The sequence below is a fragment of the Hyperolius riggenbachi genome, chromosome 12 (genome assembly GCF_040937935.1).
Source record: "Hyperolius riggenbachi isolate aHypRig1 chromosome 12, aHypRig1.pri, whole genome shotgun sequence".
In the NCBI taxonomy this organism is placed as follows: domain Eukaryota; kingdom Metazoa; phylum Chordata; class Amphibia; order Anura; family Hyperoliidae; genus Hyperolius; species Hyperolius riggenbachi.
In genome coordinates, this window is record NC_090657.1 from 101,295,039 (window position 1) to 101,430,712 (window position 135,674).

At 44.9% G+C, this 135,674-nt stretch overlaps 1 protein-coding gene across 1 annotated transcript; it reads left to right on the forward strand.

Moving 5' to 3' along the window:
* The first annotated feature begins 497 nt into the window (after positions 1-497).
* On the forward strand, positions 498-72,150 carry CASC3 (CASC3 exon junction complex subunit). The gene is made up of 13 exons (XM_068264313.1): positions 498-760; positions 21,502-21,529; positions 24,073-24,110; positions 33,336-33,485; positions 40,427-40,578; positions 42,248-42,427; positions 47,357-48,036; positions 54,807-54,868; positions 55,723-55,831; positions 55,915-56,013; positions 59,458-59,675; positions 65,589-65,711; positions 68,369-72,150. Exons 1-13 carry the CDS (start codon positions 593-595, stop codon positions 68,411-68,413), a joined length of 2,052 nt encoding a protein of 683 aa, XP_068120414.1. The 5' UTR covers positions 498-592; the 3' UTR covers positions 68,414-72,150.
* Positions 72,151-135,674: the final 63,524 nt, after the last annotated feature.

Below are 135,674 nucleotides of genomic sequence, written 5' to 3' on the forward strand. Positions count from 1 at the left end.
GTTAGGTTGCACTTTCTGATACTTATACCTTTAAATTCTGATACTCATCCCTTTAAACCAGTTGCAACAACTTTCACAACACCGGCTATATTAAGTACAACTCCCAACTTTTTGGGGATAAGAAAGATGGACCCCGTAAGAATGCCCCACACCCCTAGTCATGCATACCATAAAGAATTTAGGTAGAAAAATGGACATAGGGATGTGGTTTCCAAAGAGGCAGTGTCCCTCTAAAAAGGCAAAAGTTTGAAGCTATGCATTATTAACTCTGCTCCTAAACTTCTTACTCAACATATCCAATCACCACACAACATGCTGCGGATACATGATGTGCATCCTCCCTCCCATTAGTTCCGGAAATAGGAGAAACACAGTAACACACTGACAGTCCATGGGCAGCTCAGCCCCGCCCCCATATCGGCCAATCGCTGCACACTCCGAGTTCTTGCGCTGCACCCAGAGGTTCAGCAATTGGTTGGCGCATGGCTTGTCGGGAATCGTAGTCCTCCCTTCCGCTTGCTGCACTAGGTTCGCGTTGCATGCTGGATAATGTAGTTCTTTGTACGGCCCTGCGGATTCTTTCCTTACCGACATGGCGGATAGGAGGCGGCGGAGGAGACGAGCGTCCCAGGACAGTGAGGAGGAGGAAGAGGAGTCCGGTAGCGAGAGTGCCGGTTCCGCCGAGCAGCCGAACGCACCAGCTGCACCTGAGACCCGAGAGCGCGCGGAGGTCGCCCGGGACGCCGAGAAGTCCGAGTGTGTGAGTGCCCGAGCCGGGTGTTCCGACTGTACAGGGCAGCCCCCAGCTAATGATAGTAATACACACTGACTGTCAGATGCTAATTTCCGAAACCACAGCATTCATTAGATGCTCTAATTAATCCGCAGACTTGTCCTTGTTTCCTGATTTTATAACCCCAAATTATCCCCTCCCTGATAAAATGAATGTGATTTTACCAGAATTTTTAGGTCATCACTATGTAGCAATTGGATATTTCATGTCGTGTGTGTGTGTGTGTGTGTGTGTGTGTGTGTGTGTGTGTGTGTGTGTGTGTGTGTGTGTTGCACCTAAATGTGCTGGCTTCATTCAGGTGCCATTCATCCTCTTGTAGCAATCACTATCATTCTGCACACGGGTCAGCCCCTGTAGTGATCGCTGTCACTTTGCACGCGGATCAGCCCTGTAGTGATTGTTGTCACTATGCACGCGGATCAGCCCTGTAGTGATTGCTGTCACTCTGTGTGCGGATCAGCCCCTGTAGTGATCGCTGTCACTCTGCACGCAGATACGCCCTGTAGTGAGCACTGTCACTCTGTGTGCGGATCAGCCCCTGTAGTGATCGCTGTCACTCTGCGTGCGGATCAGCCACTGTAGTGATCGATGTCGCTCTGCAGGCAGATCGGCCCTGAGGTGATCGATGTCGCTCTGCAGGCAGATCGGCCCTGAGGTGATCGCTGTCGCTCTGCAGGCAGATCGGCTCTGAGGTGATCGCTGTTGCTCTGCAGGCAGATCGGCCCTGTAGTGATCGCTGTCGCTCTGCAGGCAGATCGGCCCTGTAGTGATCGCTGTCGCTCTGCAGGCAGATCGGCCCTGTAGTGATCGCTGTCGCTCTGCAGGCAGATCGGCCCTGTAGTGATCGCTGTCGCTCTGCAGGCAGATCGGCCCTGTAGTGATCGCTGTCGCTCTGCAGGCAGATCGGCCCTGTAGTGATCGCTGTCGCTCTGCAGGCAGATCGGCCCTGTAGTGATCGCTGTCGCTCTGCAGGCAGATCGGCCCTGTAGTGATCGCTGTCGCTCTGCAGGCAGATCGGCCCTGTAGTGATTGCTGTCGCTCTGCAGGCCGATCACCATTGAAATGATCGCTGTTACTCTGCACGCAGATCAGCCATGTAGTGATCGCTGTCACTCTGCACCCAGATCAGCCATGTAGTGTGCACTGTCACTCTGTGTGCGGATCAGCACCTGTAGTAATTGCTGGTACTGTGCAGGCAGATCAGGCCTTGTAGTGATTGCTGTCATTGTGCACATGGATCAGTCCCTGTAGTGATTGCTGTCACTCTGCACGCGGATCAGCCCCTGTAGTGATCGCTGTCACTCTGCAGGTGGATCAGCCCTGTAGCGATCGCTGTTACTTTGCACACAGATCAGCCCTGTAGTGTGCACAGTCACCCTGCTCGCGTATCAGTTCCTGTAGTGATCGCTGTCACACTGCACGCGGATCAGCCCATGAGGTGATTGCTGTTGCTCTGCACACGGATCGGCCCCTGTAGTGATTGCTGTTTTTGTGCATGTGGATCGACCCCTGTAATGAACACTGTCACTCTGAACGCGGATCAGCCCCTGTAGTGATCACTGTCACTCTGCACACTGATCAGCCCCTGTAGTGATTGCTGTTACTGTGCACATGGAACAGCCCCTGTAGTGATTGTTGTTACTGTGCACATGGAACAGCCCCTGTAGTGATTGTTACTGTGCACATGGAACAGCCCCTGTAGTGCAGGGCTGTGGAGTTGGAGTCGGGGCCATTTTGGGTACTCGGAGTTGGAGTCGGAGTCGTGGTTTCATAAACTGAGGAGTCGGAAGATTTTTGTACCGACTCCACAGCCCTGCTGTAGTGATTGCTGTTACTGTGCAGGTGGATCAGTCCCTGTAGTGATTGCTGTTACTGTGCAGGTGGATCAGTCCCTGTAGTGATTGCTGTTACTGTGCAGGTGGATCAGTCCCTGTAGTGATTGCTGTTATTGTGCAGGCGGATCAGTCCCTGTAGTGATTGCTGTTACTGTGCAGGCAGATCAGCCCCTGTAGTGATTGCTGTTACTGTGCAGGCAGATCAGCCCCTGTAGTGATTGCTGTTACTGTGCAGGCAGATCAGCCCCTGTAGTAGGGCTGCACAATATATCGTTTTGAAATCGAAATTGTGATTTGCGGCAAGACTATTTCCTAATCGTCAAAGTGGCGATTTTTTTTCATGCGTACAATTTTATGCATGTGCGCTTTTTACGTGTACTATTTTAAGCGTTCCATGCGTAAAATTGGCCAGAAGGAGTAAGAGTGGTAGTAAGTAGTGTAATGCAGCCAATACGCTGCTTGTGGAGGAGAAGGATCCGCACATCAGACACTCCTGTTCTGCACTTACACCTTGTCTCCCGTGGTCACACAGTGTACTGCACGCTCACTGCCCAGGATCTGTTATCTCTCCACTAGCCTATCTCCCGTGGTCACACAGTGTACTGTACAACTGCTCACTGCCCAGGATCTGTTATCTTTCCACTATCCTGTCGAGCAAACAACTTGAATCACCACCACTGCCCAGGACCTGCTGTGGTACTCAGCTCTGCATTTATTAATAGCTATTTGTTTTGATAAATTCACAATGCAGTAAAATGTATAAACATGACAGAAAATGACATCATACTATCAATTTAAAGAGACTCCGTAACAAAAATTGCATCCTGTTTTTTATCATCCTACAAGTTCCAAAAGCTATTCTAATGTGTTCTGGCTTACTGCAACACTTTGTACTATCACAGTCTCTGTAATAAATCAATGTATCTTTCCCTTGTCAGACTTGTCAGCCTGTGTCTGGAAGGCTGCCAAGTTCTTCAAGGTCCGTACACACGCCGGTCTTTAGGCAACGATGGGTCCGTCGTTGCCTCCCGCTGGGTGGGCGTGCCAGCGACAGTCCGGCGTGTGTACGCTCTGTCGTCAGACTGATACGGCTGTTTCTGAGCGATCCGCCGGGCGGATCGCTCAGAAACAGCCGTATCAGTCTGACGACAGAGCGTACACACGCCGGACTGTCGCTGGCACGCCCACCCAGCGGGAGGCAACGACGGACCCGTCGTTGCCTAAAGTCCGGCGTGTGTACGGACCTTTAGTGTTGTGGTTCTGCTATGCACTCCCCCCTCAGGGGGGAAAGAAACACACAAATGATCTCTTGAGATTCAAAAGGAATGCTGTATACAGCCTGCTTGTGTATGGATGTATTTTCTATGTGTGGACATACTGTACATCAACCTACTTCCTGTTTTGGTGGCCATTTTGTTTGTTTATAAACAAACTTTTAAAAACTGTTTTTAACCACTTTTAATGCGGCGGGGAGCGGCAAAATTGTGACAGAGGGTAATAGGAGATGTCCCCTAACGCACTGGTATGTTTACTTTTGTGCGATTTTAACAATACAGATTCTCTTTAATAGTATGATGTCATTTTCTGTCAAGGCAGGTTTGTAAATGTTACTGTACATTGTGAATTTAAACCAAAAGCTCGCAGCTCGCAGCTGAAAAAATAGAAATCACAATTTTGGACAGAAACAATTACGATTCAATCTTTTCCTAAAATCGTGCAGGCCTACCCTGTAGTGATTGCTGTTACTGTGCAGGCAGATCAGCCCCTGTAGTAATTGCTGTTACTGTGCAGGCAGATCAGCCCCTGTAGTGATTGCTGTTACTGTGCAGGCAGATCAGCCCCTGTAGTGATTGCTATTACTGTGCACATGGATCAGTCCATGTAGTGATTGCTATTACTGTGCACATGGATCAGTCCCTGTAGTGATTGCTATTACTGTGCACATGGATCAGCCCCTGTAGTGATTGCTATTACTGTGCACATGGATCAGCCCCTGTAGTGATTGCTATTACTGTGCACATGGATCAGTCCCTGTAGTGATTGCAGTTACTGTGCACATGGATCAGCCCCTGTAGTGATTGCAGTTACTGTGCACATGGATCAGCCCCTGTAGTGATTGCTGTTACTGTGCACATGGATCAGCCCCTGTAGTGATTGTTGTTACTGTGCACATGGAACAGCCCCTGTAGTGATTACAGTTACTGTGCACATGGATCAGCCCCTGTAGTGATTACAGTTACTGTGCACATGGATCAGCCCCTGCAGTGATTGCTATTACTGTGCACATGGATCATTCCCTGTAGTGATTGCAGTTACTGTGCACATGGATCAGCCCCTGTAGTGATTGCAGTTACTGTGCACATGGATCAGCCCCTGTAGTGATTGCAGTTACTGTGCACATGGATCAGCCCCTGTAGTGATTGCTATTACTGTGCACATGGATCAGCCCCTGTAGTGATTGCAGTTACTGTGCACATGGATCAGCCCCTATAGTGATTGCAGTTACTGTGCACATGGATCAGCCCCTGTAGTGATTGCAGTTACTGTGCACATGGATCAGCCCCTGCAGTGATTGCTATTACTGTGTACATGGATCAGCCCCTGTAGTGATTGCAGTTACTGTGCACATGGATCAGCCCCTGCAGTGATTGCTATTACTGTGCACATGGATCAGCCCCTGTAGTGATTGCAGTTACTGTGCACATGGAACAGCCCCTGTAGTGATTGCAGTTACTGTGCACATGGATCAGCCCCTGTAGTGATTGTTGTTACTGTGCACATGGAACAGCCCCTGTAGTGATTACAGTTACTGTGCACATGGATCAGCCCCTGTAGTGATTGTTGTTACTGTGCACATGGATCAGCCCCTGTAGTGATTGCAGTTACTGTGCACATGGATTAGTCCCTGTAGTGATTGTTGTTACTGTGCACATGGATCAGTCCCTGTAGTGATTGCAGTTACTGTGCACATGGATTAGTCCCTGTAGTGATTGCTATTACTGTGCACATGGATCAGCCCCTGTAGTGATTGCAGTTACTGTGCTCATGGATCAGTCCCTGTAGTGATTCCAGTTACTGTGCACATGGATCAGCCCCTGTAGTGATTGCAGTTACTGTGCACATGGAACAGCCCCTGTAGTGATTGCTATTACTGTGCACATGGATCAACCCCTGTAGTGATTGCTATTACTGTGCACATGGATCAGCCCCTGTAGTGATTGCAGTTACTGTGCACATGGAACAGCCCCTGTAGTGATTGCTATTACTGTGCACATGGATCAACCCCTGTAGTGATTGCTATTACTGTGCACATGGATCAACCCCTGTAGTGATTGCTATTACTGTGCACATGGATCAGCCCCTGTAGTGATTGCTATTACTGTGCACATGGATCAGCCCCTGTAGTGATTGCAGTTACTGTGCACATGGATCAGCCCCTGTAGTGATAGCAGTTACTGTGCACATGGATCAGCCCCTGTAGTGATTGCTATTACTGTGCACATGGATCAGTCCCTGTAGTGATTGCAGTTACTGTGCACATGGATTAGTCCCTGTAGTGATTGCTATTACTGTGCACATGGATCAGCCCCTGTAGTGATTTCAGTTACTGTGCACATGGATCAGCCCCTGTAGTGATTGCAGTTACTGTGCACATGGAACAGCCCCTGTAGTGATTGCTGTTACTGTGCATATGGAGCAGCCCCTGTAGTGATTGCAGTTACTGTGCACATGGAACAGCCCCTGTAGTGATTGCTATTACTGTGCACATGGAACAGCCCCTGTAGTGATTGCTATTACTGTGCACATGGATCAGCCCCTGTAGTGATTGCTATTACTGTGCACATGGATCAGCCCCTGTAGTGATTGCAGTTACTGTGCACATGGATCAGCCCCCGTAGTGATTGCAGTTACTGTGCACATGGATCAGCCCCTGTAGTGATTGTTGTTACTGTGCACATGGAACAGCCCCTGTAGTGATTACAGTTACTGTGCACATGGATCAGCCCCTGTAGTGATTGTTGTTACTGTGCACATGGATCAGCCCCTGTAGTGATTGTTGTTACTGTGCACATGGATCAGCCCCTGTAGTGATTGCTATTACTGTGCACATGGATCAGTCCCTGTAGTGATTGCAGTTACTGTGCACATGGATTAGTCCCTGTAGTGATTGCTATTACTGTGCACATGGATCAGCCCCTGTAGTGATTGCAGTTACTGTGCACATGGATCAGCCCCTGTAGTGATTGCAGTTAATGTGCACGTGGAACAGCCCCTGTAGTGATTGCTATTACTGTGCACATGGATCAGCCCCTGTAGTGATTGCTATTACTGTGCACATGGATCAGTCCCTGTAGTGATTGCAGTTACTGTGCACATGGAACAGCCCCTGTAGTGATTGCTATTACTGTGCACATGGATCAACCCCTGTAGTGATTGCTATTACTGTGCACATGGATCAGCCCCTGTAGTGATTGCAGTTACTGTGCACATGGATCAGCCCCTGTAGTGATTGCTATTACTGTGCACATGGTTCAGCCCCTGTAGTGATTGCAGTTACTGTGCACATGGATCAGCCCCTGTAGTGATTGCAGTTACTGTGCACGTGGAACAGCCCCTGTAGTGATTGCTATTACTGTGCACATGGATCAGCCCCTTTAGTGATTACAGTTACTGTGCACATGGTTCAGCCCCTGTAGTGATTGCAGTTACTGTGCACATGGATCAGCCCCTGTAGCGATTGTTACTGTGCACATGGAACAGCCCCTGTAGTGATTGCCGTTACTGTGCAGGCGGATCAGCCCCTGTGGTGATTGCTGTTACTGTGCAGGCGGATCAGCCCCTGTAGTGATTGCTGTTACTGTGCAGGCGGATCAGCCCCTGTAGTGATTGCTGTTACTGTGCAGGCGGATCAGCCCCTGTAGTGATTGCTGTTACTGTGCAGGCGGATCAGCCCCTGTAGTGATTGCTGTTACTGTGCAGGCGGATCAGCCCCTGTAGTGATTGCTGTTACTGTGCAGGCGGATCAGCCCCTGTAGTGATTGCTGTTACTGTGCAGGCGGATCAGCCCCTGTAGTGATTGCTGTTACTGTGCAGGCGGATCAGCCCCTGAAGTGATTGCCATTACTGTGCACATGGATCAGCCCCTGTAGTGATTGCCATTACTGTGCACATGGAACAGCCCCTGTAGTGATTGCAATTACTGTGCACATGGAACAGCCCCTGTAGTGATTGCAATTACTGTGCACATGGAACAGCCCCTGTAGCGATTGCAGTTACTGTGCAGGCGGATCAGCCCCTGTAGCGATTGCTGTTACTGTGCAGGCGGATCAGCCCCTGTAGCGATTGCTGTTACTGTGCAGGCGGATCAGCCCCTGTAGCGATTGCTGTTACTGTGCCGGCGGATCAGCCCCTGTAGCGATTGCTGTTACTGTGCAGGCGGATCAGCCCCTGTCAGGGCTGTGGAGTCGGAGTCGTGGAGTCGGGCAATTTTGGGTGCCTGGAGTCGGAGTCGGGAAAAAATGCACCGACTCCGACTCCTAATGAATTTGTAACTGTAATTAAAATAGAAAATATGATAAAATGTTCTATTTCTCAGATAATAGTCATTAAAAATAATGTATATATACAGTATATATACAGTAATAGCTGTGCTTAGTCTAAAAAAATGAAATAAACCAATCAAAATTAGTTACTTGTGCTGCTTCAATAAAGCAGTCCCCGTATTTTTAAGGTCAGATATACACATCTGATTGTGACTGTATATATGATGTGTGTACACAGGAATCTCTTATATATACTAAATAACATCTATGCTGTAAGAATAAAGCCTGATGTGTAGCTGTGTCACTAATAGAGATGGTCAATGAGATGGAAATAATTCTGCACTGATGCTGATTTATGCAAATGTATGCACTCCCTTTGCTGATGAAATCAAATAATTTGATATGTTGTTAAAATTTGGTTTGGTGACTACAAATTAAAGGGTACCTGAGACGGATGAAAAGTAAAGTTTTATACATACCTGGGGCTTCCTCCAGCCCCCTTCAGGCTAATCAGTCCCTCCCTGTCGTCCACCCCCCGGATCTTCTGCTATGAGTCCTGGTAATTCAGCCAGTCAGCGCTGTCCGGCCGCATGCCGCTCCCACAGCCAGGAACATTCTGCACCTGCGCAATAGTGCTGCACAGGTGTAGTATGCTCCTGGCGGCGGAGTGTGTGCATGCGCACTACGCCCGACTGGCTCAAGTACCTGGACTCATAGCAGAAGATCCAGGTGGTGGAGGAGGACAACGAGGGACTGATTATCCTGAAGGCGGCTGGAGGAAGCCCCAGGTATGTATAAAACTTTAATTTCATCTGTCTCAGGTTTACTTTGTTACACAGTAGTACTATACTCTACATATGCACTCCCCACCGAAGGGAATCCACTGAGAATGCTGTGCACATTGAACACAGAGGTGTTGTCTGTCACCCATAAACCTTGTTCAGATTGTGCATGAAGAATGTGTAATAGAGGAAGAATCTCCTCATTCCCCTGCAGAGTACCTGCACATCATTCTTAAATGTACCCACACTTACATTGCCTAGGGCCTGATAGATGTTCTTTGTTCCGGTTTGTACCTTTTACAAGTACTCTTACCAAGGACTAGTTTTAGTCTAAAGGGAATAAATATAGTAGTGTACATATCCTTCTCACTTCAGTCGTCTTGTAAAATTCCTAAGCGTTGGCAGTTAAGAGACGAATTTCATGTTACATACTTTTAATCAACAAAATTGTAATATGCAAATTAGAGGAGTCGGAGTCGGTGGAATCCTAAACTGAGGAGTTGGAGTCGGTGGATTTTTGGACCGACTCCACAGCCCTGGCCCCTGTAGTGATTGCTGTTACTCTACAGGCGGATCAGCCCCTGTAGTGATTGCCATTACTGTGCACATGGATCAGCTCCTTTAGTGATTGCAATTACTGTGCACATGGAACAGCCCCTGTAGTGATTGCAATTACTGTGCACATGGAACAGCCCCTGTAGTGATTGCAATTACTGTGCACATGGAACAGCCCCTGTAGCGATTACTGTTACTGTGCAGGCGGATCAGCCCCTGTAGCGATTGCTGTTATGTCGAAGAAGTTGGTTGGATAGAAAACCCTTCCTGCATATCAACCTTTCATTCAATAATCATTTTTTGTACATTTTAAAGAACTACATTTTCCACTGTGACATTTATCACCTTTACCATGTCTGTACATTTGATTGGCCCTTCTCCAATTTGCATACAGTTGAAACTAAATTTGCTCATGGGGTAGAATTAGAGTCCGTTTAGTATCGGCAAGGGTAAGGCTAAAAATCATCTCGCCCTGCTACTGTACAAACTCTCGGTTATGATTTCCCCTCCATGTTGTAGCAGTGGGCACCGCATATTGCCAGCGACCAAATTATTAGCATATTTTGGCCATCTCTAGCCACAATTGATAGCCTGCTGTTATGTTTCAGAAGATTACAGCCCTTGCCCCGGGACATATTGGAACATAAAACTAAATATATTTAATAGTGAAGTAGTAGAAAGGTTGGTCAGCACACCAGCTTCTCAATGAGCAAAATTTAATAAAGCACATGTCAACACTCAGGTTACACAATTGTTTTGAGGCCACAAGGGGTCCCCTTCATCAGAACAGTGCAGACCTGCACTGTTCTGATGAAGGGGGCCCCTTGTGGCCCCGAAACAATTGTTAACCTGAGTGTTGACATGTGATTTATTAAATTTTGCTCATTGAGAAGCTGGTGTGCTAACCAACCTTTCTACTACTTGGATATTAGTTGGGATGTTGCTTAGCTTCCTAGGTTTTGCACCTGAAATTATCACTAGGACGAGTGTGCCTCTCTGCATCCTTTCTACCTATATTTAATAGTGGACATAACATTCAATAAAAATGTGTTATCCTTGTTTGTTAACTTAACTATACAGTTATCATATTTGCTTTTGTGCACAAGTAATATAGTCTGTCTACAAATTCCCTAAGTACAATTTATGTGCTTTGGAAGCTGCCTTTGCATTGTTTTGCATAGCTGCTGTATTTATATATTAAATTATATCAAGTGACCACATAGAGCTCCCTTTCTACACTACTAATGCTTACTAAATGTATCTGACAAATGAATGTAAACAAAAGATAATGTTATCACCACTTCCAATGTGGCCAGGAGCTGCCCAGTTAAGCAAGGAGCTTTCACTGAAGAATGAAGTGCTGTGTTTAACTGTTTGAATACTGTTCTGCTACAATTATTATTACTTTTTGTGGTAGTAGATTTTATTATGTAAATAATCTTTTAGAGCAAAGAGGAAATGCTGAGTTTCCTACCACCTTTTTAAAGTAGGGCTCATTTGCAATGCATAACCTCTGTTCCAACCCCTTAGGGCACATGTGTCGAACTCCAGGCCTGGAGGGCCAGATCCATACCAGTGTTTAGGATGGACTGAGAAAGAGAGGAATGTGTTCTACCTGATGGACCACGCCTTTCCTGATTCAGACCCATCAATTAATTTGAGCTGTATCAAAAATGTGTGAGGATCTCGGCCCTCGTAGGACCGGTTTGACATACCCGCCTTAGGGGGAGCAGAATCCACAAGTAATTGCCACTGCATAAATTAACATCATGCATTTTCTCCCGACTCCAGGTACCCAAAAATTGCCTAGACTCAGACTCCACAGCCCTGCAATTTTGATTGGCCGATCACTGACCAACATTGTTACTTTCATGTTGTATGAGGCTCAACAGACTGTGAATAGTGTGAGCAGACTGTGTAGTTCTCTCTGTACAGTCCTGGCCAAAAGTTTTGAGGCTGTCAAAAATATTGGAAATTAGAAAAGTTGGTGTTTAAGTTTTTATAATAGCCATTTGCATATACTCCAGAATGTTATGAAGAGTGTTCAGATGAATTGCATAGTCCTTCTTTGCCATGAAAATTAACTGAATCCCCCCAAAAAACTTTCCACTGCTTTTCATTGCTGTCATTAAAGGACCTGCTGAGATCATTTCAGTAATCGTCTGGTTAACTCAGGTGAGAATGTTGACGAGCACAAGGCTGGAGATCATTATGTCTGGCTGATTGGGTTAGAATGGCAGACTTGACATGTTAAAGGGAGAGTGATGCTTGAAATCATTGATCTTCTATTGTTAACCATGGTAACCACGACCAGCAAAGAAACGCATGGGGAAAAGTCCTATTCTCCGATGAAGCCCCTTTCCGATTGTTTGGGGCTTCTGGAAAAAAGCTTGTCAGGAGAAGAAAAGGTGAGCGCTACCATCAGTCCTGTGTCATGCCAACAGCAAAGCATCCTGAGACCATTCACGTGTGGAGTTTCTTCTCATCCAAGGGAGTGGGCTCACTCACAATTTTGCCAAAAAACACAGCCATGAATAAAGAATGGTACCAAAACACCCTCCAACAGCAACTTCTTCCAACAATCCAACAACAGTTTGGTGAAGAACAATGCATTTTCCAGCACGATGGAGCACCGTGTCATAAGGCAAAAGTGATAACTAAGTGGCTCAGGTACCAAAACGTTGACATTTTGGGTCCATGGCCTGGAAACTCCCCAGATCTTAATCCCATTGAGAACTTCATTCCTCAATAGGCGGCGGACAAACAGAAACCAACTAATTCTGAGAAACTCAAAGAAGTGATTATTATTATTTATTTATAAAGCGCCAACATATTCCGTGGCGCTGTACAATGTAAGAAAACAAACAAGGGATACATAATGATACAGACAATGATATACATCAAATATGAACACTGACACAAGATACAGCACTGCTGATTACAATTTGATTTAACATGATTACTAAAATGTATAAATGTCTAGCAGTGTGCAAGCAATTAAATTAATAACAGTCCATGACACAAAAGGGTGAGAGCCCTGCCCTTGCGAGCTTACAATCTTAAGGAATGGGGTGGAAACAAGAGGTGGGGATGTATACAGTATATGTACAGGCAGTGCGCAATTAGGTTATTTAGTGGGTGCATGAGAATATGCTTGTCGGAAAAGGTGGGTTTTGAGGGAGCGTTTAAAGATTTCAAAGGTGGGAGAGTGGCGGATGTGTTGTGGAAGGGCATTCCAGAGGAGGGGTGAGGCACGTGAGAAGTCTTGTACACGTGAATGTGAGGAGGTAATTGTAGAAGAGGATAGAAGAAGCTCGTGTGCAGATCTGAGATTGCGGTTGGGTTGGTATCTGGAGACTAGTGAGGAGATGTACAGGGGAGAAAGATTGTGGAGAGCTTTGTAGGTTAGGGTTAAGAGTTTGAACTGAATCCTCTCATTTATTGGTAGCCAGTGAAGAGCTTGACAGAGAGGGTCAGCAGAGGAAGAGCGAGAGGAGAAATGAATGAGTCGAGCAGCAGAGTTCAGTACAGAATTGAGCAGTGTTAGTCGGTTAGTTGGAAGTCCACCAAGCAATATATTGCAATAGTCCAATCGAGATATAATAAGAGCATGTACTAACATTTTGGTTGTGTCATGGGAGAGAAAAGGTCGGATACGTGCTATGTTTTTCAGTTGGAAATGGCAGGAGCTGGTTAGGGAGTTAATGTGAGGAGTAAATGAGAGAGAAGAATCAAATATTACCCCCAAGCACCGTGCTTTGGGAACTGATGTTATAGACGTGTTGTTAACATTTATTGTAATATCAGGCAAAGGGGTGGACAGGGATGGTGGAAAGACTATTAGTTCAGTTTTATTCATATTAAGTTTTAAGAAGCGAGAGGACATGAAAGAGGAAATAGCGGACAGGCAGTAGGGAACCCATGTGAGGAGGGAGTTAAGGTCTTGCGCCGAGAGGTACAGTTGTGTATCGTCTGCATATAGGTGGTATTGGAAACCAAATGAGCTGATTAAGTTACCAAGACCGTGCATGTAGATGGAGAAGAGGGGACCGAGGACAGAGCCTTGAGGTACCCCTACAGACAGAGGATGTGAAGAGGAGGCCTGATCTGAATAAGAAACCGTGAAAGACCTTCCAGAGAGGTAGGAAGATATCCAGGAGAGCGAGAGGTCCTTTATTCCTATAGATGAAAGGATCTGTAGGAGTAGAGTGTGGTCGACAGTGTCGAATGCTGATAACAGATCTAGAAGGATGAGTATGGAATAATAGCCTTTGGATTTAGCTGTGAGGAGATCATTAGCTACTTTGGTGAGGGCTGTTTCTGTGGAGTGGTTTGGCCGGAAGCCAGATTGGAACTGATCAAGCAAGGAATTTGCAGATAAATATTGACATTGTTCAGCATGAATGTGGGGTTCAAGTAATTTAGATGCAAATGGAAGAAGTGACACTAGGCGGGAGTTAGCAAGTTCGGTGGGGTCTAGAGATGGTTTTTTAAGTAGTTATGTTACAACAGCCCTCTTGAGTGAGGATGGAAAAATTCCAGTGGAGAGGGATAGGTTAAACAGCGATGCTAGGGCAGGCATGAGGGATGTGGATAGCTGTGGAATGAGATGTGATGGGATAGGATCCAACGAACAGGTGGTTAGATGGGATTTGGAGATAAAGGAAGAGAGCGAATGTTCGGAGAGTGGAGAGAAACTGGAAAGAGAGCAGTCAACAAGAGGAGTGGAGGTGGAGTTTGATGTCTGCGTGGAAAACACACTACGGATTTTTGCAATTTTATCTGTAAAGTATGTTGCAAATTCTTCAGCTGATAAGCATGGAGGAGGGGGTGGACGGAGAAGGGAGTTGAAAGTACTGAACAGGCGCTTTGGATTGTGCAAGTGGGAGGATATGAGGGAGAAGTATGATTGTTTTGCAGAAGAGAGGGCGGTTTTAAACTTGTTCAACTCTTTTTTGTAAGTAATGAAATCCTCATTAGTATTAGTTTTTCTCCAATGGCGTTCAGCTACCCTAGAGCAACCCCTTTAGCTGTTTAGTAGCTTTGGTCAGCCAGGGTTGGCGACTGACACGGTGTGGGCGGACATTGGTGAGGGGTGCGATTTCATCCATGACTTGCGTGATTGAGCAGTGATAATGTGCAGCTGCTGAGTCAGGGTCAGTGAATGGTTGTGTGAGGAGAGGTGCCAAGGCATCAGAGACAGATTGCATGTCTATGTTGCGGTAGTTCCTGTGTGTATATGAGCGTGCTTGAGGCAGGGTGGTAGGAAGAGAGGAGGAGAGAGAGAAGTTTAGTAAGTTATGATCAGAGAGCGGGAGAAGAGTATCAGTGAAATCAGTGATAGAACAGAGACGAGTGAATATGAGGTCAAGTGTATGACCATTAGTGAGTTGGAGCAGTGGACCACTGAGACAGGCCGTAGGAGGAAGTAAGTGACAGAAGTTTAGTGGCGGCAGAATTGTTGGTGTCAACATGAATGTTAAAGTCGCCCATAATGATGGTAGGGATATCGGAGGACAGGAACTGGAGGAGCCATGCAGAGAAGTGATCTAGGAAGAAGGAAGCAGGGCCAGGAGGGCGGTAGATTATTGCGATCTGGAGGTTAGAGGGAGAGTATAGACGGATTGCATGAACTTCAAAGGAAGGTAGATTATGAAAGAATGGGCTGCTATCAGTCAGGATTTGGTCCAGAAGTTGATTGAGAGCATGCCCAGTCGAATTTCAGAGGTCCTGAAAAAGAAGGGCCAACAATGCAAATACTGACTTTGCATAAATCTCATGTAATTGTCAATAAAAGCCTTCGAAACTTATGAAGTGCTTATAATTCTATTTCAGTACATCACATAAACAACTGAAACAAAGATCTAAAAGCAGTTTAGCAGCAAACTTTGTGAAAACTAATACTTTTGACAGTCTCAAAACTTTTGGCCAGGACTGTAGTATGTATTTCTATATATATCTCTCTAGAATGCTCTAATACTAAATGAAAGTTAATTTGGTCAACATTGGCTAATCAAATTTGGATGTGTGTATCGGGATTTAGTAACTGGCATTCCACTGTTTCCCCTGTCACTTGATAACCAGCAGAACTGCTAACAGACATCAGCCATTGATGGTCCCTAATATCAGCAGGATATTGGCAGAGAGCCGTCACTGCTAGGGTTCGCGGAAAGTGAAGTCCTACAGGTAGTTGGAAAAGGTGGCATCAACCTCTACCAATAGCCCTGCTGCTGTAATGGGACTAAACTGATACAGTGTTCTCCCCAGGCTCTTTTAGCCGGGTGCTCCACCCGGCTAGTTTTGGTGACCACCCGGCTGTCATCGGCTCACCTCCTCCTATGCTGTAAGCAGAGTTGCTCACAGAAGCACTGGCCCTGCATTCTCATCTCGCCCCATTTGGCTACTTTTTCATGCCACCCAGCTACTATTTCATGCCACCCGGCTGGAAAAATTTCCTGGGGAGAACACTGTGATACTATCAAGATATTGTATCTACAAGATATGTAAACTAATCAGAGGAGACAATTATTATTTCTCCAAGAGAGAAAAAAAGACGACAAACACCACCTGTCATAATCACAGGATTCAGGACCCCAAAAAGGCAACCACTTGTAGTTAGGGGCGGTCAATGAAATTCTTATAATTCTACAATGATCAAAGTTGTATGCAAATTTGTGCAGCTTTGAGCTAAACAAATTAAATACTGCAGCTGCCCGGCAAAACATCTCTTTGGGAGGGCCTTTCTTCCTATCCAGTGCCCCTGCCCATTCATTATATTTTTAAATTAACACAAGACCCCTTTTACACAGGAAGTTTAATTATTATTATTTATAAAGCGCCAACATATTCCGTGGCGCTGTACAATGTAAGAAAACAAACAAGGGATACATAATGACACAGACAATGATATACATCAAATATGAACACTGATACAAAATACAGAACTGCTGATTACCATAGCAAATTTAACATGATGACTAAAATGTATAAATGTCTAACAGAGTGCAAGCAATTAAATTAATAACATTCCATGACACAAAAGGGCGAGAGCCCTGCCCTTGCGAGCTTACAATCTAAAGGAATGGGGTGGAAACAAGAGGTGGGGGAAGTATACAGTATATGTACAGGCAGTGCGTAATTAGGTTATTAAGTGGGTGCATGGCCTAAGCTAGAGAATATGCTTGTCGGAAAAGGTGGGTTTTGAGGGAGCGTTTAAAGATTTAAAAGGTGGGAGAGTGGCGGATGTACTGTGGAAGGGCATTCCAGAGGAGGGGTGAGGCACGTGAGAAGTCTTGTACATGTGAATGTGAGGAGGTAATGTAGAGGAGGATAAAAGAAGCTCGTGTGCAGATCTGAGATTGCGGTTGGGTTGGTATCTGGAGACTAGTGAGATGTACAGGGGAGAGAGATTGTGGAGAGCTTTGTAGGTTAGGTTTAAGAGTTTGAACTGAATCCTCTGTTAAATTGGTAGCCAGTGAAGAGCTTGACAGAGAGGAGCAGCAGAGGAAGAGCGAGAAGAGAGATGAATTGAGTCGAGCAGCAGAGTTCAGTACAGAATTGACCGGTGCTAGTTAGTTGGAAGTCCACCAAGCAATATTTTGCAATAGTCCAATCGAGATATAATAAGAGCATGTACTAACATTTTGGTTGTGTCATGGGAGAGAAAAGGTCGGATACGTGCTATGTTTTTGAGTTGGAGATGACAGGAGCTGGTTAGGGAGTTAATGTGAGGAATAAATGAGCTAGAAGAATCAAATACTACCCCTAAGCACCGTGCTTTAGGAACTGAAGTTAAAGCCGTGTTTATTGTAATATCAGGCAAAGAGGTGGACAGGGATGGTGGAAAGACTATTCAGTTTTATTCATATTAAGTTTTAAGAAGCGAGATGACATGAAAGAGGATATAGCGGACAGGCAGTCGGGAACCCGTGTGAGGAGGGAGTTAAGGCCTGGGGCCGAGAGGTACAGTTGTGTATCATCTGCATATAGGTGGTATTGAAAACCAAATGAGGTGATTAAGTTACCAAGACCGTGCATGTAGATGGATAAGAGGAGGGGACCGAGGACAGAGCCTTGAGGTACCCCTACAGACAGAGGATGTGAAGAGGAGGCCTGATCTGAATAAGAAACAGTGAAAGACCTTCCAGAGAGGTAGGAAGATATCCAGGAGAGAGCGAGGTCCTTTATTCCTATAGATGGAAGGATCTGTAGGAGTAGTGTGGTCGACAGTGTTGAATGCTGATAACAGATCTAGAAGGATGCGTATATGGAATAATTGCCTTTGGATTTAACTGTGAGAAGATCATTGGCTACTTTGGTGAGGGCTGTTTCTGTGGAGTGGTTAATTCACCACCTGTTAACTGCTTTTATGCATCAGCTAGGTAGTAATTGACATGGGCATTATGCTAGGTACATACCATACAATTTTCTGTTAGATTTTCCGTTATGCTGGGAATACACGGTACCGCTCGATTGATCCATTAGATAGCTCGATTGATAATTTCCGACCTGTCCGATCACCCGCCGCATCTATTCCAAGATAAGATAAGTAAAACGAGCAGAAGATAAGAGGATCGCCCGCGGGGACGAGCGCGGAATCGATCCGGCGGCATAATCGTACCGTGTATTCTCGGCACCAGATTTACCTGCCAGATAGATAATTTCTAAAATGTTGGAAATTATCTATCTGCCTAGCGATTAGGCATTGTTCTACTCAGCAGGAAATAACCAGTAGACAATGCACCAGAGATAATAACCAGTCTCTACCAGTGCTTTGTATGGTGTATACTGGGCGACCCCACTACGGAGTCGCATTTGAGCCCGGTAGATACCCCCACCGCATTTCAGACTATGACACGTGTGGATACACACACTGCCATTCACCTACATGATATTGCAGTTGAAAGGCACCTGCCAATTAAAATGGGCTGATTAAAATCTCCTTGCTACTCAGGGATATTAGTGGACTCTTATCAGAAGGTAATTTATATAGCTGAACTAGTAAGAAAGAGCCTGCTCATGAAGTATATATACACACAGTGATGTGGAAAAACTATAAACTATTTGCCCCCTTCTTGATTTCTTATTCTTTTGCATGTTTGTCACACTTAAATGTTTCTGCTCATCAAAAACCGTTAACTATTAGTCAAAGATAACATAATTGAACACAGGATGCAGTTTTAAATGATGGTTTTTAAACCTCCAAATCTACATGGCCCCCCTTGTTAAAAAAAAAACTTAACTGTGGTTTATCACACCTGAGTTCAATTTCTGTAGTCACCCCCAGGCCTGATTACTGCCACACCTGTTTCAATCAAGAAATCACTTAAATAGGAGCTATCTGACACAGAGAAGTAGACCAAAAGCACCTCAAAAGCTAGACATCATGCCAAGATCCAAAGAAATTCAGGAACAAATGAGAACAAAAGTCATTGAGATCTATCAGTCTGGTAAAGGTTATAAAGCCATTTCTAAAGCTTTGGGACTCCAGCGAACCACAGTGAGAGCCATTATCCACAAATGGCAAAAACATGGAACAGTGATGAACCTTCCCAGGAGTGGCCGGCCGGCCGACCAAAATTACCCCAAGAGCACAGAGAAAACTCATCCGAGAGGCCACAAAAGACCCCAGGACAACATCTAAAGAACTGCAGGCCTCACTTGCCTCAATTATGGTCTGTGTTCACGACTCCACCATAAGAAAGAGACTGGGCAAAAACGGTCTGCATGGCAGATATCCAAGGCGCAAACCACTTTTAAGCAAAAAGAGCATTAAGGTTTGTCTCAATTTTGCTAAAAAAACATCTCAATGATTGCCAAGACTTTTGGGAAAATACCTTGTGGACCGACGAGAGTTGAACTTTTTGGAAGGTGCGTGTCCCGTTACATCTGGCGTAGAAGTAACACAGCATTTCAGCAAAAGAACATCATACCAACAGTAAAATATGGAGGTGGTAGTGTGATGGTCTGGGGTTGTTTTGCTGCTTCAGGACCTGGAAGGCTTGCTGTGATAGATGGAACCATGAATTCTACGGTCTACCAAAAAATCCTGAAGGAGAATGTCCGGCCATCTGTTCGTCAACTCAAGCTGAAGCGATCTTGGGTGCTGCAGCAGGACAATGACCCAAAACACACCAGGAAATCCACCTCTGAATGGCTGAAGAAAAACAAAATGAAGACTTTGGAGTGGCCTAGTCAAAGTCCTGACCTGAATCCTATTGAGATGTTGTGGCATGACCTTAAAAGGCGGTTCATGCTAGAAAACCCTCAAATAAAGCTGAATTACAACAATTCTGCAAAGATGAGTGGGCCAGAATTCCTCCAGAGCACTGTAAAAGACTCGTTGCAAGTTATTGCAAACGCTTGATTGCAGTTATTGCTGCTAAGGGTGGCCCAACCAGTTATTAGGTTCAGGGGGCAATTTCTTTTTCACACAGGGCCATGTAGGTTTTGAGGTTTTTTTTTCCCACTAAATAATAAAAAACATCATTTAAAACTGCATTTTGTGTTCAATGATGTTATCTTTGACTAATAGTTAACGGTTTTTGATGAGCAGAAACATTTAAGTGTGACAAACATGCAAAAGAATAAGAAATCAGGAAGGTGGCAAATAGTTTTTCACACCACTGTATATATCTATCTATCTCTTCCACGGTGCTTTACACGGTGTATACTGTATAGTCATGCCACTACTGTCCATCGGGTGAGCTCACAATCCATAGTCAGTCATTGTTTTATGTTTCCATTCCTATTGTTGTCCAAGGCCAATTATTTTGGCCCTTCTGTATTTTTGAAATGTGGGAGGAACCCATGCAAACACTGAAAAACGAGTGTGTATAAGTGTAATTTCAACCATTTTCCTTTCTTTTTTTTTTTTTTTCCTTTTTGGATAGTACAAGGTCAAAAGCCCAGTAAGATTTGTATCATTGTCTGTATTCATGGTATGAGGATTTCACCTTTATTCTGTATTCTTTTCTCTGACAGAACTGAGTCAGAGAGATCTATTAATAAACATGCTAAACATGAATATTTATACTGCTGCTAAACTCTTAGTGATGGTGTGATGAGGCACACTACTCGTGCTGCACTGCTTCCTATTGCAAGAATAGTACGGAGAACTCTGTCCATAGTAGCCAATAGAAATGAGCCTCAGAGTGGGGGGATTTCAAAATAAGAGAGCTCCAAGGGTTGTTTGCAATGTAAAGTATTGGATGCAGTGATGTAAATGACGCCGCCACTAAACTCTATTACTAAGAAGTAAGATGTTCACTGGAATGACATCTTTCTTCTCTGTTTGGCAGTCTGATGGACGAGTCTGGGATTGATGGATGCCAGAAGAACCGTACTTGTCTCTATGCATTGAACCAAGTGTAAAGTTTGTTGGAGGGGGATTATGGTGTGGGGTTGTTTTTCAGGGGTTGGGGTTGGCCCCTTTGTTGCAGTGAAAGGAACTGTTAATGCTTACCTGGCTGATCTCCCAGTGTGATTGTAACAGAGTGCCAAGCGGATAGGAAGTTCTGAAGGCACACGTCTGCTCCTCCTCCATAGTAATGCGTCACCATTTTGGGCGATTTCATGCGTCCAACTATTATGGTAACAGTTTTAGGTAGCAGCCTAAACCCCTTGACTAATTACTTCTGTTGCTGTCCAATACAGAGGGGACATAACAATCTTGTGCTGTATGGACTTGATTAGAGATAGTCAATGAGTCACAAATCTGGCTTCCATGCAGATTTATTGAACACTTCATGTAGCTTGCATTTGGGCCAATGAAATCCATTCCCTGTTGAATTTGATTAGCCCAGTTGTAAGCTCCGTACAGTTGGCGTTAGAATAGCAGGATGGGATTATTTGCATTTTCTTGACCATCTCTGCTTGTGAGCGCAGTGGAAGGAGAACACATGATATAGCACCAGGAGACGTATATTGGCACTGGTGTGGATAAGGGTAATTGCATTTTACCTTATTAATTGCTCTTCTCTTGTCTTTTGAAGGAAAGTGAGGATGGCATTGAAGGGGATGGTAAGTGTCCAATCTTAAAACTAATTCTGAACTGTAACTTAATGTTAAAGTGGATTCGAGATAAACTTTTACACATTGCATAATTGTGTTCCTTTCATATAGTTTATAGGGCATTCCTCAAGCCAAATACTTTTTTGTTTTAATACTCTAATTCCCTATAAACTAAACAAGCCTCGCCCACAGCTTTTCAGAGAGCCTTGGCACTCAGTCCCAGGTAGCAAGGGCTTATGGGAGCTTAGTCTGGGCAGGAGGAGGAGAGAGGAGGAGGGGGGAGTGAAATTTTTCCACAGGCTGAGTGCTGGAGATGCTATCAGCTTGCCTCAGTGTAGTGTGACAAACAAAACATGGCTGCCCTCATTGTATCACAGCAATAAATAATCATAAACTGTTGAAGTTGTTGGCAGTTAGATATGCTGTGTAAACGATCTAAACTTTAGATAAGCTATATAGACAAGTTACTTGTTATAGTTACTTTTTCATCTCGCATCCGCTTTAACTATAAGTTCGATTAGTTAAAATGCACTTTTTTTGTATTCGACCCCAAGTGCACCTAAGCCTTTCCAATGAAAGTTTCTTTACAATCTTCTGCAGTGTAAACACGTATTTTCTATGATGCCTCCCATCTACCATTGTGCATGCTGTCTATGATTTTGGAATGTACATACACCATTTATAACGCCATTGGCTATCGATCCCCTGCTGTTCTTGCCCTGGCTCCCTCGTACAGATATTTTCCAGCATGTCTGATCAGACTTTCAATAAACTGCACAAAAGCTATCAAAAGTCAAACGTTTGGATATGTTGGTGCAGTAGAATACTGGCAGTTTCGATGTGTGTGTATGGCCAGTCTTAGAAAGAGAGAGAACCTAAAGTGAGAAGCATATGATGGCTGCCATATTTATTTCCTTTTACAGTATACTACTGTGGGCTACATTATAATTTATGAATTATCCTGGCAGTGTTCGTTGTCTTTGGGGTCCCCCTCCCCCAGTAACCTGTGGTCTTCATGTTTGGTGCAATACTCCAGTGGAATATGAAAACCAGGAAGCACCCCCTCGCTATCGCATGTGAATTGGAACTGCGGAGGCACAAACTCCAAACAATGCAAGCAAAGAGAAAGGAAGTGCACTTCAGTATTGCTCTGCGACACTCAGAGGAACTTCCGGCAGGCGCTTGAGCTATAAGGACAAGGGAATAAAAGGGGGGAGGGGGGTTACAACTATGACAACGAGCACTGCCAGAATACTCCATAAATGGTACTGTAGCCCACAATGGGCTTCATGTAATAGATTTAGGGTTTTTTAGACGATACCAGTTGCTTGCCTGTCTTGCTGATCGGTTTGGCTGCAGCATGCAGCTAATCGGGTCAGACTTGGGTCAGAACTTGTTTAGGTTCTGTAGGTTGAAGGCATGAAGGCAGAGGATCAGCAAGACAACCAGGCAATTTGAATTGTTAAAAGGACAACCGATGTGTAAGATGGATATAGAGTTGGCCATATTTAATTTAAACAATGCATATTGCCTGGCTGTCCTGCTGATCACTTCCCTCTAATACTTTGTCATAGACACTAAACAAGCGTGCAGATCAGATGTTTAGCTTAAATTTGACTCAATTTACTGCAAGCTTGATTCAGGTGTGTGTGTGTGTGAGTCAGACACTACTGATGACATGGAAGATGAGCAGGATGCCAAGCAACTGGTGTTGTTTAAAAATAAATGTCAGCCTTCTTATTCCTCTTACTTTAAGGTGTGCTTTAAAACGAACCTAAACAGAGGATATGGATTTTTCCTTTTAAAATATTAGTAGTCTCTAATACTTTTAGCCACAGCCCCTCAACAAGCATGCAGATCAGGTGCTCTGACTGAAGTCGGACTGGATTAGCTGCATGCTTGTTTCAGGTGTGTGATTCAGCCACTACTGCAGCCAAAGAGATCAGCAGGGCTGCCAAGCAACTGGTATTGTGTAAAAGGAAACATCCATATCCCTCTGTTTAGGTTCCCTTGAGGTTTGATAGGGGGCAGAGAGCAAGACGCACATGGTGAGTAGAGCTGAGCTTTCGAGTAAGCATGCAAACTGAGCCACACTAACACAGTGGCTACTGATTAATTAGCTGGCAGTCAGTAAATGAAACAGCAGCTATTGAGTTTGATTTTCTTTCATTTTCGTATCTGTGGAAATTTGCATGCTTATTTGCTCACTCAGATTTAAAGCTCCTCTTTAATTGTGACGAGAGGGATTGATACATTTATTTGGGTCTTTGGACCGCATTCCATCCTATTGGTCAGCTTTTCAGGCTTATTGAATGGGTTGTGTCAGAATGAGACAGCGGTCGCATGAATGGACAAACGTCCATTCATTCTGTGTGATTGGCCTTTTGTGTGTTTTTGGGACAGCGGAGTTTGGCTTTACAGTCATCCAGCTTTGCAGCTGCAGCTCCACTGAGATGTCATCCAGCGTGCTCATGACTGTGTAAAAATGGCTAAGTACTTTATTCTTGCTTGCTTTTATACAGTCCATTTATTTCTGTCTGCTTGATTTACAGCGGTGCTGTCAGACTACGAAAGTGTCGAGGAGTCTGAGGTGGGTATCCTTAGACTAGTGTCTGTAAAATAGCACTGAAGTATATTTCTCATGGCGTGTAGGGTGGGTTTCTTAAAATTCAGCTAGTCAAAATGATTTTAGCTGCAGAATACTAAGATTTATTGTTTTATTGGTTAATTAGTGCACGCCCCACGCCCTATCCTGCTTGTCTGTAAATGCCAGCCATGAGCTTGTGCCACAAACCTGAATCCATTTTATTGGAATTCCACGTGCAAGACCAATACAAAGTGGTGTACACGTGAGAAGTGGAACGAAAATCATACATGATTCCAAACATTTTTTACAAATAACTGCAAAGTGGGGTGTGCGTAATTATTCAGCCCCCTTTGGTCTGAGTGCAGTCAGTTGCCCATAGAAATTGCCTGATCATGAGTGATAATGACTAAATAGAGTGCACCTATGTGTAATCTAACGTCAGTACAAATACAGCTGCTCTGTGATGGCCTCGGAGGTTGTCTAAGAGAATATTGGGAGCAGCAACACCATGAAGTCCAAACAACACACCAGACAGGTCAGGGATAAAGTTATTGAGAAATTTAAAGCAGGCTTAAGCTACAAAAGATTTCCAAAGCCTTGAACATCCCACGGAGAATTGTTCAAGCGATCATTCAGAAATGGAAGGAGTATGGTACAACTGTAAACCTACCAAGACAATGCCGTCCACCTAAACTCACAGGCCGAACAAGGAGAGCGGTGATCAGAAATGCAGTCAAGAGGCCCATGGTGACTTTGGATGAGGTGCAGAGATCTACAGCTCAGGTGGGGGAATCTGTCCATAGGACAACTATTAGTCGTGCACTGCACAAAGTTGGCCTTTATGGAAGAGTGGCAAGAAGAAAGCCATTGTTAACAGAAAAGCATAAGAAGCCCCGTTTGCAGTTTGCCACAAGCCATGTGGCGGACACAGCAAACATGTGGAAGAAGGTGCTCTGGTCAGATGAGACCAAAATGGAACGTTTTGGCCAAAATGCAAAACGCTATGTGTGGCGGAAAAGTAACACTGCACAACACTAACACTGCACTATTATGCAGGAGAACAGAGGCGCCAAAAGGATAAAAGGAAGCTAAATGAGCTTAAAAACCAAATTCTTGGTAAATAGAGGAGGTAGTGGTGGACTTACCTCCTCCAAGTAGACACACAACGACTGTAGTAAACACAGTCAATATATTTTGTTTATGAACTCCAAATATGCAACGCGTTTCGCAGGTTTGATCCCGCTTCATCAGGCAATAACAACGGAGCAATAGCATATGTGGTCAGTAGAAGAGCCAGGCACCTCTGTTAGAGGTGCCTGGCTCTTCTACTGACCACATATGCTATTGCTCCGTTGTTATTGCCTGATGAAGCGGGATCAAACCTGCCAGTACATATTACACTATTGGGGCTCTTGGTGTTCCTTGTTTTTACTAACACTGCACTGCACAACACTAACACTGAACACACCATTCCCACTGTCAAATATGGTGATGGCAGCATCATGCTCTAGGGGTACTTCACTTCAGCAGGGACAGGGATGCTATTCAGAGTTGATGGGAAGATGGATGGAGCCAAATACAGGGCAATCTTGGAAGAAAACCTCTTGGAGACTGCAAAAGACTTGATACTGGGGCGGAAGTTCACCTTTCAGCAGGACAACAACCCTAAACATAAAGCCAGGGCAACAATGGAATGGTTTAAAACAAAACATATCCATGTGTTAGAATGGCCCAGTCAAAGTCCAGATCTAAATCCAATTGCGAATCTGTGGCAAGATCTGAAAACTGCTGTTCACAAAAGCTGTCCATCTAATCTGACTGAGCTGGAGCTGTTTTGCAAAGAATGGGCAAGAATTTCAGTCTCTAGATGTGCAAAGCTGGTAGAGACTTACCCTAAAAGACTGGCAGCTGTAATTGCAGCAAAAGGTGGTTCTACAAAGTATTGGCTCAGGGGGCTGAATAATTACGCACACCCCACTTTGCAGTTATTTTATTTTTTTAAAGTTAGGAATCCTGTATGATTTTCGTTCTACTTCTCACGTGTACACCACTTTGTATTGGTCTTTCACGTGGAATTCCAATAAAATTGATTCATGTCTGGCAGTTATGACAAAATGTGGAAAACTTCAAGGGGGCCAAATACTTTTGCAAACCACTGTATATTGCACTTTTCTCCTCATGAACTCAAAGCGCCAGAGTTGTAGCCACTAGGACACGCTCTATAGGGAGTTATGGTGCCCATACATGGTACAATTTTTTTTTTATTAATTTGGTTCGATTATTCCATTAGATTGAATATAAATATTTTTCCAAAATGTCCGATCGGATTTTTATTGACAAAAATGGGATAATCTTCTGTTGTTCTTGATCTAAAAGAGATTCTTCTCGATTCCATAGTTTTGGTTGAATAAACAGAAACATCAAACATTTTTATTGTACCGTGTATAGGCACCACAAGGGAGTCTTGCCTCACTGAGTAAGTGCAGGCTTGCTGAACAGGAAGAGCCAAAATTCAAACCCTGGTCTCTCGTGTCAGAGCCCTTAACCAGCACACTATCCCTTCAAGTGGGTCAAGAGTGTAAATATATTAGGATGAAAGAGCCCGTAATGTGAAGCTTTGTGTGTAGAGCTGCCAGGATTGACTGGTGTCGGCGGCAATAACTCACCCGCATACCCGTAATCTGAAGGTCTGAAACTCCTCCCCCTCCATCAGCAAGACCGTCATTGCCTTTTTTTGTCCAGTCTTCTGAAGCTCTGGCCACTCCTACCTACATAGCTGTGGTTTGCCCTCAGTTGGCTGCAGTCTGTTGAGCCATGGTTGCCGAGCTGGGGCGGGCTGAGGTGACAGGTGGGAGTGGCCACAGCTTTAGAAAAAAACTGCCATGGAGGTTTTGCTGATAGAGTTTTGAAATTCTGCCCCCTGCAATTATTACAGGAGTGTGAATGAGTTATTGCCACAGACACTCGCCGATCATGGCAGCCTTAACAGAGAGCCTTACATTAGACTCTTAAGTAATATATTAAAAGAACTCACTTCCTGTAATGCCATCCAATGAACAACAGAGGATGGCATTACAGGAAATGATGCGGCAGCAATGGGACGCAAGGAAGTAAGTTCCCCGCTCGCTGCCGCTTGCTACATTAGCTCACCGCTTGCTTCATTGATAGATAAGATTTATTTTAAATTATTTAAGTTATTGAAACAAGCTGGAGGGGGATCGGGGATGGGGGACCCAATTGAAGGGGGGGGGGGGGAAATGACCCCTGCTGCCCGCTTCCACCCCCGTCCTGCCTGCAACCCCCTCCATCTGTTTTTTGACCCATGAAAAAAATGTAAATGGATCAGAAATGTATGCTGCAAAAGGGCAGCATGGATCCGTTTGCGTTCAGGTTTTCCAGGATCACGGACCGCAGGCTCCGTCCTGCAACCGTGCCTAGTGTGGACCCAGCCTTACAGTTTATTGCTCGGCCATACAACTTGGCAGCCAAATTAATCTTGCCTCCTTTTCTGCCCACCAACAGAGCTTTCTCTTGGTGGGATCTGATTGCTGCTGCGATATTGATTTTTTTTTTTTAAATACATTTTGTTTGTTTTTATAAAAATGGCTATTTGTTTTAAATTGTATCCTCCCACCTTCTCTTCCTCTATGAGAGGGATCAGATTGTGAGCCACTCGAGTGGACAGCAAAGTGACAAAGCTGTCCCCTGTACAGCACTGCGCTAGATCGCAGAGCTGTACAAACTAAAACAGGTTTTTTTTTTTTCCCCCATTCGTGGCTGGCAGGCTGTTTATGGAGACGAGCTCCATAACTCAGCGGGGATGCGCACATTCCTAATCTCTGCCCAGCGCTCTTGATGCCAATCGGCATTAGACGGTCCTGGGGGAGCCACTCTGCAACCGCCCATCTGCGTTAGGCGGTCGCAGAGCAGTTAAAGCAAGGGTGGTTGACTTCCCAAGAGTTCAGATAGCAGTCAGTATAAATACTCTTTCCAGGACGTCTCAGGACAGCAACCCTGAGACTTGTCTCCCTCCATTTCCAACTGGACAGGATACTAGTTAAAAGAATTAACATAATTGATTAGGCAGGCACCCTACATAAGGCAGCATTCCCTTACCCTCATCAGTTGTTTTCCTGTCCAGCAGGATGCTGGTTGTGTGGGGAGAGCTGGCCAACCATGATAGATTTCAGGAGCCGCGGCATAAAAGTGTCCCCTATGTCAGCGCTGGTCAGGCGAGCCAGCGCGGGTGCTTGATGTCTGCATCGGCTTCTCCCCCAGTCTGTGTTACACGCCGGAACGGCTTCCGCTGAAGGACGCGCGCAGAGGGATATGTGACTTCCGCATTACGTGACCAAGGAGGAAGTAGAATGCTTTCCATGGCTCGGCGTGCATCCCAGCGGACATCTCGCCGCATTTAGCCGCTGATTGAGCTAGTCTGCTCAGTAATGCGGTGGATTTCTAAGGTAAAGCAAACCTTTTCATTATGTTTGAGCGGAAACCTTCAGGTGACCTATTCAAGGGTTGTGCATCCTGGTCAGTCTTGTGTATGCTGACCATGGAAGCGTCCGCAGGCTCTTGCTCCCATAGTTCTGAGGAGTCAAGCTCCACTCCCTCTCTGGTATGTGTCTTCTGTTATAAGGCCTTTATACCGGCTATTATTTGAGGGTTATCAAGCACCCTCCCCTGGTTCCTCAGTTTTAACTTGGTTTCCATCCTTGAAACACCCAAGAGGAATAGATGCTGAGTTTATTTGGCCGGATGGATGTCCTCTTGGCAGCACTGCTCATGCATGAAATCCCTGGGCCACAAGCCATGGTCGGGAGACTGGTGCTGGTGGGGGAGTCCAATATAGGAGAACTAGACAGCATAAGAAATGGTACTGTTCCTGACGTTCTCCCCTATGCTGGAAAGATGGGATCACAGACAAGAGCTTCCAAGCTTGTTCCAGCAGCAGGGATATTCACTCATATAGTTCACATTAGAGTGTGATTTTTCACCCTGTGTGTTTTACCCTCTCTCTTGTTTCCTCTATAATCTAGTGAGCTAATGGAAACTTGCAGGGCAATGATAGTTGCCAGGAGTCATTTGCTTCCCATTTGATTGGTCAGGCCTGCAGTAAACCTATGCTAGCTGTAGATACCGACCAATCGTTGAAGGGATGTACACTCACATGGTTGATTTTAGAGTGATGTTTCCTTGGTATAAGTTTATACTTTCTCTTGTCCTCTGTGTCCATGCAATCTAGCAGTGGGTGCAAAGCAGGAGGTGAAGGTGAATTGTTGCCATTGCAGCAATAGGCTTCCCCAGGGTTATAATAAGATGATTTGTCAACCCTGAACTGCAGCGATGGGGATTGACAATCTATGGAAATTTTCAGGAAGTGAATCTCTGGGTAGTTTCAAGGAGTTCCTTGTTTCAAACTTGTTCAGATCTATTGTGCATTTGTTTCAGATCTGCATTGCATTTGTTTCAGAGCTGCATTGCATTTGTTTCAGAGCTGCATTGCATTTGTTTCAGAGCTGCATTGCATTTGTTTCAGAGCTGCATTGCATTTGTTTCAGAGCTGCATTGCATTTGTTTCAGAGCTGCATTGCATTGGTTTCAGAGCTGCATTGCATTTGTTTCAGAGCTGCATTGCATTTGTTTCAGAGCTACATTGCATTTGTTTCAGAGCTGCATTGCATTTGTTTCAGAGCTGCATTGCATTTGTTTCAGATCTGTATTGCATTGGTTTCAGATCTGCATTGCATTTGTTCTGATCTGTATTGCTGTTGTTTCAGATCTGCATTACTTTGGTTCAGATCTGTATTGCATTTGCTTCAGATCTGCATAGCATTTGTTTCAGATCTGCATTACTTTGGTTCAGATCTGTATTGCATTTGTTTCTGATCTGCATTGCATTTGTTTCAGATCTGCATTGCATTTGTTTCAGATCTGCATTGCATTTGTTTCAGATCTGCATTGCATTTGTTTCAGATCTGCATTGCATTTGTTTCAGATCTGCATTGCATTTGTTTCAGATCTGCATTGCATTTGTCTCAGATCTGCATTGCTTTTGTTTCTGATCTATATTGCATTTGTTTCAGATCTGCATTACTTTGGTTCAGATCTGTATTGCATTTGTTTCTGATCTGCATTGCATTTGTTTCAGATCTGCATTGCATTTGTTTCAGATCTGCATTGCATTGGTTTCAGATCTGCATTACTTTTGTTTCAGATCTGCATAGCATTTGTTTCAGATCTGCATAGCATTTGTTTCAGATCTGCATTGCATTTGTCTCAGATCTATATTGCATTTGTTTCAGATCTGCATTACTTTGGTTCAGATCTGTATTGCATTTGTTTCTGATCTGCATTGCATTTGTTTCAGATCTGCATTGCATTTGTTTCAGATCTGCATTGCATTTGTTTCAGATCTGCATTGCATTTGTTTCAGATCTGCATTGCATTTGTTTCAGATCTGCATTGCATTTGTTTCAGATCTGCATAGCATTGGTTTCAGATCTGCATTACTTTTGTTTCAGATCTGCATAGCATTTGTTTCAGATCTGCATAGCATTTGTTTCAGATCTGCATTACTTTTGTTTCAGATCTGCATAGCATTTGTTTCAGATCTGCATTACTTTGGTTCAGATCTGTATTGCATTTGTTTCTGATCTGTATTGCATTGGTTTCTGATCTGCATTGCATTGGTTTCTGATCTGCATTGCATTGGTTTCTGATCTGCATTGCATTGGTTTCTGATCTGCATTGCATTGGTTTCTGATCTGCATTGCATTGGTTTCAGATCTGCATTGCATTGGTTTCAGATCTGCATTGCATTGGTTTCAGATCTGCATTGCATTGGTTTCAGATCTGCATTGCATTTGTTCTGATCTGTATTGCATTGGTTTCAGATCTGCATTGCATTGGTTTCAGATCTGCATTGCATTTGTTTTGAATTTTGTTTGATTTGTCAAGCCTGCACTTAAACCTTTACTGGCTGTAGAGATTGACAATTTTTCAGTGAGATACACTCTTAGTATTTAGAGTGTAATTTCCCCTGTATGTTTTATCCCCTCTCTATATTCGGGCAAAGGTGAATGTAAAGCAGAGGGTTTCAAGATTCTGGAATCTTAAGCAATGTGGACAGTAGATTTTTCCAGTATTATAAGGAATTGTTGAATCTGCACAAAGGGCAGTGCTCAGTCGTGTGGCAGATTTATTCAGCAGGGAAATTCACTGCCCATATAAATCTATGGGTCTGTGCACAGTGCGGGGTTGTACCTGATCGCATTATTCTAAAAAGCGGCATGCAGATTTGTAAAAAGGCCATGTCTGGTCTCCAGTGCAGTTCACACTGTTGCATTACTATGCATGCATTATAAACTTATCCACTGTGATCCTAGCCTAGAGCTATCATAGCGGTGGGTGTTGTCTTCCACTTAAAGAGGAACTCCCAGTGAAAATTCTTCATTTTTACAATAATTATGTATAAATGTAGTCAGCTTTTGCCCATTTTAAAAGCTTCCCTCTCTTTTATTTACATTCTGACATTTATCAGATGGTGACGTTTTTACTGTTGGCAGGTGATGTAGCTGGAAGTACATGCTGCTTGTTCTGGCAGTTGGAAACAGCTGTAAACCGCTATTTCCCACAATGCAACGAGGTTCACAGACCGGAAACTGCCAGGAAAATAGTCCTCAGTCTCCTGTGGGAGGGGCTTCACCACAATATTAGACATACAGAGCCCCCTGATGAGGATCCATTTGTGAAAAGGAATAGATTTCTCATGTAAAAGTGGATATCAGCTACTGAAACTGTTAGGAAGCTGTTAAAACAGATTCCAAGAATGGCAAGTTGGATAAGACTAAGCTGTCAAACCTGATAAGCATGCAGTGTCTTCTGAAGCGGTGTCTAAATCTAGGAAATGTGCAGTGACCGTATGCCTGATTCTGCAGAACACCTGTGTCAATTATGCACTGAAAAGGTAGTAAAAGATGAATCCCCTACATAGCTTAAAGATTTGATGGGATGGTTGAGATCAGAGATGTCCTTTGCTATTAAAGAAATTGAAGAATCTGCTTTCATACTTTCTAATTCAGATGTTACACCGACATTTACCCCTTCTACTTCTGATGCACCTATTGATGGTCCTTCTCAATCCTCCTAACAGATCTCCTCAAGAGGTAGAGAGTCGAGGTTGATTCAGATAAATTTGATGTCTAAAGGGAGAGTGGATATCTATTATTGGAAGAGTTACCACAGGGCGAAGTAGACGCATCTGAGGGTAAAGGCGTTAAGTCTCAGAAATTCGTTTTTCCACAGAATTTATGAATGAGTTATTTGAAGCTATGCATAGGGCTATGGGCATTACCAAGGAACAAGAAGACCTATTACTATTGATCAAATGTACAAACGTTTATCTGACCTAAGATTGTATATAAATTCCATAGATCTCAAGAGATCTTTTTACCATCTTTTTGCAGTAATTCATCAAATCGAAAGGAGAAAGGTTGCACTGTCTAGGTGTTAAGAAGGTGTCTAATTGAATGAATATCTTCAGAGATCCAAGAATTGGAGGAAGTCCAATGCTTTGTTGGTTCTCTTTGCCGGAAAGCAGCCATCTAAAGAAACCTATTGCAAGATGGATCAGACAAGCTTTTGCTTTATCTTACTTGCACCAGGGCAAGCAGTTATCAGGGCTAGCGAAAGGTCATTCAACCAGAGCGGTTTCTACTTCCTGGGCAGAGAGAGCAGGGGCTACTATTAATAAATCTGTGAAGCTGCAACCTGGTCAAGCCACAATACCTTTGTTAAGCATTATAGACTTGATTTAACCTCTAACTCTGACTTATGTTTTGGTAGAAGAGTTTTGCAGGCTGTAATCCCTCCCTAATTATGTCTTGTTTATCATCTCAGGGTTGCTGTCCTGAGACGTCCTGGAAAGACAAAACTTACTTACGGTAAGGTCTTTTCCAGGAGTCGGAAGGACAGCACCCTTACTACCCACCCTGATGTATTGTTAATAAAAATTATTTGAAGCATCATTCTGTGTGGTCTTTTTTATTACTGATGAGGGTAAGGGAATGCTGCCTTATGTAGGGTGCCTGCCTAATCAATTATGTTAATTCTTTTAACTAGTATCCTGTCCAGTTGGAAATGGAGGGAGACAAGTCTCAGGGTTGCTGTCCTTCCGACTCCTGGAAAAGACCTTACCGTAAGTAAGTTTTGTCTTTCTTGTTCCAGGAGGAAGAAGAGACCCGTTTCAGTGAGGAGGAACGCAGCAAAGCTCAAGTGAAGTCCGAAATCCATGTCCCGGAAACTACCACTACTAAGGAGGAGAAGGTGAAGACAAAGGGAGCAGTAACCGGAGAGCGTCAGAGTGGAGATGGGCAGGTAACATTTATCAGCTTCTATTGATGGACATTAATTGTGGTTTGTTAGTTTTGACCTTTATTCACCACTGGTGGAAAGTGCAGTTTAGCACTCAGTAGGGTCCTTTGTAACCCAGTCAGAACCAATTGTAACACCTAAGAGACCTTGCCCTATTTTCTTCTGCTTATCTTCTGTCAAATACTTACTATATACTGACAGTTCCATTGCCTAGTAACGTTCCATGGAGTGCGGCTCTCTTTTCCCAGAGAGGTGACCTGAACTTGACATTGATGTGCCTCAGGCATAAGAGGAGCCTGTAATCTAGCACTCCCGAGGTTCAGTGGCAATTGCAATTCCTTATACTCTTCTCGTGCTTGCAAGAAGTACCTTGACACCTTAAAGGAGAATCTCATGAAGTGCCATTTTATACAGAAATGACAAAATGTATTACATTTTTTTTTTTAATCAAACTTTATTAAAAGCATATAAATGATACAAGATGTAAATGGGAAGCCTACCACAGCTTACAATCAAATGCCCATAACTATGTCCACACAAAAAGTAAGCAATCACATGTCGAAAACCGTAAAAGAAATGTTGCATGAAATCAGATAAACGTGTATGTACAGTGCCAAGCATACAAATAATTAGGCTGTGGTTTTCTTTTTTTTTCTACCTGAAAGAGTTAACCTTCAGGCACGCAAGTGACTTTCTCTCTTGTCTCAGGCCCTTGCAGATTATAGTGTAATCTATAGATTAAAAAAAAGTCAATAGTTCACGTGTTTTAGCTTTGGGTCAATTTATAGACTGCTAATGAGCAGAGACAATAAAACATTACATCTACTTTGTAAATGTTTAAACTTAGAAGAAAACCTTAGGTTATCTAAAAAAGATTTTTTTGTTTTTGGAGTAGTAGAATAGATACAATTGTTTCTCATCAGGTTTTCACCTCGGGTTCACTTTAAGGTCTTGTTCACACTAAAGGTGGCCACTAACGATGTAATCTTTTTCATCCAATTTTACCAAATGTATGTAGCATAAGGGTAAACTGAGTGAATATATTAAATTGATAATTTAGGCAGTTACGTTATATTGCATAGAAATGGTAGGATTGGATGAAACAGATTGTATCATTAGTGGCCAGCTTGAGGGCTCGTTCACACTCAGGGCCGTTTCTTGCCCCGTTCAGCCGGTTCTGCTGAACGGGGCGCCGATGAGAGAGACTGATTGGGGGGCGCCAGGCAGAAGGATGTGACGTCACGTCACTGCTAGGAGCCGGTCAAAGTGCAGCGAGAGGCAGGAGGAGCTGTGCACCAGCGCGATCACCGGCTTCCTAGATCCTTCTGGGCGCTCCAGCGCAGGGCCGAGCCTGGGCGGGCGCTCTCCCCCTGTGGCCGCCGCTCTCTCCCTCCCTCTAGCCGCCGGCGCCGCTGCGTCAGACCTCGAATCAGGCGGCGACCGGTAGTGCGGGCGCTAGGACCTAGCACGCCGCACTGATATGCGGAAGTGACACCACTTCCGCATATAGAGCGTGTGTGTCCGGCGCCCTCTTACTGGTCGGGTCGCCCGCTGATCGAGGTCTGACGCTGCTGCAAGGTGAGGGGGTGGCCTTTCACTCACTCACTCGGGTCCCTATACCCATGGCTCCATATACTGGGCACATATACCTCTGGCTACATATACCAGGCACATATACCCCCTGGCTCCATATATTGGGCACATATACCCCCTGGCTCCATATATTGGGCACATATACCCCCTGGCTCCATATACTGGGCACATATACCCCCTGGCTCCATATACTGGGCACATATACCCCCTGGCTCCATATACTGGGCTCATATACCCCCTGGCTCCATATCTGAATCAGAATCAATTTATTTTTCGCCAAGTAAGTTTGCACCTACAAGGAATTTGTCTTGGCAGTTGCTTAACAAACACAAACAAAAACAATACAAGGACAAACAGTGTGAATATTACAAGTTAAGGACATTATAAGTATAGTGGCAGTAAGCAATGTGAGAATTGTTCATGTTTAGTTCTGTGCTGATTACTTTCAGTCCTAGCAGCTCTAACGTGGTTCAGCATTAAGTATGGCTACCGCTTGAGGAAAAAAAAACAGTTCCTGTGTCTAGAGGTTTTGGTAGCAATTGACCGGAATCTTACTCCTGAAGGCATGCGCTGGAAGATGAAGTGAGCTGGGTGAGAGGGGTCAGAGGCAATTTTAGTTGCTCTCTTTCTGCACCTGCTAGTGTAAAGATCCTGCAGGGAAGGTAAGCTACAGCCAATTATCCTTTCCGCTGATCGGATGATGCGCTGCAGCCTCCCCTTTTCTAATGCTGAGTAGGAGCCGAACCATACAGTCATAGATGATGTTATGGTGGATTCGATGATTGCAGTGTAGAACTGCACCATTAGATTTTGAGGTAGGCCAAACTTTTTCAGCTGCTGTAGATGGTACATTCTCTGTTGTGCTTTCTTGACAATAGTGGCAGTGTTGTTGTCCCATTTTAAGTCGTTTGAGATTGTGGACCCAAGAAACTTGAATGACTCTACTTGGGTTATTGTGGATCCATTTATGGTTAAGGGGAGGTGTTGGGGGGGAGATCTCCTAAAGTCTATTATCATCTCCATGGTTTTGAGAGCATTTAGTTCCAAGTTGTTGCTGCTGCACCAGGAGGAAAGCTGTCCCACCACATACCTGTATGCAGACTCATCCCCGTTTTGAATGAGACCAACAACTGTTGTGTCGTCTGCAAACTTCAGAACCTTAACAGATGGATCTGTGGAGATGCAGTCATTGGTGTAAAGTGAGTACAGCAGTGGGGAAAGCACACAGCCCTGGGGTGCACCAGTACTGACTGTCAGAGAGCTTGATGTGAGTTTACCAAGTCTAACACGCTGTCTTCTGTCGGTTAAGAAGTCGGTTATCCATTTGCAGAGGGATTCAGGTATGTGTAGCTGGAAGAGCTTGCTGTGCAGCAGTGATGGAATTATGGTATAAAATGCAGAGCTGAAATCTATAAATAAAATCCTGGTGTAGGTTCCTGGGATATCTAAATGCTGTAGTACATAATGCATACACATGTTCACGGCCTCGTCTGCGGATCTGTTAGTCCTGTAGGCAAATTGCAAAGAGTCCAGCAGGGGATCTGTGATGGATTTCAGATAAGTCATTATCAGTTTTTCAAATGCTTTCATGACCAGTGATGTCAGGGCAACAGGCCTGTAATCATTTAAACATGTAGTTTTTTTTTGTTTTTGTTTTTTTTTTAATTGGTACAATAGTTGAGCTTTTAAAGCCGGCAGGAACAATTGAGAGTTCTAGAGATGCTTTGAATATGTCTGTAAATACAGGAGCTAATTGGTCGGCACAGAGATTCAAGCATTTCGCAGACACAGCGTCTGGTCCCATTGCTTTCCTGGTGTTTTGTTTTTTAAAGAGTCTATTTACATCTGATTGGCATATTGTTAGAGCATGCACATCTGGGGACACATATACCCCCTGGCTCCATAAACTGGACACATATACCCCCTGGCTCCATATACTGGGCACATATACCCCCTGGCTCCATATACTGGACACATATACCCCCTGGCTCCATATACTGGGCACATCTACCCCCTGGCTCCATATACTGGGCACATATACCCCCTGGCTCCATATACTGGGCACATATACCCCCTGGCTCCATATACTGGGCACATATACCCCCTGGCTCCATATACTGGGCACATATACCCCCTGGCTCCATATACTGGGCACATATACCCCCTGGCTCCATATACTGGGCACATATACCCCCTGGCGCCATATACTGGGCACATATACCTTTGGCTCCATATACTGGGCACATATACCCCCTGGCTCTATATACTGGGCACATATACCCCCTGGCTCCATATACTGGACACATATACCCCCTGGCTCCATATACTGGACACATATACTCCCTGGCTCCATATATTGGGCACATATACCCCCTGGCTCCATATATTGGGCACATATACCCCCTGGCTCCATATATTGGGCACATATACCCCCTGGCGCCATATACTGGGCACATATACCTCTGGCTCCATATACTGGGCACATATACCCCCTGGCTCCATATACTGGGCACATATACCCCCTGGCTCCACATACTGGGCACATATACCTCGAGCTACATATACTGGGCACATATATCCCTGGCTACATATACTGGGGACACTGGCTGTTTGTCATTATGTGCATTTACTGGTGAAAAGCGGTCTCTTGTTAAGTGCATTTACTGGTGAAAAGCGGTCTCTTGTTATGTGCATTTACTAATGAAAAGTGGTCTCTTGTTATGTGCATTAACTGGTGAAAAGCGGTCTCTTGTTATGTGCATTTACTAATGAAAAGCGGAATACGGTCTCTTATGTGCATTTACTGGTGAAAAGCGGTCTTTTATGTGCATTTACTGGTGAAAAAAACTTTCTCTTATGTGCATTTACTGGTGAAACGCTGTCTCTTATGTGCATTTAGTGGAGAAATGTTGTCAGTAAAAATCTTTTGTCAGTAATTTTTTAGGTATTTGTCAGTAAAAAATAACGTGAAAGGTTGGCAACACTGGCAGGCTGCGCGGCGCAACGGGAAAGATACAGGCAGCCCACCTCACGCTTGGGCTTGGCTGGGGGAGGAGCCGACAGCGAGCAAGAGTAGGGTGGCCGCATGCAGCCATAAATACGCAGTGTGTGACTGCGTTGCACTCGCAGAGCCTCTCAGCCTGAGTCAGTCCAGAGACTAGCAGACTCGCAGGCAGCCAAAGCCAGCCAGGAGCAAGCCCATGGAAGAGGGGTAGTAAAAATAAAAAAATAAAAAAATGGTGAGTTGGTTTCAAGAAGCCTTTTGACATGATTTCACTTAGCAGCTTTGATTTTGGGGAGGGAGGGGGGGGGGCGTATTTTTTGACTCTCGAACTGGGTGAAATTTAGCCTAGAAACTGCCCTGTTCACACTAGGGTTTTTTTCTTCCTTTTATCAAGCACAGGCGATTTTTAAAATCGCCCTCAAAACGCTTGTGCAATGTATCTTCATGAGAAGGTTCATATCAGCGCGGTTCGTGCGCTGGGCGTTCAGCAAAGTGGTGCCTGTACAATTTTGGGGGCGTTTTTGCTGTAATGGAAGGTATAGGAAAAGCGCTAAACGCTCACAAAACTGCTTTATGCAGTGACTGTGTTTGCGTTTTTTTTAGAATAAATACATTGTATTATTTTCCGGGTCAAAGAGTTCACTTCCTGACTTGCGTCAGGGAGTGAATGACAAAACCGTGCTTAGAAAAGTGCTTTTACCAAAAAACGCAGCACGCAGGGGAGAGCCGTGAGTGGGAAAGAAAACAGTGCACAAAAGACGCAAAATGATGCCTGAGGGCGTTTGCTGGTGGTTTTTTTTTGAGTGCAGGCGATTTCAGAAATCACCCTAAAAGCGCTTGTGCAATGATTCCTTATGAGTGGGTTCACATATGAGTGGTTCGATTCCGATCAGCTCACCAAAGTGCTGTCTGTACCATTTTCAGGGCGATTTGCTTGTAATGGAAGGTATAGGGAAGTCACAAAGCGCTTGAAAAAGCGCTTTGTATAGAGCTTTCCAGAGCGCTTTTAAATATAAATACATTGTATTTATTATTTTCCTGGTCAAAGAGTTCAATTCCTGACTGATGTTGGGAAGTGAAAAAACAAATTGATCCGCAAAAGCACTTAGAAAAGCGCTGTACAAAATAACTCTAATGCGCAGGTAAAAATATTGCGCACAAAATTGCAAAACGCTGGCGTCAGCGATTGCAATTTATAATGTGAACAAGGCCTAACGGTAATTATGGTAAATAGGTGGGATTAATATGACTACCAATATGTCAAAATCTGATCTACTAGTTTAGGTGTTGTCAACCATTTATCCAAAATGTTTTCAAACTGAATGCAAAACCCCTATGGATGTGCACTAGTTTCTCCAAGTGCGAATAATTGTTCATTTATTTCACCCAGTAGAGAAGATTCATTTTTCCAGCATCTCAGCAATGAAAGCTTGCCTGGAGCAGAGACCTATGATCTGCTAAGCTTGTTGTATCTCACAGGGGTGTGGAAAAGAGGCTTTTTACTTACTTGAGCCTTCTTCCTGCCCCATGTGGTCTGTCACCTCCCTTGATGTCGTCCTGGTCTGTGCTGCTGCAGCCAAATTAAAGACTGCGACCCAAGGGCTACTACGTATGCGCTTTACCCGGCTTTGCGTCTCCTAAATCGTGCTCATGTGGCCAGGAGTGTTCTGTGCATGCTCAGTTATAGATCCGTACAAACCGCACATGGGAACAAAAAGGGGCGTGGCCGAGGCAGCACATGCCCAATTGCCTGCAAATCAGCCTGGTCACTGGTCTTAATTTGACTGACAGCAGCACAACGGATCAGACCAGGAGGACATTAAACTTCCCATATACAATGATAATAAAGTCAAAGTACCTGAACTGCAACTTAAAAATATCCTTCTCTGGATAACGTACACAGCTGTGAGTGCTGCCAGAGAAGGATATTTTTAAGAGCAGTAGTATGAGTGCTGTTAGAGACGGAGGGAACTGCTGAGCGTAAATTGACGCTGATGAAGTCTCTTATTATTTGTATGGGAAGTTTGATCCCACTATTTAAAATAAGAGGTCTATGGATGCAGAAATCTTTGTTGCTTTTTTTTTTTATATGCCATTTCCTGGTTGTCCTGCTCACGTTGATGGTTTTTATTTCCTTTAGTTTGAGTTGCGTACCTGGAACAAGAATACAGCCAGTAGACTTAGGCTGATCTACATTCTTGTTTGGGGTCTGGGATATAGTAGGTTTTACAGACGGGCATCAGCTCAGAAATCAGGCAAACGCCATTTTTAAAGGTCCTTAGTAATGGCACCTTCATAGTCTTGTCACTTTAGGTTACCTTTAAACTGTAGCCACTTTTGATTCCAGGAAAGCACAGAGCCTGATGAGAACAAGGCCGCCAAGAAGAGTCAGAAGCAGCTGGATGACGACGAGGACAGGAAGAATCCTGCGTATATCCCTCGCAAGGGGCTTTTCTTTGAACATGATCTGCGAGGACACACTAATGACGAGGAAGTCAGGTGAGAACATCTCACTGAATAGCCTGGTGATTTTCTAAAAAACTAATGAGAAATGAGAGGCCAAGTAGGGTCATGTAAATACACAGTCTAGTTTATGTAAACACCTGGTAAATCTACAAGAATACATGAAATGTCCAATGAAAAATAATAGGTTAGATCTTCTGCATTAACATGAAGCTGCTTATCTCCCTCTCTCTGGTTACTGAAGTCATTTGTTTGTGAGCTCTGTTGAGTCCCCTCTTTTACCTTCACTTTCAAGCCCCCTTCCCAATGAAGTCTGTCACAGCCTGTGCACCAATGCACGGTGCTGCTAATGGTGCAGGTCATTAGTGCTGAGACCTTTTTCAGCTATATGTATGAAAGGAACTGCCTGCCCAGTTTGCAGTAGCCAAATCGTGTGTGTGTGTGTGTGTGTGTGTGTGTGTGTGTGTGTGTGTGTGTGTGTGTGTGTGTGTGTGTGTGTCTGAGCGGATCAGGTAGCCGCAAAAACCGCCGCTCCCATGGGCTGCAATAGCCCACTTTTTGCGTGACGACGCTGCACTGAGAGACTATTGTCTCTCGTAGCGTGCGGGGAGTGGCAGTAGGCGTGGCCAGGGGAGAGGGCTGCCCAATGGCAACTCAGGAAACCTTGTAGGAACGCCCCTGGCAGGCGTTTTAAACAGGGAATTCCTCTCCCCTGTGTTTACCTCCGAGTTAGTGACAAATCTTGTTGCTAAACTCGGGGGGGGGGGGGCAGAGAGCGGCGGTTGGGGGACACAGGGCCATGTCATTAGGCAGGGAACTGTGTCCCATCTGCTCCCCAAAGATCCACCTCATGTTCTCTTTAAGGAGCCAGCTCTACTAACAACAAACAGAATAACTCAAAATTGACACATACAGTAATTTGTAAGACATTTGTAGTGTTTTTTTGAACCCTGAGCAGACCTAAAAAATGCAATACTGAACTTCCCTGTGGCTTCTTGAGGCCCCCTGTAGCCGGTCAAGTCCCCAGGCCAGGGGTCATGCACAACTGCGCCTGTGCGGCACATCTGCTCGCAGGTCTTGATCAAGCACCATAAGTGTTCTGCGCATACGCTGTTAATTCTTTCAAGAACCACGCATGCACCGAATGTTTACATTGAGGCTCGTGCAGCTAACGGAGCCGCCATCAAGAGAACAGAGGGGACCCAGAGAATGCCGAGGGATCTTGCGGGCTAAAAAAACCCCCACAAAACTGGCTTGTTGACGAGATACCTGCACAGACATTTAAGGGAACATAAAATGAAAAGGATATGGATTTTTCCTTTTAAAATAATACCAGTTGCCTGACTCTCCTGCTGATTCTGTGTCTCTAATACTTTTAGCCACAGCCCCTCAACAAGCATGCAGATCAGGTGCTCTGACTGAAGTCAGGCTGTATTAACTGCATGCTTATTTCAGGGTTGTGATTCATCCACTACTGCAGCCAAAGAGATCAGCAAGACTGCCAGGCAACTGGTATTGTTTAAAAGGAAACATCCATATCCCTCTCAGTTAAGGTTCCCTTTAAGCTGGGTGGTCCATTGTTTCATCCACCAAATGTTTGAAGCCTTTATAGACATTAACATGGCTGCTTCCATTTTCCTTACACTAATAGGTTTCCTTTATTGATCTGAAATGTAAAGTTCATCCATTCTTATTGTACCTGCAGACCAAAGGGTCGTCACCCTCGCAAGCTATGGAAGGATGAGGGGCGATGGGAGCATGACCGATTTCGGGAAGATGAGCAAGCCCCTAAGTCGCGTGATGAGCTGATTTCTATGTACGGCTATGACATACGGTCTTGTAGAAATTCAGAGGAGATACGTCCACGTCGACCAAGAAAGCCAAGGTATTTGTTTCCTCTTTTGAAATTCTTTTAGACTTCATACAGGTTACAAATAACCATCAGCATTTATTCTTTCTGAGCTAAATCTACTGATCACAGTGCTTCTAGGGGCAGTTTTGCATAGCAGTGTACGTTCTTAGCAGCAGTAAAACTGATAATAATGAGGAGACTGTGCTGGTCTTGGGCAACTCCATCCCCAATGAGAAATGTCAAAAAACATTCTGCACGATCCCCTTAACATATACGAGTCACTTTATTGCCTACGGGTTAAAGGATACCAGATGTCTAACAAAACCTAAAATGGAGCGGGTAGGGGAGTAAGAGCTAATACTTACTGCTCCTTCCGCTCTGTCAGCTGCCATTCTCCCATAATCCTTCCTGGTCTTCTCCGTTCGTCACCGCAAGTCAGACGACTCTCCTGACTTGTCACCTGGACATACTGCGCCGTGCATGCGCAGTATGTCCTTTCTGCTTCCCTGTGGTCGCACATAATGACGTAGCATCCTGCCACGGGGAAGCAGAAAGGACATACTGCGCATGTGCAACACAGGATGTCCGGAACACAAGTAAGGAGTCGTCTGACTTGCGGTGACGGATGGAGAAAACCGGGAAGGATTACGGGAGTACAGCAGCTGACTCAGCAGGATGGAAGGAGTGGTAAGCATTAGCTCTTACCCCAGCCCCCCCCCCCCCCCGACCCCCCCCCTCGACCCCCCCCCTCCCGCTCCATTTTAGTTTTTTTTAGACATCTGGTATCCTTTAAACACTAAGCACCACCAGCTCACATTGCGGGCGGAGAGTGGTCTGTAGTCATAGGCAATTTGCATCTAATTGACCATCTCATAAACTGGCCTAAGAAAACAATAGCGAGAGCAGAAAGAGGAGCACACAAAAAAAGGTATATGCATTTAAACTGCAATGATTTTATTTTGGTTTTTTTGTAGATTATAAGAGATAATCATAGTAGAACCAAATTGTTACAGACTCTATTAAAATTAGATCATAATATATGATAAATACTGCAGCTGGAATACTTCAACTCAGTGGCCTAGTGCACACCAGAGCGGTTCGGCTGCGGTTTGTGATCCGCTTGCGGGTGCGGATCCGCTTGGGTAATGTATTTCAATGGGCTGGTGCACACCAGAGCGGGAGGCGTTTTGCAGAAACGCATACTCCCGGGCTGCTGCAGATTTTGGATTGCGGAGGCGTTTCTGCCTCAATGTTAAGTATAGGAAAAACGCAAACCGCTCTGAAAAACGGCACTTCAGAGCGGTTTACCAGGCGTTTTTTGTTACAGTAGCTGTTCAGTAACAGCTTTACTGTAACAATACATTAAATCTACTACACCAAAAACGCTTCACAAAACCGCAAAATGCTAGGTGAAACGCTACAGAAAAAGAAGAAAAAGCGTTTCAAAATCTGCTAGCATTTTGCGGATCTGCTAGCGGTTTTTGGTGTGCACCAGGCCTATGACAGATTAAGTATTGATACATCCTGTCAGACATTGATTACACCATAAAGTAATTTGATTACTTTGAAAGTCTTGAAAATGGTCTACAATCCGACACAATGAGCTCTATTCACAAAACTACTCATAAATTACTTATCACCTAATTGATAAAAAATAACCTTTCAGCACATTTACAAGCAAAATAATCACTCAAAATTCCTTATTAATTTAATTTCAGTATTACTTTTCTTGCCTTAATTCTATTATATTTTTGCTCTTTGGGAGCTTAAAAAACTAAAAACAGGTGAAAAAGCTTTGTGAATCATGCCCCAATTTGAGACATAATCTACTGATGAATGGTAATAAGAAATGGTGGCGACATCTTGTGGCAACAAACCATTATCACGTAGAACTTTTATTAGCTAACTCAGCATCACAATCACATTCTAAGTATAAACTCATAAGTAATGGTGGTGACATCTTGTGGTTGAAGAGCAATATAGCATAGACCTTTTATTTATTAGTTCACTCAGCATCAAATGGCATCACTGGAAGGAACTTTCATTCTATAACCATTATAAACAGCAGGCCAATATTATTGTGGAATGACTTTTGCACAGTATGTAGAAAAGGACAGAAATGAGTGTATCCAGGGAAATATCTTGCTATGAGTATTATACATTTAAAGAAATACTTTCAGATTTAAATCTGTATTTAGGCGTGTAGGTGTGTCCGCTCTCCTCATTAATCCATACCAAGCCTCAGCGACATAGTGTCCAGAGGCCTGCGGTGTTGCCTTAAAATTATCGGTGCAGTGGTTTACAGCAATTTGAGATAAATGTAGGGTCGTGCAACTCAGGAATCCTTTTTTTTTTTTTTATCCCTCTGGATGTCATGCTGATAATTTTTGGACATTTTTTGATCGCTACATATGTTGGATCAATAGACCTTTTTTCTGCTTTCCCTGATCTATGTGACAATATACCATATTTTTCCGACTATAACACACACCTTTTTCTCCCCTAAAAGTGGGGAGAAAACGTCCCTGCGTCTTATAATCCGAGTACAGGAAGTTTTCGACTTACGATCGTCCGCCGATTCGACCTGCCGCATGATGAGGACTCCCTGCACTCCTGGTGTCCTGTGTGTCTTCCTCCTTTTTTCCTTTGTAGCCATCTCGTGTTTCCCTTGCACTCTGCCTCAGTGTCTCCTCTGTAGCCGCCTCAGTGTCCACTCCCGTGTGTGCAGTAAATTGCAGCAGCAGCCGCTTGTATCACTCACCAGACTGAGCGTGCTTGGGGCAAACGGTGCCTCCTCTCTCGCTCACTTCTCCTCCCTTGTGCTGGTCAGGAAGTGCAGCTCTAGGGAGGAGTGAGCCAGAGAGGAGCTTCTGTTTGCCGCAAGCACGCTTGGTCTGGTGAGTGATACAAGCGGCTGCTGCCGCTATTTACTGCACACGCAGGAATTGGAGCAAGGGGATACTGAGGTTTCTACAGGGGAAAGCGGAACACACACAGGACACAAAGGAGACAGGAGGAAGACACAAGGACACACAGGATACTGGAAGACAGGAGGAAGACGCAAGGAGGACACACTGGGCGACAGGAGGAGGAAATAAGGGGGAAACACAGGACACTGCAGGACAGGAGGAGGACACAAGGTGGGCAGGAGGAAGACACAAGGACGGCACACACGATACTGGAGGATAGGAGGAGGACACGGGGGACACACAGGACACTGGGGACAGAAGTATGAAACATGGGGGACAAGACAACACAAGGGGGACATACAGGACAATGGGGGACCGGAGAAGGACATAAGAGGGACACTGGGGGACAGTACGAAACCTAGGACACTGTGGACAGGAGGAGGACACAAGTGGGACAGGAAGAGGAGAGGACATAATTGGGGGAGAACATCTACAAGACTCTCGTGGACCATGGACACACCAGGATTAGTATATTCCCCCCCCCCCCCCCCCCCCATTTTTTTTGTCCTCTAAACCTAGGTGCGTCTTATAGTCTGAAAAATACGGTACATTTCTAATACTAGATCTAGATCCATTAAGGATCTGACCATCATTACTACATTGGATCAAGCGATGATACTTGACTCAATGACCATTGTCCATTGGCATATGCATTGTAATTTACCATGATTGATTTCATATATATAATTAGCAGTAGCAGCATGGCTTTTTTAATGCAGGTATTTTTCATTGATCATATTGGTCTGTCTTATTATCCTCTCCGAGTGATCTTAATCCTCAATCTAGGTTAAAGTGGACACCTATTATAATTCATAGGATCATCTCACAGATTTGGTTAGACCTGTCACCAATATGGGTACATTATGTCAGATTACAGAACATTTTCAAAATAATTGATTACTTTATGGTACAATCAATGTCTGACAGGATGTATCAGCACTTAATCTGTCATTGCATTGAAGTATCCCAGTTTATATGATCTAATTTCAATAGTCTTTAAAAATGTGTCTCTATTATCTTGTGATCTACAAAATAAAAACATTGCCGTTTTCTGCGGCTTATATTGGTTTTTGTGCTCCTTTTCTTGCTAGGATGTTTATACCAGTGCTTGCACCTGCAAGTTGATCACATGACTAAATAGATTTTTTTTAGTTGACCTAACAAAACTAGCCTGGATTTATTTAAAAAAAACTATTGGATGGCAGCATTTTGCAACCCTCACCTGGTATTATAGTGTAGATGGCTAAAGGGTTAGTGAATTAGTGGTTGTGCCATAGCTAAACCATGTATGCGCCTGAAGCATCAGATGATTTTTAATAAAAATTTTAGGTTGTCCTCAATATGCTCTGCCTAGTTTTCTGTGCCTTTTTTTTCTGATTCGCATATGATTGTCAGTGTTCTCCAGATTAAAGCGGAATATAACCCTGCATTTCAACTTTGCTCTAAAACATTATTTACAGTATATTATATGCAACCAGCATTTTTTTTTTTTACTAGACCAGCATTGGAAGTGTTGCACAGTGCTTTAAAGTTCCTGGAGATTTCTGCAGCCGCATCATTCGAAGCTGACATAGATACATTTTGTTTACATAAATGTTTCTAAGTGTTGAATGTGACTCACTCTCTCTCACTGAGAAGGAGTTGGAGGACAGCCAAAGAGTGTGTAACATTTCTCAATAGATACATATAACTAAATAGAATGTAACAATCTGAACTTCTGCATATCTCTCCACGGAACTTTAAACCTCTGTGTTTAACCCTTCCAATGCTGGTCTAGTAAAAAAAAACATGCTTTTTGCATATAATATGCTGTAAATAATGTTTTAGAGCAAAGTTGAAATGCAGGGTTATATTCCGCTTTAAGGAGCCCTAGCAGATTAGGATGTTTCTGTCAAATTTATAGTCTGCTTTTTGAGTTCACCTTCTCTTTTTTTCATTAATTGATCCATTTCGTTTGTGTGCAAATTGGTGAGACATTCATTCCTCGTTTCAGGTATAGCAGCCCCACTAGGAGAGAAGAGGAAGAAGAGAAGCCAAACAGGCAGTCAAACCGATATTACGATTCCAATTCCACACCTTCACCCCGAACCTATAACAATCGCAGTACCCCAGGCACTAACAGAGCTCCCCCAAACAGGACCCACTCAAGGCCAGGTGGTTACAAGGACAATCGTCCTGCCAGTTATCAACTAGAAAACGATGTTACTCCACCTCCTACTTCTGAGAGAAGACAGGATTATAGCAGCTACAGAGCACGAAGCATGGAACCCACTCCACCACCACCGCCGGAGCCATCTCCAGAGGTTGGGGTACCTAACAAAGTTGAACCAGCAACTGAGAAACAAGCAGCTGATCCATCTCCCCCTCCACCTGACCGGCCTGTGGAGAAAAAATCATATTCCAGAGCTAGGAGGAGTCGAATTAAAGGAGGGGAATCTGGAAAGAGCATTGATGACACTACATTCCCTGACTTGCCTCCTCCACCACCACCTCCACCTCAGATTCCCACTGAGGTCATTCCAGAGCCCACCTCTCCAATACCTGTAGTGAAACCTGGTGGCTGGGAGCCTCCTGTAGATGGAGGTGTAGCAGGACTGGAGCAGGACTTGTCCCAGATCAACATTTCAGATCAGAACTGGAGTCCTGGGCAATCACCTTACATTACTGCACGTGGTAAGTGTGCGAGTTCAGTGTAACTAAGCTTAGGCTTTCCGTCAGTAACTAAAGCTACAGGTGAGCTAACCTTGTTTACATGAATCCACAAAAAACTTTTGCTTGTACATTGAAGCTCAGTATACTAAACATTAGGAATGAAATTCACCACAACATGGGTTTTCCAGCAGTGAACTTCTATCCCATAATGCTTAGCCTGCACCCTGCTAGAAAACTGCATCATGTAGCTTCCGGTATCGTAGGCCTCCATGTGCTTTATACAGTATGTCTCTCCTAAAGCAGCGGAATCCAGGGTAACCCAAAAGGCACTAATTGTTCTCAGCTTTTCTCCAGAATGTTAAAGTGGGCTAAAAGGAATTAAACCTTTCCTTTAATGGCATTGCAATAATAGCATCGCCTTATGGCTTACATGATTTGCAAATCACTGTTCTTTTGTAATGCTTATATGAATAGCAAATAATTGTGATGTTTGTTTTTTTATTTACATTTTACACAATGTACCGACTTTTGTAGGAAATGAGGGGGTAGAAAGGATAACTTCTAACTAGCTTCGGTTTCACAGGCTACCTGACCGGAGGAAAAGCTGCATGCAATTTTCCTGCGTTTGCCATCAATCAATTAATATAGGCAGGCGCAGGTAAATGGGCAGGGCAATTTCGCACACTTTAGACAACTGTACAGGTGAACTTAGGCCTGATTCTACTTTTTGAAAGAGTATATGGCAATTCACAAAGATTAGAGCATTTGGTCAAACCAAGTGATATGTTCAGTATTTATCTCCCAGGCTACAGCTGTCTTTAGCATGAGGATGCAGCATGCAGCTGTAGATGTGAAGAGGGCTGGCAGCTGTTTGGGAGGGTGATGCAATGGCATAATTGCAAGACTTGTTTCTCTCTATATGTTCTTCCCTTTTCTGTCTGGATTGAGGCTAGTTTCCTCAAATACATCTCCTGTCCAGAAGAATGCAAAAGTCTTAAGGTCGCTATTGCTAAAAAAATTGTCTAGGTAGAAAAAACCTCTGGGAGAAATGGGCATTTTATGTTTATACATACACATCTATTTTAAACACTTCACCCCCCCCAGTGCTAAATTTCTCCGTCCCTCTGCGCACCGCTTCACCCCCAGGGACGGAGAAAGGCGCACTTGTTTGTTTACTGGCTGGGAGTGGGCGGGAACTCGTGCGCACACTCCAGCCAGCCCGCACAGCAGGTGACTAATTGGACGTTAGGAACAAGCGTTCCTAAATCCAATTAGACTCGCCGATTGCGAATAGAATGAAGACTGCTTCAAACAGAAGCAGTCTTCATTCATAACAATGTAACATAAACAAACGTGCAGCGCGCGATCGCGCACCCCCGCACGCGCGCACACACCCCGGCTCTGCAGTCCAATGATTGGTTATGGGGACCCCAGTCCCCAATAACCAATCATATTACATAAATACAGGAATGGAAGCAGCGCTGAAAGGTAAAAATCGCGCTGGTGTTTCAGGGGTAAAACCCCTCAGTTGTGAAGTGGTTATATTTTACAGTTTATTAGTAGCGAAAAAAAGTTTCTGTGTACGCCAAACAAATTATGTAGGTAGAAAAAAAGTCTTGTAAAAGTAATACCTATTAATGGCTTACTGATAGTTAAATGATGCAAGCTTTCTGGAATCTAGTCCCCTACTTCAGCTAACATCTGGAAATATGTCCGAAGAAGGGTACTAGATCCCAAAAAAGCTTGCATCATGTAACTTTATCAGTTAGCCATTAAAAGGTATTACTTTTACAAGACTTTTTTTTTTTTTTTTATATTACCTACATGATTTGTTTGGCTAACACTGTACAGATACTTTTTTTTTTTGCTACTAAAAAACTGTAAAATGTTAAATAATGTGTATGCATAAACATAAAATGTACATTTCTCCCAGAATAAAATGCACTATAACCTTTTTTCCTATTTTGCTGTGACTGTACAGATCTGACAGGTTTTTGACTAGTCCATCTCCTCATGGGGATTCTCAGGGTTTTCTTGATTTTCTAAAGCACTTACTGAATGGCAGTTGCTCAGTCCAAGTGACAAGATAGTGAGCAACTGAGTAGGGAGGCTGGCAAGCATCTTTGTATAAAGAATATGTTAACAAAAAACTTGTAAAGAATAAAGGAAATATTGAGAATCACACATGAGCTGGATTATTCCATAATCTGTCAGATCTGGCAGATTTTTACTATCTACTGCAAGTGACAGCAATGTAGGACACAAGTAATTTATAGTGCATTTTACTCTGGAACAAATGAACATCATAGATGTATGATAGATGTATATGTATTTAGAATTTTACTATATTAACAATAGTGGTCCTTTAAATGCATAGGTATAGTAAATCAAATTTTAAAGGACAACCGAGGTGACATGTGACAAGAGATAGACATGTGTATGTACAGTCCCGAGCACACAAATAACTATGCTGTGTTCCTTTTTTCTTTCTCTGCATCAGTTAAACATCAGGTATGCAAGTGACAGTTGCTGTCTGGGTCGGGACTGGGTTGGACTGGGTTAGACTATAGCATAACCCTCACTGATAAGTAATTACAGCCATAAAACACTTTCCTGTTAATGGCTTCTGAGAGCAGGAAAGAGATAAAAAGGTCAATATTTCATAGATTTGAGCTCTGGCACACTTCAATGAAGGTGTCATTGAGCAGAGACAATGAAACAGTAAAAACTTAAAACTAGATTTAAATAGAAAATAAAACTGGGATATCTTAAAAAAAAAAAAAAAAAAAAAGTCTTGGAGGAGGAGGATAGATACAATTGGTTTTTCTCATCAGTTTATTTTCACCTCTGGTGTTTTTTAAAGGAAACCAGAAACCAAAAGACATTGGTAAAATAAAACCTGCCCTGGGTAGGGAGAAAAAATTAGATACTTGCCGCTTCTGTCGTTCCCCGCCGTCAGCCGCCGGTCTTCTCCTATTCCTCCCGGTGTCCTGGCGACTTGGCTGCCCGATGCATAATGACATGCAGAAGTACGCACACTCCCCGCCTCCTCCGTCCTAGCATCTTCGCTCCACTGAGAAGCAAGCGTCAGACGCTTAGTAATTAGCATCTGACGCTACGATTGCTTTTCAGTGGCGCGCAGACGCTAGGACGGGGGAGGCGGGGAGTGTGCGTACTTCTGCATGTCATTATGCATCGGGCAGTAGCGAAGATAATCCAGGGTTAACGGTCAGCTAAGTCGCCAGGACACCGGGAGGAATAGGAGAAGACCGGCGGCTGACGGCGGGGAACGACAGAAGCGGTAAGTATTTAATTTTCTCTCCCTACCCAGGGCAGGTTTCATTGATTTTACCAGAGCCTTTTGGCTTCTGGTATTCTTTAACCTCCTTAGCGGTAACCCCGTGCTGGACACGGGGTAAGCCGCCGGAGGGTGCCGCTCAGGCCCTGCGGGCCGATTTACATAATTTTTTTTTTTTTGCTGGACGCAGCTAGCACTTTGCTAGCTGCGCCAGCACCCCGATCGCCGCCGCCGCGCGCCCGATCGCCGCTATCCGGTGCGGCGCGCGGACCCCCCCCCCCCCAGACCCCGTGCACTGCCTGGCCAATCAGTGCCAGGCAGCGCCGAGGGGTGGCCCGGGACTCCCAATGACGTCCCGATGTCAGTGACGTCGGTGACGTCATCCCGCCCCGTCGCCATGGCGACGGGGGAAGCCCTCCTGGAAATCCCGTTCTTTGAACGGGATTTCCTGATCTGAGATCGCCGAAGGCGATCGAAGCGGGCGGGGGGATGCCGCTGAGCAGCGGCTATCATGTAGCGAGCCCTCGGCTCGCTACATGATTTTAAAAAAATTTTTTTAAAAAAACTGCTGCGCTTCCCCCTGGCGGTATTTTTCATACCGCCAAGGGGGTTAAGGCACTTATCAATGATACAATCTTGATTTTACAATCTTACCAAAGTTTTTATCATTTTTCTTCATAATAGGGAAAAAATTAAGCACATCTGTGTGATACATTGGTCAGATTTTTCAAATGTTACAAGCAATCTAAAAAATAGATTGTACTTCTCGAATTGAAAAGAAATATAAAAAATGGTATCTTGTGTGGCCACCTTAAAGGACCACTTTCGCAAAAAAATGTAAAATTTAAAATACATGTAAAAGTATACAAATAAGAAATATGTTTTTTCCAGAGTAAAATGAGCCATAAAGTAATTTTCTCCTATGTCGTCATAGTATTAGTGGAAATCTAACAGTACCGACAGGTTTTGGACTAGCCCATTTCCTCATGAGGGATTCTCAGGGTTTTGTTTAGTTTCAAAACCACTTAATGAATGCTCTTTAAAACTGCCAAAAAAACTGTGCAGTGAACAGGGAGGCTAGCCAGCATCATTGTATAAATCCTTTTCAAGGAATGTCTTTATAAAGAAAGCTTTACTGAGAATCCCCCATGAGGAGATGGTCTAGTCCAAAACCTGTCAGATTTCTACTAACTACTGTAAGGCCTGGTGCACACCAGAGGAGTTTTTCTGAGCGTTTTGAGTTTTTGAAACCTCCTGCTAATGTTATCCTGTGTCAATGCACACTGGAGCGATGAGGTTTTGTAAAAAGAAAAACCCCATAGCATTACATTGGGAAGAGCTTTTGAAACCTCTAGCGTTTGGGGAGCCTTTTCTGGTGTGTCTCAGCCCTAAGTGACAGCAACATAGGAGAAAACTAATTTATGGCTTATTTTTCTCTTAAGAAACATACTTCTTATTTGTATTTGTTTACATGTATTTTACATTTTACGGTTTTCGCGATAGTGGTCCTTTAAGTATTAGAAGGGAAAACTGAGTAAATATTCTTTGAATGGATACCTTAGGGCTAGTTCAGATGGATGGCTGCTGGCGCCTATCCTTGTCGTTTTAATGCTGGGATCCATAAATGGAAGTGTTCATCTCAATGCGATTGCGCAAACACAGAGGTTGATCAAATTTTCCGAGATGCTGCATGTAACAGAAAAGCATTTAGCATTGGTTAAACGAGCTGTGACACCAGCGCTTATGCTGGGAATACACCATGAGATTTTTTTGGCAGATAGGTGGTTCGATAGATCATTTCCGACAGGTCCGATTTTATTTTCAATCGTTTTTCTGATTGCTTTCTCATAGAAGTGAATGGAAATCAATCAGAAATGTGATCAGAAAATCGATCGTACGGTAAATCTGCTGAAAAATCTCATCATGTATTCCCAGCATTAGATAGTCCCTCATATTACATAGAAGTGATAAGATTGTACAAGGGACTACCCAAAGTATCTGTTCAAAGTGTAATTACTCAGTTTACCTTTCTACTACATAGATTTGGTAAGATTGGACTATCAAGATTGTATCAAAGTATACAGAGTACCTTATTGTTCCCAAAGGTTCCTAATAACAATACACTCCAGTGGTCATATGATAATTTCCGGTTGTCGCTGTAATCGATCGGTTGTGCCCATTAATGGGCAAAACACGCTATCCATGTGCATCAGATTAATGGAATAGATCTGTTTCCTGGCTCGATCTTATTGATCTGATCAGATTGGTTAGTGGGTTTTTGGACATTAATTGGCACAACTGATTGATTACCGCGACAATTGGAAATGATCACATGGCCGTGGAATTATATAGTTTAGTGCAGAAAACTTCTCAGAGGTTTAATTGTGTGGGCTTTTGGGGGGCAGCGTGCATTTACTTACCTATGGGGAGCTGCTGCATAGCCCCCGTTTCTGTAGGGAGTCCTCACATCTTTTCTTTCCCTGTACCGGAGACAGAAGTTACCACTGTGATTTCCTGCATTCCTGGCCACCAAAATGCATCCCGAAAGATGTCGTTTACTGATGTGTTTACATTTCCCGGCCAGGAGATGTAATCACATCAATGGGAACAACATATCCCAGCATGCATTGCGGCATCCTGGATGCAGGACATCACTGCGGGAGCTGCATGCAGTCTGTGGTTGTGCGGCACAGGGACGGAGCAGTGCTTTTCAGCGCTGCTAAGACGGAGCCGAGGTTGCTTAAAAACGCAATAATTCGGCCTCCAGCAATCGCTGGAAGCCGAATTATTTCATTCCCCCACTATCCATGGCGGCCTGGAGGGGGAATAGTAATTAAAGCGGGCCAGACTTGTGCAGAAGCAGGATCAGCCATATACCGGCTGATTCCTGCGCCCAAGTCTACCGGCGCCGATTTCAAATGTACTCCACAGGGACGTAGAAAATGGAGGCCTCCATATAGCCTGGGCCGAAGGGTTGGCTACCAAGCAGCCCATGTTGGTAAGTAAATGCCTGCTACACGCCCAAAAGCCCACACAATTATATACAGGGAGCTTTAGTCTATTGATGTGAGTTGGAAAATAAGAAATTGATGCACTGTGTGGAGGAGATTGTAACTACCATACGGATAAGAGGCCACAGGAGCAGCCCTGCATAGGTAAGTAATGCTTCTTTCCCCAACCCACCCCACCCCCAACCCCCCACACTCACCTTCTTTTTCTAAAAGACAACTAAACCATGAATGCAAGGTTACTGGTGTAAACACATAAAGGTGCTATGTTATACAATCCCTTTTATCACGCATAGCACCTAGGAGAGTTTTGGATAGAGAAGTCAGTGAAAGTTCTTAGTGAGTACTTTTTAATGTGGGATTTCCCAGATCACAAGGTATTGCTCTTTGTAGCTAATTTTCCGGTATCGAAAGAGTTGTGCCGAGAGAAAATGTATAAAATATGTATCCATATACTGATCCTTTTTATAAACTGTATCCAACAGGTATTCCAAATCATATTCACATGTCTGGTGGACCTCCACAATATGGCCGCATGGAGGGAATGGTGAGTACACTAGGAGTGACTATAATAGTGTCTGTGTTGCCAGAGTATTATTGAATAGTTCTTGTCTGCAATCACAACTATGTGACAGGCCTCTCGCTGTCACTTCTGGGGAGACCTGTAGTGCTTGCCACAATCGCCTTATCCCATTTCACTTAGGTGATTGTTGAGGGTGTTAATTTTATTCTGGATTGAGAAGAGGGAGCACAACTTGCCTGCCTCTCAAACGCCATCCCATTCTTTACTATGGAAGGTTGGGATGGCCAAGGAAAAGTGCAGCATCCTGACACTGCAGTTCTTCCCACACTCTTTGCACTTTGCACACTCCTCCATACTGATCACTGGAAGTTCAACATGGCATCTCATGGCAGAGCAGTCTGGATCTTAAGAAAAAAATAAATAAATAAATATATATATATATATATATATATATATATATATATATATATATATATATATATATATATATATAGCTCTTTATAAGGATGGCCTAGGCTGTAAGAGGACTGCCAACACCCTGAAACTGAGTTGCGGTGGCCAATATGAATAGTGATTTAACAGGACAGGTACCACTCAGAACAGACCTTGCCATGGTTGAACAAAGAAGTTGGGTGCACATGCTCTGCATCAAATCCAGAGGTTGTCTTTTGCAAATAGTTGTATGAGTGCTGACAGTACACTGACTACTCTACATTGTATCAGTGTCATGTATTATCAGTATTCCATGAAAAGATGTGAGAGGTTTACTCACTTTTGTGAGATACTGTATGCTTTTACATTGGGTTTGGAGACTTGGCAAAGCTGCATCAAGATTTCTCCTGTTTTGTTCTCACTTTGTGATGTGCCTCGTCTCGTAGGCAGTTCAGAGTGGCCGTGTCAAGAGGTATTCCTCCCAGCGTCAGAGGCCAGTACCCGATCCTGCTCCCATGCACATCAGCCTTATGGAAGGACATTACTATGATCCACGTGAGTACTCCTCTTTTGCATGTGGGTATCTTGTACCTTTAATACTTGTAGCCTACTGATAATTTATTTTTTCTATTTTGCAGTCCAGTTCCAGGGACCAATATATGCTCATGCAGATGGGACTTCCCCTATCCCCCCTCAAGGCATGATTGTGCAGCAAGAAATGCACCTTCCTCACCCAGGTACAACTACCGAATGTTTATAGATTCTTTCAAATGTATATTGGGGTTAGATTCTGTGAACTGTATTATAATCGGAAAATAACAATGCCACAAGCTTGCACGGTTAAGGCAAACTTTACCCGTCCTTTGCCAAAACAAAAGGTCTGCACTTAATACATGTTGGAGGTGTGAACATGGTCTTCTTTCTCAGGTAAAAGGTTATTCTCCCAATGTTTTCAGTAGCTGATTTTTATGGTGAATAATGTTTAGTATCTTTCTTACATTATCAGACGCTTGGCGTGTGGGAATAAACCCTACCTGGTCTCTGTGTACTAAGGAAGGGAGGAGGTTATTTAATCTGGCCGCTAGTAGGGAAGTGAGAAGCTTGTAATCTAGGTTTTAGGAGAGAGATGGTCCGGTAATTTTTAGTTGACATTGAATCTCTGCCTGGTTTTGGGATTAGGGTGATGGCCGGTTGAAGGAATTCAGGTGGGGGTCTAGAGCCATTCAGCAAGGAATTAAAGAATTTAGTTAGAGGCTGGACGAGTTAATCGACAACTTTTTTTATAATACGGGGCACTAAAGCCATCGGGGCTTGGAGCCTTACCTGACTTGAGCTTCTTAACCTCCCCGGCGTTTTATTGAGATCGCCAGGGAGGCTGCGGGAGGGTTTTTTTTTAATAAAAAAAAAACTATTTCATGCAGCCAACTGAAAGTTGGCTGCATGAAAGCCCACTAGAGGGCGCTCCGGAGGCGTTCTTCCGATCGCCTCCGGCGCCCAGAATAAACAAGGAAGGCCGCAATGAGCGGCCTTCCTTGTTTTGCTTAGATCGTCGCCATAGCGACGAGCGGAGTGACGTCATGGACGTCAGCCGACGTCCTGACGTCAGCCGCCTCCGATCCAGCCCTTAGCGCTGGCCGGAACTTTTTGTTCCGGCTACGCTGGGCTCAGGCGGCTGGGGGGACCCTCTTTCGCCGCTGCTCGCGGCGGATCGCCACAGAGCGGCGGCGATCAGGCAGCACACGCGGCTAACAAAGTGCCGGCTGCGTGTGCTGCACTTTATTTGAAGAAAATCGGCCCAGCAGGGCCTGAGCGGCAGCCTCCGGCGGTGATGGACGAGCTGAGCTCGTCCATACCGCTCAGGAGGTTAATAGCTTTGAGAACTTCTCGTTCTGAGAAGGGAAGGCTCAAAGAATTGCTATCAAGAGTGGACAGGAAAGGGAGACTGTGTCTATCCAGGAATTGGTCTGTGGAGGGATGAGGGGAGGTTTTATTAGGGTCAGAGTATAGTTTCTGGTAATAATTTTGAAAAGTTTGGGCGATCGTATCCGGATTAGAGGTAATTTTGCCTGAGTAGTCCCTAATTTGTAAGATTGGATTGTTTTGTTGAAGGCGAAGCTTCCTAGTTTACCAGGTGTTAGGTTTATTTAATTGTTGATTCGCTCTAGCTTTAGACCATCTGATGGCTTTCTCAGTTTGTGCAGTAAAAAGGATGTCTAGTTGAAGTTTTAAGTCGGCTATTGATTTTTTTTTGAGGTACAAGGAAGGCCTTTGGCTATTTATCTGCGTAAGGGTCAGTATTTTTTGCTCTATATTTTGAATGATCAGATATTTGGCTTTCTTTGCTTGAGAGGCTAATTTAATTATTTGGCCCCTGACTGTGGCCTTATGAGCTAGCCAAATAGAAGCAGGAGAAGCCTGATCATTGTCGTTAGTTTTGAAATATTCTGTGATCGCTGTATGTACCTGAATAGCTAGGTTATCCTTTAGGAGCAGAGATTAATTTAGTCTCCAATTAGGTCTAGAGACTCTGGGAAGAATAGAAGTGAATGCGGCCAAAGCATCATCATGGTCAGACCATGGGCAGGTAATATGGCGTGCATAAGCTAGGTTTGAAAGAAGGGAAGAGTTGACTAGGATCATATCAATACGGGCATATGAGTTATGAGCTGGGGAGTAGAAGGTGTAACCTCTTGAACTGTGGTTGTGCTCTCTCCACGTGTCCGCCAGAGAATGATCTGAAAGGATTGTACTAAGCAGTTTACTGACTTTGCGGAGAGTAGAGTTGGAATTAGGATTGGATCTGTCCATAGTGTTGCTCATAACCGCATTAAAATCACCAGCCCACATCAAAACATCAAAGGACAATGCCAGGAGTTTGTCAGATAGAGTTGTGATCATTTCAAAGACCATTTCAAGAGGAGCATAGAGGTTAACAAAGCACATTTTTTTTTTTTTTTTAATCGGATAAAGATCCCTCGACTATTAGAAAGCGACCCCGGGGATCTGCGTAATGGTCGGTTACTGTCAGGGGAAGGCGTTATGCAGGAGAATAGCTACACCTCTGTTTTTTATCCGCAGAAGATGAGTAAAATCTGTTATAAGATTTATGGAAGTACTTAGGGGCAGAATTTTTGGTCAAGTGTGTCTCTTGGATACAGAGAACTACAGGCAGTGTCTATAATAATCAAGAAACGCTTTTCTTCTCTTTGTGGCATTGTGGGATAGAATTGTAAACGTATGCATTGAATAAGTAGGTGAGTTTTTTTCTTTCTGAACAGTTACCAGTTCAGATGCTCTGTGGTCTCTATTTTAAAGAGTCCAGTTAAGCACCGTACACATGCTAGACCGTGGTCGTTGGAAAAAGAGCGACCCGCGACCATTGGCAGCAAAAATGAGGACCTGGAAATGTGAAATTTGCCACGTGTCAGTGGATCGAATCTTTGCTCGGTACCAGGACAGATCGGTCTACATGGATAATTGCTGTCTCTTTCCGGCATTGGGACACTTAATTTATTGTTCGTTTCCGACGACTGCGGTCTAGTGTGTGTACAGAACTTTAAAGGCAGGACAGTTAGGGAAGACAACTGTGGAGCTGTTCCAGCTGCCAAACCTATAAATTGTAACTTAAGGACACAGCAGAACAATGTTTTTACATACTTGAGGCTTCTTCCATGCCCCCGTAGCCTTATTGGTCCCTTGGTTTCCTCACTGTCTTTTGTAATCTGTAGCTGTCACCCTCCGAAAGCTCACCCACTGGACCAGTTGCTGGATGCTGCGCATGCATGGCTGTGTGTCTCTGCAGAATGCTCTCGACTAGCCAGGAATGGACAATCTTATGGGGGGGGGGGGGGGCGGAAGGAAGGAAACCAAGGGACCAGTAAGTCTATGGGGGCTGGAAGAAGCCCCAGGTAAGTATAATAGAACTTGACCAATGAGTCATGTCTATGGGGTACACTTGTGCAAACCACATGCATGATTTTTGTATGTGAAATTGATACCTAGAAGAAATCCATACAAAACAAATTAGAGTAATGTCCCTAGTGAGATCTGACTCCATGGCCTCAGTGTTAGAGAGTACTGCTTTTTATGATTTCCCATGTTTACTAGAGTAGTTTTGTTTATGCTATTTATGATTTTACAAATAAGTCTTTAAAAATGAATCTGTTTTCTTTGCATTTCAGCTTTGCACCCTCACCAGTCTCCTGCCCCAATGTCCACCCCAAACCTTTACCCCGCGCCAGTCTCCATTTCCCCAGGACAGCCTCCACCCCAACAGCTGCTGCCCCCTCCTTACTTCACTGCTCCCCCTAGTGTCATTAATTTTGGAAATCCAGCCTACCCCTATCCCCCCGCAGCATTACCCCCTCCTCCACCGGCCCATCTGTATCCCACTGCACAGGTGAGTCTGTTTTTTTGTTTTGTTTTGTTTTTTACTAGAGATTTCCATTAATATGTACTTTGAAATTTGTTATGCATAGTTTTATATATTTGTTTTTTATATATTGTGTATTTGTTTTTTTTATCATTTCTAGATTTTTCTTGGGTGGAATTGCCTTCTATACAGTGATTAGCCACAAAATTAAACAGATGGAGTGAAACGCATTGTCTTATTATGACACTAGTCAAGGGGTGTGGGATAAATAAGGCAGCCAGTGAACAGTCAATTCTTGAAGAAGTGTAGGGAGCAGGAACATTTTTGAGGGCAAGGATCTGAGCTTCTTGGACAAGGGATGTAAGGGGTTATGAGTAAATGTTGAAGCGACTCAAGTTCTGTGGCTCCATGGCTTTTCAGCCGGATTGTGGGGTTGCGTACCTCCATTGTCACAGGCACTTGGAGTTGAGTATAATAGGGGAGAGTTGGGGATGAGTGGGGTACATAGTGCAGTCGGTTGGGGGGAAGGAGAGGACAGTTCAGAGTACCTCTAGTAAAAAAGACAGAGCTTGTCATGACATGACTGATCCGGGTGGGTGTCTAAAGCTGGCCACTAACGGTCCAATTTCTAGCCAAAAATCGTTCGAGCGATCAGAAATTCTGATCGGACGAAAAATCGTTCACTACACCATCAACTAACCAATCATTGCTTCCTATCTATCACGACCACCAAGAAAATCCAAATTTACGTTCGAAAATTCATTCGGGCGACATTTTTTTCACTCGTTCATAATCGATTGTGTCCACCAATGGAGATTATTTACAACCAATCCGATCAGAATTTCTGATCGCTCGAACGATTTTTCGCTAGAAATTGGACAGTTAGTGGCCAGCTTTAGACATAAATACTTAACTGATCGAAGTTGCAGCTGCCAAGCTGGGGGCAGAGGTACTCTTTTTAAGAATACTTAAAGACCATGGTTCTGTGATCGTTTTTTTTTTTTCAGAGACATAAACAGAAAGCAAAAGTTGTCCTTGAATGAATTTGGTTAAAGAGAACCCGAGGTGGGATTTAATTATGTTACTGGGGCACAGAGGCTGGTTGTGCACACTAAGACCAGCCTCCGTTGCCCCATGGTGTGCCTCCATGTCCCCCCTGCGCGCCGCTATACCCCCGCAGTGCTGGCGACACGCAGCGTGTCGCCAGCACAATGTTTACCTAAGCGCTGTCTGTCAGCGCCGCTCCCCCGCCTCCTCCGCATCGGCGCTACCCGCCCGTGTCCCTTCCCTCCCGCTTATAGGAGGGAAGTGACGCGGGCGGGTAGCACCGATGAGGGGGAGCAGCGCTGACTGACAGCGCATAGGTAAACATTGTGCTGGCGACGCGCTGCATGTTGCCAGCACTGCGGGGGGTATAGCGGCGCGCAGGGTGGACATGGAGGCACACCATGGGGCAACGGAGGCTGGTCTTAGTGTGCACAACCAGCCTCTGTACCCCAGTAACATAATTAAATCCCACCTCGGGTTCTCTTTAAGTAAGGACTTTTAAAGCCAATGGGTACCGCTATAAAAATAAAAGTCAGATACTCACCTAAGGAGATTGAAGGCTCGGTCCTAATGAGCCTTCCCTCTCCTCTCCCGGTGCCCTCGGTGCTGCGCTGGCTCCCCCGGTCGCGTCCGCCGCCGCAGGGACTTCGGAGGTCTTCGGGAGCACTCGGGCTCCTGAAGACGGGCCGCTCCATACTACGTACGCGCGAGTGCGTCATAGAGGGCACTCGCGCATGCGTACTATGGAGCGGCCCCTTCCTCGGGAGCCCGAGTGCTCCCGACGGCTTCCGAAACATCCCTTCGGCTGCGGAAGTGGCAGTATTTGACCGAACTGGTTGAATACTGCCACGGGGGATCCTGCGCGGGACCGGGCACCGGGAGAGGAGAGGGAAGGCTCATTAGGACCGAGCCTTCCCTCTCCTTAGGTGAGTATCTGACTTAAACATTCACTTTAAAGTGTAGATCTTTGTACAGTTTTCTGTTTAAAACCTGTATAGAACTGTTTGCTGTTCCTTTTTATACGACTTGCTGAGCCAATCACTGTTCACCAGTTCACCATAACTAAGGCAGGTGGTTATGGCACAATGGGCTCTACTCGCAAAACTTCTCATAAATGACTTATCACCTAATTGATAAAAATACCCTTTCAGCACATTTTCAAGCAAAATAATCACTCAAATTAAAGAAACTCCAACCACTACTGCAAAGTACTTAAAGATGCATACCGTTCTGTAGATTGTGCTCTCCTCTTTCATTTTATGCCTGAAACCATTCTACACCAAAAAGTTTTTCGTTCGATTTCAATTTGAAAACCGCAGCTGCCATCTTGGCTATGTTATAACTTCCGGGTCACCCCTGTCTTCTCTGTTAGAGAAGTGCATCACTGAATGAAACAGGAAGAGGAAGTTTCATGCATGGCCATTGCAAGAGGCTCCTCCAGAGGGGGTCATAGCATGACTTTGTTGGAAGTCATCTGGCCCCATGCATTTTATAGTGGCAATACCAGGGGGAGTTTGGATAAAACATGTGCCTGGTAAGTGTGCTGACACACTCAATTGTTTGTGGGTATGCTTAAAGGCGTACCCATGAGAGGTGCTCGGAGTCCCTTTAACATGTTCCTGATTAACTTAATTTCAATATTACTTTTCTTATCTTAATTAAATTATATTTTTGCTCTTTGGAAGCTTAAAAGTGTAACATAGATAAGGTGAACACAGAGGAAAACAGGTGAAAAAGCTTTGAATCATGGCCAATGTGTCACTATACAATGTAACATAAGTAACAATTGTAAAATGTAATGCATACAACTGTGGACATCAACATCAGGAGACCAAAGAGCCTGAGCATCTTACTATATGAAGGGATATATCTTAAAGAGAAACTCCAACCTAGAATTGAACTTTATCCCAATCAGTAGCTGATACCCCCTTTTACATGAGAAATAGAATGCTTTTCACAAACAGACCATGAGGTGGCGCTGTATGACTGATTTTGTGCTGAAACCCCTCCCACAAGAAGCTCTGAGTACAGCGGTACTCTGGGCAAACTGCCACAATGTAACAATGTTCACAGACAGGAATTAGCGGTTTACAGCTGTCTCTAACAGCCAAAACAGCTAGGAGCAGCTACATAACCTGCCCACAGTAAAAATGTCACCATGTAATGAATGTCAGAATGTAAATCGGGGAGAGGAAAGATTTTACAATGAGCAAACACTGACTAAATCATTTATACATAATTATGGTAAAAAATGAAGCACTTTTTTTACTACATTATTTTCACTGGAGTTCCTCTTTAATATTACATTTTGACCAAATCACGTGGACCTAGCATTGTAGGACTTGACGTGTTTCAAGAAAAATGATATCACTTCATCAGCAGATGCATCTTAGCCCTTGTTTAAAGGAAAAACAATTAGGCACATTATTGTGGACTATAATGACTGAATCAGTAGAAGAAATCCAAGTACACTGTGAGAAGATGCATGGCATCTTCCAGAAATTTCTCATGGGACTAGGGCATCCTTGTTCTATGAGTGGTGTGGCTAATTGCTTATGGTTCTCACTATTTATTTACTGAAGGCATGAGATGCCTCTCCTGATGAAGTGAGCTAACACATAGTTATCTCTTATATAGTATCAGCCTCCTTCAGCATCCAATCAATTCAAACTCTTAACAGCCAATCAGTTTACCTGAGCTCCCCGGCAGACCTGAGTGGAAACCTCGTCTCTAACATGCAAATCGCCATCAGTACACTGTATACCGGGGCTCTGCAGCACTCCACGCTGACAAGAAACCTCCCCCGGTTTCTCATTTGTCAAACCAAAGTCAGGTGACTCTCTTGCTATCTGCGTCATCACAAATAAGCAGCCAAAGACCTCCAATGCTGCTCCACGCATACTCAGTGTGTAGGAAGCAAACCATGTGACTATATGCGGAACCCTGCTCACTAGACGGACACAGCATACGTCACATGTAAACAAAGCAGCCGCTCACAACAGCGGCAAGATGAAGTTCTATGACCGCATATCCATGGCAACACAGCAGCGTCATAGTAAATAAATATAGACATCTTTATCTCACCAACTCCGCTCCAGCAAATGTAATGTCAGAAACATGTCCACTCAGCATCCCCAGCGCAGGCAAACCAAAAGCTCCGTAAAAAAAAAAAAAAAAAGAGCAGCATAAAAACACATTAGAGCATGTAGTGTATCCAGGACACGGGTCATTAAATACAAAATCCCAATTCATACTCCTTATTGAGTTCACCCTCCCCCAACACACCTAACCTCTTAATCCATCCCATCTCCCTTTTTAACAATTCTTTTACCCTACTGGGTTTGCCTCTCCATGATGCCGGTACCCCATCAATAATTTGCACTTTTAAACTCTGGGATATTTGGAAATGCTTGACTCAAAAGATGCCTGTGGCGTCTTAATACTTTTTCCAATCTCCCCACTACAAGTATTGTAGGTGGAGACAAAAGGGAGTCGGAACTGTTTATTAGCCTTCTTTTGGGGGCATGGCTCCTGTTCTACTGTCTGTTGAGGGTAACCTCTCTGTCTAAATTTTAATTTCATATCAATCTGTCGTTTCAACTGTTCAGGAGTGGAAACAATTCTATCTAATCTGGCTAACTGTCCTTTAGGAATGGCATCTTTAACGTGAGGTGGATGAAAGCTATCATAATGTAATAAAGAATTGCAATTTGTTCCTTTAACATGTAAATCAGAAATAAGGGAGTTACCATCTTTCTTAATGGTGGTATCCAATAATGTCACTTGTTCTGTACTCACATGGAATGTATATTTCAATTTGATAGTCTCTAAAAAACGGAACAGTTCCTGATCTATTTCGAAAAAGTTAGGTAGGTTGGTAGGGCTGAAGTTTAATCCATAGTTAAGCACTCTCTCCTCAGTCGGTGTCAAGACATAACTGGAGATGTTAACATGTTGGCTTAGATACATAGACAATATGTTTTGTGTGTGGGTGGGGTAGCACTGAGTATGCGTGGAGCAGCATTGGAGGTCTTTGGCTGCTTGTCTGTGATGACGCAGCTAGCAAGAGAGTCACCTGACTCTGCTTTTTCAAATAAAAAATTGGAGGAGGTTTCTTGTCCTCGTGGAGCGCTGCAGAGCCCCGGTATACAGTGTACTGAGACGAGTTTTCCACTCAGGTCCACCGGGGAGCCCAGGTAAGCTGGTTGGCTGTTGAGAGTTTGAATTGATTGGATGTTGAATGGGGCTGATACTATATAAGTGATATGTATGTGTTCGCTCACTTGTGATTGAAACGGCTTGAAGAAAGGCTAAAACCTGAAACAGCGGGCTGTCGCCGTATAGCCACTGATTTTATCCGATGTCTCAATAAAAGAGCTTTTCTATTTTTGGAAGTGCCAGCCTCCAACGCTTTTTGTGCTATCCATTGGATCTAAAGGTGTGAAGGTCTATTGAGGCTTGGGCACCCTAGTCCCTGCAGTTTGAGTGCCACTCTTTTTACCATTGAAATATCTCCTGATGAAGTGAAATCCTGTTTTGAAGTGAAATTCTTCATATTGGAAGACCGTCAAACTTATTGGTCTGTCTCCTGAAGTGGATGTCCACAATTGTATGCATTACATTTTTCAATCGTTACCAATGTCTACTTCACGAATACCCTTTCAAATCTCAATAACTGTTAATCTACAAATAATTATGCATTCAGAAATTGACCGATAGGGACAGTCGGTAACATATTTGGAGGAGGAGGTCGGCAAAGGATTTGGCTTTTAACAGTACAATTTGTCTTACTTTAACTAGTCAGTGCCTATAGAGTTTGTGTCTGAAATATGGTAACAGATCATCATCTTTCTAGTATATGATCATGCTAAGTTGTAATTGTTTTGCTATTAGGCGCAGTCACAGGTGTATGGAGGAGTGACCTATTATAACCCTGTACAACAGCAAGTGCAACCGAAACCTTCCCCGCCTCGGCGGACTTCCCATCCTGTCACTATCAAACCCCCTCCACCAGAGGTAAGACTGGCGTGCAGTATGGTGATCTGACTTCTGTTTCTGGTGAATTACAGTGGTGGTCACATTCTGATTATTTTCTGTTGTCTACCCTAACAAGAAACGAACTGCAGGGTCTGGGATTAATTACCACTTTGAGGGGCAGAATTAATCTATTAAAGATGATCTTTCTACCCAAATTCACCTACCTTTTTAGACATTGCTTAATCTGTCTTCCTGCCTCCCTTTTCCGTAGGGTCGAAACTATAAAGATCCATTTTTATATATATAGGACTGCAAGCTCTCATTACATTGGACACCTTCCAGCTGCCAAAAAATAGAGGAGGTCTTGCAATGTCTCATGTAGAAATATTACTAGGCTTCGCACTTAGTAATAATCCGGTGGTGGTTCTCAGAGGCAAATCAAAACCTGGTGGTGACTACAGAGGAAGCATTACTGGGATCATATGAGCAAATCCCAATGCAGAGGCCCTTCATCTAACCCTTTAGGCAACTATAGCTATGGCAGCAACAAGGAGGGCGGTGACGTTTGCTAGAGACTCTTGCAGTCAGCAAACAGTATGTCCCCATATACCCTGCTATGGGGAAATCCTCAACTACCGCACTTCCTTACCATTTCGGACCCAATAATCTGGGCACAATATGGTATTAAAACTACATCACATAGTTGACAACAATTGTATTACATTTGATGAACTCAGACAGTATAATCTTCCAAATACACACTTTTTCCATTACCTGCAGGTGAGACAAGCTTTTTCAGCTCTGTTTGGTTCCCAAACCCAAACATTAGAGACAGATGGACTGGAACAGCTGCTCCTCATTAGAGATCCACCTTATGCTGGGAACACACAATGCAATTTCCCTTCCGATCACCGGGTAATCGTGCTTCGTGTGTTCCCAGCATAAAGCAAAGTCTGCTATCTAGAACAAACTGAGCTAATGAATAATTCCAAATTAGCTAAATGTTTCCAGAAATGATCCATTGACGGTCCTGATTTAGATAAAGAAGAATGGGATGAAATACTAGAATTCCCTGCTGTGGCAGTTTCGGTCAGGGACCAATTACAGCAAACTAAATTCCTGCACAGTTTACCTGGATGTCTGATGCAAATCCGCATTAGTGCTGAAATCATGCAAATTTGCATTCGGTGCTGGGGAATTTTATGCATGTAGTCTGTTCATTTCTACAGATTACCCCCTTCTGGAGAAGCATCCTACTTCAGACTTCCCTGCCATTAGACCCTGGGTTACTACTACTGGGAAGATTTGGTGAAACTACTCTAACCAAACACCAACAAACGTTAGTTCAAGGTTTAAGTTTTCCGGCCAGAAAAGAGATCCTTAATTATTGGAAAAACCTCCATTCCCACGTTTAGTACATGGGCAAGTTCAATTAGCAAAATGCTACCTTTATATAAAATCACTTATCTCATCGGAAGATGCCCTAAGAAGTATAAAAACATTTATACTTTTGGGAGGCATTTGGGAGAAAAATTAATGGACTCCACAGGTCCTAATTTTATACCTAAACTTGACTAAATCCAGTATTGGAAAGAAGGATCCACAATATCTGGGGAGGGGGTACATTTTTCTTCTTTTTCATACGTCTTCCTCTTCTCTTATCACTCCGGAGCAATAAGATACTAAGAACTCTTGCAAAGCCACTTGGTGTGACGCTTTAATAACATAATGTATGTTTTAGTCAATGGTATATTCATAGTGCTGATTTGGTTTCACGATTTTATTAGGATACTTTATTACTGTATTCTTCACACACTATAAGTAGTATGGCTCTGGATAGCTTTCCTACCGTTTTAATTGTTGTATTTTGTACAAACAATAAAATTTAAACTGTTAAAAAAACTGTTAAAAAAAGAAAAGTTCAGGGAGGCAGTTAAGGTTTGAAGCAAGAGTTTTAGGGCAGTAGCATAGATATTTTTAGAGCCAATAACTAAGCAGCTGCAGTTGCTTCTAATGTCACCCAATACCTTCAATAACTGGAGCAAAACTGATTTTGTCATGCAACCTCTGATCATCCACTTCATAATATAATTAGTTTATACTTCCCACATTTACATCAGGGTCACTTTGGACTTGGCTATGCCTGTGGCTTGCCAGTATTTCTTCATCTGACTTTAGTTTTTCTTCACTAGGAAGCAGAGCTGGGTGCAGTGTGATGGAAGGTTATAGAGCTGTGTAAGTGGTCACCAAGTGTCTTGGTGTGTGTTTACATTGATTTCCCACAAATAAGGACCGTAATAAAATTCCAGAAGCGCTTATCCACCCTACGCACACCATCTAAAGCTAACATTCAACTTTTTTAAAAATAAAATTTGGTTTGGGATAATCTATGATCTCAACGTGTATTTCTCTCTTTCAGCTAACAAGTGGTCTTGTCTATTTGTCATACATTAGCTAGCATCCATGTGAGACCCTCCTGCAGTTGTAATTAAGGCATCTAATGACATTTATGTCTACAAAAGAATGTTCTCCTCCGCATGTCCAGTGTATAGAAGTTGTGTGTTTTAACATCTTAATATACAGGAGCAAAGTCTGACGAAGGCTTATTAGCCAAAAGCTTACTTTTTGTTTTCATCTATGTTAGCCAATAAATGTTATAATTTTGATTAAAAACTTCTTGCTCTCTCTTTTTCTAGGAAAACAGACACTTGAAGATGATACAAGAGAAGGCCAGTTCCTGAGCTAAGCCTATTACAAGATCCACCTTCCTACCCAGGGAGTACAGACCAGTGGTCTTTGTACTATGATGAAGACTCCCTCTGGCCAACAGGGTTTATGCAAGTTTTCCATAAACCATAAGCTGTCTCGCTGTACCAATGGAAAGGTGTACATTACTTGACTTTGTTAGACCATCACCTATATAATGTTACACGACTGGGTGCTTACAGGAAGCCAGTTTATTGTGGCGAGCCTCCCTTTCTGTTGAATTTGTTCAGCTATACCTATAGAAAAGTGCTGCTGAAGATAGATGTTTTGGGGCGGAATAGTATTGCGTTCTATCCAATGTAAAATTCTCCAAGTATTTCAGAGTACCAGGTATGTTCCTGTGTAGAGAAAATCATGATTTCCCTTATGTTTCAAAGCAATCCTGAAATGAAGAAAACAAAAGTAACTTAAAGCGGATCCGAGATGAAAAACTAACTATAACAAGTAACTTGTCTATATATCTTATCTAAAGTTTAGATAGTTTACACAGCAAATCTAGCTGCAAACAGCTTCAACAGTTTGATTATTTATTCCTGTGATACAATGAGGGCAGCCATGTTCTGTTTGTCACATTACACACAGGCAACCTGACAGCATCTCCACCCCTCAGCCTGTGAAAACTTCACTCCTCCCTCCTCCCCTCTGCCTCTGAAATCTCTGGCTAGTAAATTCCTCCTCCTGCCCAGACTGAGCTCCCATAAGCCCTTGCTACATAGGACTGAGTGCCAAGGCACTCTGAAAAAACTGTGGGTGAGGCTTGTTTAGTTTATAGGGAATTTAAGAGTATTAAAACAAAACAAAAACAGTATTTGGCTTGAGGAATGCCCTATAAACTATATGAAAGGAACACAATTATGCAATGAGTAAAAGTTTATCTCGGATCCACTTTAAGATAGATACTGACCTCGGTAGTGGGAAGCCTCTGGAACATCCAAATGCTTCTCACTACTGAGGTAAGTATCTTTATGTGAATTCAGCATTGCTTTGATGTAGATGTATGTCTGGAGATATATTGTCCCTTGGCAGCATTACTTGAGCTGTGCTTGGATGAGTATGATAGTTGGGGCTGAATACTCTCCTTAGATAACATCAAATATTCCTAAGGGTCTGTCCAGCCAGAACTGAAATTGTGGTCCATGGATGGATGGCAGCAGGTAAGGGCTAAATTAGTCACTAGGTTCTGAGCCACTGGGAACTCCAACATCAGTACTGTCACAATAATGTAGCCAGGTCTGCCACAAACCATGTTTCTCCTATCTTTCAATCTCCATGATCCTGCTGCATTCCGTAATAAAAAAACATTCACTACAGAGGTAGAATTGGGAAGCAGAAGCTGGAAGCCTTTCCCACCGGGGTACTCTGTACATACCGGAAGACTGTATTGGATTCAACCCAAATCTCCAGTTTTTGCTTTTTAGTTGTCTCACTTTACTTTTTGCGCACTCCATTGGCCTACATTTTGTTAAAACCTATCTAAAGGAAGAACTGAACAATAAACTGCATGGCTAGTGCTTTGAGTACAGTGCACTCCTCTGCCTGTCTTACCTATCAGAACTGCTTTTTTCCACAGTATAGTTAGTGTGCAGACTCCTCCCCTCTCTGCTGCAAGTCATTTTGTTGGAAGCCAGGACTGCACCTCTTCTGCATATATGTGGCCAGTCCTAGCTCCCAAAAACTAAGGTGGCACATACATAGCCTAATCGTTTATGGGAGCTAGACAGCAGCCAAGAAGGGGTGAGCAGTCCGCACTCTCACTACATTATAGAAAATGGCTATTCTGAAAGGTGTAACAGGCAGACACGCAGCACTAGCCCTGTGTTCTGATTTTTAATTTTTCCTTTCCATGGTGTTTATAAGCAGTGCAAATAACTGAAGCTATTTTGAGTAAGTGGAGAGAGGGTGGAAATGCTATTTCGAGTTGGCCATACACTGACAGAGACCTTACTGATATTTCCTGTTTAATGGCACCATGCAATGTAAAATCCATTCATATATGTAAATCCCACTCATAAAGTATGTTGCTATGCAGTGCTTTTGTACTTCTTTATGCAGATCAAGGTCTTGATTGATCTTACCCCCAGATCGATTAAACATGGTTGCTCATTGCCATGGGTAGGCAAAACTTTACAGGACTGGCAGATTTAAAGATATGATTGAAACTTCAACAGGCCGTTTATGGGCTCCCTTAGCGCTGGTGTGCACGAGTTGATAGTTTATATCTATTCTGTAACCCTCAAAAACACCTCTGTCTCTAAGAATCACATTGCCCCATGGGAAACTGGAATACTTCATTGCCACATACCACTGGTAGACCAAAAGTGGAACTGAACTGGCATTGGTCATGGGGGTGACACTGAATCCTATGGATTATGCCAGTGTACCTGGGGCAATAGGGACATTCTTTATAGGGACTGACCCAGGACACCCACCAAGATTGGCCCACTCTATGGTATGTTGGTACGTTAAGGGCGCCATGTATGCTATGGCAACTCCTCTCTGATCCTGAGGCTAACAGTAGTCAGTGGAACATGAGTATGGTGATAGCACTTCATGCACATTATTCCAATAAGGTCCATAATGTTTGTGTTTTGTTTGGACAGTGTTATACCCAATTGATTTTTAAAGGATGTGTATAATAACCTTGTAAACAAATATATATGATTGCTATAGTGTTCATGGGACAAACATTTGAAAAACAGAGCTAGGAAACAGAAAGGCAATCTTCAAGCATCCCCACTTGCCTTCCCAGGAAGTAACTCTGTATTGGGTCCTTTTCATTGCAAGTCTTCAGAAACTGTCCTCATCCTCTTAATGTCCATCCTTCCGGCAGCTTCCAGTCACAGCAAAGGTAAGGGTAGCCACAAAGTCAACCTAACCTGATCTCTGAGCTGAGCACTGGATGAGGTGGCATGTGGTAGCCATTTTGGAAATGTGGTTGCAGGGACTTCATTGCATACCTACTGAAAAAAACAAATAGGAAGACTGGAGGCTAGAGTAATCTTTCCTGGGCAGGTGAGGAGCCGGATGTTGTTTTCCTCACAGGTGTATTTTTGTAGGAATGCTTAGAGTTTCACTTAAGGCCAAGAACCAGTCAGATTCCTCATTTCATGTTAACTAGTGTAGCCTGGGGAACAAAGCCAGCTTCCTGAATTTGGCGAGAAGGGGAAAAAATTGGTTTTGCTCGACTATGGTCTTTACAAATTAGTCCCAGTTTTTCAAATTGTGCACTTTTATCCCCACACCAATGTATTACGTACCAAACCATCAAAGCAAAGATATCGTCAAGTAGTTGACATTTTTATTTTCTTTTTTTGGAAAGAAACTGTTAAATGATTAGCTGATAGTCACCCCTCAATAGGTTAGTGTGGCCTTGTTAGATGAGTGTTAACTGCTTCCCTGCCGGAGTGTCTTGTATGCATGGTCTGTGTCTCGAAAACGCATCACAGGCCACTCTGCAAGTGAAAGTTGTGTTTGTTTATTTTTTATTTTATTTTTTATTTTAAATCTTGCTTAGTCATGTCTTGAAATGTTCTGGACCTGAGCACACTGTGATGGCTTTATAATTATTTTGTATCATTTTGTTCCGTGCAGGTGTTTTGTTTTCTTTTAACAAAAAAATATAAATCCTGTATTTTTTGTGAAATGTAAAAAAACAACAAAAAACAAAAAATTATAAGTTAATAAAAGGTTTCAGAGAAATTACCTCCAACAATCGTGAGTCTTTTTTTTTTTTTTGTCTTTTTTTTTCTCCCTCTAAACAATTATTTACTGAATAGGAGTTTGTGTACAACCAAATCTTGTTGTCTAAAGGCGCCTATACATGAGTCAATTTTGCAGGCTTATCAACCTACTGATCCGATAATTTTATCAACTTGGAAGAGAATCGGTGGCACAACATGGGCATCCAATGCAAGTTTCGACTGAAATTGGTCAAATGGATCAATCAGGCATAGCAGGAAATCCCGCCTGCAAGGGTTTTGGTCAGGTGCATGACAGTGACTGTGTTCATTTACTTGACGGACCCCTGGCTGGGGTCTTTTCAAGTTTGTGTGTGCGTGTTTGTGTGTCCCATGCCAGTGTGTAATATTGAAGGCTCACCTGTCACACTGCAGCGAATCCTGACCTCCAGCATCTGGCGTCACAATGAGCGACTGGACACCGGCACATATAAGGCCAGGGTTCCTGGCAGTGTGACAGGTGAGCCTTCAATGCTGCACTTGGGGCTGCAACACATGTACACTTATGGGGGGGAGGGGGGGGGGTTTGCATCAGCCGAGGCACTAGGGCGATTTCCAATAGATTACAGCATGAAATCTATTGGAAATCTGTGTGCAGTATCTCTTCGGGCAATAGATCTCTCTGACCATTAGATAGATCCCTCTCTGATCGAATTTGATTAATCTGGTGGCAGATCAAATGATGCACCATAACCTCACCTAATCCCATAAGCAGGAGAAGATATGAGTAGAGTCTTAAAAATAAACCCAAATCTTTGTAATATTTGCGCCACCACCTCTGCACTTTGACAGCAAAATACAGTGTGGCTGTCTTTTGTACAGAGCCACACCTCCCTCACCACCAACACACGCACTCACACTCTCTTTCTCTCGAAATTTAACATAATGCTCACGTCTCCATTGTAGGGTCAGCTGGTGGTCAGAATACAGGCATGCCCTTCTTTAACTGAATGGCAACTCAATCTGCTGTCAACAAAAATTCATGCAGCAGAACTTTTCCACAGTGGGCAAAAAGGAAATGATCAATGTGAACTGGCCCATAGGAAGGCATTGGAGATTACAACCCATCGGTTGTCCACTGTCCATTCCTTCCCAATTCAGGGAAGCAGACATAGACCCACACACATCCTATCAACTTTTCTCCAAGGAGAGGTTTTCAAACCATACCAGTAAAATACTTTTATTTTTTAGATAAGATGAAAATTTATTTCCTGGGAGAAAATGCTTTAGAAAAGTTAACTGAATAAGGACCATGGTGGTTGATACACAAAAGTGTAGTAATATTTCTGTGCACAGCAATATTACCCTTACTACTGGCAGTGTATACCACAAGATACCCCATTAGCGCAGCCCACAGTAGTTGAGCTTTACTGTGTAAAACTAAAGTAAAATCCCACCTGAGCAATGCAGGCAGTCAGTGGAGTCTGCACAACTAATCTGTTCACTGCTTCTGCCCCAGTGATTCAGAAAGTATTAGGCTAGCTGCACACTACAGCTAATTGTGGAGCTATCAGAGTGCAACACATACAATGTATTTCTATGGACCGCTTGTGATTTGGGATTTTTTTTTTGCATTTGTTCATATTGCAGGAAAAAACTAAGTGCATTCTGTTTTTCCTGCACACACTGAGCATTTCTAAAACTGTAATTTAATATTATGCTTTAAAAGGCACATAAGCGCAATTCAAAATTGAAAAATGTGATTGGGGTGAAACACGATTTCATCAAATGTTTGAGATTCTGGAAGTGTGTGCCCAAAGAGCAGCACAATAAACGGGCAGCAGCATTTGCAGAAGGGACTCCTTACATTTCAGATGAGTACTGCTTTGACGTGCAACTTTCCCAGTACATAAGTGACACAGAAGGAATGTTGGTGTGTAATCTGTGTTTCCAATAAAGTACTGACCCTCCACTTATTTGCATGAGCCAATACAAAGAAAATATGTTATTGAGTTAATGTGCCCAACAAACTGGAGCTTAAAGGACAACTGAAGCTAGAGGTATATGGAGGCTGCCAAATGTATTTCCCTTTAAACAATACCAGTTGCCTGGCTGTCCTGATGATCCTCTGCCTGTAATACTCTTAGCCAGAAGAGAGTCTGAACAAGCATGCAGCAGATCAGGTGTTTCTGACAATATTGTCAGATCTGACAAGATTAGCTGCATGCTTGTTTCTGGTGTTATTCAGACACTACTGCAGCCAAATAGATCAGCTGGACTGCCAGGTAACTGGTATTTTTTAGAAGGAAATAAATATAGACGCTTCCATATACCTCTCACTACAGTTGTCCTTTAATTGGGGTATGCATAGTATTAGATAAAGGGATAAACAAATCCACTTTGGCGTCACAGCAAAGCAACAGCGATGGCAGAACCATTCACCAGGTGAACTGTTAGAGGCGATCAGTATGGGCCACCCTATACTTTTCCCATAGTGACATTTTTTGACCCTTCACCCTAGTGCCGTAGGAGAGGAATCGGCTTGGGAGCAGGAGAGGAATCTGTGCGGGAGACTTGGGCGCAGGATACAGCCGGTATGGCTGATCCTGCTGCTGCACAAGTCCGGGCTGTGTTAACTATTCCCCCTTCAGGCCGCCATGGATAGTGGGGGAATGAAATAATTCAGCTTCCAGCAATTACTGGCGGGCAAATTAGTGTTTTAAAAGTAACTTCAGCTCCATCTTCTGACGGCGCAGAAGTTACTCCATGTGCGTCACCATAGCCGTAATTTCTATTACGACGTATGGTGGCGCCGGCTGCGCCCAAGTCTCCTGCGCTGCATTCGCCCTAGAGAAGCTGCTGCAATGCATGACATGTCGGATTTAATTGATCAATCAAATTCGATCCGATTGAATTGCACAAAAAATTGTATTGTGTAGATGGGGCTTTACTGTGGGCTAGTTTCAGTGATATCGGACAGTAAGTATGTGGTTAAAAAAAAAAAAGTGTCATGGACATTTTTGTCACTGATTGTTGTTACGCTAACTCACTTTACTGTGCAATACTTTCAGTGATTTCAGACAATCAGTGAGTGGTTAAAAAAAAAAATACAGTGCTGCACATTTTTGTCGCTACTGATGATTAGCTTACACCAGGCCTGTAGCAATGGACACCATTTGACATGACATATTTGAAATTAAAACATTTTGATCACATACAATTTTTAAAAATGTAATGCATAAATTTGGAATGACAGTATCGGACACGACGGATTTTATCGGATCCATCTATCGCACGGAAAATCGTACTGTGTGCATTAGGTTTAAATAGAATTTAATAGTCACCGATAGGGATTATAGGAATTTTAGTCTCATGCCCTTGAGAAGGACCCTTTAACTCATCCTATTAGCCCAGGGCTACCCAATAGGTCAATCGCGATCTACTGGTAGATCGCGACCTCGCGGCCACGTCCCATTGAATTTTGTGGCCAGCAGCTGTAGAACGCGGCCTCATCCTATCAGATTCTGTTGTTGGCCACTGATCTTGCGGGGAGGAGAGAGGTGCGGCTGAGAGGCCAGGTGCGGCTCTGCCATGACGCAGTGTCATGGCTGGGGGTGGCGCTGGAAGTAATATTTCCGCCTCCACTTACGCTGCTCGCCGCAACCTAGTCCAGCAGCACACCTTGCTTCAGCAGCACCCCTCAGCCGCCAAATTGGGAGTGAAGACCAGCACGCCACCGCTGGAGCTGGAGGGAGGTAAGTTATGTGTACCCGCCGTATACCTAGCTACCTATACTAAAGGCACATATACCCAGCTAACCTATACTGAGGCACATATACCCAACTAACCTATACTGAGGCACGTATACCCAGCTAACCTATACTGAGGCACATACCCAGCTAACCTATACTGAGGCACATATACCCAGCTAACCTATACTGAGGCACATATACCCAGCTAACCTATACTGAGGCACATATACCCAACTATCCTATACTGAGGCACATATACCCAACTATCCTATACTGAGGCACATATACCCGGCTAACCTATACTGAGGCACGTATACCCAGCTAACCTATACTGAGGCACATATACCCAGCTAACCTATACTGAGGCACATATACCCAGCTAACCTATACTGAGGCACATATACCCAGCTAACCTATACTGAGGCACATATACCCAACTATCCTATACTGAGGCACATATACCCAACTATCCTATACTGAGGCACATATACCCGGCTAACCTATACTAAGGCACATATACCCAGCTAACCTATACTGAGGCACATACCCAACTATCCTATACTGAGGCACATATACCCAGCTAACCTATACTGAAGGGACCGATACCTAACTACCTTTGCGGGGGGGGTTGCATTTGAAATGTCGGTAGATCTCCTGGCCTCGGCTAATTTTAAAGTAGTTTGCGAGCCGTAAAAGTGCTGGCACCCCGTATTAGCCTGTCTATAATCACCCTATGTAAATTGATAATATAAATATTTTAAATAGCATATTTAACCACTTTACTACCAAGTGCTTTTAAAACAGCGCAGTATTTGCATGACATTTGCATTTGAATGGAAAGTACACATAATTACACTAGATGACAGACTTTTACAGCCTGAGCTGTGATAACTATACTAACAACTGGCATCTGTCCAGCACTGCTGCTGTTGCTCACTTTAACCCTTTAGAGGTTTAGCAGAAATATAATGCTACTATAATAAAGCGCTTTTTTGTAATGCATTGCCTTTCATCAGCTTTTAACAGCTAAATAAAATATAGAGTTAAATTAATGTACATGTCAACTGTTAAAATATGAAGATAATTGTGACTTATTCCACAAATGCATGATTCTGTTAGTAACCCAAAGAAAGGAATGAAAAATTTACTGGAATACAAATTAAACACAAATATCCCCTTAACCACTTGACGACCAGGTGTGGTTTGCCTGATCTGTGCTGCGTGGGCTCTCCAGCCCTCAGCACATATCAGGATTATGTCAGGGCGATCAGACTTACCCCCTTTTTTCCCCACTAGGGGGATGTCCTGCTGGGGGGTCTGATCGCCGCCGGCTTGCTGCGCTTTGCGGGGGGGCTCTTCAAAGCCCCCCTCCGCAGCGTTTTCTGTGCTCCCTCCCTCTCCCTCCCTACCTCTTCCTCCCTGGGCTGCGCAGGACGGATATCTGTCCTGCGCATTGTAGGATAGGCTTCAGCCTATCGTATGCCGGCGATCCCCGGCCAATCAGAGGCCGGGGATCGCCGATCTGCCTTACGGCGCTGCTGCACAGCAGCGCCGTATGATGTAAACAGCGGGGATTTTTTCCCAGCATGTTTACATTTTGCCAGCGAGCCGCGATCGGCAGCTCTCCAGCTGTTCACGGAGACACCCTCCGTGAACGGATATGGAAAGGACGACGAGTTTACGCCGATCGGCGTTAGCTGGTCGTCAAGAGGTTAAAGCAAACCTCAACTGAAAATAAGCTGATGAGATAATTAATTGTAGGTGTAGTACTAATGGTAATTAGAACATTAGTAACATAGAACATGGTCTCATGTTTTTATTTACAGTTTAAGATGTGCATTTTTAAGACTGAATTCTTAAAAAAAAAAAAACAGAAGTGATAACCTGATGTGAAATCAGCTTAAGGCCTGGAACCCACTAGGAGCGCTTTTCTTAGCGGTTTGCAATTTGAAAAGCTCTTGCTAATGTAATGCTGTGGGCGTGATCCCACTAGAGCAGGGGTAGGGAACCTTTTTGGCCGAGAGAGCCATAAACACGACATATTTTAAAATGAAATTCTGTGAGAGCCATACAATATGTTTAAAACTAAATACAAGGTAATGTGTACATTTTATGCAAAACAAACACTTTTTAAAGTACAATAAGTGTCTGCATTCTTTAATAACGTTGTTATGCAGTTGCTAATGGTTAGGATTAGGTTGTGAACTCCTGGGCAGGGGGAGATGGCTAGGGGTGGTGGGTTGGGAAGGCCGGTCAGGGGACAGGGGCGAAACTAGAAATCACTGGGCCCCCCCTGCGAAAATGTGGATGGGGCTCCCCCATAGGTGCCAAATAATCATAATGGGGCAGCGGTTCGCCATAAAGTTAGGCCACATACAGACATCAGACCATAGTCTTTGGAAAATGAAAGATCACAGACCAATCTTACCACCCTTCCTGTAGTATAAGAGCCATACTCTACACCAGGGGTAGGGAACCTTTTTGGCCGAGAGAGCCATAAACACGACATATTTTAAAATGAAATTCTGTGAGAGCCATACAATATGTTTAAAACTAAATACAAGGTAATGTGTACATTTTATGCAAAACAAACACTTTTTAAAGTACAATAAGTGTCTGCATTCTTTAATAACGTTGTTATGCAGTTGCTAATGGTTAGGATTAGGTTGTGAACTCCTGGGCAGGGGGAGATGGCTAGGGGTGGTGGGTTGGGAAGGCCGGTCAGGGGACAGGGGCGAAACTAGAAATCACTGGGCCCCCCCTGCGAAAATGTGGATGGGGCTCCCCCATAGGTGCCAAATAATCATAATGGGGCAGCGGTTCGCCATAAAGTTAGGCCACATACAGACATCAGACCATAGTCTTTGGAAAATGAAAGATCACAGACCAATCTTACCACCCTTCCTGTAGTATAAGAGCCATACTCTACACAGTCTTTTCTATGGAGCTGAACTCCACATCAGAAAAAAATCATTGCAAGATGCTGCACACACAGATGCTGTACAGACACAAAAGATCAGTATCTGCAAAAGATCTGTTCCTGCCAAAAATCCATTCCTGCAAATTGCAATGATAGTCTATGAGATCTGCAGATCATCATACACACATGATTTAACTGACATTCATCTGCAGATCAGATCCACCAGGATGGATTTTCAGATCTGCAGATCTGCAGATGAATGTCAGTTAAATCATGTGTGTATGATGATCTGCAGATCTCATAGACTATCATTGCAATTTGCAGGAATGGATTTTTGGCAGGAACAGATCTTTTGCAGATACTGATCTTTTGTGTCTGTACAGCATCTGTGTGTGCAGCATCTTGCAATGATTTTTTTCTGATGTGGAGTTCAGCTCCATAGAAAAGACTGTGTAGAGTATGGCTCTTATACTACAGGAAGGGTGGTAAGATTGGTCTGTGATCTTTCATTTTCCAAAGACTATGGTCTGATGTCTGTATGTGGCCTAATTCTAATGCAGCAATGTTTCACCAGAAATTAATCGTAAAGTGGGGAGCATTTCACCATAAAATAATCGTACACTGGCCAGCATTCACCAGTAAATAATGGGAGCGGCAGGTCAGGGTGCGGAGAGGTAGGTCAAGGTGCTGGGTGGGCAGGTGATATTGCTTGGTGGGTGGACAGATGAGGTGCACAATAGTCCACATGGTGGAGGGCCGGCTGGCCACAAAATGCAATCTCATTGGCAGACGATTTCCCCACAAATGCAATCTCATTGGCAGACAATTTCCCCACAAATGCAATCTCATTGGCAGACAATTTCCCCACAAGTGCAATCTCATTGGCAGACTATTTCCCCACAAGTGCAATCTCATTGGCAGACGTTTTCCCCACAAGTGCAATCTCATTGGCAGACGTTTTCCCCACAAGTGCAATCTCATTGGCAGACAATTTCCCCACAAATGCAATCTCATTGGCAGACAATTTCCCCACAAATGCAATCTCATTGGCAGACAATTTCCCCACAAGTGCAATCTCATTGGCACACTATTTCCCCACAAGTGCAATCTCATTGGCAGACGTTTTCCCCACAAGTGCAATCTCATTGGCAGACGATTTCCCCACAAGTGCAATCTCATTGGCAGACGATTTCCCCACAAATGCAATCTCATTGGCAGACAATTTCCCCACAAGTGCAATCTCATTGGCAGATGATTTCCCCACAAGTGCAATCTCATTGACAGACAATTTCCCCACAAATGCAATCTCATTGGCAAACTATTTCCCCACAAATGCAATTTCATTGGCAGATGCAATCTCATTGGCAGACGATTTCCCCACAAATGCAATCTCATTGGCAGACAATTTCCCCACAAGTGCAATCTCATTGGCAGACGATTTCCCCACAAGTACAATCTCATTAGCAGACAATTTCCCCACAAGTGCAATCTCATTGGCAGACGATTTCCCCACAAATGCAATCTCATTGGCAGACGCTTTCCCCACAAATGCAATCTCAATTGGCAGACTATTTCCCCACAAATGCAATCTCATTGGCAGACAATTTCCCTACAAATGCAATCTCATTGGCAGACGATTTCCCCACAAATGCCTATCCTATCTCATTGGCAGACGATTTCCCCACAAATGAATTTACCAGACTGGAGTGACCTCCTGGACCTGTCCTGGAGTGACTGCGGCGGCTCCTGCGGCGGCGGCGACGGCTGCTGCTGGCTTGTGCGCTCCGGAGCAGTACCTATGGGTGCGGCTGCCTCCGGGTCGCACGTCGTGGGGTCGGCTCCTCCCCCCGCCAAGCTGCCTCAGTTCCCGCCGGCTGCGCCGATGTGTCACACGTAACGTGTGACATCACACAGGCAGCGCCAGCATCAGCGCAATTACAAACACCCGGCATGGAGGAGGGGGGCGGGGCGGCGGCGCAGATTACCGGCATGGAGGAGGGGGGCGGGGCGGCGGCGCAGATTACAGCGGGGCAGATTACTAAACACAGGCTCTCTGGCCGCTCTGTCACCCGTCTTTTAGCGAGCCAGAGAGCCATACGCAGGCATGAAAAGAGCCATATATGGCTCGCGAGCCATAGGTTCCCGACCCCTGCTCTACACAGTCTTTTCTATGGAGCTGAACTCCACATCAGAAAAAAATCATTGCAAGATGCTGCACACACAGATGCTGTACAGACACAAAAGATCAGTATCTGCAAAAGATCTGTTCCTGCCAAAAATCCATTCCTGCAAATTGCAATGATAGTCTATGAGATCTGCAGATCATCATACACACATGATTTAACTGACATTCATCTGCAGATCAGATCCACCAGGATGGATTTTCAGATCTGCAGATCTGCAGATGAATGTCAGTTAAATCATGTGTGTATGATGATCTGCAGATCTCATAGACTATCATTGCAATTTGCAGGAATGGATTTTTGGCAGGAACAGATCTTTTGCAGATACTGATCTTTTGTGTCTGTACAGCATCTGTGTGTGCAGCATCTTGCAATGATTTTTTTCTGATGTGGAGTTCAGCTCCATAGAAAAGACTGTGTAGAGTATGGCTCTTATACTACAGGAAGGGTGGTAAGATTGGTCTGTGATCTTTCATTTTCCAAAGACTATGGTCTGATGTCTGTATGTGGCCTAATTCTAATGCAGCAATGTTTCACCAGAAATTAATCGTAAAGTGGGGAGCATTTCACCATAAAATAATCGTACACTGGCCAGCATTCACCAGTAAATAATGGGAGCGGCAGGTCAGGGTGCGGAGAGGTAGGTCAAGGTGCTGGGTGGGCAGGTGATATTGCTTGGTGGGTGGACAGATGAGGTGCACAATAGTCCACATGGTGGAGGGCCGGCTGGCCACAAAATGCAATCTCATTGGCAGACGATTTCCCCACAAATGCAATCTCATTGGCAGACAATTTCCCCACAAATGCAATCTCATTGGCAGACAATTTCCCCACAAGTGCAATCTCATTGGCAGACTATTTCCCCACAAGTGCAATCTCATTGGCAGACGTTTTCCCCACAAGTGCAATCTCATTGGCAGACGTTTTCCCCACAAGTGCAATCTCATTGGCAGACAATTTCCCCACAAATGCAATCTCATTGGCAGACAATTTCCCCACAAATGCAATCTCATTGGCAGACAATTTCCCCACAAGTGCAATCTCATTGGCAGACAATTTCCCCACAAATGCAATCTCATTGGCAGACAATTTCCCCACAAATGCAATCTCATTGGCAGACTATTTCCCCACAAGTGCAATCTCATTGGCAGACGTTTTCCCCACAAGTGCAATCTCATTGGCAGACGATTTCCCCACAAGTGCAATCTCATTGGCAGACGATTTCCCCACAAATGCAATCTCATTGGCAGACAATTTCCCCACAAGTGCAATCTCATTGGCAGATGATTTCCCCACAAGTGCAATCTCATTGACAGACAATTTCCCCACAAATGCAATCTCATTGGCAAACTATTTCCCCACAAATGCAATTTCATTGGCAGATGCAATCTCATTGGCAGACGATTTCCCCACAAATGCAATCTCATTGGCAGACAATTTCCCCACAAGTGCAATCTCATTGGCAGACGATTTCCCCACAAGTACAATCTCATTAGCAGACAATTTCCCCACAAGTGCAATCTCATTGGCAGACGATTTCCCCACAAATGCAATCTCATTGGCAGACGCTTTCCCCACAAATGCAATCTCAATTGGCAGACTATTTCCCCACAAATGCAATCTCATTGGCAGACAATTTCCCTACAAATGCAATCTCATTGGCAGACGATTTCCCCACAAATGCCTATCCTATCTCATTGGCAGACGATTTCCCCACAAATGAATTTACCAGACTGGAGTGACCTCCTGGACCTGTCCTGGAGTGACTGCGGCGGCTCCTGCGGCGGCGGCGACGGCTGCTGCTGGCTTGTGCGCTCCGGAGCAGTACCTATGGGTGCGGCTGCCTCCGGGTCGCACGTCGTGGGGTCGGCTCCTCCCCCCGCCAAGCTGCCTCAGTTCCCGCCGGCTGCGCCGATGTGTCACACGTAACGTGTGACATCACACAGGCAGCGCCAGCATCAGCGCAATTACAAACACCCGGCATGGAGGAGGGGGGCGGGGCGGCGGCGCAGATTACCGGCATGGAGGAGGGGGGCGGGGCGGCGGCGCAGATTACAGCGGGGCAGATTACTAAACACAGGCTCTCTGGCCGCTCTGTCACCCGTCTTTTAGCGAGCCAGAGAGCCATACGCAGGCATGAAAAGAGCCATATATGGCTCGCGAGCCATAGGTTCCCGACCCCTGCACTAGAGCGATGTGATTTTATAAAAATCCCCCACAGGATTGCATTAGCAAGAGCTTTTTCAAATCACTAGCGCTTAGAAAAGACTGCTAGTGGGTTTGAGCACTCAGACTGCTGCAAAACCAACAGACATAATGACCCTTTGAAATTTCCAGTACTGAGGCTCGGTTACCACTTGAACGGATGCGAAACGGGCCCAGGCCCAGGATTATTGCTGACAGGCGGTCTGCTAACTGCAGCTCAACTCAAGTGGGAACACTGCCTAAAACATTATCAGCAATGTTTGCTTAGTCAGGGAAGTGTTTTGCCTTCCATGTACGGGACACCAGGCTAAATTTGACCTTTGCATAAATAACAACTTTAGTTTTTTCGTAAAGTTTTTTTATTTATCCATAGTTTCGAATTATATACATATTAATCTATATAACAGTACTGGCAAAGTGGGTTTCCTCCCTGGCACGATGGCTGGAGAGCACATAATCTGGCTGTGTTGGCTTACTCTTGCTCTACCCCGGCTAGGAAATCTCTTTCTAGAAAAGATCTGGTGCTGGTTAATTCAGTTGCTATATCGTTATTGGAGTCTGTGCATTATTTGAATAAGTGGGTGTCTGACCATTCTCTCCTGCTGGTTCAGTTCAGGTTTGGTACTGATTTTACTAGATCTTCTTGGAAGTTTAATGGATTTTGGTTGTCTTTATTCCCAATCCCAGACAGGACTATTGGCCAAATAACTATTTTGTAAACAATGCCAATTTATTTACAGTGTCCATAATTTGGGATACCTTTAAGTGCCATATGATGAGTTGCTTACACTCCGCTGTATCGTATATTAAGCGGGAAGCACAGGTTGAGGAGAAGAAGCTCCTCACAACATGTCAGGACTTACAGTAGAAAAGTATCATATCAATACTCCCTCTGACCAAGGCCGCCAACAGTGGCTACTGGCTTAGAGGGACCTCAACCTTTTCCTGAACCTTAAAGGAGCCATCGATCGACGGTTGGTTCGACCGTTCTGATTGAATCGGCTAGAAATCGATGCAGCAGAAAGCATGATCGATCAGATCGATTTCTGTCCAATTTTGATTGATTTGCTCAATCGGTCCGGACAGAAAATCTGGGTCGATCAGCTGCTGGCAGCAGATCGATGGCCCATACGGTTAAATTGGATCGAACGGTGCAACACTGCATTTCGATTGATTTTCAATAGATTTCATACTGAAATCTGTCCCTACTGTGTGGCACACATCAGACAGATTCCTGTCAGATTCAACCTGACAGGCATGTGACAGGAATCTATCTGATGGTTGAATCTGTTGCTAATCTATAAGTGTGTGGCCACCTTAAGTCTTATCGGGAACCAATAACTAAACTAGTGTACTATTGTTCAGACCTTAATTACCCCTAGATCGCACACGGAGCAGCTCCCCAGCACGCTGTGCATATATAAACCATTAGCGGCGAGTGGAGGGGGCATTCCTGAGGTTGGGCAGAGAGGAGAAAATACTGATACTTCCTTCCCGCCCATCATCGACGTTCTGCTCAAGTCGAATATTTCGGCTGAGCAGAGCGTGGGGCACAGTGGCCGCTGGAGAGGGAGGATGGTGCTGTGATGTATGTCACAGCACCACACATACAGCAGCGTGTAAAGTGGGTTTATATGATAGCAGTTCAGGGTACTTTAGGACTCAGGGGCCCATTAGTGTTGATCGAACAGTGTTCGACACTATTCGTTATTCCCTGATAATGGGCCGTTCGGGTTCGAGTCGAGGACAGCCAAACACCGCATGGTGTTTGTGACGATGCTCGGCCACACTGCTCGAACTCCTCCCCCTACTGTGATTGGCCGAGCATGCACCGAACTTGGCCGAGCGGTCACCCGAACGCGCTGCTCGCGCTGTGATTGGCCGAGCGGGTCATGTGGTTCGGGACTATAAATACCCGAACGCGCGTTATCGATGCCATTTGCTTTGGGGTTTAGCTTTAGGTAGGTAGGAGGGAGCGTCAGCCAGGCCAGCCACAGGGCCCTGGCCCCCAGCCTCACCGCTGACAGTAGCACCCACAGGGCCTCACACAGCACTGCTGCAGCCACAGAGGACAGAGCCTCTGCCTCACCGCTGACGGTAACACCCAGCCACCCACAGAGCCCCTGCCTCACCACTGCCAGATAGGCCAGCCACAGGGCCCTATCCTCACCGCTACCAGCACCCACAGGGCCTCTGACTCACCACTGCCAGCAGGCACTGCCAGCAGCAGTGTTGCACCAAAAGACAGTACTTTCAGTGGCAGGTGGGATCAGTTGTCTCCAAAAAAAAAACACTTTCTTGCAAATAATTTTGTGTTAGTGTTGAACCAAAAACAGTAATTTCAGTGCCAGGTGGGATCACTTGTGGCTCTAAAATAAACACAATTTATTGCTAAATCGTGGATTGGAAACGACTTCGCAACACGCCCCGACCAAGCACCATGAACATCTGTGCTGGGATAGCATGCCATTTTCAGGAATATCTCATTTCTATTACATTTATCACTGCATGGCGACAAAATGCATTGCTTTACGCATGCATTTTGTTCTCATGCAAGGCCTGGGTTGTGTCTCAAAGCGTGGCCTTCTCCTCCTGTACCTCCTCTTCCATCCTGTGTGCTGGGTTAGCGTTGCCGGTCCCATTGGTACTACGACAGCTTTTCAGGATCTCATTTGATTACCCCCCCTTGCCCCCCCCCCCCCCCCCCCACACACACACACACACACACACACACTATTTCCAAGCCATTTTGCAGAAGTTTCCCTCATTTTTTGTGGTTTTTCTTTGCAGGAATATTCGGGTCCCTATTGACTTCCATTATGTTCGGGATTCGGCACGAATATGCCAAATATCTGGACCATGTTCGGCCTAACCGAACCCGAATATCTGGATATTCAATCAACACTAGGGCCCATATGCAATTCACCTTTTCTCCTGAGTTTTCTCCTAGGTGATAGCTTCACAACTTGACATAAAATGCATTTTAAGCCACCAGAAAACAAGAAAATACTCAAAATAAATGTGCAGGCCCCCCAACTGTCCCGGATTCAGCGGGACGGTCCTGGGTTCGGGGAGGGGTCCCACAGGCAGAGGAGGGGAAAAAAAGATCAAGGCACCAGCCGCGGACGGCCGCTGAAGTGTAATGCGGGGAGGGGGGCTGACATCACTCCTCCCTCCCTCTCCATCATGGGCCCCCCTCATGAATCCCCTTGGAAATTAAGAGAACGTGCGCAGCGGGCGTTCAGTTTACCTTTCCGTTCCGGTGACCGGCATCTTTCTACTTCCTGTTTCCCATGACGCAAAACAGGAAGTAGGAAGCCGGCCACCGGAACAGTAAGGTAAACTAAACGCCCGCTGCGCACATTCTCTGCATTTCCAAGGGGATTCATGAGGTGGGCCTATGATGGAGAGGGAGGGAGGAGTGATGTCAGCCCCCCTCCCCGCATTACTCTTCAGCGGCCGTCAGCGCCTGGTGCCTTGATCTTTTTTTTCCTCTTCTGCCCACTGACACCCTCCAATCCACACCCCCAACAGAGTGGCACTCTCCGACCCACCCACCCACCCACCCAGAGTGGCACCCTCCAATCCACCTATTCAAAGTGGCACCCTTCTACCCACCCAGAGTGACACACTTCTACCCACCCATTCAAAGTGGCACCCTCCTACCCACCCACCCAGAGTGGCACCCTCCTACCCACCCAACCAGAGTGGCGCCCTCCTCCCCACCCACAGAGTGGTACCTTCCTACCCACCCTTAGTGGCACCCTCCTACCCACCCACCCAGAGTGGCACCCTCCTCCCCGTCTACCCAGAGTGGCACCCTCCTCCCCACCTCCCAGAGTGGAACCCTCCTGCCCACTACCAGAGTGGCACCCTCCTACTCCAAAGTGGCATCCTCCCAGAGTGACACCCTCCTACCAACCCATCCAAAGTGGCACCCTCCTACCCACCCAGAGTGGCACCTTCCTAATCACCCACCCAGAGTGGCACCCTCATATGCACCCACAAAGTTGCACCCTTCTACCCACCCAGAGTGGCACTCTGCTCCCCACCCAGAGTGGCACCCTCCTCCCCACTCAGAGTGGCATCCTCCTCCCCACTCACCCAGATTGACACCATCCTCCCCATCCAGAGTGGCACCATCTTTCCCAACCACTGACACCCTCCTCCCCACCTACTGGCACCCTACTCCCCATGCAGAGTGGCACCTTCCTCCCCACCCACTGACACCCTACTCCCCACCCACTGGCACCCTCCTCCTACCCACTAGCACCCTCCTCCCCACCCTCGTCCCACCCATTGTCACCCTCTCCCACCCACTGGCAAAATCTAATGTGTGGCTTAAAGTGGATCCGAGGTGAACTTTTACACATTGCATAATTGTGTTCCTTTCCTATTGTTTATAGGGCATTCCTCAAGCCAAATACTTTTTTGTTTTTGTTTTAATACTCAAATTCCCTATAAACTAAAAAAGCCACGCCCACGGGTTTTCAGAGAGCCAAGGCAGTAGCAAGGGCTCATGGGAGCTCAGTCTGGGCAGGAGGAGGGGGAGGTGTTACTAGCCATTGATTTCAGAGACAGAGGGGAGGAGGGAGGAGGAGAGGGGATTAGGCTGATGGCTCAAGATACAGATAAGCCTGCCTCTGTCTAATGTTTACAAACAACCTGGCTGCTGTCATTGTATCACAGGAATAAATAATCATATTCTATTAAAACTAGATTTGCTGTGTAAACCATCTAAACTTTATAACAAGTAACTTGTCTATATATCTTATCTAGTTAGTTTTTCATCTCGGATCATCTTTAAGGCCACACGGGGCGTGGCTTAAGTGTCCCTCTTTCTCATCTTCCGAAATTGGGAGGTATGAATGTGATAGTACTTTTTCACCAACTTTTGAGTACTTTTTCAATTGTAAAATGTAGAAAAGTTACTTTAAAGAGAAGATGAAAATTATCTCCTAGGAGATAACTCAGGTGAAAAAGTTAATTGCATCTGGGCCAGGGTGCCCAGGCTCTAATCTTCTACTTATATATGCGTCTCCTAAATGCCAAGTTCCATGAAAGGACTGGAAAAATGGAACCTCCTTGATTCATCCATTGATGATAATTGGGAAGATATTTTTTAATCTGCTAAATGCTCTTTGCCTGCTACGCATAATAGGTTGATTTAATATAATGAATTAAGCGTATTGGTCACATGTTACCTTGAACGGCAAATCATTACGAGAGGATTCTGATTGCCCCAATTGTGGTGGTAGTGATACTGACTTATTCCGTCTGCTGTAGCAGTGCCTGTAGGTACCGTGTATACTCGCATATAAGCCGACTCCCTTTCTGGCACCATACCGTAGCCACATCTCCATTAGTCCAGAACCTAAATTGTGCTTATTTGGTCTAATGGATGAGGTCAATGGTCAGTACTACTATTTAATTTTCCCAAGGAGAAAATTATTTATGGGCAGGAAAGTAGTGGTTCTGAAATGGTTTACCCCGGATCAGCCTCACTTGTCTCATTGGACCACAGGCCGATTCCCGATCAATTCCATGCTGAAATCGATCAGAAATCAGCCTTGTGACCACTGGCGTAGCATTAGGGGATGCGACCTCTGCCGTCGCGGCCCGCTCAGGGACTTTTGGAGGGCAGGAGGGGTCGCAGCATAAGAAGAGAGTGTGGCAGATCGGTGGGGAGGGGGGAAATTCCCCCCCCTCTCCCTCACCTCGGGCTCTCCTCTCAGCGCTCCCCCTACTGCAATCATTGGTGGCAGCGGCGGCGGCAGGCTGAATACATTACCTCCTTCTCGCTGGAGCTCTTCTGTTCTCTAAGAGCTTCATGCAACTTCCTGTGTAAACAGTAAGGTTGCTCTTAGAGAACGGAAGAGCTCCGGCGAGAAGGAGGTAATGTATTCAGCCTGCCGCTGCTGCCCGCTGCCACCAATGATTGCAGGAGGGGAGCGCTGAGAGGAGAGCCCGAGGTGAGAGAGAGGGGGGTATTTCCCCCCTCCCCACCGATCTGCCACACTCTCCTCTTATGCTGCGACCCCTCCTGCCCCTCAAAAGTCCCTGAGCGGGCCCTAGGGGGAGGGGGGCTCAGAATTGTTTTTGCAGGGGGGCCCGGGGATTTCTAGGTACGCCCCTGCTTGTGACGCTGCATCCGTTCACCTCGCCACCCAGACGCTGTCCTCAAATGATAAATGTCCCCCTGGTGCCCCGTGCAATATATACATTACCTGTCCACGTGTGTGACTATCTCCTCCAGTTACGGTAGCTAAATAAAGGGCAGCCTAGGTGGAAAAGGGGGCTATACCAGTTAAGGACAAACCTCCAGAACCGCTGGAATGCAATGATGTGTCAGCTTGTTAATTTGTACAGAGCCATAATAATCCAACATGCATACAGACTGTTTTGGATTGTTTGATCCTCATCAGTGCATGGCATGGATTAATTTGGCTCTATGGAGTAGGGCTTGTAACACCAGTCTGTATGAATGTTGGATTATTATGGTTTTGTACAAATTAACAAGCTGACACATCATTGCATTCCAGCGGTGATTGGAACTCAATCCCACAGCAATGCCTGCTGTTGCTATGTGGGAGAAGGGACAAAGGAGTGGAGCACGTGGTACGTCCCTGGCGGTTTGGGTGAGAATAATGCTCTTTGATAATGAAGTTACAGTATTTAGTGAATATGTATATGATTTTAATGTTCTATTCTCTTTCTTTTTCTTTTTTCCTTTTCTGGCTCGCCTTTAATCCCATTAAGATGTCAAACCTATATGGGTAAGATAAATATAATGACTTTTAACGTCAAAGGGTTTAATGAACCATGTAAACGATCAAAAATGTTGCATTAGGCACACAAACAGCATATATCTATATTAATGCTCCAAGAAACCCATTTCTCATATACCATTATTTAGGTCGAGATATTATCAAAATTGGGTTCATTGCACAAATCCGGAGGGGAAGTCCAAGGGGGTCTCGATAGGTTTGCATAGTTCCTTCCCTTGCGAAATTATAGACAGGAAAATAGATACAATGGGGAGATATTTGTTCCTTAAAATCAAACATTTAAATTGGATAATAACAACAGCTTGTATTTATTCCCCAAATCGGAATCAAGGCAAACCCCTTTTGTCTTATTTGTCTGTCTTAGATGAGTTTTCAGACGGACTGCTGGTAATTGGGGCGGATCTGAACCTTGTCATGAACCCCAACTTGGATTCCTCCTCTGGGCGATCTGTTGTTCCTAATATATTACGTAAAATTAAATACAGGTTACATACTTTGAGGCTTGTGGATGGCTGGAGGGTAGTTAACTCTGATCGAAGGGATTACACCTTTTACTCAGCTCTCCACAACTCTCATATGAGAATCGATTATTGCCTGATGTTACAGAGCATACTGGACATGCAATTTAACTGTTATATAGATCAAATGATATGGTCTGATCATTCTCCAGTAATATTCTCATTTGCCTTAGAGGCGTTTGGGAAGCGGGAATTCATTTGGCGTCTCAACAACGCATTACTACAGGACAATTTGTGCCTAGCTGATATAAAACAGGCCGTCCTTGATTTCTCGAAGATACACAAAACTGATTTGACATCTTTCCTTGTTCAGTGGGAAGCCCTGAAATGTGTTTTAAGGGGTATTTTGATATCACATGGGTCCCGTCTGAAGAAGGCGGGATCTCACCAAGTAAATTCTCTTCTAGAAGAAATCAAGGTTTTGAAGACTGCTCATAAAGCAAATAGAAATTCAGAAATGTATGCAAAACTTTCTATAGCTAGACACGAACTTCGCCGAGTTCTCAAGACCTTATCGGCTACGGAAAAGATGTCTGTGCGCCTTTATGATATGGGAAACAAATGCGGTCGAGCATTGGCAAGACTATTACATCCAAGCGCTTCTTGTAATAACATTTCACATATTAATTCTCTGCCTGGCAAACGATTATATAAACTTTTCCCTAAACGATTATATAAACCGTCTGAGATTATTAATACTTTTAAAAACTATTATTCTTCTCTGTATAATATAAAGGGGCGTTTTAGGGATTTACCAGATGGGGAATTGAGGTTGAGAATCTCAGATTACTTGGATAAGAATCCGTTACCTAGGATATCATCAGATATATTAAAATCTTTGAATGAGGATTTTTCAGAAGCGTAATTACTACATATAATTCGAACCTCCAAAAATAGCAAAAGTCCTGGCCCCGATGGCTTCACCGCACTATTTTATAAATCATTATTATCGGAATTATCACCTATAATACTAAAAGCTTTTAATAGTTTATCAAAAGTTAATCAGTTTTCTTCTCAGGCCTTACAGGCATTTATTACTGTGATACCAAAGCCAGATAAAGCTCTTGCAATGCTGGGGGGGGGGTCATACTTTCTGACCACCCAGCACAACAAGTCTAAAGCCGCATCTACACGCGTAGATGCAGCTCCGATGTTCCTTATCAATCGAGCCGCTGATGTGGCTCGATTGATAAGATCCGACAGGACGGATCTCCGCACCGCCGATTCCCTGCTCGCTCCCCGCGAAGGGACAATGGCAGGGAATCGAGCGGAAGATAAGCGGCGCCGGCAGGGACGAGCGGGGAATCGAATTAGGCGCACGTGCGGCGAGCGGGGCACGCGCGGGGACGCGGAAGAGGCGATCCAGCGGCTAATCGAGCCGCCGGATCGCGTGTAGATGCGGCTTAAGAGCTGGATAATGGAAGAGGTTACACAGGCTGCCCAGAGCAACTGCAGCTCTGGGCTTCCGATATCGCTACAAATAAAACACATTGGCAGCGCAGTGCGATGTTGCGCTGCCTTAGTTCGCACTGTACTGCCTTAGCGATAGCAAGTATATAGACAGGTACAAGACAGGACTATAGATTGGACCGTAACTAGTAGCAACCGCAGATCACAGTCACATCCACAGAAGCAGAGCAAGCTGGCTAACAACATTCACCAGCAAGCATCCACCCAGGCAAGACTACAGGATAGAACGTAACTAATAGCAACCGCAGCCTATAGTTACGTTCCCAGAAACTAGAGTAGCAGGAATACTACCAGTCACCAACATGGTGATGAGAGAATCCAAGCTATCTGGATAATGGACTTCACTGATCCTCCGCGGATGCAGCGAACGTCCATCAAGCATGGAACTAGGCAATACACAATGATAAGAAAAATAACAAACAGCTCAACTATGGGTAAATATATTATCAAGTCTGCATATATATTTATCAAGAACTAGCTAAAGCACAAGTAATAAGGTCGAATACAATAACAGAACTATACAGAGTAACAAGGTGCCCAGCAGATCAGCATACTGACCATATGACGGGCGGGGTATGAATTGGGAGGCAGACTTTTATGCTGGCATCAGCCAATGGATGCAGGTATGCAAATCTCCACACAGCTGAATGGTAATCACTCATTCCTGAGCTGGCTTGATTACCATTTGCTAGCTGGCTGTGAATGGAACAGACTCCCATAAGAAATACATGCAGAATTATGTAACAACATGTATGCAGGAAATCCAGGGCTATCTCGCCGCAGCTCAGCTGCAACAAGCAATTAGTGGAATGATGACAGCATCCTGAGCTGCCCAGAACTGCAGAGTGATTGCAAATGACAATGAGACCCATTGCAAATGCACAAATGCACAACCGAAGGCAAGCAGATAAGCCAGAACTGTCAGTTTGCAGCTCCACTGCAATGGACAGAATACGCTACAGGAGGGATCCTTACGGATCTCTCAGAGTGTGCAAACTTACGCCCCATATCTTTAATAAACTTAGACATAAAGTGTTATGCAAAAAAAAAATTTTTTTCGAACTCAGCGTATTATTGACACAAGCTGTACCGGACAGCATCACCATATTGGTTGGCGGTGGGTCTTAGGTTTGCATCATGGTTTGATCCATTCTTTAATTTTTGCTCTTATTTTGGCTTGGAAAAAAAGGCAATTATATACACACATGCACCTATACGTGAGTCCATCTACCCACTGCCATATACATAAATATATCCATACAAATGGGCACATGCACACATACTAATACTTCTGGCCCTAACTACACGCAACTAATATTGCCCTAACAAAACTAGATCTACGTACATTTTTATTTGCTGTCCGATGCTAAATATGTCAGTCAGCCAACCATATAATCATCACCACCAAATAGTGTTAGAATAGCTATATAGCATATCTATCGTGCACTTCAGTAAAATACTATAATGCATAACAACAAGACAATGCAAAAACTTTTATTCAGATCCAGCGTGGATCAACCCTATATCTATACTTTTCTTATTCACTCTAACTTTCAAACGACATTCAACCATACAGACATCCAGGCATTAGGGGGCTTATGGAGATGTAACGGGGGCCCCCCTCCATCAGCCATCCATCTGATCTTTTAGCAACCAATAGGAATTATTTCAGCTTCTAGAATTAACTCTTTAGGCTCCAGAACCTAGATTCGCCCCCTCCTCCCCCCAATCATTAATTATTTATTTATGGTTATCTGATGCTCCTACATCTCTGAGTTTAGTATTTTTTTCCCATTCAATTTTCCATTTATCCGTTTGATATCTACCTCCCTCCTCTTCCACACTTCCTTCGCTTCCCATCACTAAGTCTGACATTGTCACAATCCAATCAGTTAATCTCGGTGCGGCTGGATTTTTCCAAAATCTTGCTATCAATTTTTTTGCTGCTATTGCCGCCGGTGCCCCCAGTTTGTTGTTTGGGTTTCTCCTGCATAATAGCGTGGAACTGACATCAAAGGGGGGCTCCAGTTTAATAAAGTTCTCTATATCCTAGGTTCTCAACGAGTGGTACGCGTACCCCAGGGGGTACTTCTGATGGTTCCAGGGGGTACTCAGGCTTGATATACTTAACCAAGAATAACAAATTTGAAGTTTAAGAAAATTGTAAACCTTATTTAAACAACACCAAATTAGTGTTTTAGCTAACTAAAAGCAATAGAAAATGCTTGGAAATTGTTTAGAACCAATTATCACGTACTATGATTACATATATATTTGTCAAGGGGTACTTGTGATGTTTACTATGCTAGGGGGTACTTGGTTGAGTACAGGGTTTTAAAAGGGGTACACACCAGTAAAATGTTGAGAAACACTGCTCTATATCACGCCAAAAGTTCCTTATAATCGGACAGGACCACCACATATGAATAAGTGAGCCGGGTTCTTTATGACATCTCCAGCAATTGTCATTCCCACCTTTAAATTTAGATAACCTAACGGGAGTGAAATACCACCGTGCCATTAGTTTATAGTTGGTGAGCTGATATGCAGTATATCTGGGGGCCCAAATATGATAAAATATTTTATCCCAATCTATAGTTGTATTATGATTTAGGTCCTGTTCCCATTTTTTACAGAACTCTGGGCGTATGATACATTACGAGCGCTGTCTAACAAGAAATAGAGTTTCGATATTGTGCCTCTAACTACTGTGGGATGTAGAAAATGTTTTTCGTAGAAATTTAGGTCACTGCATATATTCATCTTATGTTTTGTAAGAAAACTTCTAACTTGGCAATGCCATAGGCCCCTCCCCGAGGTAACCATAGTATAGCTCTCCCTTGATGAGGCTTCCCTGTGTCCAGTTAAATCTAAAAGTGTACCCTCCAGAGGGAGCCAACTTCTGCAAAACCAACCTCGAGATAAGCATGGTTGGAAATCCGGGTTATTCCTCAAGGTAGTTAAAAGAGAAATACCACTGTTTTTACGCCAATGTTCTATTGCTTCAATATGTGTTTTTATTGCAGGAACCAAAAGGGGGTGTTTCTGAGATTATATAAGATTTTGGACTCTGTGGGGGTACCAAGATTCCAGTTTTATGCTAAATGAATAGCTAAATTAATAGCGGAACGCCTAAAACCAAATATACCGGACCTGATTCATAATGATGAGGCTGGTTTTGTCATGCGCAGAGAAACAAGAGACAATTTATTGAAAACTACCTTGATTGAATATGCACGTACTAAGGGGATCCCTTGTTGCCTTATGTCTGTCGACGCCAAGAAGGCGTTCGACAGGGTCCACTGATCATTTTTAGAACTGACATTACAGCATCTGGGTTTCAATATTGGGGTAGTGGAAAAGATTATGGCATTGTACAGTGCTCCTACAGCTAGGGTTAAGATCAGTGGACTTCTGTCGGACGCCTTCCGGATTTTTAACGGAACTCGCCAGGGTAGGCCTCTATCTCCATTACTTACTTACTATGTACTTACCATGGAGCATTTAGCTTCTGCGATTCGGCTAAATGCTTCTATAAGGGGAATTGAGGTCGGAGACAATCATTATAAATTAGCGCTATATGATGTATTATTATATATCTTTTCCCCTATCATATCTATACCTAATATTTTATCAGAAATTAACCTTTTCAGTGACCTAGGTAATTTTAAAATCAACATGTCTAAAACAGAGATTCTGAATTTCACATTGCCTCGAGAGGTGTCTCGCTGAATCCAAAAAAACCTTTTCATTCAAATGGCAATACAACCAGATCAGATACCTGGGGATTGATATTACATCTAACCCTACAGACCTGTTTGGCTCTAATTACATCCCTCTGTTGAACAAGGTCTAAAATTCTCTCACTAAACCGAATTATAGTAAACCATCTTGGTTAGGACGCATTAACGTCCTTAAAATGGATATCCTGCCTAAGTTCCTCTATCTCTTTCAAGCGATTCCTTTAAGGGTCCTGAATTCTTATTTTAAAGTTATAAAATCTGCTTTTATAAAATATCTATGGGGACACCGTAAACCGGCGCGTCTAAGTTATAATTCATTACGCAAACCAATTATGGACGGCGGGCTAGCTCTCCCAGATATAGAAATATATTTCAAAGCCACTATTCGTACACATATCGTAGACTGGTTCAGAAACCGAGATACAAAACAATGGGTTCTGCTGGAATCAAAAATTTCAAACATAGATATGAGAGTGTTACTTTGGACTCCTGTTCCTGCTAGGAGGATCTGTGGAGTCCTACCTTCACGGGTCCGACAGGTCCTCCGTGTTTGGGAGTCCATATGTTCCCCAAACGATATGCTCTTTTCTACTCCAGGCCCTTCGAAATCTCTTTTTGATAATTTAGCCTTTCCCCCAGGAGTCAGAGTCAATACTTTCTTAAGATATAATAGATCTGACTGGCCCCAACTGCGTAATATAGTGCAGTCCCAAATAAATAAGGACCATATAGATATTAGGGCTGGGGAGGAGGGCCTGGATATTTCTCTGAGATGGCTAGAGTCCATTCAATTCAGAGCATATTTAGCTTCAATAATCCCTATAAATAGTATTCATGAGGATCTAACAAGGTTTGAAGAGTTATTTGTTGCGGTAGTTAATCCTACACATATACTGTCACAGCTCTATCAGATATTATTAGGCTTCTTGCCTAACACATTTTTTAGGGTATGGGAATGGTGGGAATCTGACCTTCAAAAAATGTTTTCTCTGAATCAATGGGGAAGGGCCCTTATAATGACACATAAAATCTCTATACCTAACAGTATTAAAGAACGTAATTATAGAAATATGACCCATTGCTTCCGTACCCCCTTATTTAATAGTAAGTGGGACCCTTCGGGCTCTACGACCTGCTGGAGATGCGGAATTTAGGACGGGGACTTCCTCCACATGTGGTGGAGCTGTATTATAGTCAAGCCGGTTTGGGAGACGGTGTTTGATTGGTATGAGGGGATGTATTCTTGGTGTAGTTCCTCGTTCTCCTGAAATAGCCCTACTATCGATGTATCCAGGGTCTGTTAAATAAATTCATTATTACACCATCTAATGACTGCAGCCAGAACTCTGATAGCCCGATATCGGAGGTCTGAGTATTCTCCCGGGGCAGCAGACCTGATTGATAACTTAAATAAAATTATGCGGATGGAGGAACTGGTGCTTGCTGCCCAGGGTAGAATGGGCAGATTTAACAATGTATGGGCCAAATGGCTCAATTTTCAGGAGAAACTTACGAATGGAAACTAGAACAGTTTATATGTATTACTAACACACTATATAAGACCTGAAAAACCCTAAGACGTTATGTAATATTAAGATTAAAACTTGTTATAGAAGTTAGAATTTAATTAGTATCTGTCACCCCTGTCTGCCTAAATTTGGGATGACGAGACCTAAAAGGAGGGAATCTGACCCTTTTCTTTTTTTTTTTTCTCTCTCTCTTTCTTCTCTTTTCTTTTTTCCTTTTTTTTCCTTTCTTTTATTCTTTTTCCTTCAGATTTTTTGGGTTATTTCATTTATGCTGTATTGTTTTCTTTTTCTGTTCTGATATAATTACAGTCTCTGAGATTTATAATCCACGTACATTGTAAGTCAAAGAAGACACTACTAATTAATCATTAATATCCACCGACAGACTGTACACACACTGTACTGTCTGCTGAAAACCCGCCCAGCGGGAGGTGACGACGGACCCGTCGTTGCCTTCCATCAGGCGTGTGTAGGAGCCTTAATGCTCCCAAGCTTGTTAAGTGATCCTCAGCATGAGACGAATGAGCTCATTGTGATGGAACTCACCTGGTCACCAGAAGCTGCTCACTATTGCACCACCCCATTGTCCTTCCTTATCTTTCCATTGACAATACTGCTCTGTTATGCTAGGTACACAATATGAGATTTTCTGGCAGACTTACTGTTTGATCGATTATTTTCAACATATCCGATCTGATTTCCGATCGCTTTCTGATTTTGCGATTGATTTCGGAAATAGATTGGAAAAGGATCGGAAATAAATCTCATAGTGTGTACCTAGCATTACAGCATTTGTTTCCTGTAGTGTTGCGGCAACATAAATTCAGAGTGTGTTCAGGACTTTTATTTTCAGATACGATCTTACTTTGTGGACAGCCAGGAGGGGCAGCACAGAGCTCCAACTCAGAAAGTGCAATGTCCCTGATACTGGAGTATAACAAAGTAGAGGTTCATCTCTGACAGTTTACAAACACGGCAGGTTTGCTTTAAACAAGGACTAATATGCTAAAGTAATTTTATTGTATAAAGTCTGCCTGCTTTTCCACTATTCCAGATTGTTTCACTATCTATCAGTATGCTGCTTTAGCTAACAGGAAGACTGGCATCCAGGAAGTCCACCACCTACGTAACCACCCACGCTCCCAGCTGCCAGTTATCAGTGTGTAATGAACTGCTACTTCTGTTCAATACATGCTATGCTCAATTTCCTTCTTAAAGCAGACCTAAAGCAAAGCTAGGGAAAAGAAAAAGAGCATGTGATGAAATTATATAATCAAAAGTTACCTTAAGAAAAATCTGCTTCTATACATTTTCTGTACTTTAAAGAGACACTGAAGCGAAAAAAAAAAAATGATATTATGGTTTGTATGTGTAGTACAGCTAAGAAATAAAACATTAAGATCAGATACATCAGCCTAATTGTTTCCAGTACAGGAAGAGTTAAGAAACTCCAGTTGTTATCTCTATGCAAACAAGCCATTAAGCTCTACGACTTTCAAAGTCGTGGAGAGGGCTGTTATCTGACTTTTATTATCTCAACTGTTATTGAACTATTTACTTTTTCTCTGCCAGAGGAGAGGTCATTAGTTCACAGACTGCTCTGAAAGAATCATTTTGAATGCTGAGTGTTGTGTAATCTGCACATATTAGAGAATGATGCAATGTTAGAAAAAACACTATATACCTGAAAATAAAAATATGAGAATATTTTCTTTGCTGCTAATCTTCTAGTAATTATTCATAGTACACAACCAATTCACTATATCATATTTTTTTTTTCGCTTCAGTGTCTCTTTGACAGATTGGAGCAAATGTAATAAATCTATGTTTAACTAAGAATAAGGTGATCAGAGCTCTTGAATATTACTAATCGTTAATGATGAAGGAGGTAAAGTGAAAAAGTAATATAATTTTTCTCCTTGCTTGCTAAAGCACTGGGACCCCCGAAAATCCACTTGTCGCCAGCGCGCAGGCACAATAGTGGCTTTACAATGGCTTCCAGTTGAAATAGCCAAAACCGATCGGGTTCTCACTACTGCGCAGGTGCAGATGCCTTGCGCCCTTTCAGTAGAACAAACCCAATTGGGCTCTGCTATTTCTGCCAGAGCCCGAGTGAAAGCAGGCGACTGCTGAGGTTATTGTTTACTTTTTTTTCCTGGGGGTTCCAGAGGTGAAAGGGGTCGGCAAGGGATGACGGGAGAAGCCTCTTTAGGATCCAGAGGTTTCCCCCTCTCAGGGTGAGTGCCCCCCTGGGGAGGTTTTTATCCTTACAGGTTTACTTTAGAAAACATGCTATTTATAAAATGTGAAAACATCTCCTGTGAGGAAACAGGAGAAAAGTGAATTGAATAAGGGCCTATGCGATGTGTGTTGGGTTATGCATTATAATGTGTACAAAATGCAGTGCACACTCTGCATGTTTCACAGTGGGAGTTGTGTTGTGTTCCCTGTTTATTATTTTGTAAAATGCTGGCCTGAAGAGATCAGGGCATTTCAACATGAACTGTGTTGGACCAGGATCCAGGTTGCAGGTAGTACGGGGAAGGTTTAGAAGGATATCTGAGATATCTTCTTCGGCAATTACCTTGACATCAGAGAATAGCATTAGGTTGTTTTTGTATCCATTATGAGGTTCTACATAGGTTTTCGGTGTTGATGATTTAATGTCAAACCATATAAAGATGAGACTTTAAGAAGAAGAGAGCAAATTTCTCCCACAGGACCTTTGAGGATGTGATTTTGGGTTTCTGGCAACATTGGTTCCATAGACTGTCAACAATGCGGAACAGCTGGGTGGGTTTGTTGGCTGCTTTTGCAATTTCTTGTGTTTAAAAAAAAAGACTTTTTCTTGTTGATCATTGTCTGGTAATTTATTTATTTTTTTTGACGACTGATGTTTGCGCCATTGTCCTTCCAGTCTATGTCCTGGTTTCTTTAGTTCCTTTATGGAGTTGTCAAACCATCATGCTTGAATTATCAGTGTGGAATGTTTGTTGTGTAAATTATGCATAGCAGTAATATTTAAGGACCATGGAGTTGAGGTGTAAGCTATGTTCTGTCACTCCATCCATATTAATGTTGTTCTGAAGATGCTGAGGTGACAGACCTTTCAAGGAACAATATTTTGTGAGCTCTCTTACTGGGTTGTAAGGGAGAAGAGCATAGTGTAATGGTTTGATCAAACTAGAGGGTTGATTTCCATATTGAATATTGACAGTCCTCAATGGAATATTAGGTCCAAACTTGTGTGTAGGGAGGTTAATGGCTTGAGAGAAGCCCAGCTCATTCATAGTGTGAAGTAGCTCACTTCCTAGCTGGGAGGCTGGTACAGGTCCAGGAACCTTTAAGGGGCCCATACACTGAACGATTTTCCGGCCGATATACATCCGTTTCGATCACAGTGATCGAAACGGCTGTGAAATCGCTGCGCACACTGCTGACAGAACGATCGTTTTCCATCCGAAATCGATCGTTCCCGTCGACCCATCCGTGCGGAAGATTGTTCTCGATCGCCGGCGAGTCAGGAGTGCGTCGTTAGCGGCGTTTGAATGCCCGACGACCGACGCAATACAGCGGTAATACAATACCTGCTCCAGCCGGCGTGAGTCCCCTGGTCTTCTTCTCCGCTTCGGGCTTCGGAGCTACACAGAACTTCCTCTACTGTTTAAACTTCCCCTGGACAGGAAGTTCAGTAGCCGGAGCGGAGCCGGAATGGAGAAGAAGACAGCAGAGAGGGACTCGCGCCGGCCGGAGTAGGTAATGTATGCGGGGGGTGGGGGGGCTGGTTCAGCAGCGGCAGCTCCACAGATTGTGATCGGTTTCAGGCTGAAATCGATTCACAATCTGTTTGCAGTAAAGGTGGCCATACGATCCCTCTCTGATCAGATTTGATCAAAGAGGGATCTATCTGTTGGTCGAATCTGATGGCAAATCGACCAGTGTGTAGAGTTGGGCTGAACGGTTCGCCTGCGAACGGTTCCATGCGAACTTCAGTGGTTCGCGTTCGCGTCCCGCAGGCGAACCTTTGCGGACGTTCGGTTTGCCCCATAATGCACATGGAGGGTCAACTTTGACCCTCTACATCACAGTCAGCAGGCCCAGTGTAGCCAATTAGGCTACACTAGCCCCTGGAGCCCCACCCCCCCTTATATAAGGCAGGCAGCGGCGGCCATTACGGTCACTCGTGTGCTGCCTGCGTTAGTGAGAGTAGGGCGAGCTGCTGCAGACTGTCTCTCAGGGAAAGATTAGTTAGGCTTAACTTGTTCCTGTCTGGCTGCATACCTGTTCTGTGAACCCACCACTGCATACCTGTGCTGTGAACCCACCACTGCATACCTGTGCTGTGAACCCACCACTGCATACCTGTGCTGTGAACCCACCACTGCATACCTGTTCAGTGAACCCACCACTGCATACCTGTGCTGTGAACCCACCACTGCATACCTGTTCAGTGAACCTGCCACTGCATACCTGTTCTGTTCAGTGGACCCGCCACTGCATACCTGTTCATTGAACCCACCACTGCATACCTGTGCTGTGAACCCACCACTGCATACCTGTTCTGTGAACCCACCACTGCATACCTGTTCAGTGAACCCGCCACTGCATACCTGTTCTGTTCAGTGGACCCGCCACTGTATACCTGTTCAGTGAACCTGCCACTGCATACCTGTTCTGTTCAGTGGACCCGCCACTGTATACCTGTTCATTGAACCCACCACTGCATACCTGTGCTGTGAACCCACCACTGCATACCTGTTCTGTGAACCCGCCACTGTATACCTGTTCTGTTTAGTGAACCCGCCACTGTAAACCTGTTCTGTTTCGTGAACCCGCCACTGCATACCTGTTCTGTTCAGTGGACCCGCCACTGTATACCTGTTCAGTGAACCCGCCACTGCATACCTGTTCTGTTCAGTGGACCCGCCACTGTATACCTGTTCAGTGAACCCGCCACTGCATACCTGTTGTGTTCAGTGAACCTGCCACTGCATACCTGTTCTGTGAACCCGCCACTGTATACCTGTTCTGTTCAGTGGACCCGCCACTGTATACCTGTTCTGTTTAGTGAACCCGCCACTGCATACCTGTTCTGTTCAGTGGACCCGCCACTGTATACCTGTTCATTGAACCCGCCACTGCATACCTGTTCTGTTCAGTGGACCCGCCACTGTATACCTGTTCAGTGAACCCGCCACTGCATACCTGTTCTGTTCAGTGGACCCGCCACTGTATACCTGTTCAGTGAACCCGCCACTGCATACCTGTTCTGTTCAGTGGACCCGCCACTGTATACCTGTTCATTGAACCCACCACTGCATACCTGTGCTGTGAACCCACCACTGCATACCTGTTCTGTGAACCCGCCACTGTATACCTGTTCTGTTTAGTGAACCCGCCACTGTATACCTGTTCTGTTTAGTGAACCCGCCACTGTATACCTGTTCAGTGAACCCGCCACTGCATACCTGTTGTGTTCAGTGAACCCGCCACTGCATACCTGTTGTGTTCAGTGAACCTGCCACTGCATACCTGTTCTGTGAACCCGCCACTGTATACCTGTTCTGTTTAGTGAACCCGCCACTGTATACCTGTTCTGTTTAGTGAACCCGCCACTGCATACCTGTTCTGTTCAGTGGACCCGCCACTGTATACCTGTTCAGTGAACCCGCCACTGCATACCTGTTGTGTTCAGTGAACCTGCCACTGCATACCTGTTCTGTGAACCCGCCACTGTATACCTGTTCTGTTCAGTGGACCCGCCACTGTATACCTGTTCAGTGAACCCGCCACTGCATACCTGTTCTGTTCAGTGGACCCGCCACTGTATACCTGTTCATTGAACCCACCACTGCATACCTGTGCTGTGAACCCACCACTGCATACCTGTTCTGTGAACCCGCCACTGTATACCTGTTCTGTTTAGTGAACCCGCCACTGTATACCTGTTCTGTTTAGTGAACCCGCCACTGTATACCTGTTCAGTGAACCCGCCACTGCATACCTGTTGTGTTCAGTGAACCCGCCACTGCATACCTGTTGTGTTCAGTGAACCTGCCACTGCATACCTGTTCTGTGAACCCGCCACTGTATACCTGTTCTGTTTAGTGAACCCGCCACTGTATACCTGTTCTGTTTAGTGAACCCGCCACTGCATACCTGTTCTGTTCAGTGGACCCGCCACTGTATACCTGTTCAGTGAACCCGCCACTGCATACCTGTTGTGTTCAGTGAACCTGCCACTGCATACCTGTTCTGTGAACCCGCCACTGTATACCTGTTCTGTTTAGTGAACCCGCCACTGTATACCTGTTCTGTTTAGTGAACCCGCCACTGCATACCTGTTCTGTTCAGTGAACCCGCCACTGTATACCTGTTCAGTGAACCCGCCACTGCATACCTGTTGTGTTCAGTGAACCTGCCACTGCATACCTGTTGTGTTCAGTGAACCTGCCACTGCATACCTGTTCTGTGAACCCGCCACTGTATACCTGTTCTGTTCAGTGAACCCACCGCATCAGTGCGCATACCTGTGCAGTTAAGTGAACCCACCTACCTACGTGAGTGCACGCAGTGTGATATACCACTCCGTGCATACCCGATATGGACAGAACAGGTAGAGGAAGAGGTAGTGCCAGAGCCAGAGGAAGGCCACCCGGCAGATCTGCGCGAGGTCGTGTAAATGTAATTTCGTGTGGACCTGGCCCACAGTACAGTGCTCGGAAGAAGGCACGTCCCATCACCTCCCAAGATTGTCAGGACGTGGTTGAGTATTTAGCGACACAGAACACCTCATCTTGCTCAGCCACCAGCGCTACTACTAGCACCACTTCCGCTGCATTTGACACTTCGCAAGAATTATTTAGTGTTGAAATCACTGATGCACAGCCATTGTTGTTACAGCCAGATGAATTTTCACCAGCTCATATATTTGAGTTACCCGGCAACACTATGGATGTAACGTGTAAGGAGAATGAAGGACCTACTGATGGTGCATGTTTGGATTTGTCTGAGGCAAGCGAAGCTGGGCAGGATGATTACGATGATGACGATGATAGGGATCCTCTGTATGTTCCCAATAGAGGAGATGAAGAGGGGGACAGTTCAGAGGTGGAGTCAGAGAGTAGTAGGATGAGAGAAGTTGCTGAAAGAAGCTGGGGCAGCTCTTCGTCAGAAACAGCTGGTGGCAGAGTCCGGCACCATGTATCGCCACCTATGTACAGCCAGCCAACTTGCCCTTCAGCATCAGCTGCTGAGGTGACGGTCCCCATAGTGCCCACATCCCAGGGTGGCTCAGCGGTGTGGAAATTTTTTAATGTGTGTGCCTCAGATCGGACCAAAGCCATCTGTTCGCTCTGCCAACAAAAATTGAGCCGTGGAAAGGCCAACACTCATGTAGGGACAAGTGCCTTACGAAGGCACCTGGAGAAAAGGCACAAACAGCAATGGGATGGCCACCTGAGCAAAAGCAGCAGCAGCACACAAAAGCAAAGCCACCCTCCTTCTCCTCTTCCTCCTCCATCAGGTGCATTATCTGCTTCTGCCGCTTTCTCCCTTCCACCTTCACAGGCACCCTCCTCCACTCCGCCTCTGCCCTTGAGCGGTTCCTGCTCCTCTGCCCACAGCAGCAGTCAGGTGTCCGTGAAGGAAATGTTTGAGCGGAAGAAGCCAATTTCGGCCAGTCACCCCCTTGCCCGGCGTCTGACAGCTGGCGTGGTGGAACTGTTAGCTCGGCAGCTGTTACCATACCGGCTGGTGGACTCTGAGGCCTTCCGTAAATTTGTGGCCATCGGAACACCGCAGTGGAAGATGCCAGGCCGCACTTATTTTTCGAGAAAGGCCATACCCCAACTGCACCGTGAAGTTGAGAGGCAAGTGGTGTCATCTCTTGCGAAGAGCGTTGGGTCAAGGGTACACCTGACCACGGATGCCTGGTCTGCCAAGCACGGGCAGGGCCGCTACATTACCTACACAGCCCATTGGGTGAACCTGGTGGTGAACGATGGCAAGCAGGGCGCAGCGGACCAAATTGTGACACCTCCACGGCTTGCAGGCAGGCCTCCTGCCACCTCCTCTCCTCCTGCTACATGCTCTTCGCTGTCCTCCTCCTCCTTGGCTGAGTGGCAGTTCTCCTCTCCAGCTACACAGCCCCAGCTCCGCAGGGCCTATGCTGCATGCCAGGTAAGACGCTGTCATGCCATCTTAGACATGTCTTGTCTCAAAGCGGAGAGTCACACTGGAGCAGCTCTCCTGGCTGCTCTTAAGAAACAGGTGGATGAGTGGCTGACCCCGCACCACCTGGAGATAGGCAACGTGGTGTGCGACAACGGCAGCAATCTGCTTGCCGCTTTGCATATGGGGAAGCTGACACACATACCCTGCATGGCACATGTCATGAATCTAGTGGTTCAAAGATTTGTGGCAAAGTACCCTGGCTTAGCGAATGTCCTGAAGCAGGCCAGGAAGTTCTGTGGGCATTTGAGGCGGTCTTACACAGCCATGGCACGCTTTGCGGAAATTCAGCGCAAAAACAACATGCCGGTGAGACGCCTCATTTGCGATAGCCCGACTCGCTGGAACTCGACCCTGCTCATGTTCTCCCGCCTGCTAGAACAGAAGAAAGCCGTGACCCACTACCTCTACAACTACAGTAGAATGAAACAGTCTGGAAAGATGGGGATGTTCTGGCCCGACAACTGGACACTGATGGAAAATGCATGCAGGCTCATGCGGCCGTTTGAGGAGGTGACCAACCTGGTGAGCCGCAGTGAGGGCACCATCAGCGACTTAATTCCCTACGCTTACTTCTTGGAGCGTGCTGTGCATAGAGTGGCGGATGAAGCTGTGAATGAGCGTGACCAGGAACCGTTACGGCAGGAACAGGCATGGGACCAATTTTCATCAGACCCAGCTGTTTCCTCAACACCTGCGGCAGCACAGAGGGGGGAGGAGGAGGAAGAAGAGAAGTCGTGTGCAGAAGACGAGTCAGACTCAGAGGATGATGAGCAAGGTGTTTCTTTGGGGGAGGAGGAGGAGGAGGGGACAGCGGCAGGAGAACAACCTCAGCAGGCATCGCAAGGGGCTTGTGCTGCTCAACCTTCCCGTGGTATTGTTCGCGGCTGGGGGGAGGAGGTTGACTTACCTGACGTCACTGAGGAAGAGCAAGAGGAGATGGAGGGTACTGGATCCGACTTTGTGCAGATGTCGTCTTTTATGCTGTCCTGCCTGTTGAGCGACCCCCGTATAAAAAACCTCAAGGGGAATGAGCTGTACTGGGTGGCCACACTACTAGACCCTCGGTACAGGCACAAAGTGGCGGACCTGTTACCAACTCACCGGAAGGTGGAAAGGATGCAGCACATGCAGAACCAGCTGTCAACTATGCTTTACAATGCCTTTAAGGGTGATGTGACGGCACAACGCCAGCAAGGTACCACTGCCACTAATCCTCCTCCCGTGTCCACGCAGTCAAAGACAGGACGCTCCAGCGATCTCATGGTGATGTCGGACATGCGGACGTTCTTTAGTCCAACGCCTCGCCGTAGCCCTTCCGGATCCACCCTCCACCAACGCCTGGAACGGCAGGTAGCCGACTACCTGGCCTTAAGTGTGGATGTAGACACTGCTGTGAACAGCGATGAGGAACCCTTGAACTACTGGGTGCGCAGGCTTGACCTGTGGCCAGAGCTGTCCCAATTTGCCATCCAACTTCTCTCCTGCCCTGCCGCAAGCGTCCTGTCAGAAAGGACCTTCAGCGCAGCTGGAGGCATTGTCACAGAGAAGAGAAGTCGCCTAAGTCACAAAAGTGTTAAGTACCTCACCTTTATCAAAATGAATGAGGCATGGATCCCGGAGGGCTGCTGCCCGCCCCAAGACTAAGTCAGTCCCCGCACACACAGCATCTCTGCCTGCACGCCGTGTGACTGGCTGCCTGGCCTGCCCCAAGAAGACTAAGTCGCTCCCAGTCCCTCCACACAGCATGTCTGCCTGCAGGCCGCTTGACTACCTTCTCCGCCACCACCAACAGGGTCCGGGACTCCAGGCGGATTGCTGAATTTTTTAGGCCGCTGCTAGCAGCGGCCGCTGTAATAATTTTTCTGGTGCGTGTACATGACTGCCTAATTTTTCTGGCTGCACTGCGGGCAGCTGCAACAACAAAAGAAAAGGCATGTACATGCGCCCATTCCCCTTCGTGATCATTACCTTGCCGTGGTGAAGGGGCTTGCGTATCACAATGAAGCAATGACCGGCGCCTAGATGAGTGTTTCTCGGGGGGCACACCCACGATAATAAGGTCGTTGCCTCATTGTGGTCAGACCAAATTTGATCAGCTGGACAGTCACTGTTCTGTCATTCAGCTACATCAGCCAGGCGACCATATGGGCTGTAAAGCCACCAAAACCTACACTCTCGCCATGGTGCGCACCAGTCCATCACGGCCGTCACTACACAAACAGCTGTTTGCGGTGCGTTACACGGTGAGTTTGGTGTGTCGGTGTGAAGCAGTACCTTAATTACACTACCTGATTGATGTATACACATGCAAGATGTTTGAAAGCACTTTAGGCCTGTCATTTAGCATTCAATGTGATTTCTGCCCTTAAAACGCTGCTTTGCGTCAAATCCAGATTTTTCCCCGGGACTTTTGGCATGTATCCCACTCCGCCATGCCCCCCTCCAGGTGTTAGACCCCTTGAAACATCTTTTCCATCACTTTTGTGGCCAGCATAATTATTTTTTTTTTTCAAAGTTCGCATCCCCATTGAAGTCTATTGCGGTTCGCGAACTTTAACGCGAACCGAACCTTCCGCGGAAGTTCGCGAACCAGCTTCGCGAACCTAAAATCGGAGGTTCGGCCCAACTCTACCAGTGTATGGCCACCTTTAGTCACCTTGATGACATGGCCCCAAAAAGGTCACTAATTGTATTCACAATTAGTGCCATCTTTTACATGCTCAAAACAAGTATTTTAAAATCACAATTATTAAACAACTTTAAGAAGTTGGACCACTTTTGTTCAGTAAAATATCACTGATAAGAGGCGACCAACGACTGATAAGACACAGCTTAAGTCAATCCAACAGTTGGATTGACTTGAGCTGCATCTTATCAGTCGTTGGTCACCTCTTATCAGTGATATTTTACTTGACAAAAATTGGCCAACTTCTTCAAGTTGTTTGATAATCAGTGGTGTAGCATTAGGGGATGCAGGGGTAGCGACCGCATCGGGGCCCTTGGGTTTGAGGGGCCCACCCCTCAAACACAGTATTAGCTTTTTATTGGTCTTGTGCTGATAATTTGGGTGCATGTCATATCGGCGCGGCTCAGTTCGGCACGGGGAGAGCCTAATGACAGCTCTCCCTGCTGCTGCTAAACTCTGAGGCGGCGTTAAATACTATTCCCCCTCCGAGTTGTCGCAACTCGGAGGGAGATATAATTCGGGGTCTGGCAGCTGACCCCCAATTACGTGCCCAAAAGGAAAAATTAGGTCAACAGTTGGGCAATATATTTTTTATATTCGCCTAGATTACCTAGTGTGGGGAAAGACGTCTCTTGGCTACTCCCTACACTCAAATAATCAATGCCGGAAAATAAGTACACCCATTGAGGCTACTTACACACCAAGACGTTGCGTTTTAGGGGACGTTATGGTCGCATAACGTGCCCCTAACGCAACGCATGGTGGTGCGGGAGAGGACGGTTGAGTGAGCTGCGTTAGGCGGCTCTATCCGCATAAGGTCTCCCAGGCAGGCGCGGAGCTAGGGGGGGTCGGGGTAGGACAAGTGCCCCGGTGCGCCGGGTCCCCAAGGGCGCCCAGCTGAGCTTCGGGGTTTTTTTTTTTTTGCGGGGCTGAGGGGAGCAGCGTAGAGAAGAGCGGACGGTGGGGAAGGGGGGCCATCTCCCCCCTCCTTCCCTCACCTTAGGTGCTCTCTCTCTCCCTCGCTGTCCCCTCCAATGTCTTTCCGGTGGCTGGCAGCGGCGGGCGGAACTCACCTCCGTCTCGCTCCAGCGCCGGCCGGAAGTTCGGGTGCACAGCCGCTGCTCTGGTCTGAACCAGACCGGAGTAGCGGCAGATCCATCCGGCGCTGCGATGAGACGGAGGTAAGTTCCGCCCGCCGCTGCCAGCCACCGGACAGACATTGGAGGGGACAGCGAGGGAGAGAGAGCAGCTCTTCCTCTTCTCTGCGCTGCTCCCCTCCTGCTGGGGAGGGGGACACCTGGCTACCTACTCTGGGCACCTATACCTCTGGCTACCTACTCTGGGCACATATACCCCTGGCTACTGGCTACCTACTCTGGGCACATATACCCCTGGCGACCTACTCTGGGCACATATACCCCTGGCTACCTACTCTGGGCACATATACCCCTGCCTACATATATTGGGCACATATACCCCTAACTACATATACTGGGCATATACCCCTGGCTACCTACTCTGGCCACATATAACCCTGGCTACCTACTCTGGGCACATATACCCCTGCCTACATATAATGGGCACATATACCCCTAACTACATATACTGGGCATATACCCCTGGCTACCTACTCTGGGCACATATACCCCTGGCTACCTACTCTGGGCACATATACCCCTGCCTACATATACTGGGCATATATACCCCTGGCTACATATACTGGGCATATATACCCCTGGCTACATATACTGGGCATATATACCCCCTGGCTACGTGGACTGGGCATATATACCCCCTGGCTACATATACTGGGCATATATACCCCTGGCTACATATACTGGGCATATATACCCCCTGGCTACGTGGACTGGGCATATATACCCCCTGGCTACTTATACTGGGCATATATACCCCTGGCTACATATACTGGGCAAATATACCCCTGGCTACATATACTGGGCATATATACCCCCTGGCTACGTGGACTGGGCATATATACCCCCTGGCTACATATACTGGGCATATATACCCCTGGCTACATATACTGGGCATATATACCCCCTGGCTACGTGGACTGGGCATATATACCCCCTGGCTACTTATACTGGGCATATATACCCCTGGCTACATATACTGGGCATATATACCCCTGGCTACATATACTGGGCATATATACCCCCTGGCTACGTGGACTGGGCATATATACCCCCCTGGCTACATATACTGGGCATATATACCCCTGGCTACATATACTGGGCATATATACCCCTGGCTACATATACTGGGCATATATACCCCTGCCTATATATACTGGGCATATATACCCCCTGCCTACATATATTGGGCATATATACTCCTGGCTACATATACTGGGCATATATACCCCCTGGCTACGTGGACTGGGCATATATACCCCCTGGCTACATATACTGGGCATATATACCCCTGGCTACATATACTGGGCATATATACCCCTGGCTACATATACTGGGCACATATACGCCTGACTATATATACTGGGCACATATTATTCTCCTGGCTACATATACTGGGCATATATACCACTGGCTACATATACTGGGCACATATACCTCTGGCTACATATACTGGGCACACATACCCCTGCCTACATATACTGGGCACATATACCCCTGGCTAACTGTTCTGTGGACATCTCTACCCCTGGCTACCTGTTCTGGGGACATCTATACCGCTGGCCACCTATTCTGGGGACATCTATACTGCTGGCCACCTATTCTGGGGACAACTATAGACCTGGGGCTACCTATTTTTGGGGAACCACGTCAGATTGAGTGTATTTTGGAGAACTGCTGCCAGGTGAGAGGTGTCTACCATATTAAGGGGGCATTCTACCTATTTATGTGAAATGCTGTCTATTTATGTGACTCATGACTGCTGAATTTGTCTTTTTGGGGGCCTCATGGTTACTGAATTTGTCTTGTTCAGGGCCTCATGATTTGTTGGGGGCCTCAAGATCGCTGAATTTGTCTTGTTGGGGGCCTCATGATTGCTGAATTTGTCTTGTTGGGGGCCTCATGATTGCTAAATTTGTCTTGTTGGGGGCCTCATGATTGCTGAGTTGGTTATGTTGGGGGCCTCATGATTGCGGAATTTGTCTTGATGGGGGGGGGGCTCATGATTGCTGAATTTGTCTTGGAACATGCTGGAAGGTACATACTGAGGGAGGGTGGGTGAGCGTGAGCCTGCTAACCTCCATATACACTTGGCTCCACCCATAACCACGCCCACATTTATTATGTGACCACGCCCCGTTTTGGCACGGCGGCGCGCCGCATCCTTGACTTTGGGGGGGCGCATTAATAGTCTTTGTCCCTGGGCGCTGAAAATCCTAGCTACGCCTCTGCTCCCAGGGTGGCGCTGATTGGCCGGCGGGACCACGTGATGCGGAGCGAGACACTCCGCATCACTTGGTTCCGCCGGCCAATCAGCGGCCGCCAGTGCAGTGCATATTAAGTAGCCATGTGCGCGGCTACTGTAGCTGCATCTCCCCGCCTCCTCTCCGCCCCCCACTGAGCATGTGCAAACAGTCTAACGCGGGAACGCACAGCATGCTGCACTTTCACTACAACATGCAGCGTTACATGTAACGCAACGTGGGCAGTGTGAACAGCCCACTTGTGTTACATTGCTGTGCGTTGGGGGAGCGTTACAGGCTGCACTAACGTGCGCCTGTAACGTCCCTGTGTGGAAGCAGCCTGAGGGTTTAGATCAGGTAACAGTTGTGACATTCGGGAAACCTTGATGAAATTATTTAGAACCTAATATGCTAATAAAGACACTTAGCAATGTTGACATTTTATGAAATATTTTAATGCACAATTTGTATTTGCATATAATATAACATATACATTATGTATAAAAAAAAATAGTTACGTTGAAAGGAAAAAATGTTGCTATGTTTGCAAAATAAAAAGGGATGATACCCACTCTCCCTGTAATTGTAGCCACTAACGATCCAATCTTTTTCATCCACTCTTACCATTTCTATATAATATAAGGGAACTGCCTAAATAATCCATTCAATATATTCAATCAATTTACCCTTATACTACATAGATTTGGTAAAATTGATTGAAAAAGATTGGATCATTAGTGACCACCTTTAACCATTTTAGCCTTTTGGATGTAAGTTTCATGTCCAAAAGGCTGCTGCTGCGGTGCTGTGCGCGCACACGCGTTTCCCCGTCCCAACCCCTGTTAGCCCAGAGATCAATGATTGGGAACATATTTCCCATTCATTGATCTAAGTCCCCGGTAGAAAAACTGACGGCTTCTTTCTGAAAAAAAAAAAAAAATCACGTCCTCCTTGTAGTTCCTGTGAGCGAGCGTGCTCCCTCACAGGATAGAAACACAAAAAATCTCAAATAGTAAAACTACATGCACATACATTTTTATTACAAAAAGACGCAATAAATTACATTTAAAATTACCTCCCACACCCAAAAAATACCCAAATCTAATTTTTTAACTGAAAAAAATAAATAAATTACAATTTAAAATAAAGAAATAAATAGTTACCTAAGGGTCTGAACTTTTTTAATGTGAAGAGGGTATACAACTAATATTTTTTAAATTATAAGCTTGTAAATAGTGATGGATGCAAAACTAAAAAAATGCACCTTTATTTGCAAATAAAATATTGGCACCATACATTGTGATAGGGACATAATTTAAATGGTGTAATAACCGGGATGAATGGGCAAATAAAATATGTAGGCTTTAATTATGGTAGCACGTATTATTTTAAAACTACTGTATAATGGCCGAAAACTGAGAAATAATGATTTTTTCCCATTTTTTTCTTAATATTCCTGTTAAAATGCATGTAGTAAAAAATAATTCTTAGCAAAATGTACCACCCAAAGAAAGCCTAATTGGTGGCAGAAAAAAACAAGATATAGATCAATTCATTGTGATAATTAGTGATAAAGTTATTGGCGAATGAATGGGATTTGAAAATTGCTCGGATGCATAAGGTGAAAAATGACTGAAGGCTGAAGTGGTTAAGGAAGAAGCCATCATAGGATGTCATTGGCTAAGGAGACATGGCTTCAACTGACATTTTCCCCATTCATGCACATGTGACTAAAGGAGAATGTTTTCAGACGGGTGTGTCAACAGGCAGCTATCTGTTGCTGAGGATATATGAATCGGAGCCGCAAGTAGTTTCCTGGTTTGTTTGATTTTTATTTATTTATTTTACAAAATCTACATTTTAAAACAAAACTTTAATGCATAATTGAAAAGAAAGTTCTAATAATTAACTATAGAAATCTAAAACTGAACTGGGGCTTCAAATGTTGCTTCTTCCTTGACTTGCTATATAAGTTATAGAATGACTTGAGTAAAATGAAGTTATAGAATTTTTTCCTCTTAAAGTTACAGCAGTTTTTATTAAAAGAGGAATTACGCTTCAATATAGAATTTTGCAACTTGGTTGACTTTTCGCCCACTTCATTACATGAAAAGCGCCTATTTTCATTGCAACACTAGAGGGCGCCAGAGAAATCTGATTGCTCCCAGAAGATTCAGGTGCTATGTTAAAAGTGAGGCGGAATGGAATGTGTCACCTGTTCATTCCCACTGTGTCAAAAGGAGCTGACTGTAAGGAACTGCAACTGGCTGTAAGGCTGTAACATGAGAGAACAGTCTCTGTTGTTCTCTGCTACTAGACTGTAAACTAGTTCCTGTAAGCACTACATAAGAAAATAACATATTTATGTTTTCTTCAGCAACCTCTCCCAGGCTAGTCCACAGAAAAAAAATTGTAGACATGCATTGTGTCACGAACACTGCTTCCACCTGCCGACTAGAATTGTTTACCTAGGAGTAAACCTATATTAAGGCAAAGTCCACACTATTTTTAAAAGCGCTCAGAAAATACTTACAGCAGTGGTGTGTAAGTGGTTAGAGGTGGCTAAACCAGTCGTGTAACTGACATTTAATACTATTGCCACCTCTGTCAGAAAATGGCTGGCTCCCCTCTAATTCCCATTAGCAATAGCAACAGCCCCCATTCTGTGTGTTGACAAATAAAAAAAGGAGCACACCACAGGCTGAAACTTGCATTCACTGTGCCCTCTACGGGCAGCAACTTCAGGAGCTGCTCCATAATCATACTTTCCGTTCATTTTATTCCCAGCCCCTGACCCAGTCTTGTCATCTGAAACCCAGAAGAAGCAAAAATTTACAAATCATGTGTAGGTAGAAAGTTATCTGACGCATGTATGGATGTATGGATCCGCTCCAGTTTGCGTACAGAGCAAACAGGTCCACTGATGACGCTATTACATCTGCCTTGAGCTCATCAGCAATCACCTGGACAAACCCGACTCGTACGCCAGAGTCCTCCTACTGGACTTCAGCTCGGCGTTCAATACAATCTGCCCTCAAATCCTTCAGCACGACCTGGTGACACTCGAGGTCCACCCGACCCTACAGCATTGGATCACAGACTTCCTGACCAGATCCCAAGTCCTCAAGCTGGGTAAGATATCCTCTCAACCAAGGGTTACCAACACAGGTGCCCCATAGGGCTGTGTACTGTCCCCGATCTGGTTTCCCCTCTACACCAATAACTGCAGATCCACAGCAAACTCGGTCAAGGTCATCAAATTTGCATATGACACCACCATTCTTGATCTTATAACCAAGAACGACGAGCAAGCCTATCGTCAGCAGGTGGACAAAGTATGCCTGTGATGCAAGGAAAACAAGCTGGTCCTCAACACGGCCAAAACCGTTGAGATGATCTTAGACTGCAGGAAGCACGCCCCCACCCCACCTACAATCTTCATCGACGGCACTGAGGTTGAAAGGGTAGCCAACGTCCGCCTCCTAGGTACTCACATCTCCAGCAACCTGAGATTGAAGGCTCACACTGCCACCACCCAGAGGAAGGCACAACAGAGACTTTTCTTCCTTCGCCAACTGAGGAAGTTTGGTATGGCCCAGGAGCTTCTGTCAAACTTTTATACTGCCACCAGAATTGGTCATCTGCTTAACCATACTGTTATGGTATGCTGGCTCCTTGAACAGGGACAGATACAAGCTACAGAGGGTCATCAAGTTAGCAGAGAAAATCATCGAGAAACCCCTTGCTCCAATCGACCACCTCTACTACTCCAGACTGCGATTGAGAGCACAGAGAATTGCAAATGATCCTTACATCCAGGCCACCACTTCTTTAACCGGCTCCCTTCTGGAAGGAGGATTCGGGCCATTCCCACAAGGACAACTAGTAGGCCTAAATGATTTCAGGAAAAGATTGAATTGCACGATTTCAGTCGGAAATTGTGATTTTGATTCGATTCACAATTTTTTTTTCTAATCAAGCTTTAAGGAGTTATCAGGCAATTTGAATCAAAATAAGTGCTACTTACCCGGGGCTTCCACGAACCCCAAGCTCCCAGAATGTCCTTCGCCGCAGTTCGCCGCAGCTCCGCCTTCAGCAGTTCGCTGCCGCTGCCTCCCGGTCCCCGGCGATGACATCAGGCCGACCTCCAGGTCCAGAATTACTGCGCCTGCGCAGTACACTCCGATCCACGTGACGGTGATTAGTGATGGGCGAACAGTGTTCGCCACTGTTCGGGTTCGCCCGGATTTTGGCCTGTTCGGGTTCGGTTCGGCACCTCCCCGAACGTGCCTTCTTTGTTCGGCCGAACACAGCCGTGTCCGGCCGAACATAGCCCTCTATAGGGTCCCAGCATAAAGGGAGAGCATGCCCCGATCGCGTGGGGGGGGGGGGGGGTCGGAAATCCCCCCCACCCCTCCCCGCTAAGCTCTCCCTTTTGCCGGTACCCTATAACGTTAAATTTAAGCCCCCCAAAAGTACCTGAGGAGGAGGGCAGGAAGCGGGCAGCCGGAGATGCTAGGCGCTAGTACCATCTGGTACTTCCGCCCTCTCTTGACGCACTTCCTGTTTACATTTGAAGTCGCATCAAGAGAGCGCAGAAGTACCGCGATAATCCGTACGAGGGTACGTGTCATCATGTAGATGACGTGTACCCTCGTTCGTGTCATCGCGGTACTTCTGCGCTCTCTTGACGCGACTTCAAATGTAAACAGGAAGTGCGTCAAGAGAGGGCGGAAGTACCAGATGGTACTAGCGCCTAGCATCTCCGGCTGCCCGCTTCCTGCCCTCCTCCTCAGGTACTTTTGGGGGGCTTACAATTAGCGTTATAGGGTACCGGCAAAAGGGAGAGCTTAGCGGGGAGGGGTGGGGGGCATTTCCGACCCCCCCCCCACGCTCGGGGCATGCTCTCCCTTTATGCTGGGACCCTATAGGGGCCCCAAAGGGACATGTTCGGGTTGGGTTCGGGGTTCGGCCCGAACATGCCGAACCATCGGGGGCATGTTCGGCCGAACCACCCCGAACCCGAACATCTGGATGTTCGCCCATCACTAGCGGTGATTGACAGCGCCGCTCGCGCAGGCGCAGTACAAGCCGACCTAGAGGTCAGCCTGACGTCATCGTCGGGGACCGGGAGGCAGCGGCGGCGAACTGCTGAAGGCGGAGCTGCGGCGAGGGACATGCTGGGAGCTTGGGGCTGGAGGAAGCCCCGGGTAAGTAGCACTTATTTTGATTCAAATTTCCTGATAACTCCTCTAGCACTAAAGGTGATCAGCGTTATATGTAACTTTAATAAAGACACTGGGAAGGGTGTCTTTAGGGAAGAGGGTGGGTTAGGTAATGGCCTTGTGCTGGGAGACTTTATCGTGCTCACATTAACACATGCACAGGACCTCTTCCAGTGGTTGCCACTCTTATTTCTAAGCACGAGATAAAAAAAGAGAAAATTACACTCAGCACTTTGCAAGTTAAGTGTTATGTCTCTTCCATAATTCAACCCAGATAGGGCGTTTTGGAAAGCTAGAATATGGATTCTACGCAGTAGGATGCATAGAGTGAGAGCCTGCGGGTGGAGTCTGCCGCCTGCTCAGCTGATAGGCAGCTGCTGCACACTGGGCAGAAGTTAGGGGAGAGAGGAGTGAACCCACCTCCTCTCGATTGATAGGTGTGCGGGCTGCCCGGCGGCCCCCCAGCTGATAACGCGAGGTGCTAGGCAGAGTGAGCTGCCGCCAATAGCCTGTGGGGAGTCTGCCGCCCGCTCACCTGACAGGCTGTGCACACTAGAAGGAAGTAAAGGGTGAGAGTGAGCTGCGGCCGCTGCGACAGAGCCGCTGTACATAGCAAGACAAGGGATTGATGGAGTGGCTGCAGAGGGGAGAGCTTGAAAATCGCCGCTTTGACGATCACGGAATCACCATTTCTGTGATTGCGATTTCAATCCCCAAACGATAAATCGTTCAGGGCTAACAACTAGGCAGAGGAACTCTTTCTTCCCCTCTGCTGTCAACCTCTTGTACTCTATACAGTGGGTTCCCCTCCAGAACTGTAGCTGGGGCAAATGCTCCCAATAGTACTGCAGACTAGATCAGCTGCAGTTTATTTGTATCAGCACCCAGTGTCACACACTGCTGAAAACTGTTTTACTCTTTACTCTTTATTTCTATTTGTATTTTTAATATCTTACTATTATTACTGTCATCCGAGCTGTTTTCCTGTGCCAAACCCAATTCCAGGCACGACCCAGTTGTGTTTGGCGAATAAACCGATTTCTGATTTTTCTTTTTGGATGAAATGTTCCTTCAGGTTACGTTCAGGGTGGGGTGGTACGGTGTAGTGAAATGGAGTTTACTTAAAGTGAACCCGAAGTGAGAATAAACTGATTAGATAAACAATTGTATTTATGCTCCTACTCCTAAAAATTACTTTTTTTTTTTTAATCTCCCATGGTTTTATTCTATATTTAAACATGTATAAGCTAGATTGACTGTTTTGTTGCCTCTGCTCAGTGGCAGCCTAATACAGTAAGTGTCCCAGAGTTAAAAAAAAAAAAAAAAGAAAAAAAAAAAGGTCAAGAGTTCATGTATTTTATCTCTCCCTGCTCTCAGAAGCTGTATTCTGCCATGAAATTTTTTATGGCTGAAATTTGCTTAACAGTGAGGTTTACTATATTCCGGACATGGTACTGACAAGACAGAAGCTGTCACTTCCTTCACCTTTACAAGGGGAGTTTGGATCCCTTGGCCTGTGAAGAAGGGGAGACTGGGAGCTCAATGGTGCGGTATAGTCAGATACAAATTATTACAGAATATTGTGGGTAGTGGATACTCACAAAGATGGGTTGCAATTCTGCAACCACCGTATGCACATTCAGAAATAAACCGTCCCTGCTCAGTGTCCCGGATCCTTCTGGAACTCTCCTTCTCGGGTCCTTTCTACTGGTGGACTAAAGGGGCCCATACACTCAGCCGATTGATCGTTTGCAAATCGGTTGGCCAATCGACCGATCGATGGCCGATTTCGATGGATTTCCATCGACCAGGCAGGATGGAAAATTTAGGTCGATCTGATGAGATTGCTTATCAGTTTGCATTGGCCTTAATGGAAATCTGATGGCAAAAAAATGCCATCAGATCGAATTTCAATAGATTTCAAACTCAAATCTATTGGAATTCTTTCCTGGTAAAAAATGTTCTAAAAACGCATCAGATAGATCATCAGATGCATTTCTTATCTATCTGCTGCCAATCTGACGAGTGTATGGGCACCTTTAAGGCCCCCATACACTGGGCCGATTCCCGTCCGTTTCGACAGCAGATTCGATCCTGGGATCGAATCTGCTGCCAATCGCTTGCGCTAAACGCACCCGCCGATCCGATTTCCTCCCGAAATCGGATCGGTCCGTCGATCGCGCCGTGCGGGAAATTACCCTCGATCGCCCGGCGGTAGGAGCGCGTCGCTTGCGGCGTACGATTCGGGCCCGATGCGACGCATGTATACATTACCTGAAGCTGGCTCCGGGGTCCTCTTCTCCTCGCTGCACCGCATTTCCGCATGTCCCAGTGTACGCTATACTTCCTGTGTCACTCCGGTGACCAGGAAGTTGAAATAGAGGGCGCTCTATTTGAACTTCCTGGTCACGGAGTAACACAGGAAGCGCCGGGATGGAGCAAGAACAGCGGTGCGGTGAAGCGCGGAGAAGACGCCCGGGAGCCAGCCTCAGGTAATGTATACGGGGGTTGGGGGACAGGCGGCAGAACAGCTCAGCAGATGGTGAATCGGTTTCAGGCTGAAATCGATTCACAATCTGTTTGCAGTAAAGGTGGCCATACGATCCCTCTCTGATCAGATTCGATCAGATAGGGATCTGTCAGCTGGTCGATCTAATGGCACATCGACCAGTGTATGGTCACCTTTAGTCAACAAGTAGTGGGGGATTAACATCTCACTTGGAGGTGTAGACTAACAATGGGATTATGGATGCTTGGGGAGGCGCCCAATGTATATGGTTAGGTGGGTAAAACACACACACACACACACACACACACATATATATATATATATATATATATATATATATATATATATATATATAGAAGTATCTTACCTCTAGTGAAGACTCACACAGGTGGGAAAAGGGAGTCTTTATTATACAATAACCGTTCTTGTATAATAAAGACTCCTTTTTACCCACCTATGTGAGTCTTCACTAGAGGTAAGATACCTCTTTTTTATATATATTAGTATAATATCATATACATTGGGCGCCTCTCCAAACATCCCTAATCACGTGGTTATTAATATGTTTTGCACTGTACATACACATGGTTATCTCATCATGTCACATGTCGCCTCGGGTACACTTCAAGTGATCCTATCGTATGCACAACATCTCCCCTCAGACCACATAAACTCACAGTCTAGCCTTTGCAGAAATCCAGTCCTGGCTGCTGCATGCCATTAGCTACAAGCATCCAACAATGTTCAGACTAGAGAATAATAATGGAGAAAAGGTTAAACACTTGCAGTAAATATAGCCCTGTTGGAATATTATGTCATTTTCTGTGGAACTCCCCAGAAGACAAAGGTCTATGAGTGGCAGGTGATAGCAGAATGAGGTGTTATGTCGCTGCATCATGCTGCAGAGGGCAGGGTGTGAGGCTCACAGCTGGAGCAGGTCCAGTCCTGCTTTACCTGATGTTCTTACAACACAACATGTTTACCTGAAGTTTGAACCTCTCCATACGCGGGCGTTGGCCTGTCTGTGGATAGTTATAGTGGCGGGAAAGGGAGGGATTGGTACACTGAGTTTGTGCATGGAGCTGATCAGGGTGCGTGGGTGTAATCTGAGTTAACCTCAAACAAGCTGGTACACTTACTGGCTGGATATATGCATGCAAGCAGAAGATTGCAGTGCCTCAGGCACAGCAAAAGTTAATGTCTGCATAAGTTCCCACTAGAGGAACCAGTGTACCTGTCACAGCTTGTGCTGTGTCTATAGAAAGTGCTATATATAATACACATCACCAAATTCCACAGCAAACATTACTGGAATTAACCGGAGCAAAGAAAAATGGAGCATCTGCCCTTAGCAATTTATTATTATTATCATTATTATTATTAGTAGTAGTATTTTGGTGTGTAATACAACAACATGCACAGGTAAACAAGAGCAAAAAAGCTCAGTTGTAGTGAGTGTCTTGTCTAAGAAATGTTAAGAAGACGCAGATGCAGCAATACCAAAAAAGACAGGCCTTATTTAATAAGGCATTGCCAGCAGTGCAATTTGTTTTGGCGGCAGCACACAGAACTCGGGGGCTTATCTCCTGTGACTATGAAGTATTGAACTTCATCCCAATCAGTAGCTAATAGCCCCTTTCCCATGAAATAGCTTTACCTTTTCTCGAATATATCAGGGGGTCTGTATGGCTGATATTTTGGTGAAACCCCTCCCACAGTATGATGTCATGACCATGGTCCTGACAGTTTGCTGTTTGTGAACCTCATTGCCTTGTGGGAAACAGCTGCATTTTCCAACTGGCGAGCAAGCAGTATCTCCCTCTGTGCATAGAACTCTCACTACAGTTCCTCTTTAAAGGAATAGTGGATGGAGGCGGCTGCACTGTCCGTGCAGTCTTTAGCCATGCTATCTACCACTTCTTTATGACCCGGCGCATGTTTACACATAACACACACTGGATAGAGAAGAGGCTGATAGCGTGGCTGAAGACTGCACGGGTGGTGCAGCTGCTGCCTCTCGGGACAGGTGAGTGGATAATGCAGCTACATGTGCATGTCCCGGGGATCAGTTGGGTAGAGACTATGGGTGATTTGCATATTTCAACAGTGATGCACTGGGAGACATCTCAGAGTTCACTCCAACCTGAATTATTGCAAATTCTTTCTGTTTTAAGAAAGCAGACTTTTGTTTTTTGTATACTATCGGTGTGTGTGTGTGTGTGTGTGTGTATGTATGTGTGTTGGGGCTAAGCTTAAAGGGATACTGTAGGGGGGCGGGGGAAAATGAGTTGAACTTACCCGGGGCTTCTAATGGTCCCCCGCAGACATCCTGTGCCCACGCAGCCACTCCCCAATGCACCGGCCACGCCTCCCATTCACTTCTGGAATTTCAGACTTTAAAGTCTTAAAACCACTGCGCCTGCGTTGCCGTGTCCTCGATCCTGCTGATGTCACCAGGAGCGTACTACGCAGGCCTAGTATGGTCTGTGTCTGCGCAGTACGCTCTTGGTGACATCAGCAGGATCGAGGACACAGCAATGCAGGCGCAGTGGTTTTCAGACTTTAAAGTCTGAAATTCTAGAAGTGAACGGGAGGCGGGGCCGGAGCATTGGGGAGTGGCTGCGCGGGCACAGGATGTCTGTGGGGGACCGTTAGAAGCCCCGGGTAAGTTCAACTCATTTTCCCCCGACCCCCCTACAGTATCCCTTTAAGTTTTCCCCAGTGCCCTGGGCGCCTTAAATCGGCCTGACACTAAGCAAGAGTTAGGGCAGCAACACTGCAGAGCACTTTTTTAATCCGTTTCCGTATTTAAATACACGCTCCTATTGACTTGCATTAAAATTGCGGCAAAGTTGCTGCAATCACGATTTTTTGAAAAGTTGTGATCATGGCAATTATACTGCAAGTCAATGGGGACATGATTTAAAAAACAAAAACAAGTCGAAAAGCGATCTGCAGGGTGTCTCTGCCCTAAGTTGCAGTGTAATGTGGACGTCGTCCGCCACAATACAATAGAACACAATACAATAGAACTAGAAATCACATGCGCCATCCGCAAACATGCTCCCAGGTGTGTGATATCCCAGTGCACAGGAAAGTGTAGTGTGAACAATGCAGATGGCACATCATATGCAGAGCATTAGAACTGTCAAGGCCCCACATTGTCTAAAATTTACAGAGACACTTTCGGTAAAAATGCCGCATTCAGTGTTACTTTTTTTCCAAATTCACTTAAGGTGCCCATACACGGTACAATAAAAAGTCAGATTTTACCGTTTATTTCACCAAAATGATTGAATCGAATGAAAGTCAAAGAGAATCTCTGTTTTTCGATCAAGAAAAACATTTGATTATTCCTTTTTTTTCAATAAAAATCCGGTCGGACATGTTGGAAAAATATATTCAATCTAACGGAATAATCAAACGATATTATCTAATTGAAAAAAAAAATGAAAAAATTGTACCATGTATGGGCACCATAAGATTTTCACATATGCGGTAATAGTTTAATAACTCACTGATAAACTACATGACAATTCATGTAAGATTTTACCTCGTGCAGTATTTAGTTTCGGTATTTTAAGGAATCATGTGGTTATTTTATTTGGTATTTGTTGGATTATTGCAGTACATGGTAAATGGATGAAAGATATCATACTGCTTTTTTTTTTTTATCATACTGACAGGTAAAGTGCAAGTCAAAGGTGCATAAAAATAACATTAAAGGGTACCTGAGACAAATGATATAGGCCAATTTATACTTAATCACAAGAAAATGTATGCGTGCTCTACACCAAGCTTAACCCTTTCAAGTCTAGCTGTGCAAATCTGGCTAAAATGGCTTACCATGAGACATGCTCACGCAGAAATGCATCTGCTTTCGCATGCCAAACTTTGCAGGGTCAAAAACCAATACCGCGAAGCGGTTGCCCTGCGGGAATTAGTTCATGCTATACAGCACTATCCAGGAGCGCCTCGGGGAGGCTTCCCATTGCCCCCATACAACCGGGGGGGCTGCGGGGCCCCAGGCTCCCTCACTGCCTAGGGACCACAGCAACACCCCGGAGGTGGAGGCTGGGTAGCGCAGACGACCCCCCCAAGCGTGGCCGGCGCCGGGGGGGGCCATCCGCACCCATCTCCCAAAAATTTAAAAACAGGCACTTACCTAAACGTCTATTGCGTTCTGCTGCTGCGCATCGACTCGGGGCACTGCATGGGAAAGGAGTGACGCATGGGTCACCCCGAGCTGTGGGGCTCAGGGCTGGCTCACACACATCACTCCAGAAGGGGGGGGAGGACAGGCACAGACAGCCCACTTATAGAGCAAACCATCCACCACCTGCCTCCAAAGGACAGAATGCAAATATGCTCAATCACAAGAAAATGTATGCGTGCTCTACACCAAGCTTAACCCTTTCAAGTCTAGCTGTGCAAATCTGGCTAAAATGGCTTACCATGAGAAATGCTCACGCAGAAATGCATCTGCTTTCGCATGCCAAACTTTGCAGGGTCAAAAACCAATACCGCGAAGCGGTTGCCCTGCGGGAATTAGTTCATGCTATACAGCACTATCCAGGAGCGCCTCGGGGAGGCTTCCCATTGCCCCCATACAACTGGGGGGGGGCTGCGGGGCCCCAGGCTCTCTCACTGCCTAGGGACCACAGCAACACCCCGATTTTTACTTACCTGGAGTGGCCAGGGAGGATGGGGATTGAGCCCGTGGTCCTCATGGGGCTGGAGAAAGCCCTGGGTAAGTATAAATTGCCCCATATCATTTGTCTCTGGTTCACTTTAAATTTGTATCCGCTCATGACCATTAGTATCTTATTAACCATTTTTAATTACCACCTACCGGTAATTATATTGTAAAATTAGGAAAATATGTTTTTAATATTAACTATCTTATTTCCTGAATCGTTTAATTCGTTTTCACCTTTTCTCTGTTCTGTTTCCTCCCTTCTATCACCTTACCTACTGGATGTTTGCTATTTACCGACAGCTCCAAGCTGGAGATAAATACCGAACATCTCACTTGGTTTTGCAGCATGCTCTAATCTTTGTGAATTGATCATCTTGGACAGTGCATTGTTCAAAGTACAGCAGCAGAGTTCCTCCATAAAGGTCTCAAATGCAAGTCACGTGACATACAACAGGAGCTGGGGGAATGCTTCTGCATGCTAAATGGCTGCAATGAAGAGGAGAGCACATGGCACTGGAGTGTATGTGCTCTACAGTCTAGGTTCTCAACATGTGGTATGTGTAGTGTAACCCTTAATTAGCCTAAAAACTAATTTGCTTTAGTAGTTATCATTTTCTATAACCTCTACATTTTTTATAGCAATAGTAAATGTTTGGAAACTGTTTAGAAACAATGAGTAGGTACTACTATTAGATAATCTGGAATAATTTGGGAATTAAATAATTAGATAATCTGGAATAATTGTTTCTATATTAGGGATAGGGATGAGTTGTTTTGACAAGGCACAATATTCTGAGATGAAGCTAGATGTGTTTTGCTCTGATCTTAGCTTTTCTCAAGCAGTAGTAATGGCAGTCAATGATGTCAAGGAGAGCAGACACTCAGAAAGCAATTTGATAATAAAACATTCAGGATATCATAGGGTACTGGATTACAGCCTGGCCAAATGGAACGCAATACTGTCCTGGTTCTGTGGCCACATACTCCACTTTTGTACAAACATCTATATAACATATACAGTACTATAGCGATATAAGTCATCTTATAAATAAATGGCATTATCAAATATCTTTCAACTTCAGTCAGCAGCACCTAAAACTTGTATAGGGAAGCAGCAATCTATGGCTTGGAGTTTAGGACATCAAGTAATCTCCACTCCCTGTTTGTTTGGCAAGTCTGCACATTGCAGATGGTAAAATTTTGGCCATACTTACGTTCAACTAAAATTGTTGTCTGATTTTGGTGTGTTGGATGACAATCAGGTGTAGAAATTGTAGCCAAATGTCAAGATGATATACAGCAGTCATCGTCCACCCGGCGGATCAACTCACACAACTGTTGAGCTGACATTGTGCATTTGGGCACGTGTGTACAATGTTGTTTGAGCGTCATTGTTTTTCTGAACGCAGCCATGTCCTGCATACTGTCGTTTGCTTGCGTGCACAGTATGTAAATGAGTTGGTTATTTAGTTGGCCAGCGTGCTGAAAAGACATGTCATTTTAACAACTTGCCCTGTCCGCAGTTGTGTCTTGCGCATTGGGGTGTGTACAAGCCTTTCGTTTCATCCTTTTCACAGCTCCAGCTTGGCTGGTTTACTGCACTTCTGAGGAATTGTAGTGACTGAAAACCAAAGAGGAGTAGTACTTTGGTGATCACCAGACTACATATCTGAATACAATCAGGGACTACTTGGGGTAGATGTTAACACAGCAGCAGAATTTATTGACAAAAATGCTACTCGAAACTCCAGGAAGTTCAGTATCTGAAGTGCAATGGCACTAGTCCCTTTCCGATCTGAGTGATCCTTTATCAAACACTATGAGAGAGAAAGATGATAATTAACCATTTCACCCCACAGGCTATTTTACCGTTAGAGCCATTTTCACCTATCAGCACTCCTCCCATTCATTTGACCATAACTTTCTTACTGCTTATCACACCTAAACTATCTATATCTTGCTTTTTTTGCCATGAATTAGGCTTTTAGTGGGTGATATTTGTTTTCAGTAAATACTTTATTTTCTATGCATTTTATAGGCAAAAACAAGGAAAAAAATTAAAAAATAAACAATTTCTCCATTCCACCCATAATTTTAAAATAAAAAATGCTGCTATATATATGGGCAGCTCGGTGGCATAGTGGTTGGCGATCTCGCCTTGCTGTGCTGGGTCCCCAGTTTGAATCCCAGCCAGAGCAGTATCTGAAAGGAGTTTGTATGATTTCCCTGTGTGGGGTTCCTCCAGGCACTCCGTTTTCCTCTCACATCCCAAAAACATACAGATAAGTTAACTGGCTTTCCCCTAAATTGGCCCTAGACTATGATACATACACTACACTACACAATACATAGATAGTTATCTGACCATGGTAGGATTTTGATTTGTGAGTCCCTCTGAGGGAAAGTTAAATAACAAGACAGTATACTCTGTACAGCGCTGCAGAAGATGTATAAATACTAAATAATAATATAAAAACCCACACATTTTATTTGCCTACTTGTCCATATCACAATATTTAAATAATGCTCCTAGTACAATGTATGGCAACAATTTATTATTTGGAAATAAAGGTATATTTTTTGTTTTGCGTACCCTATCAATAATTGCAAGCCCTTATTTGCTAAAATAACAGTAATATACCCATATGTCATACATATTAAAAAAGCTGAGTCCTTAAGGCAAGGGGGGCTTTTAAAGGGTTTACTTTCCATAGTAATTTTGTTTTTATGTATTTTAATTGCAATTATACTGTTTGGCCACACGATGGTACAAGATGATACAAACACTATCCTGGGTTAATGTTTTTTTTCTTATTTTTACTTTACTTATTACTTTATATTATTATGAATGAACATGGTTCCTAACTGAAGTCATGTTCATTCATTCCCAGGCACTTTGTTTCCCTTCACTAATCCCCAATGTGTAAATTGTGCTGTGAATGATTGGTGTCCCATTTCAAGAACAGCTGACAGTCTCATGCAAGGCATCATTCCCAGTGAAACATGCAGAGCTTGAGAGATGTAGCCTAGACAAACACAGGTAGGTCTGCGTAAAGCGACTTGTTAAATTACTTGAAGTATACTGCGATGATATGATAAGGATTGTGTTTTCTTTCCTTAGAAAAAGGTCATTACCCTTTAAAGCAGTTTTTTGTAAGCATAATATAAAATGAACGCTACCAGTCTCATGCAAGGCATCATTCCCAGTGAAACATGCAGAGCTTGAGAGGTGTAGCCTAGACAAACACAGGTAGGTCTGCTTAAAACGACTTGTTAAATTACTTGAAGTATACTGTGATGTTATGATAAGGATTGTGTGTGATTTCTTTCCTTAGAAAAAGGTCACTACCCTTTAAAGCAGTTTTTTTGTAAGCATAATATAAAATGAAGGTATGGATGAGTTGAAAAGTTAGTTAAAAACAGACCTCAACCCTATAGAATGATAATGTAAGGTCTGGCAACCTATCCACCCACGAATCAGCTCCAATGCCCTAATCTACTTCCACCGTCTTCACCTTGTGTGGCACGTCTCCACTTGAACGGGAGGTGAGAGACAACACCTACCCGACTTTGGTTACACCCAGGCCTTAAGGGCGCAAGGTATTGGAGCTGAATGCAGGGTGGGTATAGATAAATCACCAACACCAAACAGGAGTGACTAAGGCAGAGTCCAGTAACAGGCCAGGGTCATACACAGGTATCAGAAATGCGAGGCACAGTGGGATAGGCAATAAGCAAGGTCAAGGCAGTCCGAGGTCATACACAGGTATCCGAGATTCAAGGTACAGAAGGATCAGGCAGAAGAACAGTCGAGAGTATCCGGGGTCAGTTCAGGCGGCAAACAGGCATGTTCAGAAATCAGGCAAAGGTCAAAATCCAAGTAATCCAACAGAGTAACAAGGTTCCAGCAAGGAAAACGCACCCAGCAGCTAGACTAGCTAACGCTATCACGGGCAACCTGTACAACTGACACAGCAGATTATATACAGACATCCTCCAATCAGTGGCCGGCCACATACACACACTTCACCAATCAGAGAGCAGCACAACCCCCTGCCTAAGTGTCAGCTGATAGATGAGTCAGCTGACACTAACAAATTGGCGTCTGGACGCGCATGACGGGCGCATGGACGCATGTGCCCGTTGCTTAGCAACACAGGACAGACGCTTCTCCAGCCGCATCCGTCCTTTCCCGGGAAGATGTTGTGCGCCCGCCCCCGTTGCTAAGGACGCAAGAGGGGCGAAGCGCACGCGAGAACTGCGCTGGACCGGAAGAGCCAGGAGACGGAGATACAACGGCAGGAGAGGACGCATCGCTGGATCCCGGAGGTGAGATCATCACAGATAATAATCGGTGGAATGATATGTTATTTATGTGTCGGGGTTGCACTGTACCTAAAAGGTTTTTGAGCACAAATGACTAAAAAAATAATTTGCACATCGGTGGAGAGTGGCTGCTAGAGTATATATAAATATATTTTTTTCAATTCTAATATCCCCCACAATTCTGTATTCCTTCTTCATAATACCCCCATTATAGCTAGTGGCATAGCAAAAGAGGATTCAGGGGTTGTGTCTGCACCAGGGCCCCTAGATCTAAGGAGCCCACATGGGGCCCCCCTCCATTCACCGCATTAGCTCTCTAGTAAAGTTCACCTCTACAGTATACAGTGGCTTGCAAAAGTATTCACCCCCCTTGAAGTTTTCCACATTTTGTCACATTACTACCACAAACACGAATCCATTTTTTTGGGAATTCCATGTGAAAGACCAATACAAAGTGGTGTACACGTGAGAAGTGGAACGAAAATCATACATGATTCCAAACATTTTTTTTAAATAAATGACTGCAAAGCGGGGTGTGTGTAATTATTCAGCTCCCTTTGGTCTGAGTGCAGTCAGTTGCCCATAGACATTGCCTGATGAGTGCTAATGACTAAATAGAGTGCACCTGTGTGTAATCTAATGTCAGTACAAATACAGCTGCTCTGTGACGGCCTCAGAGGTTGTCTAAGAGAATCCTGGGAGCAACAACACCGTGAAGTCCAAAGAACACACCAGACAGGTCAGGGATAAAGTTATTGAGAAATTTAAAGCAGGCTTACGGTACAAAAAGATTTCTAAAGCCTTGAACATCGCATGGAGCACTGTTCAAGCGATCATTCAGAAATGGAAGGAGTATGGTACAACTGTAAACCTACCAAGACAAGGCCGTCCACCTAAACTCACAGGCCGAACAAGGAGAGCGCTGATCAGAAATGCAGTCAAGAGGCCCATGGGGACTCTGGACGAGCTGCAGAGATCTACGGCTCAGGTGGGGGAATGTGTCCATAGGACAACTATTAGTCGTGCACTGCACAAAGTTGGCCCTTATGGATGAGTGGTAAGAAGAAAGCCATTGTTAAGAGAAAAGCATAAGAAGTCCAGTTTGCAGTTTGCCACAAGCCATGTGGGGGACACAGCAAGCATGTGGAAGAAGATGCTCTGGTCAGATGAGACCAAAATTAAACTTTTTGGCCAAAATGCAAAACGCTATGTGTGATGGAAAACGAACACTGCACATCATTCTGAACACACCATCCCCACCGTCAAATATGGTAGTGGCAGCATCATACTCTGGGGATCCTTCTCTTCAGCAGGGACAGGGAAGCTAGTCAGAGTTGATTGGAAGATGGATAGAGCCAAATAGAGGGCAATCTTGGAAGAAAACCTCTTGGAGTCTGCAAAATACTTGAGACTGGGGCGGAGGTTCACCTTCCAGCAGGACAACGACCCTAAACATAAAGCCAGGGCAACAATGGAATGGTTTAAAACAAAACATATCCATGTGTTAGAATGGCCCAGTCAAAGTCCAGATCTAAATCCAATTGAGAATCTGTGGCAAGATCTGAAAACTGCTGTTCACAAACACTGTCCATCTAATCTGACTGAGCTGGAGCTGTTTTGCAAAGAAGAATGGGCAAGGATTTCATTCTCTAGATGTGCAAAGCTGGTAGAGACATACCCTAAAAGACTGGTGTAACAATTGGTGTCAGCACACAGAGAGAATCTGATCATTGATGATCTGCAGAATCATCAATAATACAGATGTATATACTTGATTATGGATGATCTGCAGAATCACCAATAATACAAGTTTGACTAACCTCTGGACACCTAATGAAGTGTAAGTGTTTGGTGTAACTGTAGGCTATCTCCCGTGAGGCGGGAGACACAGGCAGCTCGGCCAGGAACCACCTGAGGGGCAGGTGGCCCTCGGCTGTGCAGGGACTATCTCCTTGAGAGAGGGAATAGAGAGAACCTGGCAACCAGTGATACTTGGTAATCAGATAATAGACTGTACTGCAACCAGGGGACTCCAGAGGAGTAGAGGCCACCGGCTGCTAGCAGGCCGGACTCTCTGAGGAGCAGGAGTCCTAATAGCTAACTGACACTTGGTGGAATAGTGTCACAGCTAGTACAGATAGACTGAGCACTCAAGGGATGAGTGACAGCCTGGAGGGTCGGGAAGGCCAGGTCGGCAACACACGAGCAGATAAGGTACAGAGACAGAAGGCTGATTCGGTAACCGGGTACAGGCAGGGTTTGGCAACAGGTAGGCAGATAAGCAGAGGTACCGAATCAGAAGGCGAGAGAGAGGTCGACAGAGCAAATGGTCATAACAGATATAAAGCACAGTCCTAGTCTGAGGTGTGAGGTCCTTGGTCTCGACACCCAGGAACTGGTCTAAAGTATAACACAGTAATGACACAGTGATCCTAAGCTTGGGTGTGAGGTCCTTGGTCTCAACACCCCGGAACTGGTCTAAAGTATAATACAGCAGTAATCTGGCTAAGTGTGAATTCCCAGGTCCACCTGGTTCTAACACACTGTGGGATCTGACTGAGATCTGAGTGTTCACACGTAAGTATTCGCAACGGCAGACAACCCGAGACTGACCAGCAAGATCTATATATACTGCGGCGCCCAGCGCCACTCAGCCAATCAGTAGCTGCGCTGGGATCAGCTGATCGACCTGATCAGCTGATCCCTCTCCTACTGGCATAAAGGTCCTGCCTTCCAGCGCGTGCGCGCGTAGCTCTCCATCTGTGTGCACTAGAAGGCCCAGGCAAACCAGACGCATGCTGCTGTGCGGAAACCGCCGGTCTGAACGCGGAGACAGCCGCCCCGCTGCCAGACCGCGCGGCGGCATCTCCGCAATCCATTACAACTGGCAGCTGTAATTGCAGCAAAAGGTGGTTCTACATAGTATTGACTCAGGGGGCTGAATAATTACGCACAGCCCACTTTGCAGTCATTTATTTAAAAAAAAAATGTTTGGAATCATGTATGAATTTCGTTCCATTTCTCACATGTACACCACTTTGTATTGGTCTTTTACGTGGAATTCCAATAAAATTGATTCATGTTTGTGGCAGTAATATGACAAAATGTGGAAAACTTCAAGGGGGATGAATACTTTTGCAAGCCACTGTATGTGCTTTGAATACTGATAACCATAAACAAACCATTCCCTTTCCCCTGCTTACTACCCCAGTGCCTGTCCTTGGAAAGCTGGTTGTGGTGGTCTTTATCAGGCAATCATTATACATACAATGCTGGCCACCCTGCTATGAGCCTCTAATTATTTAACTCTTCTATTCAGCATTTTATGGCTCACATTTCCATTTCTACAGAGCTCTGCCTACACTGCTATAATCACAAATAACAATATACCCCTATAGACTACTGTTATTCCATTTTTTGTGAGATCAGAAAATAAAGAAACACATCACACTGCAATATGATGCATCATGCATCCAGTGCTGACATAACAGCTATAGAATGTAATGTGCTTGCTCCATAAGCTCACATGACTACACAGGAGGGTGAACCCTAAATTACTATACACAATAAAGAGTAGGAAACGAGCAGGGCGTGCTGCACAATAGGTGAATCATGCAGAGTACCTGAAGTGGACTTAGGACAGGGGGAGGGGAGACTCCAGCACACTCCCTATAGGCAAGGAAGGAACAAGAAAGGGGGGAAATAAAGGCTGGAGAATTATCCAGGAGGTGATTACAGAAAAGCAGCAGTGACAGCGAGGTCAGAGGACAGGTCTGGGAGCACATGGAACAAGGGAGGACTGGAGACAAAGTAGCGGTAAAACACAATAAATACAATGCTTAAACAGGTCACACAGCAAATTCAATTCCACTAAATAGTAGCAAACCTGTTTTAGGGTCCCTGCAGACTGCTAATGGTTTTCACTATATTGAGGCTGAAGGCTTATGAGAAAGTGACATCATCAGGTTACTGAAAAAAAAGGCCATCTCTTCTGCAGATAGTTAGCAATGCTAGATAGACGGTAGCAGTAAATTTGTGTGCATGCTAGCGTCGGAATCTGCCATAGGCGTCCATTGAATTTACCAATGGGCGCCTATATCAGCTTCCGACGCTATGGCAGCTTCCGACCAATTTACCCTACCAGGATGCTGCCCTGCCATCCCTCTCCCCTTCTCCATTAACAGTACACACTGCTTACAGCTATAGATGAGCAGTGTATCTGTACAGTGCTCATTCCCTACAGTGCTCCCTAATGATCAAATAACTATCATTAACGACAACATGAATAGTGCATTTGTAAACCTGAGATACCCCCCTGAAAAATGTTAAATAATTACTTAAGAAGAAGGAAGCCTCAGGATCCTCCACACCCTTCCAACATCCTCCCCGATCCCAGCACTGCGATCCGAAACAATTAGCCCTGCCCCTTAACGTCCAAATTCCTGCTAACCAATCCGATCAGATCAATGGGATCGATCCTAAAAACGGATTGATTCCATTGGTCTGATCCAATTGGTTAGTGTGTTAGCTGCACTGAGAGAGGTCCTATTGTGCGCTCAGTGGCGTAGCAATAGGGGTTGCAGAGGTAGCGACCGCATCGGGGCCTTTGGGCCAGAGGGGCCCCGAAGGGTCCACCCTCTATCACAGTTTTAGCTCTCTATTGGTCCTGTGCTGGTAATAATCACGTCTATAGATGCTTTGAATGGTAGTAGTAATCCTTAACACACTGTTCCCCATTCCCTTCTTGCATCTCTTAAAATGTGGTTGTCCTTGGCAGGTTTTGGTACGCCATATTAATTGTTAGGTATAGAGTGCTTGGGGGGCCCCATGTAAATCTTGCACTGGGGCCCTTAGCTACGCCACAGCCTGCACGGGTAGATGAAAAAGGAGTCCTCTATTGCTCTGACTGCACTGATAGAGGGAACAGCAGTCCTTACAGTGCGTTAGCTGCACCGATATAGCGGAACATAAATCCTTCTAGTGCTTTACCTGCACTGATAGAGAGAAGAGTGTCCTGTGGTGCTTTACCTGCACTGATAGAGGTATAGGCATCCTGTAGTGCTTTACCTGCACTAATAGAGGTAAGAGGGGTCCTGTAGTGCTTTACCTGCACTGATAGAGGTAGAGGGGTTCTACAGTGCTTTGCCTGCGCTGATAGAGGTAGTGCTTTACCTGCACTGATAAAGGTAGAAGGATCCTGTAGTGCTTTACCTGCACTGATAGAGGGAAGAGGGGTCCTGTAGTGCTTTACCTGCACTGATAGAGGGAAGTGGGGTCATGTAGTGCTTTACCTGAACTGATAGACGTAGAGGGATCCTGTAGTGCTTTACCTTCACTGATGGAGGTAGAGGGATCCTGTAGTGCTTTACCTGCACTGATGGAGGTAGAGGGGTCCTGTAGTGCTTTATCGGCACTGATAGAGGGAAGAGGGGTCCTGTAGTGCTTTACCTGCACTGATGGAGGTAGAGGGGTCCTGTAGTGCTTTACCTGCACTGATGGAGGTAGAGGGGTCCTGTAGTGCTTTACCTGAACTGATGGAGGTAGATGGATCCTGTAGTGCTTTACCTGCACTGATAAAGGTAGAGGGGTCCTGTAGTGCTTTACCTGCACTGATAGAGGTAGAGGGGTTCTACAGTGCTTTGCCTACGCTGATAGAGGTAGTGCTTTACCTGCACTAATAAAGGTAGATGGATCCTGTAGTGCTTTACCTGCACTGATAAAGGTAGAGGGGTCCTGTAGTGCTTTACCTGCACTGATAGAGGTAGAGGGGTTCTACAGTGCTTTGCCTACGCTGATAGAGGTAGTGCTTTACCTGCACTGATAAAGGTAGAGGGATCCTGTAGTGCTTTACCTGCACTGATAGAGCGAAGAGGGGTCATGTAGTGCTTTACCTGCACTGATGGACGTAGAGGGATCCTGTAGTGCTTTACCTTCATGGATGGAGGTAGAGGGATCCTGTAGTGCTTTCCACAATCAATAAGGAAAAGGCACTCCACAGGCTTCAAACTTCCGTTTGTTTTATCGCGAGCAAGGACACATACATGTTACGGGTCACAATCCTGTAGTGCTTTACCTGAACTGATGGAGGTAGAGGGGTCCTGTAGTGCTTTACCTGCACTGATGAAGGTAGAGGGGTCCTGTAGTGCTTTATCGGCACTGATGGAGGTAGAGGGGTCCTGTAGTGCTTTATCGGCAGTGATAGAGGGAAGAGGGATCCTGTAGTGCTTTACCTGAACTGATGGAGGTAGAGGGGTCCTGTAGTGCTTTATCGGCACTGATAGAGGGTAGAGGGGTCCTGTAGTGCTTTACCTGCACTGATGGAGGTAGACGGGTTCTGTAGTGCTTTACCTGCACTGATGGAGGTAGAGGGGTCCTGTTGTGCTTTACCTGAACTGATGGAGGTAGAAGGGTCCTGTAGTGCTTTACCTGAACTGATGGAGGTAGAAGGGTCCTGTAGTGCTTTACCTGCACTGATAGAGGTAGAGGGGTCCTGTAGTGCTTTACCTGCACTGATAGAGGTAGAGGGGCCCTGTAGTGCCTTACTTGCACTGATAGAGGTAGAGGGGCTATGTAATGCTTTATCTGCACTGATAGAGGTAGAGCGGTCCTGTAGTTCTTTACCTGCACTAATAGAGGGAAGGGGGTCCTGTAGTGCTCTAGCTGCACTAATAGAGGGAAGGGGGTCCTGTAGTGCTTTACCTGCACTGATAAAAGGTAGAGGGGTCCTGTAGTTCTTTACCTGCACTGATAGAGGTAGAGGGGTCCTGTAGTGCTCTACCTGCACTGATAGATGTAGAGGGGTCCTGTAGTTCTTTACCTGCACTGATAGAGGTAGAGGGGTCCTGTAGTGCTCTAGCTGCAGTGATATAGGGGTCCTGTAGTGCTTTACCTGCACTGATAGAGGTAGAGGAATCCTGTAGTCTTTTACCTGCATTGATAGAGGTAGAGGGATCCTGTAGTCTTTTACCTGCATTGATAGAGGTAGAGGGGTTCTACCGTGTTTTGCCTGCATTGATAGAGGTAGAGGTTCTACCGTGCTTTGCCTGCATTGATAGAGGAAGTGCTTTACCTGCACTGATAGAGGTAGAGGGATCCTGTAGTATTTTACCTGCATTGATAAAGGTAGAGGGGTTCTACAGTGCTTTACCTGCACTGTTAGAGGGGTCCTGTAGTGCTCTAGCTGCACTGATAGACGTAGAGGGGTCCTGTAGTGCCTTGCCTGCACTGATATAGGTAGAGGGGTCCTGTAGTGCTCTAGCTGCTGTGACAGGGAACAGCAGTCCTTGTAGTGCATTGGCTGCACTGTTAGTAGGGAAACTGGAGTCCTTGCAGTGCTTTAGCTACAATGAGAGATGGAACTGCAGCATTTGTAGT

What these genes read in the sequence shown, in the direction of transcription:
- CASC3 (XM_068264313.1), top strand. Translation starts at nt 593, where the DNA reads ATGGCGGATAGGAGGCGGCGGAGGAGACGAGCGTCCCAGGACAGTGAG. An exon ending in ACGCCGAGAAGTCCGAGTGT is followed by an intron (nt 761 to 21,501) that starts GTGAGTGCCCGA and finishes TGTCTTTTGAAG; the next exon opens with GAAAGTGAGGATGGCATTGA. An exon ending in ATCTGTATCCCACTGCACAG is followed by an intron (nt 59,676 to 65,588) that starts GTGAGTCTGTTT and finishes TTTTGCTATTAG; the next exon opens with GCGCAGTCACAGGTGTATGG.